Source organism: Beta vulgaris, chromosome 1 (genome assembly GCF_026745355.1).
Source record: "Beta vulgaris subsp. vulgaris cultivar EL10 chromosome 1, EL10.2, whole genome shotgun sequence".
Classification (NCBI taxonomy): domain Eukaryota; kingdom Viridiplantae; phylum Streptophyta; class Magnoliopsida; order Caryophyllales; family Amaranthaceae; genus Beta; species Beta vulgaris.
In genome coordinates, this window is record NC_079202.1 from 19,204,050 (window position 1) to 19,321,549 (window position 117,500).

At 38.0% G+C, this 117,500-nt stretch overlaps 6 protein-coding genes and 3 long non-coding RNA genes across 12 annotated transcripts; 4 read left to right on the forward strand and 5 right to left on the reverse strand.

Moving 5' to 3' along the window:
* Positions 1–11,057: 11,057 nt before the first annotated feature.
* LOC104901534 (uncharacterized) lies at positions 11,058–14,198 on the forward strand. Its single transcript, XM_057391310.1, has 3 exons — positions 11,058–11,142; positions 13,572–13,752; positions 13,952–14,198. The coding sequence occupies exons 1-3, from the start codon at positions 11,058–11,060 to the stop codon at positions 14,196–14,198; spliced, it is 513 nt and encodes a 170-aa protein (XP_057247293.1).
* Positions 14,199–19,252: 5,054 nt separating this feature from the next.
* Positions 19,253–21,424, reverse strand: LOC125497966 (uncharacterized). The gene is made up of 3 exons (XR_007274744.1): positions 21,062–21,424; positions 20,741–20,805; positions 19,253–20,612 (listed from the first exon to the last, which is right to left on the reverse strand). It is a non-coding gene; the product is annotated as an uncharacterized LOC125497966 (long non-coding RNA).
* LOC104901063 (uncharacterized) lies at positions 20,314–47,759 on the forward strand. 3 transcript variants are annotated; one of them, XM_010688610.3, is made up of 9 exons: positions 20,410–20,544; positions 20,694–20,720; positions 24,004–24,083; positions 27,070–27,142; positions 27,562–27,619; positions 30,337–30,388; positions 30,478–30,502; positions 30,587–30,678; positions 47,318–47,759. In XM_010688610.3, exons 1-9 carry the CDS (start codon positions 20,443–20,445, stop codon positions 47,373–47,375), a joined length of 567 nt encoding a protein of 188 aa, XP_010686912.1. In that variant the 5' UTR covers positions 20,410–20,442; the 3' UTR covers positions 47,376–47,759. The 3 variants fall into 3 exon arrangements, with proteins under 3 accessions (XP_048501660.1, XP_010686912.1, XP_048501656.1); XM_048645699.2 differs by lacking the exon at positions 47,318–47,759 and adding an exon at positions 31,369–35,271; XM_048645703.2 differs by lacking the exons at positions 20,694–20,720; positions 47,318–47,759 and adding an exon at positions 31,369–35,271 and having other exon boundaries at positions 20,314–20,544.
* Positions 47,760–48,497: 738 nt separating this feature from the next.
* LOC104901053 (probable protein phosphatase 2C 27) lies at positions 48,498–53,522 on the reverse strand. Of its 2 annotated transcripts, none has more exons than XM_010688598.4 (4): positions 52,824–53,522; positions 50,889–51,083; positions 49,832–50,037; positions 48,498–49,499 (listed from the first exon to the last, which is right to left on the reverse strand). In XM_010688598.4, the coding sequence occupies exons 1-4, from the start codon at positions 53,058–53,060 to the stop codon at positions 48,944–48,946; spliced, it is 1,194 nt and encodes a 397-aa protein (XP_010686900.1). In that variant the 5' UTR covers positions 53,061–53,522; the 3' UTR covers positions 48,498–48,943. The 2 variants fall into 2 exon arrangements, with proteins under 2 accessions (XP_010686900.1, XP_019105358.1); XM_019249813.3 differs by lacking the exon at positions 52,824–53,522 and adding an exon at positions 51,649–52,777.
* Positions 53,523–71,813: 18,291 nt separating this feature from the next.
* On the forward strand, positions 71,814–74,308 carry LOC130590376 (uncharacterized). Its single transcript, XR_008968089.1, has 3 exons — positions 71,814–72,591; positions 73,296–73,355; positions 74,036–74,308. It is a non-coding gene; the product is annotated as an uncharacterized LOC130590376 (long non-coding RNA).
* Positions 74,309–79,890: 5,582 nt separating this feature from the next.
* LOC130590375 (uncharacterized) lies at positions 79,891–82,029 on the forward strand. The gene is made up of 3 exons (XR_008968088.1): positions 79,891–80,258; positions 80,961–81,020; positions 81,706–82,029. It is a non-coding gene; the product is annotated as an uncharacterized LOC130590375 (long non-coding RNA).
* Positions 82,030–86,366: 4,337 nt separating this feature from the next.
* On the reverse strand, positions 86,367–89,458 carry LOC104901516 (uncharacterized). Its single transcript, XM_010689106.4, has 3 exons — positions 89,438–89,458; positions 88,514–89,338; positions 86,367–86,540 (listed from the first exon to the last, which is right to left on the reverse strand). Exons 1-3 carry the CDS (start codon positions 89,456–89,458, stop codon positions 86,367–86,369), a joined length of 1,020 nt encoding a protein of 339 aa, XP_010687408.4.
* Positions 89,459–89,550: 92 nt separating this feature from the next.
* On the reverse strand, positions 89,551–90,708 carry LOC104901511 (uncharacterized). The gene is made up of 2 exons (XM_010689101.1): positions 90,648–90,708; positions 89,551–90,551 (listed from the first exon to the last, which is right to left on the reverse strand). The coding sequence occupies exons 1-2, from the start codon at positions 90,706–90,708 to the stop codon at positions 89,551–89,553; spliced, it is 1,062 nt and encodes a 353-aa protein (XP_010687403.1).
* Positions 90,709–107,926: 17,218 nt separating this feature from the next.
* Positions 107,927–108,614, reverse strand: LOC130589765 (secreted RxLR effector protein 161-like). Its single transcript, XM_057391319.1, has 2 exons — positions 108,343–108,614; positions 107,927–108,077 (listed from the first exon to the last, which is right to left on the reverse strand). The coding sequence occupies exons 1-2, from the start codon at positions 108,612–108,614 to the stop codon at positions 107,927–107,929; spliced, it is 423 nt and encodes a 140-aa protein (XP_057247302.1).
* Positions 108,615–117,500: the final 8,886 nt, after the last annotated feature.

The following is a 117,500-nucleotide window of genomic DNA, read 5'->3' on the forward strand; positions in this document are numbered from 1 at the left end:
TGATTAACAACAACATAGTTAAAAGATCACAAAAATACATATTCCCTAAGTGTCTCCCTATTAGAGTTGATTATTCTATGTGGGGTGATTTAAGGTTGGGAACCTATTAGGGCTTCCACATACTCAAATCACTCCAAAAATTAATAAATTGATAAGAAAAAACAAAGAGAAAGTTAGTATGTGATTAAGAAAATAATTATAAAAAAAAAACCTGAACTTAATTTTACCATGCTAACTCAATGATGCACTTCCTTTGGAAAGATTTCTACTTTTTTTTTTATTAATTTCTAAGTTAGTTTCTAAATTCACTTAATTACTAACTAATTTTTTTTTTTGTGTTTTTCTTTGAAGAACTTCTTACTTACTAATTACTTTTCTACTTATAAATTTTGCTTTCTTTTTTTTTCTCTTTTGAATGAGTTTTTTTTTCAAAGAGATGAAGTATGGAGAATGAAGTGTTTTTGAAGATTGAAGTTGTTGTTTTAAGTTGTGTTGAGAAGTTGATTGAAGTGAAAATAAAGGGGTATTTATAGGAAAATTAAGTGATGAATTATGGTTTGAAGGGGGTAAAAAAAAAAATCAAAATTATCACCAAAAAATATGATTTTTACCATCCTACATCATCCTAATAACATCATCAAATCTCCCTACATCATCAAATTTATTGGAAATCTAAAGATTCTTATTCTTTTTTAGATTTGATTTTGAAATTTTCACTAAAAATCAAATTTTTAGTCAATATTATCTTCCTAAATACATCCTAAAACGTAAAAGTGCATCGAAAAAGGTGAAGGAGAAGCTAGTTGGGTGATTGCACTAGACGCTATATACCATTGTGCGTTGGGCGCACGAGCGTGCTTGCATCTGGCACACGGTCATGCACTTGGTGCACAACCTGAATTTTTCGAAAAAAATTTGATGTTTTGGCACTTATAACTTGTATTTAATTTGATTCCTGTGTTTATTCCTGTTCATGATTATTATTCCTTAACTAATGGATGAAAGGATTTGATTGGTGGTAAAGAATATATTCTTATTCTTTATCTAATGGACAAAGGAAAGTAACTTAATTGTGGGTAATGACTTAATCACCAAGAAAACTGATTTCCTCCAGTTTTGAGAGATGAGTAAATTTCCGACGCCTAAACGCGACTCTTTTTTTGTGTTTCGAAATACTAACTTAAAACAATTAATGAAAACTCGTCAAATTAGTAAAGTCGACCATGATTGTACAACAAATCATTTTATTAAAATCGGTGGTTGTAGTTATTGACTACGACTTACGGAGAAATTATATTTTTAAATCGAAATCGTATAAATGAAGCAAAATGGAAAACCATATGACAAAATATAACTCGTGCTCCAAGACAGAACGTTCAAATCAACATCACCCTTGAAGTGGGACAATTCACTACACCACCTTGAGTCGGACAAAGCTCAACATATCATCTCATACAAATTCACTATAAATGTTATAAAGAGCGTTTTTAGATTGCAGAACATCTAAGAATGTTATATGTCTCGACACCATATACTTTGATTTTCGGTTCTTCAAACCTCAATCATAGCAGGGGCTTGTATCGAAAAGTAAATATGTCTCTTCATTTTAGTACTCAGTGACTAATACTTGCGTCTTATTGGTCTAAATTGAAGAAAGAGTAAACAATAAGCCTAAAATAAAATGTCGAATCCATATTTCTAACCCATGCTCTAAGCCCACTTTTTAAAATATTTCAAAAATAGTTTTATAAGATCCCACATTCGAAAGTCTTGTTTGAAAATAGTTCTATTAAAGCCATTTTCGATTTTTTTAAATATAGTTTTAAAGGCCATTTTCCAAACCTTTTTCTAGCCCTTTTTAATTAATTAAGTTAAATTAATTTTATCAATTATCTAAATTATTTTATGATACCAGATTTCTAAGAATCTTTTGAAAATCGAAGATAGAAATTTGGCGGCCTTGACATTGATGTATACATTTACGTTAAAAAAATACATTTGGTGTACAACCAGGGTTGATCCTAGTAAAAGTAAGAGTTGTAAACAATAGCAAGAGCTTCAATATATCGTTAGCACGAATGTTGATAAAAAAAGGCAATATTTATCTAACACTAAACAGATTCAGACTTAATTATGAAGACAAATGACCATTATCATCATTGTCATCGGAAGAAGAGTATAAACCTTATGAAAGAGCAAATGAAAAATTTCCATTTGCAATCAAAATCATCATCGCCATGGTTGCTGAAGTTCCAGCATCTTTCATGGCTAGATCTCTGTCATTGTCGTCACCCTCGAAATGTAACAGTGATGTCATTTGAGACATTAATAAAGTGGTTGTATCATTCAAAGTTGTGACTATATGATTCAAAAATCAATTATATCTTTCAAAAAGTGACCATATCATTTAAAAGATAATATGTTATATCAAAACTAAAGATATATTATAAATTATAAAGAGTGATTATATCATTTATAAGATGACTTTCTTAATCAAAAGTTGATTATATTATAAATTAATAAAGCGTTTGTATCATTCAAAGAGTGATTATATCATTCAAAGATTGACTATATTATTCAAAATAATGATTGTGTCATTCAAATAGAGTAGGGAGAAAAAAGAAAGGGGAAGAAGGGAAGAAGAAATTGCTAAAAAAAAACCAAAGAAAACCTAGCAAAATTACCACGTACTCAACCCAAACTAATATACACTCACCACAACAACGCCATTGATGAACCTCGATGTAAAGCTTAGATATAACGTTATTTCTATCACACCGCCAAACTTTCTGGTTACAATGTAAGTGCAAGGCCTCTACTACGCAACTCAGATGCTACGACGAGCTAGTAATAGTGGCAGAGTGTGTTAGAAATGAGAAGAATTGATGATGAGACAAAAAGTGAAGTGAGCAAAAGAAAAAAAAAACATGAAGAAGAGAATTGAGGAGATGAAGTAGGGTTCACGATTATTGTGAACCCAATACATGCAAGAAGAACTGTATATACACTGTTGTTTGGCAGTAGGGAAGACATGATATTTCCTAAAAAACCAAAACACCACCTGATCGTTCTATCTTTCGTCTAATACGCTTCACACCATATCATCATCAACCCCATTCACCATTCTCAACGCATGATTATATATCTTTGTTCAACAAATTAAAGTCACAATACCAATTCCTTATTAAGTGAATCCATGTGATCAATACTGATCTCTTATACTACACCTAATAATCATCATTGTTCATAACCATTCCCATGCCAAAAACCAAAGTACATATTTTCTTAACAAAACCAACGAGTGCTTTCTATTCGATAAATAGTATTTCAGTGCCTATTCAACATATTTGATCTAAGGTTTGTACAAATAAACGATCCACACGGAGGTATAAATTTATGAAGTTCCTTGAGATTATTTTCATTTCTTTTTTTTTATTATTTTATTGAAGTTACTAACTTTCTTTTTATGAGGTTGATATTTGAAAAATTCCTTCGATTGTATATATTTATGCATAGTAACTAACTTTCTTCGGATTCTCCTCAAGAAAAAAAATCTTGTGCATATGTCTTTCTTTATATAACTAAACTATTCAGGTGCTAAGTATTGACACAACTAGTTATTCAGGTGCTAAGTATTTAGCTCCGATTAGCAAAGGACCCGAGAAACTTTCTAGTTACGAATCGGGTATAGAACCTATGGGGGATGCTTGGTTACAATTTCAAATCCGTTATTATATGTTTGCTTAGTGATATTGATCCACAAGAAGCTCAGCAAACTCTTGAAATAGCAGAAGCTAACTTGAAGAAAGCGGAAGGAAAGAGACAAGTAATTGAAGCAAATCTAGCTCTTAGACGAGCTAGGACACGGGTAGAGGCTAGCAATACTTTTCGTCGCGTGTCACATAATGTGCTCGTTGTAACACACATCAAAAATAAACCTAAACTAACCAATAATAGGTAAGCAAAATTTGGCTCAACATTTTGAAAAGATTCAAGTTAGAGATGAAAAATTGGCTCAATAGCTTTCCAATGCTTGATCAAAAGATCAATTTCAATGAAAAATGAGTGAGATATGGACTTTTGAAAATGAGCTAACACAACTGACGCGCGGGCGGCCACAAAGAAAACGCGTTGCTGTTTATTGGATGAACATATCATTCTTTTGAATTGAATCTTTTAAAAAAATTACAAGAACATTTAAGTTGAGTCCCTTCATTCAAAATAAAAAAAAACTTTTCCCAATTCGACTTCATGTTCGTTTGTATGTGAGTAAACCCACGCAGAAGTTTTGTTCTTATCGGACTACATATTGATCCATGCACTCGATCCTCTTCATACGACATGTGTATCTTTTGATTAGAGGTGTTAATATTTAAATACTTCTTCCATTTTTAATACTTACAACTTTTATCATTTGAGAAAGTTATCTCTTACCTATAATATCTATATTTGTGGCAATATATTCTCTCTATATAGTTCTCTTGACCTATAGTGGTTCTTTTGATTTTCTCTATCGATCTTCTATCTTCTATACACATTTCAGCATTGCGAGTATTAGAAAATGAAGTAGAACAAGTTCATTTAAGAGTCTCTCTAGTATACGCTATAGGGTTTGAGTTGAGTGTCCTCGTTTCTCGAGCATTCAGCCGTGATCTTGGGGCTTGTGATCAGTCGTAATGGTTGATTACATAATCGCAAAATGTTCGAATCTTAAAATAACTAATGATGAAGAAATAATTGTTGCTTTTGACGATGTAGGGAATGATGATGCGTAATGATGGACTATCATATTTGATTATGGGTAGGGTTTTATCGAAGTGACCGTATAATTTTGAATCCCTAACACGTACGATGAACCAAATTTGTGCAACTTCAAAGAACGCTTTGTTCCGTGCCATTGAACATGAATTATTTATAGTACAGTTTGCTTTGCTGCATGATAGGGCAAACGTTTTCGATGGTAGACCATGGACTTTTGACCAAAATCTTGTGTTGTTGAGTGAAATCAAAGGGGATGTTCAACCATCGGAGATCTCATTGAATGACAACCCTTTTCGAAGCAGGATATATAACATTGTACTATAGGAAGGACAATTATATTCGATCCCTTGCTGTTATTATTGGAGAGGTATTGGAGGTTGATTCTGATGGAGTGGGTGAGAATATGTCTGCAAGGGTGAAAGTAATGATGAACGTGTGCAAACCCCTGCGGCGTATACAACGATTTAGTAATAAGGAGAGAAAGGTTTCCATGGTGGAAATCAAATATGAGAGACTCCCAACTTTTTGTTATGCTTATGGCTCTCTTGGTCACATTGAACGTGATTGCGAAAGAGTGCTAGGAGAAAAGAATAGAGGAGAAATAATGAGGATCACTGTCGATATCACTATAGATGGTACTCACTTGTATGAGAAGTACAAAGTCACATTATTGATTGCTATGGGCACATATACTAATTTCCAGCTATTCCAACTTGCTTTTGATGTTGTGGAGGAGGAAAGCACAGACTCATAGTCTTGGTTTTTAGCTTGCATTAGACGTTCTATCACGGATAGGAAGGGTTTGTGTGTGATCACTGATTGTCATAGGGGTATCATTGCAGCTATGAATGAGCCCCAAAGTCGATGGGAAGAGCCATATGCCCATAATCGATTTTGTGTGTGACATCTTGCTTCCAACGTGAATACGAAGTACAAGAATGTTGACATCAAGAATCTATTCGGAAGAGCTGCATATGCTAGGCAAAAGAGGAAGTTTTTGTACTACATGGACCGAATTGGCTCCATTAATATCGAGGCGGATAAATATGTGGATGTAGTTGATAGGCCCAGCAAATATAGTTGTAGCATTTGTAGGGTTCCGGGACATAACAAGCAAAGATGCCCTAATAAGAGCGGTGAGGGAACATATGGGTAAATCTGTTTTCATTACAAACATAAATTTTTATTATCATATTCACTAAAACATAATGTATTTTTATTATCATAATCACTTTTTTTCCATTATATTACTAAATTATGTTAAATTTTTTGTTCATAGATCTGATGGTGCAATCTATATTTCCCGGCCCACTGATCGCAGCGTTCTCACCCTCCAGGACAAGTATCAGAGTGAGGATGCCTGGAGGGGAGTGGCGAACACGGTATCATCGTGTTGATTGCATCATCATAGTCTCACTTATGAGTGGGAGGTTCACGTTAGGGTTCTTTAGTATGTTGAGCGTGCTAGTTTTCTCGGCATCCACCATTTGGCGGGGGAGGTTTCCAGATCGATCGACCAATTCTGATGACATTAGTGGAGAGATTGAGATAGGAGACACATACCTTTCATTTGACTGTCGGGGAGGCGACAAATACTATAGAGGATGTCCTTGTTATCCTTGGACTTAGAGTGCACGAGCCACCTATTATAGGTTCAGGCGAGGGTAATTGGGTTGCACTGGTGTAGAGTTGTTAGGGATTTGACTCACCACTCCGGAGAATGAGCTTAAAGTTCTAGGGTTCGTCTTTAAGGTTGACATGGCTTCTGCTTAATGTCTTGATGGAGTCCATTCTTTTTGCTGACAAGAGTGGAGATACAGTCGAGTTAATTTATCTCCCACTCTTGGCTGATCTGGACGTAGCAGGGACATATAGGTGGGGTAGTGGGACCCTTGCATGCTTGTATCGACAGTTATGTCGGGCATCAAAGAGGGGTGCGAGGGAGTTAGGTGGACATATGATGTTGTTACAACTTTGGGCATGGGAGCACATACACGTCGGCAGGCCTATGATTCCGAGGGTGCGGGACCCACCTCCACAGTTTGCTTACATCGTTCCTATTTTAGGGTCCCATCATGTCCGGGGGTTGACCCCTTAGCTATCAGGTAATACGTGTTGTCTCACCTTTGTTAACGTTATTTATTTCGGTTTTTTCACCATATACCCCTAACAAATGTTTTTTTGCACCATATACCCTTTCGACTTTTGGAATTCACCATATACACCTCACTTTTGGAAAAATACATCCATTAATCCTTAATGACTAACGACGTTAAACTCCGTTAGTCATTAACCCCTAATCACCCTCTAATCATACTTAACTAACCTAAATCTAACCCTAATCCTAATACCCTAACCCTAACCCCATCCCCACCCCCACCCCCACCCCACCCCCACCCCCACCTATATAGTCCCCTCCCACCACCCCCGAAGCCCCCCCATCCGCCACCTGCAGCGCCACAACCCCCTCCCCTTTTTGCCGCCCGCAGCATCGCAACCCCCTCCACCTTCCGACACCCCGCAGCACCACAAAAGTTTCCCTCACCTCCCTCGCAAACTCGCACAACCCCCACTCCCTCTGCAAAAATTCCGTAACCCCCTCCCCCTGCATAATCGTGCAACCCCCTCCCCATGTCAAGTTGTCTTCTGTCAATAGGTGGCTGCGGGCTGAAATTTGGCTTTCATCGGAGTGTGCAAGGATGTTGCGACGTTTTTCAGGGAGGTGCAAGGATGGTGCAAAGTTTTAGGGGTGCTACGAGGGTGGTGCGAAGGGTTTTTGGGGTGGTGCAAGGGTGGTTCAACGTTTTTAGGGTGGTACAGGATAGTGCGAGGATTTTTAGGGGGTGGGGGTGGTGGGTGGGCTTCGAAAAACAGAGGGGTGGGGTGCAAAAATCCGGTGGGGTAGGGTTCACAGTGCGAAAATCCGGTGGGGTGGGGGTCACAGGTGCCAAAATCCGGTGGGGCGGGGGTGGTGGGTTGGCGAGGTTGTGGCTGGGGTGGTGGGGGTGGTGGTCTGGTGGGGCTGGGGTGTTGGGGGTGGTGGGCTAGGGGTGGGTAGTGAGCTGGTGGGTGGGGTGGTGGGACTTTAGGGTTAGTTAGGTTTTTAGGGTTTGTTATTATTATTAGGGTTATTTAGGGTTTAGGTTTTAGGGTAGTAAATTAGGATTAGGAGAGGATTAGGGCCTAATGACTAACGGAAGTCTAACACCGTTAGTCAGAAGGGTAAGTTGATGTATTATTTTTCGAAAAGTGAGGGGTATATGATGAATTTGGAAACTTTAAAGGGGATACGGTGCAAAAAAAAATTGTCAGGGCTATATGGTGAAAAAACCGTATTTATTTTCATTTTTTAGAAGGTTAATAGTGTATATTTCTTTTCAGTTGGATTCGGGTACACCTCATCAGGTCCCACTTAGTAGGTGGACTTTTTTCATTACAGGGATGCACTTGACTATCAGACGGATGAGTAGGTAGATATAGTCTATTATCTCATAACTTATATTAATTAATAGAACTCTCTCATATGCCTAATATTTGAACTTTCTTTCTTTGTAGATGACTTGACAGTTGTATACTGAGGTGAAACTGGAGTTGTTACATGTTAGATTTCGAGCTGATCAACATGTATGTCGCACATTGGCTCCACTTATTTGTTTCGACATTGTGCAATTTCACTTTCCAGTTCGAGTTATGCGCCAGTTTGGATTCGAGCAACCGATTTCAGCACCTTGTGATACGAGCACAACCCTTCATGGATAGATCGGAGGCGAAGAACAAGAATTATCCGCTCAGACATCGACCTTACATAGCGTAATGGGGTGAGCGTTAGAGACGTGTTGTTCAGGGTACTCCATTCAATGGTCATTCTCATTACTTCGAGGAGTATATGATATGGTATCGTCGCATCACGAGGTTGCGCATGATGGATCCATTGAGGCGGCCTCCTCCTACACATTATCGGCCTGTTTAATAGCCTGAATTTTTAAGTAGGTTCAAATATTTTCTTAGCTATATTAAGTCTTCATCAGGCTTTGGTCCTTTAAATAGTTAGAATTCTCTCCAACATCATTACTAGGACTAAAGAGGATAAGCAATATCATTCTTAGTGGTTAAGAAAGTAAGTGGATAAGAACTAACATTCTTAGTGGTTAAGAAAGCTTGTGGATAAGCACTATCATTCTTAATGGTTAAGAAGGGTCAAAGAGGATAAGCACTATCATTATTAGTGGTTAAGAAAGTTGTGAGAACCAATAGATAAGTAAGAAACCCCTTGAGAGCCTATTCCTTAAGATTATGAAAATCGCATAGAGATCATTTTATCACATAGCAATGAACCTCCAGTTGAAAGGCTTTTTGAGATAGAATACTTGCTCAAAATCTATTCAAATTGGATAAAACCAAAGTTTGGGATGTCTTAAGGATAAAATGGTCATGCACCATCAAAAATTTACGTGGCTAAATAAGGTAAACTGCCTACATATTATTAACGGGCCAGCTGAAACTACAGCTTAGACCTATGCTCAAAGAAAGCTGCTTAGCAACTACTTAAGTGTCGATCTCTCAAAACCCTTGTTATGCATGTAATCCAACACCTAAGGATAAAACCTCAAATAAGAACCTCCCAGAAATACCCAGAAACCGACCTTGCCCAGAACCCATTTCCCTCCTCTCTGGGTACCTCCAAAACAGACTATAAAAGCCTGTTTTGGGTTTTCGTCTCTTTTCTCTTATTTCTTCCTCTTGGACACCCACTTTTATTTACATATAACTCTTCTGGACATCCATACCAAGTAGTTAAAGCTTTGTTTTCAATCTTTATACCTTAAATTCATATAGAAAACCTTGCTGAAAGATCACATAAGTTGTTGTAAGTTCAACAGATTACATCTCTTGCATTTAAGCTTAGTTTTTCATTTCTAATAGCTTGTTTAAACTAATCTTTAGCATTTTTACATATTCAGGGGAAGCTGCAGGAGTAGATAATCAATTGGATTAAGAAGTCTCATTGAGTTAAGCATGCATCTTTAGTGAAGGTACACACTTGGTTTATTTTCAACCTAGAGATTTCCCTACCTATAGTTAGGTGATTGTTTCTTTCTTGTGTAAAACATGTTTATGAAATGAATTTACTTATGATGTGTATTTTATTATGTGTACATTGAGTATATAACATGGATATAACATGCTAAGGTTCATTGGAGATGTTTCATTTGACCTAAACAACACTTATACTCTAAGTCATTACGATTATGCTTCTAAATGGAATGTGTTTATTACATGGACTTGTGTAGTAATGGATAATTAGTAATCTCTCGATAAAATGTATGTCTAATTATTATTTAAGTCTATAAGCCATAATTGGTTAAGTTCAATTAAAGTTATTACGTTAAAACTAATTTCAAGTATGAAAACCCTAAATCTTCACAACTATCAAAGTAAGGGTAATTGAAAGGAATTGATAAGGGTTATGAGTATTCAGGATGAATTGATAATAATTTTGAGTATTGAGGATTAGAGTATGAATCACTAAATATCTTAAATTATAGATATGAAAGTGAGGCGTGAACATGCACCCGAGTTAGGGCCGGTAGAGTCCCTAACTGTTGCCTTCCAGGAAGGACAAATTCCTGGCGTTATAGGACATGTCTGGTTAAGTATTGCAAGCAGAATAGTAAAAGGTGGGGTGACGACCCTCAATAGTTTGGAGACAGCTGATACTGCATGGTACCCCTCTCCATTTTGTGAAACTATAGTAACTGAATTGAATGTGATTATTTGTTATCATAACTATGTATTAGTTTTCAAAACACACCTAAACTTGTATTTTCTATTATACAGTGTGTACTCAGCTTTGCAGATAGTGTTTTCATTTATGTGACCTGTCACTTACTGGGTGGCAGAGTCAAACTTTGTTGCAGGATTGTGTTGGGAGCCAGAATCAAGTTGAGAGCAAAGTTATGATTTGAATTGTGTATTATGGGATAAAGTCTGAGATTTAAGTTTGTATATAGAAGAGTTTATTTAGAATTACTTACAACATAGATTATTCTTCTGCCGTGGAATTTGAGATTAAATGACTTTTTTAATTGAAGTCTTATATAAAGGATTTTGTTTTGCGGGTCCATAACCCACAGGTCTAGGAGACTAGGATCGTTTTATAGGTTATGTTTCCGTTGCGAGTAAATATTTACTTCGAGGTTTATTAAGCGTTGATTGTGATTAGTGAATCTTAAGTATGTTTAGCTAGCAGCTCGGGAATCGGGCTATTACAGCCTGTGTCTATAGATATACTTTCTATGCAAGCATATGCTTTATCTGATGTTGCTCATAGGTGCAGTACTGTATTGGAGGCTGCTGAGTCATTGTCACCAAATATGGGGAGTGAGTTATATGCGTAGACATTGCAGACCGTGAAGGGGCTGTGTATTGACGTTGTTAGCCGAGTTGGGCATGGTCACATCTTACAGGGCGTGTCAACTTCTGCTGCCCATACATCGACTCTACATCTTCTACGCCCACTGCCCATAATTTACCACGACACCTTTGTTATCGTCTCGATTCTGTCAGAGGACCTACCGACAACCTTCGGCCACCACTCCATCTTCTCTTGATGCATTGTGGAGTGTGATGAGTACACACCTAATTCATCTAGACCTACGCAAAAGAAGAAGAGAGGGGCTTAACACTTTCATTTATTGTTTGTATAGTTAGTTAGTTACCACTATGTCACATTTTAAACTATGTTTGTGATTGATCTATTATTAGATGTCATTTTCTTAATCTTGATTCATCATTAAGAAATTCTTGGATAAATTTTGGATTTGGATGAATTTGGTGTTTGGTTATTGATGTGTGGATGAACTTGGTATTGTTGGATGAAATTGGAGATTAGGTGATTTGGTGCTGAAATTGCAGGCTTGAGAGTTGATTTTGTGATGTTTCTAGCATTTCAGCCAATTATGGGAAAGCAAAATTGATCGGGATTTCTGTGCATATATATAAACCACTACTCCAAATAGCGGTTTACAAGTGCCTAACTCTGCAGTTGCTGGCCACATAGAACCTCTACTCCAAGTGGCGACTTAGGTTGTAAACCACTACTCTGAGTGGCAGTTTAGGCTTATAAACCGCTACCCAGAATAATGGTTTAGTGTACTTAACCACTACTTTGAGTAGCTATTAACCTCAAAGTGAACCGCTACTCTGAGTAGTTGTTTATTTTGGCTAACATAAAAAAATAATAATTTTTTCGCTTATTGTCCTACGTGTATGGTACCCATGGGATTAATTTGAAATTTGGCACATGTGAGGAATTAATACTTTTTTAAATATTATTCATGAAAAAGTTCCAAATAATCCTATGTATTAATGAGAATATTTGGTTAAAGTTTCACCCCCTATATTATGGAACGAAGGAGTATTAAAGTAGATTAGTACTCCCTCCGTTTTCTTTTGTTGTTCCTATTTGGAATTTGGGAAGAAACCACTGCAACTCAAAAAATGGACAAGATTCCACTATTTTTAAATAAAATTAAATTAATAAAAAATAAAGATTTTTGCCATTTTGAGTTAATCTATGTTAGACAACCAATGATATGTTATGAAATATAATATGGATGCCCACTATAACTCCGTTAATATATCCGGGATATTTTAGGGTTTTGTTCTCCAAGCAAAACCCTAACTATTGTATTGTATATATATATATATATATATATACTCCCTGATCATCTAATCAGATAGAGGTTCTATTCTCTATATTTCTCTTCTCTCCTCTTTATTTCACAACACGTTATCAGCACAACCACTCCAACTTCCGATCCACTCTCTCTCTTCCACGTCGTCAATTTCGCCTCCGCAGCAATCTCAGGGTCTCCGCTTCCATGTCGTCGCCTCCCGAGGTTCGAACTTCCGCCGCTTATCTCGTCTCCTCCATTTTCTCTAAGGTTCGAATTATCTTCTCTATTTAACGCGATTCTTTGTTTTTGGAAGTATGAATTTCTCAATTTTTATGCGTTTGCATCGTCGAATTCATTTGGCTGAGTTCTATTTTGATTATTAACGAAGCTATTTGAAATATTGTTTTAAGTTTGTCGACGAATTGGTACTCGATGAACTCTTTTGATTGCAGTAATGTTACTTGGAAAAGCGATTTCATGCTGAATAATTTGAGTTTTTGTTTGAATGGTGAGAGATGAACAAAGTACAATCATGGAAGATGAGATGAGAAACAGAGAAAATGATGTTGAAAACTTGCAATTAAGCGGAATTTTATTTAACTGAGTGTTATAATGTGGCTGCGCCGCTGTCATACGAGCTAGACCCTATTCAAATGCATGCATTGAGTGGGTACTGGTAAGTGGAAACAAAATGACAAAACACAAGTTTTTATTTTTTTTGTATTAGGGAAAAAGGGGGAAAATATTAAAATTGTTGTGAGCAGACTATTTATTTTTCTTGTTTGTTATTAAATTACAACTTGGTGGTATTATATTAGACTTGATTCTGCATATGAAAGCCTCGTCAGTTTGGTTACTATTGGTTTTTTTTTGTTTAGTTCCTGCGTCTAAAACATGTATCATATTATACTGGATGTATAGCAATACTATAGGAACATTATTTATTTGAATTATATTCTTACATTCCCTACTATATGAATTACTTAAACTACAATATTGAATTACAATTTGATATGAAGTCCTAATTTCGCAATATTCACTTGTATATAGTGAAGTATGTCGAACCTTACAAAACTTGAATTTGCGGCCCTTGATGTTACTGGAAAGAACTATTTGTGTCTTGGGTGTTAGATGCTGAAATTCACTTAGATGCAAAAGACCTTGGTGATACAATCAAAGAAGAAAATAAAGCAACAAGTCAAAACAAAGCAAAGGCTATGATATTTCTTCGCCACCACCTCCATGAGGGTCTTAAGATTGAGTACTTGACTGTGAAAGATCCACAAGTCCTTTGGAGTAATCTAAAGGAAAGGTATGACCACCAGAAAACTATAATAGCTTGTTATGACTGGTTACATTTAAGACTACAAGACTTTAAGTATGTAAGTGAATATAACTCAGCTATGTTCAGAATTACTTCACAGTTGAAATTATGTGGAGAGAAAATCACTGATGTAGAAAGGCTAGAGAATACATACACTACCTTTCATGCGAATAATGTTGTCCTGCAGACACAATACCGTGAAAAGGATTTTAAGAAATATTCTGAACTTATATCTTGTCTCCTCTGTGGAGCAAAATAACGAGTTATTGATGAAAAATCATGAATCACGTCCAACTGGTTCTGCTCCATTCCCTGAAGCGAATGCGACATCCCATAATGGGAAAGAAAAATATCATGCCAACAATAGTGGTCGAGGACGTGGACGTGGATATGGACATGGTCGAGGTCGTGGACGTGGATACAGATATGGTTGAGGTCGAGGCTGAGGTTGTTCTTTCAAGAATTCATATTCCCACCAGAAGAGGGATAATAAAGATGATAACAAATAAGAGAAAGATAAAAATGAGAACGTGACCAATGTATGTTACAGATGTGGAGGAAAAGGTCATTGGTCTCGTACGTGTCGTACACCAAAACACTTGGTTGACCTCTATCAACAATCATTGAAGCAAAAGGGAAAGAAAGTAAAAACAAATCTTGTGTACGAAGATGGCAAAGGTGACTTTGATTGTGGCAATACAACTCACCTAGAAGTTGCTGATTTCTTCACCACCCCTGAAGGGAATAACCAATCCTTAGTTTCGATTATGGTCATTTAAAGAATAAAACTTTGTTTTCGATTATTAAGTTATTACTATGGATTTTTTTTTTTGGATTATGTTATTTTATTTTTTAGTATTATGATTTTATGTGACATTGTTAAATTCTGGGTATTTAGTTATTCTTATATATATTGTTATTTCATTTATTTGAAGAATATGAATACCCCTCAAGTTCAGTTAGCAATGAATGGTGAAGATTTATGCCTAGCAGACAGTGCAACTACTCATACCATACTAAAAAGCAAGAGATATTTTCTTATTTGACAATGAAAGAAACTAGTGTGAGTACTATATCAAGTAGTACAAAGAAAATTGAACGCTCGGAAGAGCAAATATATTATTGCCTATGGGAACGAAATTTGAAATCATTGATGCATTATACTCTCCCAAATCTCAAAGAAATTTATTGAGCTTTAAAGATATTCGCCATAATGGATATCATATTGAGACAATAAGTGAAGGAAATGTTGAATACCTTCATATCACGAGTATTACCCAAGGCACTAAGAATATTTTGGAGAAATTCTGCATTTTCCACTGGTTGTACTACACTAAAATCAATACAATTGAAACATATGCCATAGTAAACAGGAAGTTTGCAGATAATTTCACTATTTGGCATGACCGGTTGGGCCACCCTGGTTCAATAATGATGCGAAAATAATTGAAAATTCATGTGGACATTCATTGAAGAACCAGAAATTTTCCTAATGATTTCTCATGTGCTGCTTGCTCACAAGGCAAGTTGATAATACGACCTTCACCAACCAAAATAGATTTTGAATCTATCAATTTTTTGGAACTATACAAGGAGATATTTGTGGGCCAATTCATCCACCATGTGGAACATTTAGATATTTTATGGTTTTAATTGACGTATCGAGTAGATGGTCGCATGTATCCTTGTTATTAACTCGCAACCTGGCGTTGCGAGACTACTTGCTCAGTTGATTAGATTACGAGCACATTTTCCAGATTTCCCTATGAAGGCAATCCGCCTTGATAATGCTGGTGAATTCACTTCTCAAGCCTTTGATGATTATTGCATGTCTTTGGGATAAGTGTTGAACATCCTGTAGCACATGTTCACATAAAATGGTCTAGCTGAATCATTAATAAAGCGTCTCCAGTTGATTGCTAGACCACTACTTATGAAGTCCAAACTCCCAATCTCTGCTTGGGGACATGCTATATTACATGCAGCAGCATTAATTCGCATCAGGCCAACGAGTAATCAAAAGTTCTCCCCATCACAATTGGTTTTTGGTCAGGAACCAAATATTTCCCATCTAAAAGTTTTTGGATGTGCTGTATATGTTCCAATTGCTCCACCACATCTCTCTAAGATGGGTCCTCAAAGGAGGTTAGGAATATATGTTGGATATGAATCTCCATCAATTAATTTAGAGCCATCCACAGGGAATCTATTTAAGGCTCGATTTGCAGACTGTCACTTTAATGAGTCAGTTTTTCCAACATTAGGGGGAGAGAATAAACAGCTGGAGAAGGAAATCATTTGGAAAATTATCATTATCTCATCTTGATCCTCGTAATAAACAATGTGAATTAGAAGTCCAAAAGATAATTCATTTACAAAGCTTAGCAAATCGATTGCCAGACGCATTTACTGACCCAAATAGAGTAACCAAGTCGCATATACCAGCTGTGAATGCTCCAATAAAATTGATGTCCCAAAGAAAAACATCAAACTCTAGTGAGTCTACAGCACGCCTGAAGGTGGTAGACCTATTGGTTCCAAAGATAAGAATCCTCAAAAGAAAAGGAGCAGGAATTGATAATGGCCAGACCGAGGAAACAAAGAATTTGAAGGATCTCCAGGAGAGACTTTAGACATGGCAAAGGAAGAAATTCAGGTACCTGACAATGAAGAGATCTCAACTGATTATGTCATGTCTGGAATAAAATGGAACCGAAATCAAATCGACGTCGATGAAATTTTTGCATGCAATGTAGCAGTTGATGTTATGGAAGAAAATGAGGATCATGAACCAAAGTCTATTGAAGAGTGTGCACAAAGATGATTGGCCAAAATGGAAGGAAGCAATTGAGGCAGAATTAAAATCTCTTGCAAAGAGAGAAGTATTTGGACCAGTAGTTCGTACACCTAAAGGTGTAAAACCAGTGGGACATAAATGGGTCTTTGTGCGAAAGAAGAATGAAGATGGTGAAATTGTGAGATACAAAGCACGTTTAGTTGCACAAGGATTCTCACAAAGACCGGATTGATTATGAAGAAACATACTCCCCTGTGGTGGATGCAACTACTTTCAGATTTCTTATCAGTCTGGCAATAAGAGAAGGACTTGATTTACGTTTAATGGATGTAGTCACAGCCTACTTATATGGGCCACTGGACAATGACATTTATATGAAAGTCCCAGAAGGATTTAAACTGCCAGAAGCAGCAAATTCTAATTCTCGAGAACATTACTGCATAAAATTAAACAAATCTCTTTATGGATTGAAGCAATCAGGGCGTATGTGGTATAATCGCCTCAGTGAGTACTTTTAAGTGAAGGCTATAAGAATGACCCTATCAGTCCATGCATTTTTATAAAGAGTTTGGGCAGGATTTGTAATAATTGCAGTGTATGTTGATGATTTAAATATTATTGGACCCCTAAAGAGATTTCACACACAGTGGAATATTTGAAGAAAGAATTTGAGATGAAAGATCTTGGAAAGACAAAATTTTGCTTGGGGCTACAAATTGAGCATCTAAAGAATGGAATCCTTGTGCATCAAACAACATATACGAAAAAGGTGTTAAAAAGGTTTTATTTGGATCAAGCACATCCATTGAGTAGCCGAATGGTTGTAAGATCACTTGATGTTGATAAAGACCCATTCCGTCCTCGAGAAATAAATGAAGGAATCCTTGGTCCTGAAGTACCATACTTAAGTGCAATATGGGCATTGATGTATCTTGCTACCATACGAGACCTGACATATCATTTCTGTGAACTTGCTAGCAAGGTTTAGCTCATGTCCAACTCGAAGGCATTGGAATGGAATAAAACATGTACTTGTTACCTCCAAGGAACGAAAGATATGGTTTATTCTTTTCTAACCAACCCAAAGAAGACTTAATTGGTTTTGCAGATGCAGGGTATTTGTCTGATCCCATAATGCTCGATACAAACGGATATGTGTTCACAAGTGTGGTACTGCCATTTCTTGGCGTTCCATGAAGCAAACCATTGCAGCCACTTCTTCCAACCATACAGAGATTTTAGCTGTCCACGAAGCTAGTCATGAATATGTATGGTTAAGGTCCGTAATTCAACATATACGAGAAGATTGTGGCATATCTATAGGGAAAGAAGCTCCAACAGTTATGTATGAGGATAATGCAGCATGCATTGCACAGCTCAAGGAAGGATACATCAAGGTGATAGAACAAACACATTTTACCAAAATTCTTCTTCACCCATGAACTGCAGAAGAATGATGTGATGTACAGGTTCTACAAATTCGTTCAAGTGAAAATTTGGCAGACCTATTTACCAAGGCACTTTCAACTGCTACTTTCAAGAAATGAGTTTACCATATTGGATTGCGTCGTCTCAAAGATCTCAAGTTATGTAATTATGAGGGGGAGTAGATGCGCGTTGCACTCTTTTTCCCTTAACCATGGTTTTTCCTAGGGGTGAAAGTTTGGTGTGCGGTTTGGATTAGGGCCTAATCCAATCCGATCCAAATAAAATTTGGATTTCAATTTTTCAATCCGAATCCAAACCAATTAGGGTTTGAATCCGATCCAATCCAATCCGAAATTTTGATACTCTAGATTGGATCCGATCCGAAAATTCGATTTTTTTTTAACTCTAGTTTTTCAATGAAATAAATTAAGCACAACAACAGCCTAGTAGATTTAGGAAATGAGGAATTAAATGCAGTTAGTGTTTTAGGGGAAGAATTGAAGTGCTATGTGTATTGGGCTATGGAGTAGGTTTTTTTATAATAAAAAATCAGTTAAGCACTTAAACCCAATCCAAATACATAATACAAGGCATATTACTATTCGGTTATATTGGATTTTTGGATCCAATTACCCTCAATCCAATCCGATCCGAAAATCCAATTTTTCAAAAAATCTTAATCCGAATCCAATCCGAACACAGTTCGAATCCGATCCGAATTACTAATTCGGACTGGATTGGATTGGATTTTGGATTTTATCCGAATAACTTTCACCCCTAGTTTTTCCCACTGGGCTTTTCTGGTAAGGTTTTTAATGAGGCAGCATCTTACGCGCATTAGGAAATATTCTATTTTAAGAGAGAACTTTTATTTTGTATAATAATGGACATCCAAGGGGCAGTGTTATGAAATATAATATGGATGTCCATTATAACCTCGTTAATATATCCGGATGTTCTAGGGTTTTGTTCTCCAAGCAAAACCCTAACTATTGTATTATATATATATATGCTCCTTGATCATCTAATTAGATAGAGGTTCTATTCTCTATATTTCTCTTCTCTTCTCTCCTCTTTATTTCACAACATGATACAACAAGTTTGAGTGATAAAAGAGTAAAGTAACTACAACTAGTGTAAACACATTTATTGCTCTTTGAGTCACTCTATCTATGTTAGATAACCAGTTAGGCAAAAATTTGAGGGGTTGAATGGTAAAAATTGACCACTAAATAGTGTGAACACATTTATTGCGATATAAAATAAATGAAAATTTTAGTTCATAAATTATATTATTTATGAAAACATTCAAAATAGGAACAACATATTTAAATTTACCAATAGATAATACATGAACAACAAAAGAAAATGGAGGAGGCTGGTCCCCAGATTAGGGGGGTTAGCCTAAGTTTGTTCTCCTTATTAAAAAAAAAAAAACAAAAGAAAATGAAGGGAGTATATACCAAGACTGAAGAATGTCTCACTAATACCGAGCGAAAACCGGGAGAAAGTATTGGTAACTCATATGCATCTCACAAAATTTTGGTACTAAAACTAAATCAAAGTGATACCAAAATAGAGTCATTCACTTAGAGATGACAGTGGGTAATGGACCCTACTCGGATCCGTGGATCCATATCCATTTTTTACGGATTTGGATCCTCAATTTTTGGACTCTAGGATCCGGGTAGGATATGGATCCTCTTTGGAAAAATACGAATATGGATCGGATCCTAAACTATTACCCAAATCCAGATCCATTTACCTCTTTTTATAATATTATTATTATTATTTGATATTGTAATATTAGTTATTACATGTAATAACGAACTTTTGCTTGAATTTCGAATTATTGTTCTAATTAATGTGCGAATTTACTGGATTATTTAGTTCGAAAAATCGATTGATAATTGTTAATATTTTAGAAATAGTTAATTAGTCTACAGTTTGATAATTAAATAGTTGTAAATGGTTGCAATTGTTATTTTTCAGAAAGTAAATGTAATTTTTGATTAATATTAGATGACTTTATTGTTCAAAATCTTTAATTATTGTGAAAATTAGGATAATTTGAAGAAAATAGACAAAGATCTATTTAGGGCCCGGATCTGTAGGATCCATAAGGATCTGGATCCTCATTCTTCTTATTACCCAATAGATCCGAGTAGGATTTGGATCCTTGCCTAAAAAAGAATATGGATATGCATCCTATCCAGATTCTACCCGTTGCCATCTCTACACTCACTCATACAAAAATATAATCTTGGTACCAAAATAAAATTACTTTGATTTGTAGTATCAAATAACTCTATTTTAGTATTACTTTGATTTAGCTTTGGTAAAAAAAAATTTGTAAGATAATATTTTGACATTTTACTATGATATAGATACCAATCCAAGCTCAAAATTGGGATACCTGTGTTGGAAGAAGACGACTTCAAGGAAACACAGAAATGGCGGCATCCTATTCGTGGTTATGGCTTGCGACCTTCTTTGCCTTCTTAACGTTCGCTACTCCTATCGATGACAAGTGCGCTGCTTGCTATGCTGTTGCGGTCTCTCTCTCTCTCTCATTCATCTCTTATATGGTTCAATTGATACTTGATAATGTAGATCTGCAATTCTGCATTGGATTTCGATTCAGTAATTGTGAAAATGTGTGATATTTCATTGCTTACCAAATTAAAATTTTCCAATCATGCAGGAAGAACTGGAGCATGGAATTGCTAATGTGAGCATTTTCAAGCTCACCTCTTAATTGTGTTTCTTGTTTATTTTATGCCAATGTTTCGTAATTTGTTGCAGTCCTTTCATCCCTATAGAATTGGCAGTACTGTTATTATTATAATATATGCTTATGTTGCGTCTTGAAGGTCATAATAGAATTTATAACAGAAAAAAATGAAGCCATGATCACATTTTGGCCATTTTATGAAGTAATTTTTCACGAGAGAAAGTACAAGATATTGTCCCCTATTTATGTGATCTGTTTTGATGAATTTGGAGAACATGAATTAACTGCAATGCTGTTGAATTGAGGCTAACGTAAGAACAGGACGTTTTATCACTTACTTTTTGTAGATCTTTCCATCAGTGTATGTTGATTCATCCCTAAAGTAGAAAGTAGAAACTGATGTGAGTAAGTGTACTCCTATAAGATCCTTGAGTTATTAAGACGAAACTTGGGATACCATACCCGGGTTGGCCTCATCTAGCAGAACCATGTCCTTAATTTGAGTGTACACTATACTAGGATTTCAATATCTCTTACTTAGCTTTGTGTGAAAGCATCATTGATAAACCAAACCACTAAGAGGTTAGTGGTTGGGAAGCGTTTGTGAGTTTAAGCGTGAGTGCTTGTGTGTTCTAAGTGCCAAATTAGCACATCTAGAGTTAGGTGTGGGACGAGCTGTTTGTCTGGAGTAAGGCTTTTGTTACTTTTGTTCTTCCGAGTAGATTAATAAAGTGATTAAGTGATCTATATTAGTTCGATAACTCTCTTAAACTCTCGTTTGCTTGCTTGCTTAAAGAGATGATTGTTCTTAAGTAATAAAGATTTGCTCTTAGTCACTTAGAAACGAATATCAATTTAGGGAAAGATTAGCTCTTAACCTAGATAAATGAGGTTGTTCAATTGTTTGAAAGATTTGCTTTCAAGAACAAGAAAACAGTTGTGAAATCTTGCAGCTTTTAACTCACAAAATCTCAAGTTTAATTCTTTCTAATTCTCATGAATCAGCAAGAGTAATGACACAAGTATTCTGTTAATAAAAAATGATATGTATATTATTCTTGAAAAGAAACGAAATATATAGCCAACTACTAGTTCTAATCCTACTAGAACTAGGACAACTAACAAACTCTAACTCTATCTTGATTCACACGGCTAGCATGCTTATCCATTCACACGCGTAACACAAAACAAAATAAGACTCCTAATCCAACAAGGATTAGTTACAACCAATTCCTAACAGAACTAGGAATAATACCTAACATTCCTAATAGAACTAGGAATGCTTATTTCTCTACTCATAACATTGGACGCCAACTAAAGAAATGTAATAATGCCTCTCATTTCTTTCAAGTCCATGAACTCCAAGAGAACGAACACCCACGGTTTCCATTCTACTTAGTATAATCTCTTGCCCATCTTCTTCACTTGAATTGCTTGCACTTGCTCCCGGATGACTAAGTGCCTCACTAGCTAGTAAGCTTGCGTTAGCAATCTATTTGCACGGAACCTTTATATTTGTTCAGAAGCCTTGGCAACTTCCTATAAGGAAGTCCTGAGATGTTAGTATGTAAAAAATGAAATCAATTAAGCTGCAGTCTTGGTGAGGTCGGGGTACAATTATTTTTGTTTAGGGCGCTAGCATCTAGTATCTTCGAGTAAGCTCTGTTCAATTTATTAACTATTGCCAGGTTTCTAAGCACAAGCCTTCCTCTAACTGTACAGGAAATCTGGATAATACTCAACTTCTGTATTTTGTTTATTGGGTGTTTTCTTTTATTGGATCATGCTGTTTACACCTGAAGCCTTTTATGCTGACACATGGTGTGGTATAGGATGGTTTAGACACCTAGTTTTCTCATCCTTTCTGTTTTGATGCTCAATGGTGTCATGGAACTTGAATAACCATCTGTTATTGAAGATACGATTCCTTTTTCTTCTTAGGGGATTGAATATAATTCAGAACAACGGAATGGATTTCCTGTTAGAATTTTCGGAAAATAACAATTTAAATCACACATTGTATAAAGCCGTATAGCAGAACTACATGCCTTGAGGAACTATAATTACGTAGTAAATTGGAGACGGTTCAATAAAGTTCCAATGCGCACCACTGGAGGTCTGCTACATGGCAAATACGTGCTTGCCACATACTCAAAGAGTGATGTTTGCCATGCATAATGGACTAGGTCTGGCTCGTGTGTGCCTAACTTAGGGACAAAGCCAGAATTCTGTCCTAATGGAGGCCAAATCTAGTTCCATCTATAATTTTAGTTTCAAGCAAGCAAATGTAAAACATGTTACTTATGAACATATGCATTTAAATTGCAGTAATGTGGTGATAAAATTGAAGCCAATCATAAAAAAATACTAGAAGAATTTATGCCATATAACTATATATTGTAGGTACTTTCCCCAAATAACTCTCGTTTATGCATCCCTTTATGTGGTAGCCTCAACCTTTATTTTGTGAGGGAATAGATCTTCTTAATAACCATCAGTCAAATAGTGTTGTGGGCTTGTCACATGTAGTTCGATTTAATCCGGTGACTTTAAGCATCCTGCGTGTCTTAATATATTTCTCATCCAATGTAATACTTTCAATTTCTTTATGTGCCAAGATAACTTGCATACGGATCAACCAAAAGTTTCAGAAATCTACAGAGGCCGTGGCCCCTTCAGGCCTTAAGGGCGCTCTGTCCATTCGTTTGCCAAATGGCTGATGATCAGTTACGCGTGGTCTGTTGCATTGGACTTCCAGTTGCTGCCTGGCTGTTTTCTTTCAGTCTGGCTAGAATACTGTTTTACGAACCGCAAGGACACTTTGCCTGTTTCTCCTATAAGTAGGACCTTTGACTTTCCCTAATTTTGTGTGAACCTAGATCCCTGTTAGTACATTTATTGATTGACGCCCTGAATCGAAGTTTAACAATATTCATTGTTTTTCTTCTCTCGCTTATGTTATTTAGTTGTGAACTCTGAAACAATATGCATGTGCGTGGCTTGTTTGAATTTTTAGCATTCTCTCTGAATCTTCTGGATTGCTTCTCTGCTCACAACAGTTCAGAAATATATGCATTTTAGCTCAATTTTTATAAAAGCGTATACATATATAATAATATAATATGCAATGGAGTGTCGAGTTTGCAATTCAACTTCATGTTCAAAGCGATTTAGTTGGGTGCTATACCACTTTTATATATTGATGTATTGTATTAAAGATTTCAATTAATGATCATCTCTGTTTAGTTTGGTCTAATATTTCTTAAAAAATGTAATTTAGGAGAAACCAAGAAATCATCTAGATCTGAGAAACCGTTTGGATTCTAAAGGACAGCGTAGAGGAAAAGTGATTGATTACAGGTATAATCCCTTAGACTTTATCAAACTCATCCGTATACCTTAATCACCCATGAAAGTGTTATTGAAGCTATTGTGTCATTCATAGCTGTGATAAACCTTTTCCTCTAAGGGGAAGGAGGGGGGGGGGGCGTGCGGCTATAAGCCTATGATTGATAATTTCCATGTAATATCATACTTTATCATTTACCCCATTCCTCTCATAAATACTTTCCTTGTGGCCAGGTAACTAGGTATGGGGTATGAGATTTATACGACCTTGCATGTCCAATCATGAAGAGGATGTTTTAGTGGTGTGCCTTAGATGAAAATAATTGGCTTGCTACATCAAACAAACATAAGAATTTATGAATAGTTGAGTCATGAGTGATATGTGTAATAGGTCCCTTGTGATACAAAAGGGCGATTCTCTCTGCTTTGCTACTTCTATAAATGATTGAAATTAGTGTTTATGCAATTGTTTGTTGCGGAAGATTCAGGAATCTCGGTATTTGAACCAAGGGGTTGTTTCCTTTTCATTGCGGGAAAACTCTTTATGAAATGCTCCTTTTGTATCTTTTTAGTGTGCTCATCTGGAATCTTAACACTATTCACAATTAGGGGGTGTTTGGTATGTTTTTTTGATGGCTTGGAAACGGATTCACATAATCCTTTCCATTACAGTTTGTTTGGTTAGAGGACACCGGTAACAATTACCGTTACCTACATGAAACGCTTTCCACCGAATTGTTTCCGGTGAAGAACCTACGGTAACAAAAACCGTTTCTGCTGCTCAAACAAAACAACATCATCAACCTCGCCATCATCAATTCGACATCAACGATCATCATCAACCCCAATCAAAGGGTCTAATTTGCATCATCAACTCTCATTATCAATCACGAATGCACGATGATTCGATTATTGTGGTGATTCTAAATTGATGTTCATAATGATGAGCCGTGATTTGGTGATGTTGATTAAAGATGATGAATTGATGATGTGAAGATGATAATGAGTGAAGATGATGCGATGATGATAAACAAAACAAAAGAGATTTTGCTTGCTTGTACTCGAGGAAATGTGAGAGAGAGGAGAGAGAATGAAGAAGTCCCACACTCCCACTACATATTTATATTTTTTCTTTTTTTAATCATATAATATATATAGAAGTGAGTTCATATGAGAATGCATACTTACGTGAGAAATGAGAATGAATTTTATGTGATACAACTCTTATGACTAAGTGATGTAACTCTAATGAAAAAGTGATGTAACTCCAAAAAAAAGAAAATTAGAAAAAAAAAATTCAAAAAAAAAATTTTTTTTTTGGGCTCAAAATTTTTTAGGGTGGTATAACTCTAATGAACAAGTGTTGTAACTCTAATCCAATCGTGTGGTTGAGATTCATTCTCATTTCTCATGTAAGGAGCATTCTCATGTGATCTTGCCTCTATATATATATATAATTAAGGTTTCCATTCCATACCATTATTAATCATACCAAACAAAAAGAAACGGAATAAATTTTAATTGTTTCCATTCCATTATTATACCAAACAACTAATAAAAGTAACACTTATTATTACCCTTTCCCCTTCTTATCAAAATCCATTTCATTCCGTTTACGCTAATCATACCAAACGCCCCCTTAGAGAGAATCTTCAAAATTCTTCTCAACATATAAGAAAAAATATAGTCGTGTGTGGTTTGTTTGATTTGTCTCAATGAGTACTTTATAAATATTCAATAATTATAATTTTTACTAATATGTCATGAAAGATATTTAAGGTCAAAAGCGCACAGGCAAATTAGGCAAACTAAAAAAATACAGAGGGAGTATTTCTCTACGTCACTTAGAGCAACTCCATTTTGAATGGGAGGTGCGAGCGTGATGAGCATAGGGCATGGGGGGAGGGCTTTCCATTAAGGTTGGTGCATCATATGAATTAAGGAAGGAGATTGAGATGGAATTTCGTTTCCATTATCATTAGTCAAAATGCTGAAACTATAGATTAGTGTGGCATTCAGATTCTAATCAATTGTGGGGGGAGCAGAATCAAAAACTTCAATAGGCCTTTACCCTCTAATGGCTAATGGTCTGATTTTAGCATATTAGATGAATGCAGGAATGCTGGCTGAAACTTAAGCAAGCAAATCTGACTTGTACTTGACCTGTGGTCCTACCAAAATGCGTTTTCCAAGCTGACGCTAAGTTTTTATCATCAGAATTGCGTTGCAAAGTGAGCTTAATTTAAGATTCCCATCAGGTTATTTGACAAATGTAATGATTATAGAACATGCCATAAGTGACATAAGGCTATAAAGGACTATTTTAATATTAGTTCTCGTTGATTTTGGTGTAGAATTTCCCGTTAGGTAGGTCATTGCCTGATTCCAAAATCTGAGATATACCAAATAATATATCATTTTTAGAGGTTGTGCAGCAGATTACCTGCCATTTATTTGTCAATCTGAAAACTATATGAACAATTATATACTTATTAGACTAAGATTCAAGGACGTGCTGTAGGAGTAACCCATTACCGTCTGGGTGGAATTGCCACAACATGGGCGTTCTTCTTAGCAAGAATTATTGCAGTAGGATAATGGCTAGGAGGATTTGAAAGGCATTACGGCATTAAGATTTCCAAGGTTTCGCCAAGGCTTAGCTCAGGACGCCTCTAACTCAAACCTATTCATTGTCGAATCCTACTCAGCGGAATATGGAGGTACTTATGGCAGAACGGGCCAATTTGGTCTTTCACAATAAAACGATAGATGTAACTGCCATGAAACGAATTGGCATGCCCGGTAGCCCACGTGTGGTTTTTGAAACGTCTTCCTAGTTATATCGCGAATTTGAAATCTAATTGATTGTATTTGATGGGTTGGGATATATTTTTCTTTCTAACATTTATGTTGCTTATCTACACAGCCAGTTACACTGTAATTGTGTGTGATAGCGTCCTGTCTGACTAACGGATCTATATTTTGCAACTTTTTGAAGAGTAAGTGAGCTAAGAGTGGTCGAACTCCTGGATGGCCTCTGTGAAAAGATGCAGGATTATACCCTTCTGAAGGTGAGTGGCATATTTACTTGAACCAATTTATCTGCACAGCTACTCAGCTGTCAAGTAAGTAATTTTTATTATGACCATATTCTAAGTTCCTAGTTGACCATATTCTAAGTTCCTAGTCATTCTTATACTATGTTATTATGACTATTTTAAGCTATGTTACTCGGACTCGGTACTCATGTCAGACATGGGTATGTGTCTTAGTGTGCAACTCGGCTACTTGGATGATTGTCGAGGGTGACAAGGGTTTTGAAGTAAAAATGAAGAGCTCGAACAACATAGATTTTAAGTTTCTAGTCATACTTATAAAGTTTCTAGTCATACTTATACAATGTTAACTACTGTTTTAAGCTACTCAGATGTTGCTTGGCATGATGAGCAATGAGATGTGGAAGGGCTGATTTTACCCTTTCTTTTTCCAGACTGATTCCAAAAGACAAACATGGATCAAAGTTAACAACTGGGAGAACCTCACAGTGAGTATGTATCAGTACTTGCTAGCTTGGTTTCATTTTATCTTTTCTAACCTTAGTTCTCTCATAACAATATAGGCAGTTAATTGAATGTTATTTGCTTTATTAAGTTTATAATTCTGCGGATCTAGTTGCTATCTTGAACACTAAGACCTTCTTGCGTCCACACTACTCTTTGATACATAACTCCTATCTGAAATTTTCTTATTCTTAAGATGCTTTGCATCTACCTTTTCTTTTGGTTGCGGAGGGGTCATACAAGTAAACGATCTTTCTTGACATTGTAGCAGAAAGTTGCAGTGTGTAAGCATTATTGGTGTGCTCAGAAATGCTCATTTCATGTACACTGTTGAATATCTCTCATCTTGTGCTGCAGAACAGCTGTTGTCTTTGGCAGCTGTTTTTGTGTTTTTCTTTATTGTAGTTCAGATTAACTTGTTTTTTTCCCCATAGTTTTGGGTATTTTCTGAAGTACTTTTACCTATTTAGAGATATGTTTTGTTAAAAGGAGGACTTGTGTAAATGCTGTTTCTTTTTACTACATCTAGGTGTTAGAGGAAATAAAAGAAAAGAGAAAGGGAGAGGATATAGAGAAAGATGCAGGCAATAGCTTCCACACTAACAGATCTAACATTGGAAGGAATGGTTTGTGCACCTGAGGCTTATATTTTCATCCCTCGAGAATCTGTGGATGTCAACTAAGAGGGCGTTTGGTTGGGGGAAATTAGGAAAGGGAACTAAAACCCTTGACTCCTTTAGGAGAGTTTGATGAGGATATGATGGTATGGTGAGTATTTGATTGGCATTGCTTATGATTCTGTTTCTCCAGTTTCTTTTTGGAGCTCCCTCATTTTGCTGTAACATCATTCCCCACACCCTCTAGACTTCAATTCCCCAACTTGGGGTTTTCGCAACAACCACTCACCTTCATACCCAAACCACTTTATTCCAACAACCAGCCACCAACAGCGCAGACCATCCTCTTCTGTCACTATCATGGTACCATAACCTCCCCCCCCCCCCCCCCCCCCAAAAAAAAAGCGCACAACCACTCTACCCCAAATCCACAAAGAGCCGCCAAGGCTCTAACAGTCCAAATCCACCCCCACGCCATACTAACCACCAACAACTCGGTCCCATTAGAAAACGATCCAGGGCCTCATTACAACCGCTGCAATCATTGAGAGAAACCGCCATACTAATCATTTCATGTACACTGTTGAATATCTCTCATCTTGTGCTGCAGAACAGCTGTTGTCTTTGGCAGCTGTTTTTGTGTTTTTCTTTATTGTAGTTCAGATTAACTTGTTTTTTTCCCCATAGTTTTGGGTATTTTCTGAAGTACTTTTACCTATTTAGAGATATGTTTTGTTAAAAGGAGGACTTGTGTAAATGCTGTTTCTTTTTACTACATCTAGGTGTTAGAGGAAATAAAAGAAAAGAGAAAGGGAGAGGATATAGAGAAAGATGCAGGCAATAGCTTCCACACTAACAGATCTAACATTGGGAGGAATGGTTTGTGCACCTGAGGCTTATATTTTCATCCCTCGAGAATCTGTGGATGTCAACTAAGAGGGCGTTTGGTTGGGGGAAATTAGGAAAGGGAACTAAAACCCTTGACTCCTTTAGGAGAGTTTGATGAGGATATGATGTTATGGTGAGTATTTGATTGGCATTGCTTATGATTCTGTTTCTCCAGTTTCTTTTTGGAGCTCCCTCATTTTGCTGTAACATCATTCCCCACACCCTCTAGACTTCAATTCCCCAACTTGGGGTTTTCGCAACAACCACTCACCTTCATACCCAAACCACTTTATTCCAACAACCAGCCACCAACAGCGCAGACCATCCTCTTCTGTCACTATCATGGTACCATAACCTCCCCCCCCCCCCCAAAAAAAAAGCGCACAACCACTCTACCCCAAATCCACAAAGAGCCGCCAAGGCTCTAACAGTCCAAATCCACCCCACGCCATACTAACCACCAACAACTCGGCCCATTAGAAAACGATCCAGGGCCTCATTACAACCGCTGCAATCATTGAGAGAAAAAGAGTTGACAAATAGCCAAATTACTGAGAGAGAGGGAGGGAGGGAGGGAGGGAGGGAGGGAGGGAGGGAGGGAGGGAGGGAGAGAGAGAGAGAGAGAGAGAGAGAGAGAGAGAGAGAGAGGGAGAGAGTTGACAGACAACAGCAATGGGAAAGAGTTGACACACAAGAAACCAATAGAGAGAGAGAGAGAGAGGAGGGGGGGGGGAGACTTGTTCATATCATGAATAATTAGGGATTTTTATATGGTTGAATTATTCCATAAAAACTCTACATCGAATGTGTCCGCGTAAGCCTTTGGTTGAGTAGGGGTGTCGGTGAAGGCTGTCTATGGTTGAATAACGGTGGTGGAGCCGAGGAGGTATAAGACCACAGATGGCCCCAGTCTGTAGTTGAGAGAGGGAAGTGGTGGTGGTAGTATGTTTGTAGTGGTGAGAAGACAACATGATTGTGGGAGGGGGGTATATATCCCTATACCAAACACTTGAAAAGTAATCTCATTCCTTATGCCATCTTAACCAAATACGAGGAAATTGGGGGGTTTTGGGTGCTTTCCTTTCCTTTTTTATTAGTTATTAGTGAATCAAATGGGCCTTAATTTTGACAGAAATATCAGTATATGCCTATATGGTCTCCAAACTGTTTATGATGATAAATGATTATTTGCTGTTCTAGACAAACAAGAAGCCCGAGCACATTCTAAAGATATGTCATCTTACTGTGGAAGGTCAGTTTTGATGATACAAACATTTCTACCTATTTTTTTGTTAGAAGTGAAAAAAAAATGAAATCTAATTTCATTTCATGATGGAGTAGGTTACTGGAGGAAACTGAAGATGAGGCAAGTTCTGGTTCACTTCTTTTTGACTATTCATGCTGAGGTTATGTATGAATTGATGGTTCTGAGTTTTAATTGATGTTGCAGTTGGCAGAGTTGATTAAAAAGGGGTCTGTTGAACCTGGAGCTGTAGCCAAGGTATTATGTGAGGATGTCAGCCAACACTGCAAAAAGACTAGGTAATTATGAAATTAATGTTCTTTTAGTTGTTGCACCATTAGAAATCAAATACTTTTTGCTAAAGAATGCAGTATAAATGATTCTGGTTAGGGAAGTCGTCAATTTAGAATAAGCCAGTCTTGCTCTGGGTAAAGTGAGCAGAATTGTCCCTTGAAAGGGACCATTATGTTTTTACCACTTAGACAACAGCCGTAGAACCCTAGTCAGACTGCCCAGCTTCATCCTCTTAAGTCAAAACACTTTGGCGTTTGGAAGTGAAACTTATATTTATGATTTTAAACTGTATTGAGGTGGTAAAGTTGCTCTCATATAAGAATGAGTGTGTAGCTGTGGGAAGAAAAATTAACAAAAAATTAATGCAACACCAAGAACGTTGACATAACTACAAACATGCTGTCGGGAGTGTTCTAGGGGTCCAAATGTAGGTGGCCTATCTCTTACACATTTCCATCATTATATTCTAATAACTAATCATGTATGTCATTCGATCTTCTGAAGCAGCAGCCAAAAACTCCAGCTAGGCTGCTGAACTCCATTTTTTAAACTCCTGGCAACTGTTCTGTAATGAAGTTTAAGTGTTGAACACATCCTAGAAGTAACTGCTACTGTTTGTTCCTGTAAGGGTGATTGTTACAGGCTTTCCGCCATTGGACTTAAAATCTTTTTTAAAATTTTAATAATGATGACAGCAATGACAACAGCATAAGCTACAAGAACCAGTGGCTTAAGAATGGATCTGGGAAGGTCTGATGCACCAGCTCGATAAGCCAAACTTAATCACTTTGCAACAAAGAAAGGGCAAATCAGTAATTTTGAGGGGAGAACTGACAAAAGGAATATGAGGTGGAAGAGTTAGTTTTTTGGCAGAAGTATTGTACAGAGGCCGGGTCTCAGTGTTTGGGATAAAAGGGGAGGGAAGGTCTAGGTGCTAGACATCAGAAATATTGTTAAGGGAATTGGTGTGGGAGAGTGGGAGCCTCTCGAAAGCTAGCCTACTTGTGTATTCATTTACATCATCAATTCCAAACTCACCTTCCTCTCATTTCCCATCTTGTTCATCTCTTGCAATCTTCTTATCTCTGTTATTATTTTCCATTAATACTTATGTGTTTGTTGTGTTTGATCTTGTTGTGTTGTGAGGGAGTAGTTGATAACTCAGTTCGTCACCGAAGGCTTATCTGTCAGCAGCCATACATGTATAGACTATAGCATTAAACGCTTCTGTGATACTTTCGTTCTCTTTCATTTTAATATCTGAAACACAAGTTTCATGTATGCGAACAAGTATAGGAGTAGTTCCACATTATAAAAGGAAGTGAATGACAAAAAAGTGGCTTCATCCTAGAGGGGTTACTACTTACTACAAATTCTGTTTGGAGAGATTTTGTTACTTGTATGAATTTTGAATGGCACCTAAGTGATGCACATCTTACTAATCTTTTTTGCATAGCATTGAATCAGTATGGCCAGGGAAATTGACTATTGCCTTTGGTAGCTACGAGAAGCATAAATGGAGCCCCTACAAATTTAAGTGCTACTGCAGGACATGCGTAACATGTCTGTCAAAGATCCCTATAGGATAGGAATGAAAAGGTTACGGTGCTCTATCTCGCCTACTTCTGCTTCTAGAATCTAGATCGACCATGGTTATTTAACAAAAAATTGGCTCATATGGAATTATCCTGGCTTTCTTTGTCTCTTGTGTGGCTTTGTGAGTTGAGAATTCACTGCCATTCTCTTTCGTCCCCGTTATGAATTAACATAATTTAAGCACCATTAATGGCAGAAATTAGAAAGAAGAAGAAGATTTGATTGATACACTGAAAATACAGCAAAAATATAAAGATATTCAAGCTTTCGAGAAGCTTGATTCTCTCCCAAGTGAACTCTTAAAACCTCACCAAAAGTTTCATTAATATTTAACATACTAATCCCTTCCTAATGTTCTCTTATTTATAGTATTGCTCCTCTAACTCACTCACTTATCCTCAAGGTGGTTAGTGGTCAACACTGAAATTTCAGCTTCGGCCATGATGGGCATCATCATCCTTGATGCCTGGCTTCCACAGCCTGCACCGGTGTATCTTGTTACCTTACTGACAATATAGTGAAGAAGAGATGATTTGTGTCCTTAGTGATATATTTGGCAGTTGGCACTTACTTCCCATATGTTTTCACACTCGAAACCAAGAACTTGCTTCATCTGGCCTTGAAGCTCCTTATCAGTGAGGTGTTGGCTTTCCATTAGTGGCTTGGCTATCGTAATATAGGCATGGAACTTGCCATTGGATGATGTCAGAACTAATGGGTTTGAAAAATTGGTGGAAAAATGGTTTTAAAAATTAGGAGAAGAGAAGTGGGCTGAGAGTGAGTGGTGGGACGAAGAGTGTAGATGTGCGTGGAGGATTGGTCATCAGAAAGCTGATTGGGATTGTTAGTAGATGGATGGGTTGGGGCGTTGGGCAATGAAAAGAGGGGGAAAGTAATTGGGCTTAGTGGTTTTTTTTCCCAAATAAGGCCCTGATTTCCTTGGAGTTCGTAGATAAAAAATGAAAGGTCTTCCTGTAGTTGCCAAAGGGGTGTTTTAGAGAGTTTTTGGAATAAAAACTCTCAAAATAAAAAAGCTCCTAATAGAAGCTTTATCCTTAGAGGATTAGGTAAAAATATGTTCAATTACTTTTTTGCCTCTAATAATAATACTACACATATGTATTAAAATATTTATAAATGTCATTTCACTCAAATAAATCGCAATAACTCTAATAAGCTTTTAGCAATCAGTTAATTATTACCAAACGCGTTTATTAAAAAAAGTTGTCAAATCAGCAGTGAAACTTGCTGAACAAAAAGTTAAAACTCTAACAACAAACTCTAAACTCTAACTGCTAAACTCTAAACTCTATTTGCCAAACAGGGCAATATCTTCTGCTAATTTATTTCCACTCACAAGTCACATCCTTCACATGGGACTTTTCATCCAATTCTGATCTGCTCTGAATATTGACAATATTCTGAATCTGTTCCCTCAAGCCAAATGAAAATTCTAACAAGCTTGTTCCACACTCCATAACTGAAAGTGAGCTCCATCCTACTTTGCCTCTGAATCTTTCATCGGAAAAGAATTCTGGGTCGTTGCTGGTATTTATGCCTAAGAAATCTCCAGATCCACCCCCTGTCCCATTTGCTTCAGATACACCTTTGGCGAATCCATATTCTTCCCTGTACAGGCCACCACACGTTGTGGTTCCACCATCAAACTTACATTTCTCGGCTAAGAGGCCTGGGCTACCTCCAGAACCACTTCCTCCGGTTCTAGCTTTCTTGAACATTCCTCCACCACTGTGGTTGTTGCTAGCGACAATCTTTTCCCATCCATCAATGTGTCCTCCAACATAGCCATCAGCCACACCAACAAATTTGCACCCAGATTTGCCGGTGAGACCAATTTGACCTCCTCGAGTAAAACCCACCAGAAAAAATTACCCTGCAATTACTCCCCAAGCCATTCCCCTCGACATGTACCTCCATACCTTAATTCCTCTAGATGTGATATTACCAGTGTCGCTTTCACCGATGACGTCCTCTCTGTTCCAGCCAAAAGACTCCATCGTAAGCAGGCTATTGATCTCTTACTCACGTGAAGGATAAAAGTCAGTGGTGATGGTTTGAATCTCGTTTATCTCTTCCACCACTCAATTTGGTTTTCCTTCTGTCCACTGTTGAGATTCTTCACCAGCTGGTGGTGTTTAAGACTTAAGAACAACCAAACCACCAAAAGAGCTACACCAGCGACTAGAATCCGCATGTGCTGAAGAGATCATTGCACAATCATATCCCTTTTTTCCTCCCACCTGAAGAATGATCGTCGTTGATGTTGCCATTCAAAATACTGCCTCGCATCGCCGTCAAGTCCTATGATGGCAACCATTAACTTCTTATTTAATTTGGAAAAACGGGAGAAATCCTCCAATTGAAGGATCCATTCATTGGAAGTTCTTCCCTTGAACTCAAGACTTTGAAGCTCTTGTCCGATGTTCTGCTCTTTGTTGACATTTGATATCCCTGGATCTCCTTTGTGAGAGAAGTATGCATACTCTTCTCGGATCCATTTCTGGATAAGCTATGATGCACGTTTATTAGCAATCTTCATCTGAGTTTTTTTTTATTTTTTTTGTGAAATTGTAAATCAGTAGCTTAATCCCCTGGGATAGTACCACTCTGATGCCATTTGTTGTGAATTAACATAACTTAAGAACCAACAATGGCAGAAGTTTAGGAAGAAGAGGAAGATATGATTGATGGAAAGAATATACAGCAAAATGTAAAGATTCAAGCTTTCGAGAGGCTTGATTCTCTCCCAAAAAAACTCTTAAAAGCTCACCAAAAATTCTCATCAATATTCAACATATTAATCTGTTTCAAATGCTCTCTTATTTATAGTATTATTCAACTAAATGACTTATTTTTCTCCTCAAGATACTGCTATACCTAACATTCCCTTCCCCATTTGCCAATTCATAGCAGTCCCTTTGACGTTTGCAATGGCATTAGTTCATGTGAAGTGCATAGCAATTTCAATGGTAAAATATGCTGTAGGGTGCTATGAACTGACATAGCTTGGACACTTTAATGGCAGAAGTTAAGGAAGAAAATGAGTATTTGACTGAAAAACAGAAAATTACAGCAATATAAAATGATAGTTACAAGCTTTCGAGAGGCTTGTTCTCTCCCATTGAACTTCAAAAGCTCACCCAATATTTCCTTAACAATTTTCAGCATGATCCTTCTCCCTCTAATTATCCCTATATATAGTGTAATTACCTTAGCACAACTACCTAGCTTATTCCCCAAGCTACTAATTATGATAATACCTAAATTACCCTTCCCCTAAAATATCAGTTCATAGCATTACCGGCCGCCCAAACTTTCACCTTGTCCTCAAGGTGGATAGTAATCAGCGTTGAATGCCCGGCCTCGGCAGCAGTTGACATTGTTTTGTTGAAAATTGATGCCCGGCTTCCATTGGTGTTCAAGCTCCTCATTGGTGAGTGTTGTAGGTAAATGGAAGCTGTCATAAAAGAGTATAAAGTTGTGGTTGAGGTGGGAGGAAAAGATGGATACGTAATTTTGTATTTGGTGCGGGAAAGTTGGGTTTGATGGTTTGGGTGTGGAAATATAAGTTGGAGGGGTGAGTTTAGTTTTAGATGTAAGGCTCTCAAAAGTGGGTTTGCAATTTGGTGGCAGAGTGGGCTTAAGGGAAGGAAAATGGGAAATGAAAAACTGGGAAGAGAGGTTGGGTTTGGGCTGAGTAAAATTAGAGGTGTAAATGGGTTTCAGAATTGGTGGGAGGAAAGTGGGTTTAGAAATAAAATGTCCACATGGGCTGTTAGGTTCTGGGTTGGAGTGAGGGTGGTCTTGTTTTAAAACTTGGGTAGAGTAACATGAAAGAAAGTTGGACTTAGATTTTATAAGCCCATTTAAAATTCTGACCTCATGGACTAAATAATGAGTGGGCTGAAGAGGGTAGGGCTCAATTTCATATTGTGCTTCATTGTGTAAAAACTGAGGCACGTGTTTAACCACCAGATTTTTGCCAACCTCTGCCATGATGTCATCATTCATGCGATTTACCAAAATGCCCTTAATGACAGGGTCTAAAATTAGCTTCCTCTCCAAGCCAACAGATGACTCAACAAAATTTCCCTCGCACACTTCTCTGGCGTCCTCTTTTTCTGGAAGTTTCTGGTGAACACCACCATTGAGTACTCCACCACAAGTTCTACCACCGGCGAAGGTTAGCCCACCGCCTAGATCCTTGTCCATGAACACGGAGGACCCAGTGAGTCTTCTCCCACATGCTCGACCCCTTTGGTGGAAGTTTTTCTCTGACCACCACTGTACCTTGCCACCGGTTGTGCCACCCATGTACCCACTTGATAAGTCACCAGGACCCCCACCGGATCCACTATTTCCAGAACCATCTCGCTCAAATTTTCCTCTCGTCGGTTGACTTTGGAGAGTGTAACCTCCACTCGTTTCACCACCAACAAAACCGACTCGACCACCGCCGGTAAAACCACCAGAAAAATCACCTTGTCTCTCTCCCACCTCCGGCGCTAAAGAGATGGTTCCACGCTTAGACTCGTCTCCATTGCAACCACCTGCAACCCAACTGGAACCACCACTAAGTCCACCACCTAGAGGGCTGCCGGTGAGAGAACCTGAACCTCCACCGGAACCACTGCATCCAGCACCTCCTTTTTCATATATGTTCCTATTTCGTCCATCAAAGGGTTTGCCGGAGCTACCACCAGCGAAGTCGCCTTTACCCCCAAAACCTTCATATTCACAAGCAACACCCGCTTGTTTGCCGTCGATATAACCACCCGCGAAAAGCAACGACACACCTTCAGTCATACTTTTCACCTTCGCTTGGGCTTGGCTCACCACCGAACTCGTCTTCCTCTGATTTTGGTGGATTTCTTCTTCACCATCATAGATGGGGGTTTTGATTTCCTGGGAAAAGCTTGTTGAAGATGCCACCACTTCTGGAATCTTCTCTACAGAAGCACATAGGTTCCACAATTTAGTGTGGTTCTCCACCATGTCTGCTGCCCTATTCGGATGTGACCACTCTTGCCCAGATTTTGTCGACGTTGTACAAAAATGTCGTGCAACCAGCGCCTTCAATTCTTCCCACCGGTAGAATGGTCGACGATGGTGCTCCCATTGGAACAACGACAACGCCTCGCCTTCAAGACCGACAATTGCAGCCTCTAATTTCTCCTTTTCGCTAAACCAAAAAAGATGAAAATAACTTTCCATTTCACCAACCCATTCCTCTGGATTTCGTCCATCAAATAAAGGAAGTTGAAGCTCATTTCGGATGACTTGCAACTTCCTCAGATCTGGATAACAAAGGTTCAGGCTCCACATAATTTCTGCAAATCCCTCTCTAACCAGATCTCGAATCTGCTGCATTTTCTCTTTCTTTTTTTTCTTTTTTTCTTTTTTTTTTTTTTTTTTTTTTTTGGAAAATCAACACCCTAAATCCCCAGAATTGTACGGCTCTGATACCATTTGCTATGAACTGACATAGCTTGGACACTTTAATGGCAGAAGTTAAGGAAGAAAATGAGTATTTGACTGAAAAACAGAAAATTACAGCAATATAAAATGATAGTTACAAGCTTTCGAGAGGCTTGTTCTCTCCCATTGAACTTCAAAAGCTCACCCAATATTTCCTTAACAATTTTCAGCATGATCCTTCTCCCTCTAATTATCCCTATATATAGTGTAATTACCTTAGCACAACTACCTAGCTTATTCCCCAAGCTACTAATTATGATAATACCTAAATTACCCTTCCCCTAAAATATCAGTTCATAGCATAGGGGATATGTGGAAGTCGCTTTTTCTTCTAGGTAAAATACATGACATTATATGTGTACGCTGCTTCACTGGTGCTCGCCACTCGGGACTATCCCAACGTTGAGAATGCTTTGTTTTACAATAGTCAAATCCATAATGATAACTAAAATTTCTCAGTTAAGAGGAGACATGAGGGCTAGGTAGCACGGATACGGATACCGGAACGGGTACGGGTACGGGGACGGAAAACGGCAAAATCAAAATTTTCGAAAACGGGTACGGCTTGGATTCGGCAAAAAACAAAGTAAATAAATATAATACATTTAATAAATAATACTGCCTTAAAAAAATTTCTACATATAATCTTTTTGCACAAAAAGCATTAAAATTAGGTAATAAGTTTTGCACCTTCTTAGAATAATAAAATATATAAGGGGTCAAAAAGAAAAAAGAAAAATGAAAAAAGAAAAAAACAAAGGAAAATGAAAAAAAAAAAAAAAAAAGAAAAATGAAAAAAGAAAAAAAAAATTGTTAGTTGGACACCCATAAGTTATAACCTCTTCCCTAGATAAGTCAGACTATGAGAGAAAATAGAAGGTTGCACCGTTGCAGCACTACAAGTACAACTTTAGTAGAAAAATAATCAAATATGCTGCTGTACTGTAATGAGTTAATGACTCATGCTTTACCACGGTACCACCCTTACTTTTCACCTTCTCCTTCAACTAAAAAAAGTAAATCAGACAAGAAACTGAGGAAAGAACAATTCGAGCATGATCGAAGAGCACTTGGACTGACTGCCGGCGACGATCGGCGACAAGGAGCAACGAAGAACTTTGAAGGAGTTTTCAGTTCAGGTGAGAGAGAATTTGAAATTCTCCAAAAACCCTTGGATCTGATTTTGCCCCATTAAAAATTTCATAAATTGACTGGGTACGTTTCTCAAGCTCCAAAAACGTACCCTTCCCGTACCCGTTTGCATACCACCCGTACCCAATTCTTGCCGCCGTACCCACCTTCCCAGATTCGTTTTGGGTACGAATCCCAGGCGAATCCGTCCCGTACCCGTACCGTATCCGTACCCGGTACGGAAAACGGTGCCTGGGAGGCGTAGCCGTGCTTCATAGCATGAGGGTAAGGAGCATTCAAGTTGCTGTAGATAGTATTAAAAGAGAAGTGGAAAGAGAAGAGAGACAAGATATTATAGGCTAGTTTGAAACTTCTGTTTCTGATCCTGTCGAGGTTTAAATTTGATGGGAGTTTGAAGAAATGTGGAATAAGAAGACTTCTATGGTTATGATGGACAATATTCAATATGACTTTTAGCTGATTATTTGGAGAGGAGTCGCATGGAGATGGAATTAGTTGAAGAGTGGAGGAATGCAAAATGATGGGTTTGTGATCACTCTTATTTGAAATTTCTGGTGGGAGATATGTTTTAGGGTCAAGAACAAAAAAGAAGATACAAATGCGATAAGGCTCTCCTTGCTCCTTTTTCTGTTTAGAATTGGAATAGCCCCTCCTCTTTTCTATTCCTGTCCCTTGCTAGTGCTTGATGTTCACACTAATTTTTTTTTTTTTTTTTTTTTTGGACATCGAGAAAACGTACAAAAAGATAAACAACAAAGCAAAGCTAGTAAAGCAATTACAGGTGGACAAGTGGAAGTTGTCCCTGTCTGGCCCGAATAGCCAGATCATGTGCAAGCTGAACATGCGAGCGATTGACCTTCGTGATCCGACACCAGTGAAATTGCTGGCCAATTGAACGAATATCGCTGAGTGTCCAGGTAATAGCTATCGGCTGTGTCCGTGGATTACATAAGCTCCGGACAACGACCTCAGAATCGGTATGTACTGCGACTCGTTGATATGCCTGGCCATGTGCCCAAACTAAGGCCTCAAGACAAGCCATAGCTTCCGCGAGCAGTGCAGAGTCAGCATGTATGCAAATGCCTAGCCCTTCCTGAGTCTGATTATTAACAGTCTGAGCCACCCAGGCTATACCCGCTAAAGGTGAGTTGTTAGCCCAAGAACCATCCACTTGGATATGTAGTTTAGGAACCCCGGAAAAAGAAGACCCAAAATGCGCCATGAGGAACCCTGGTTGCCCCGGACCTTCTTCCAGAGGCTTAGGACAGGTTAAAGGTCTGGCAAGGAAGGTGACATGTTATTGCAGTACTTGTTGCAGCATGGTATGTAGAATTTCACCATCAGGGTTTATATTGTTGAAAACCAAATTATTCCGGCATTGCCAGATAGCCCATAATGTGGCCAAAAATTTAGGTAAACGTTCCCAGAGTAGCCATCCAGACGGTAAAAGTATAATATCCATGCAATAAGCCAGTCTTTGAAGGAGACATAAGAGACTGAATTGGAGATGATACCCAATTGGCTTGTTCTCCAAGCCGCTGTAGCCAATGGACACAATCTGAAGAGATGTTGGCATGTCTCCGGTTCCAAAGCACAACTTGGGCAGTCATCCGATACAGACATACCCCGAGCCGAAAGATTAGCAATCGTTGCTAAACTGTTGTGCCACAGCTTCCATAAGAAAAGTTTCCATTTAGGCATGATGCGCAAACCCCATAGTATGCGAAAGACTTTCGAAACCAGAGGGGGTGTCATGCTACAGATGTCAGTTTGTCGAGATAAAAGATAGTAACCAGATTTAGTTGTATATCTACCAGAGGTTGTGAGAGGCCAAAAAGAAATGTCGGAAGGAGTATTGAGTCGGGGCAACTCTAACCGTCGAATAGCACGAACCGTTGGAGTAGTGAAGAGAGAATATAATCGGGGGACATTCCAACCTTGTTGATGAGGTAACATTAGAGAACCGACAGTGACAGTAGCCGCAGTACGGAGTGTGATCTGATCGCGGAATACCGGTACCTTTGCATTAATCCAGCTGTTATTACCAGCACGGAGGGATGAGTTGCTCCCAATCTTCCAAGCATAATTAGCAAGAAGAATCTTTTCAGCTTGATATAGACTCCGCGCACCCCAAGAGCTTTGACCTCGTAAAGGACGAAGGGAGCAAAGTGTTGGCGAAGTGGAATGGGACTAGGAAGCAAATACCTTGCTGATGAGGAGGTCAGAATTTCGATGAATACGCCAGACCTTGTTAATCAATAATGCGCGATTATGAACCGTAATACTACGTAATCCGAGACTACAGCGCTTTTGGGCTTATGCAAAATTTCCTGCCGTCTCCAGGCAATCCCTTTACCGCCTTTACCGGAATGATTAGTCCAGAAGAACCTTGATATCATGGCATCTACCTTGTGGGCAATGGTTGTAGGCAACAAAAAATTGAGAGAATGTGAGCAATTGAAGCAATTAGGACAGAGTTGATAAGTATTATCTTCCCAGGTTGAGATATAGGAGAGTGACTCCATGCGGTAATTCGTTAAGATATTCGATCCAGTAGATAATGGAAATGCTGAGACTTTTTTCCCTGAATGTCTACTGGTGCTCCAAGATATGAGCCCAAAGAACATTGGGCATCCAAATGTAGAATGCTTTTATAGGTGTCGACCATGGTATCATACAGATTTGGGCTGAATTTGACGTAGGACTTGCGCAGACTTATCATTTGCCCCGAAATATTGCAAAACCGTGCCAAGAGCTTGGAGATCTCCGTACAAGAAGTAACAGAGGCTTTGAAGAACAGAACAGCATCATCAGCAAAAAAAAAAGATGAGAGATAGAAGGTGCATACCTGTGTGCTTTAAATCCGTCAAAGCTCCGAATATCCGTAGCAAGTGTTAACATGCGAGACAGGATATCCATACAGAACAGAAACAAGTAAGGGGAAATAGGATCACCCTGCCGGAGCCCACATGTGGGAATGAAAGGCTCATACTTGCCCATTGATAAGAATGCGATATGTGACGGTGGAAATACATTGATGAATCAACCTTATCCAATGATCAGGGAACCCGTAAGCCTTGAGAACTTTTAAAAGAAAAATCCAGTTAACACGATCATATGCTTTATTCATATCAATTTTTAGGGCAGCAAGATGAACATTTCCACGCCGATGTTTATTGAGAACATGAGTCGTTTCGTGACTGATCAAGATGTTGTCCTCCATATGACGTCCCGGAATGAAGGCACTTTGATATTCGCTGATTAGATCGGGGAGCAACGGCCTTAGCCGATTCACTAAACATTTGGACGCACATTTGTAGATCGTATTGCATAGGCTAATCGGCCGAAAATGAGCAACCTCTTCAGGATTTGAATTTTTAGGTAACAAGACAATGAGCGTTTGGTTCCATTCACGTAGAATAAATCCCGTTGTAAGGAAGCGGTTAACAGCTTGGAACACAGGTAACCCTAATAGGTCCCAGTGAGTTTTAAAAAATTCAGCTGTGGAACCGTCTAACCCAGGGGACTTGGCATTCCCAATCCCAAACATTGCCGCTTGAATCTCTGCCTGTGAAAAAGGAAGAAGAATTTGTTGTTGTTGGACAGTAGAAAGGTGCGGAAGATTCATTTCCCGGATCACTAGATCAATGTCTTCCTCATGAGCCGGATCAGTGGCCATTGTGGTGGAAGAGGTAGCATAGGCAATTTTGAAATGATTAAGGATAATATCGAAAATGACATTAACGTCATCCGTCCATTCACCTTCCACATTTTTCAGGAGATAGATGTAGGTAGAACGTTGTTTCTGTTTCATCCTGTTAAAGAAAAATTTAGTAGGTAGTTCACCATCCTGAATAAACTTATCTTTAGAGCGTTGAGACCAATAAGAGTGGGTCATGAAAGCGGTGTTTAATAGTTGCTGGCGTTGACTCATGAACACATTTCCTTGAGGAAGATTAGCAATATTAGCAGCAGAGGTCGATAACTGTGCAGAAAGCTCCTTCCAATCAATACCCCACACCACCTTATGATCCAAACAACAACGTTTAAGCTGCTGTCGGAGTAATGATAAATGTTTGGTGAAACAATACATGGTAGAGCAAGCAATGGGCGTTCGCCAGACAGAGTCTATGATGCTAGTTATGTCTGGGTGCCCAAGGCACCAGTTTTCGAACTGATAGGGTCTCCTTCGAAGAGGTTGGGGAGGCTCCATTTGATAAAATATTGCTGAATGGTCCGAATGCAGAATCGGAAAGTGTTTAACATAGCTAAGTGGATATTTGTCCAACCATTCTGGTGATGCATAAGCACGATCAAGACGTTCCATAATTAACTCTGAGTCATCCCTGTTATTAGTCCAAGTAAACCGAGGCCCAACAAAAGGCACATCCTGTAAGTGGAGGTCGTGTTTCCAATTAGTGAAATCCTCCCACCCCCGAATAATAGTAGCCCCGCCTAATTTGTCTGCATACTGATCAAGTTGGTTGATGTCACCAATAATGAGGAAATCTGGATAAGGGGATAATAATTCAAGGAGGTGAGCCCACAGTGCAGGCCGTAACTGCTGACTCGGTTCACCATACAAGAACAAGACGTACCAGATCATTCCATTATTAGCTGAGATTTTACAAAAAACATAGTTACACATAGAACTAAGTACAGAAACATCAAAAGGCGCCCATCAAAAAACAACCACGCCTCCACTAGAACCTACATCGTCCACACCAACTACAGTAGTTGGCCTAGTACTACGAAGTAAACCCTGTACATGCTGAACAGTAGATTTCGTTTCCTGCAGACACAAAAACATCGGACGCACTGTAGTTGTTAACCAGAGTATGTACGGAATTATCGGAGCATCTCTGGAGTTCAAGCCCCGACAATTTAGTGAAATGATATTCATGGAAACTGCGGTGACTGATCTGAGTGAAACGCAGATCCATGTTATCAGCCGCAGTGTGATGTTGTTTGGAAGCGTCGTCATGACCACGCATACGTTTGAAGATCCATTTCCCTGCTGGAATAGGAGGCGAGGTTGCTGCACGTCGCTTCCTGGAAATATGAGACATAATTTCTTCTCCTGGTTTCACGCCCGTAGCTCGAGCCATGGAAACATCCGTTAGGGCCTTAGCCCTAAGCCCAACAACCTCAGAGGACGATGCAATACCAAAGCCACCTTTTGCTTCCCTTCGCTCAAAGCGTGGCTTTTTCCCACATTTAGGCGCGACACTTGACTCACGAACATGGTCCTCGAAAGCATCGAGGGAATAGCTGCGAGTTAAAGGCTCAGAACGTCGCTTTAGTCCTGCATAAAATATGTTAGATGCTGTAGACTTGCCCAATAAATGCGGTGGCCGAAGACGTAGCCACGTGCTTGGCCCTGCTTCGTGAGCCTCCGGAGTCCGACTTCGAGTCCAACCCTGTTGGACTAATGCTTCGAGAGTCCCAGTATGATTATGTGGAATCCTAATAACAGAAGGATCAGTGATAAGAGGAGAGGTACCACCCACACCCTCCTCGCTAGGTGCATGCTCAGAATAACCATGTTTCTCCATCCCAAGCACTGCACGAAAGCTTCTTGAAAAAGAGGCCGGGCCCCAGAATCCTGTACAGCAGCATTTGGTTGGACCGGCGGAGGTGGCTCACCATCCTCCGAATGTGACCCAGTCGAATGAGGTTGCCCAAACGTTACATCTTCCGTACCAAAACGCCGACCCGGCGCAGCAACCACTTCTTGAAAAAAAGTATTTTAGTTAACACTATCCACCGACCCCCTGGAATAAGTCATGGGAGGATTGGTGTGAGCATCTGATTCATGGAGTGACGGATTGTTGGGTTGAGAGGGAAGATTAGGTGGTTCATCCATTCCTTGAGATGCGGCAAAGTTACCAGGCTCGTCGTCGGAACTAGAGTCCACCACATGCACCTCAACATTCCTATCATCGAAATTGTAGGGATCATGGGCTGGTACAAAGCGAGCCAAGTTGACAAGAGCATTCCGGTAGATAAATCGACCCGGCAAACCTTGGAGAATGTTTGTGTAAAGTGGAGTTTCCATAGGTCCGAACATCAAACTAAGTCCATCATGCTCAAATTGAGAAACCGGTTATGGATTAAGTGATGAGCATCATATGCGGACATGGGACAACGAGCAGTACGATGCCCTACACACCCACACTGCTTGCAAAATTTAAACACCCCCTCATACCTAAAATAAAACCCACACCACTTGGCCATCATCTAACGGCAAAAAACATCCCGGAAAAAGAGGCCGCGTTAAATCCACAATTAACTTGGCTCGAAGAAAAGTTTCAGTAGGTAAACCGGGGCCATTCTCTTCCACAAACTCAACCAAGCCCACATGTGATAAAATTCGAACAATCCATTCATGTTCCAGAAATTGCCATGGCAAGTTATGAACGCGAACCCAGATGGTAGCTAAACTAAAATTTATACTAGAGGGAACCTGGTTTGCAAAACTAGAACGAAAGGTGATGGGCTTACCGTCGATAACACAAGTGTGGCGGTCAAGGAGAGCATCACGATCGCGCGGGTCTTGGCATTCAAAAATGAAGTAGTCACCCGTACGAAGGACCCGAATAGAGCCTCTAGTAACCCAGTGGTTAATAATATTAGTGATAAAGCTAACGTTGGGTGGAGCAAAATCAAAAAACCGACGAACGACGGAGTGGCTCCTTTCGATATTTGGTAAGCGTGGAGGTTGAGAGGAAGGGATGAAAACACCCATTCGTTTATGAACTAAACGAATGGGGAGATTTTCACTATTAGTGGTTTAAGTAGCAGAAGAACTCATTTTCAGGTATATATAGATTTGGGAGAGGGAATTAACTACAGTAGAAAGTATGTGGAGCAGTGAATTGAGTGATCCTAGTAAAACTAAGCAACAAATTACTGCTAGAATATAAATACCAAACAAAAAAGGGAGTGGAACGAAGTTACCAAAGGACGCCGGAAGCCAGGCGGTGTTCATGCACAAAGACAGGTGTCGAAGGCAGGAACAAGAAGCTGGAAATTAAGGCGGCAAGAAAAAACGAAGGAAACCCGTTGTGACGGGATTGCTCGACAGCTGGAAGCCTCACGTTTTTAGTGAGAGACGCTCTCGCTTTCTAGTGAGAAAACTTTTGTTGATTTTCAGATATGCATTTGAGCCTTATCTTCCAAATAGAAGAAGAAACAATCCACTTGATATTTCCTGACATGATTGTGTTTGTTTCTATTCGTGTTCTCTGCCATCAATGGATTGTTTTTGTTGTCCGGAAAAGAACAAAAAATGTTTCGCTCTCTAAATTGTGGATAATTTTCTGTTGGCGGTCTGGCAATTTTATACTGCACTAGGAAATAGAGAAACCAACATATATTAAGTGGGGTAGGTAACTAGGTATTGATTCCCCTCGTCATGGTTTCAAGTTCCAGTTTGTGCGGGCTCTTGTATAGGTGGAGTCAAGTGTTAGCTTGTCTGCTTGTGATGATTGACGACTGCTTGACAATAGCTTGAGAGCATGAGCTTTTTTCTCCTTAGCCCTCCTTTTTTATATGGTGTGACACCCTCTGATGACCTTTTATTTATAATGCTTCAATATATTTAAAAGAAAATAATCTCCCTGCTTGTTAATTTTATGCAATATTATAACTTTTGCACATTGGTAGGGAAGTGCTTCATAAACCATAGTTACCATCAAAATCCTAGATTTAGGGCTCTCTGCTGCATCTACAATTGAAGGGTGAAACTGCTTGAAATAGGAATGGCAAGGGGCAGCAGGGCCTAAAAGGGGAGTGCAAAGAGCGGCAGCAGTTAGAGAGGGGGTAATCATAGAAATAATGGTGGTGGGGTAGAGGAGGCATCAGGGCAAAAAGGGCGGGAGCAGGGAAGGTGAGGAAGAAAGGAGAGAGAAACATAACATTGGCAGTGGTAATTGCAAAAGCAAACCACCAATCCACCATACAATCGATGCGTGGATTTCAGGTCTGAGAGTTCATGGTCACTTTTGTTCTTCACTCAATTGCCAACATTGCAAACCCGTTTCTTACTTGAAGGGAACAGAATGCCCAGAGTCCCTTTCGGCTTCGTCTTGGAGTCTTGGACGGAAAATGATGTCATTATTTTTCTTTTTATTGTATTATATTGTGGACTTTTTATTACTGTGTTATTATTCTGATGGAATGAGGCTGATTGAACTTTGTACTAAGGTTTTACGTGTTTTTAAAACCGTAGAACTTATTGGTCGTAAATTGAGCAAACTTATGGAAGCATATTTAAAGTTGTAACATGTACTTTGGAGCCTTTATTTAAATCTACCTGAAATGAGTTTTTCGTCCATCTGAACTTGTCTTTCCAAAAGTTGTTATTTGATATCGTTTATTGCGTACCTTGTGCAGTGGTTCACTGAAGGAAGTTGACGGTGATGATAATGATGACATAGAGGATGAGCTTTGAAGCCTTTGGAATCGAACTTACAACTTATAAGCTCTTTCAGAAGATATGAATTACAGTTTGATTGATCTCTAAGCTTATATAGGACAGTTTTTAATCTTGTGTCAAATTTTTGAGGAAATCTAATCCGAAGATCCAGCAAGTGAAAAACTGAGCTCTTGTTAGAGTCTCATTACATTCATAGTCATCATAATCTATTCTTCAGCCTCCAAAAAGCGGTCAGCTGTTATACGAAAAAAAGTTTGTTATGCAAGAATTCTTTCAAGTCACATCTTCTTGCTGTTATACGAAAACAAATTGTTTTGCAGCATTAAGTGCCTATATTTGTCTGGATATATGTTTTCTTGCTGCAAGAACGATGAATTTATTAAGGGTATATTGTCTTCACTTTATTGTTGTTTACTTTAAAGAAGAAATAAGGAAAGTTATAAAAATTTTAAAAAATATACTCTTATAACTTTCCTTTTTTGGACTTTTCTTTTTAAAAAAAAAAAAATATACTCTCCTAAATTTTACAAAGTTCAAGTCCAAAAAAGAAAAGTTAGATTTAACAACAAAACATATTTGAAAAATTCAGAAAAAATAAGGTAAAAAAAATAAGCCCTAATTGCTTCAGTCATTTATCACCATCCATGAGATGGAGAGATCTAATCGTCCAAATCTCTAAAGCATCTAGTATGTTCACTTAATAAGTGAACAATAAACTACTTACTAGGAAAAATGAATTTCCATTACGCAGAATTATTATAATACACAAGTTTGAAATAGTCGTCCTATCTCTTAAAAATACCCTCACATAATAATTAACTTAATTTAAAAAATGATGAAATTATTGTTCAATCAACAACTTTTACTACATATGTATTGATTATTTAATGTTAGCTAATAGAATTTATGCCATAATTATAACTTTATAAACTCTTTTTCTTTACCTATTATTAGAGGTTATTAATAATGCAATTTTGCTTTTTATTTGATTTAGCATGCATCGTAGTTGCTACTTAAGTTGAGCTATTGGTGTGATAAAAGTGATAACTACAATAATATATAATCCTGTAAAATCATGTCAGATACTTAATTTTGAGAGCTGGGAGAAATGTTACGAGTTATTTCAGACAGGTAAAGTAGTAAACAAGCAATATGACCCTGCCCCCCCTAAGTATATCAATGGGGACAAGAAATAATGGTTCTATTCAGCTACAAGCACTAAACAATTGAATCATCCTGGTTATACAACATAGCAAAACTCTGGTGCTATTTTCTGATGCAGACTGCCGAATAATTACATCCTACATAACTAAAAAGTCTAAATTGGAACTCAATTCATCCTCAGAACAGGCACATCTGCAACTTTCTTCAAGAAAATCGCATATTCCAAAATCTTTGCCCAATTGCCCTATCTCAACAGCATTCAAGTGCTTCTACATCCTCCCCTCAGGGACTTGTAGTATAGCTGTATATCCTTCCATCAGTTCTTCACAGTTGCCTGGTGCAAACCCTAATCATATTCAGGGTTTTGAACAAAAGCAACCTCCTATTGTGTTGCATTTTCACAATATCCTGCTCAAAACTCACGAGACACCATCCAATACACCCTTCAAAAGATTCAACCCTTCAGCTGATATACTCCTCCGTCTAGTGGGAGGTATCTCAATTCGAGGTGGAGGATCCGCCGAAAAGCATATCACTATAACTGTTAGATTGTCACACGTGTTGCGCTTAAGTGCCTCTCTGACAAGTTCTCTTGAGCACCTTTCAGGATCATTGTGAAGCATGAGTTCTCTCCTAGCAATTGTCACAGCACACTGGCTGCTCATCACATCCCAAAGACCGTCACAGGCCAATAGAAGAAATTCATCATCTTCAGTCAGGACCATTTCCTGCAATTCAGGCTCTGCACTTAAGGGGAAAGAAGAACCTTTCTGTCCCTTCATATGCCAATCTCCAAGAGCACGTGCTACAGATAGCTGTCCATTGAGGTATCCATCATAGACTACCCCACCAAGTCTTTCTATCCTAACTCTTTCTGATGAACAGTTTGGTTTGTGGTCTTTAGATAGCTCGACTGCCCTACCACGTTTCCCCAAAACAGCACGACAATCTCCAGCATTGGCAATTAGCATTGACCTTCAGGGGGAAAAAAAAATCAACATCACAATGTCTAGGACAGATTAGATTGGAGATGAACACTATTGTCATGGTTTGCAAGTGAGATTCTAGATTTAGTGAAGGGGTGGGGATGCAGGGAGGGGTCAATTGTTCATGCGAGTGCAATTGGGTGTGTACTTGTAAAAGAAAAACAGAGAGATTGACAATGCATCTTCGAATGTTAAGCTAGCACAGTGAGCCAGTGACATCACTAGTACTCTCTAAATATTATGTTTAAGACTGGCTATAATGTAAAATGAATTCAATAAGCAACCCCCCCCATATACCAAGGCCGACTCGGTACAGCTTACCTTCCGAAAATAAGGGCAGTCAGGACAGTGGTGCCAGAAGAAATGTCAAGAGCACTAGAATCAGCAAATGCATAATCAGCCTTAACAAAGGCGCACTTAACAGCCTTCTCCAAAGAAACAGGAAACTGTGGATCATCGACAATATACTTAAGAAGGTTGTTACAAACAAAGGAAGCTGCGTCTGTTCCACCATGACCATCAAATACCTGTTTATTTGTGTAAGGAAATGATCTGAGATTCATGAAATTAGAGTGTAGCATTACTTACAAAAATGCATTACAAAATAGCACCTAGACCATAGCAAGGTAACTGTTACATAAACAATAGCAAGCCATGCTGCAGCAGAACTTGAATCAACCAAAGAACTACAGGTAATTCCAGATATTTTCTTTTTCCATTTGTTGCCAGAGACAAAAATTGAGAAAGAAACATAGGCACAATCTCTGAAACTGGACTCTCTTGAAATAGGTTTGGATACTTCTGAAGAATCGGGCACACTCATTTTCATGCGCTCAAGTGAGATGGCCATGATTATCCACAAAATGATTTCAAAGTAGAGTGGAAAGACTGCACCGATGTGTCACAAGGTAACTACTGCCTTTACCAAGGCAATTATAATACTTGTAAATCTTTAACACCGTGAGCCATTACAGAAGTACAAACTCCTGAAACAATTTCTCTAGTTCTCTATGAAAACTGTGAAGGTTTCAGAATACCAGTCTAGAAAGTGGGGAAGGACTACCCCCAACTTCACCTCTCTCCCAAAGGAGACAGCAAATCAAGGGGATGGCCAACAATAACTTTTTTAAGAAAATACGGAAAGGTCATGGTTTAAAACAGGTCCATTCGAATTATCTGGACATCATGACACCTACATAATTGAGACTGACCCAATATAGTAACCTATATTCTAAAGTAGCAGATACACCTATAATCAACAGCAGGTGACATCACCAGACAGACTTCCATCTGAATCATAGACTCCCCCTTGCTGACCCAGATAACATACACAGACACTAAATCAAACAGATTTCACAGATTTAAGTAAGCAACTGACCCCGTAAAATGCTGCAGGAGAGGGGAATTCATCAGATGCATCCAGATGTTCACGAAGATTATCAATACAAACATGTTCATCTTCCATGAACTGCTTTGGCCCTATTTCAGCACAGCTTCCAGAGCGAAATACAGGTAGAAACCCAGGTTTTTCATCAGAAGGAGTTTTACTGCAAACTGATCCATCATCAGAGTCCTACATACAAAAGTGAGAAAATTAAATCAAAGATATATAATTGTGTTCAGCACCTCTACAACACAATAAGTTACTAAAAAAAAATTTAGTTTTCATACTAAACAAGATTAAAATGATATATTACCCTTAGCGTCAGGCCATTATAATACCATCTCTATGTGAACAACCCCATAGGCCATAACACCTCCTCTCGTCTACCCACCCCCCCACCCCCTGCCAAAAAAAATGTTTCGATAAAACATTTAGGAATCAGGACTAAGCTTTAAGGCACAATGACACCACAAGAAAGTGTATACAGCATCTGCTACAAGCAGCAATGAAAAACCTACATCCTAAATCACAAAGAATAAGATCTAAGAAAAAACAAGTAGATGGGTGGGATTGTAATGATTTTCCCTATATGACATACATAAACAAACTTGCATCAAGGTGTATAATTTACATAAAAACAATCAAGGCCAAACGTCAAAACATATTATCAAGGAACTACAGATGCAGAAAAGAAATAGCCCAGTAAAGGTGAAGGGAAGAGGTTGGAGATAGGTTATCAAGATTCTAAACTTACCATAGAGTTGAATTATTTGCTTTAGAGGACCCCTGATGTAATTATCCTTTCATTGTCCTCAACAGAAAATCTTCTTGTGCGGAAAAGGAACAGTTTGTTTTGATGATGATTTTGGAGGCTTGGAGTGGTGAAAAGAGGAGAAAGGAAGGCTAAGGGAAGAAACAATTGATCTCCTAATTGCTGATTTGCTCATACAGGCCATCTGATTAAAACAAATCCTCAAGTCTCCCTTATCTGATCTGATGACACATCATAGATCAAGAGATGGAGCAAGAAGCAGCTTCTCAACTCTGCATGTGTTCAGGATGTTCAATGAAGAAGTTGCCTACGTTTTCATTCCTTCCCATCCAGGAACAAAATCACTTAGCTATTCTTTGGCTACTACTTTCTTTCCATGATTACACAATTATAGATAGAATTTATTAATTAAACGGAAAAGGCATATGGCTCCCTCTTATTTCCTCTCGTTGTTTTACATAGTCCAACTTTCCTCCCCTCCAAATCTTCTTTTCAAAAACAAAGAGTATAAGTCAAGTACTATGACTTGTGCAAACTTAAATTCTAAAGTCTCAGATAATTCATATCATCACTATCGACACCAATATTAGCTAAATGCCTTGACAAAGGTTTTATTCAAGATGGGGTAGTTTCATGCATCCTTCGTTAATCTTAATCTAAAAGCCTCGCTGTCTTTCCTCCAAAAAAATAAAAGCCTCACTGTCTTCTACTTCCCAATCAGAAAAAAGGTTTAACAAATTTAGTTCATTATAATCCAAAAACCAACCTAAGGAAAATGCAAATCTTTTGGATCCACTCTTTTCTTTTTTGTCGCGGTATATGCTTGCTTTACCTTTAACTGAAATTTCATTCATTTCCAAACTTTTCCTCCTAATAATGCACTTCGCAATCCAGTTAAGCAAGCTACTGCTTCATAAATGCAACAATCTTTAATCAATTACACTAATAAGTTGGCGTATATGATATGGTAGCATTAAAGCAAGAGCTTATGAGTTGAATATCTATGTTCACCCAAATCTCACAAAAGCATAACATTCAATTCTGAACCCCAACTAAAACAACCACAAGAGCTAATACAATACAAGCTTAAAATACCCTGAAAACACTAAGCCATATCAATATGATTAAGAAACAAAAATGGTAAAATAGTATTATACCGTATCGATGGCCGGGCAAAGTGTGATTGAGCTCATGGAATGCCGCACCACAGAGATATGCCTAGGAGGCTTAGCATTGCTTGTTTCCTTCGAAACATCGGTATCGTCCAAACAATCATCCTTGATTTTGGATGCATTTTCCCTATTATAACTACCTTCTAATACTGTAAATGTGGGTGAAAATTCAGCACCTGCTGCCATGATCTTTCGTAAACCTATATTTACTCTCTCTTTCATACAAATTATGCCTCCAAATACTAATCAATATTACCAAAACAAAAATAATCCGATCACTCAAATTCAAACTCCGAAAAAGTTTCCGGATCTTGATTTTATTACTATATATACAGAAATAATCAAACCCTACGAATCTCAAACTTATAATGAATAGATCAAAATACCTAATTTCTTCAATCTGTACAACAAAAAAAGGAAATTCTTTTCCCAAAATCCAGCTTACGAATCTAGAACACGATGAACACAATCAAATCAAACAACCAACTAAAGAAGAAGAATAAAAAAGGGGGAAAATAATTGAAATGAAACCCTAGAAAACGATAAAGAGAAAATGAAATTCCCGCAAATTAAGATAAAAGAGATAAAATTTTGATGATTGCAAAAAAAAAATAGGGTTGAGAAACTTGAGACGTAAAAGAGGAGAGAGAAAGTTGTGTGGTCGGCCAGATAAATTGGGAGGAGAGAGAAAAAGGAAAGAAGTAGGAGACGTGGGTGGAGGTTGACACGTTTTGAGTTTTAATTGGTTCATGCCCCGTTGACAGTGGTAAAGTGGGGCCCACTTAAGAGTGATGTGTCCCTGGCCGTTGGATTTGAAAAATTAAAAGAAAAATGAAAAAAGTTTGGTTAGGTTGGTTAATGACCGTTAATGAGAAAAAGAAGATCAAAGGGTTGTGGAGTTGACACGTGTCGCCGCAATTTTGACAGCTGTTTATGGAAATTTCAGAGTAGTCAGACTAGTTTGACAGTTAATTTCTCCAGCGGGAAAATGACTTTACCCGGTCTTACTTCTTTCCCGCTTTCAACAACTTTTATTTTTTTTATGAAGGATATACCAATTTAATTTTAAGTTTTGTTAAAAAGTATCAAAAAATACTATTTTTGGCGGAAAAGTTATTTTTCGGTCTTTGATTTGGTAGGAATTTGCGCGTGAGCCACAAAGTGATAGTGAAATAGTGGGACAAAAATGAATATAATAGAAGCAATTGAATATCACACACTATACACAAAGTGATTAAGTAAGTCAAAGGTCGAAAATTTGACTTCATCGACAAAAATAGTGTTTTTGATACCTATTATTATGGTCTTAAATGAGGAATGAAGAAAATATTTTTATAAGTCAAAATGTGTATACTGCTTATTCATGTATTTTTATGTCCTTGATTGCGTTGTTATGTTTATCAGTTTATGTTATATTATCCTGTCTACATCATCTTCGCCAACTTTCTATATTCACACTAATTGTATGATCAAATTTTCAATTGTGTTTTAAATGTTGATTTTTTTTTTCCTGTGTTCTAGATGGATTGTACCATTGAATTGGTCATAAAAGTTGACTCTATCGTCTAAATGTAAATAAACATATTGTTGGTGTCAAACTATCAATTTGCTCGTCTTTATAAAGAAAAACATACTCCCTCTGTTTTTTTTATCGTTCTCACTTAGAATCTTGACACTATTCATACTTAGAGAGAATCTTCTCAATTTTTTTCAATTTATAAGAAAAAATATAGTCATGTGGGATCTTGTTTGATTCGTCTCAATTAGTACATTATTAATATTCAATCGTTATAATTTTTACTAATATATAATGAAACATATTTAAGTTCAAAAATGTGCATTGGAAGATGTGTAAATGGAAAGTGAGAAAGATAAAAAAAAACAGAGGGAGTACACTGTTTAAAAAGTTAAATGTGTTCACTTTGGCTCAAAACTACTACCTCCGTTTCTTTTTAATTGTTACGGTTTCCTTTTTAGAACGTTTCGTTTTAATTGTTACACTCTTTTTTTGAAAGAATTGTTACACTCTTACTTTTACTGCATAAGGTAAGGTTTTAGTCATTGTTACCCATTTTTTGTTCCCTTGTGGTCCCCACCCTTTAATCCCAACCTACCATTTAATCCCAACATTACCTCCCCACCTACCCCATTTAATAAAACGACCCCTAATTAACACCCCCTAATCTTCCCTCCATCTTTCCAACTTCTTTTTCAGATCTCTCTCCTCCAAGTTCTTGAACATTCTGGGTCTCTCTCTCTCCTCTAGACTTCTTAAAACCCTAAAAGATCTGGGTTTCCAACTTCTTTTTCAGATCTCTCTCCTCCAAGTTCTTGAACATTCTGGGTCTCTCTCTCTCCTCTAGACTTCTTAAAACCCTAAAAGATCTGGGTAAAAAATCAACTTTCATTTTCGTCATTATCAAAACGCAACATAAATTCGGATCTCTCTCTCTCCTCCAAGTTCTTCAACATTCTGGGTTTTGCTCTCTCTCTCTCCTCTAGATCTGTTCAAACCCTAAATAATGTGGGTTTCACTCTCTCTCCTCTAGATCTGGGTTAAAATCATCTTTCTTTTTTTTAATTTATGCTAAACAACATTCGCGTTTTTTTATCAGTTGTATTCGGATCTCTCTCTCCTCCAAATTCGTGAACATTCTGGGTTTATTTTTAGGGTTCTTGGGTACTTGTTGAACTCAGTTGTTTTTCATGGAGAGTTCTTCAAGATCTAAGCGTCAGAGTAGTGGCAAATCTTCATCCCTTCTTTCCATCTCTGTTCCTGTTACTGAATCGCCATTTTCTTGGGATTTTGCTCAAGATACTGAAGATCCATATGATATGGGTCCATATTATGCTCCAGATACTCTTGATGCAGAAATTGGTGGGTTGTGTGGATTTTCTTCAACTGTCACGGATGGATCTGAAACTGTATGCAGAACAAAGAGAAAAAAAACCGAAGAAAAAGTTGTTGTGGAGGAAACAGAGGTTTGCTGCCCCTCTACTGTGTCCAAAGATTTCATTTTCGATCTACTGAAAGTATATATCCCATGTGTAAAACGTCACCATATGAGATAAGTTTCCTTTCCTTTTTTTTTTTTTTGAAAATTTATGTAGTTATTTCTGCTTACCTGTGGGAATTGTGTGATGTTGATCCTTAGAAGGATTTATTCGCATGTTGTTTGTTGTTGTTTGATTTATTGATGTTGTTAACTCATGCGTAAATTTTGTAAATTTTAAGTTGTTGTTGTTGTTGTGTTTTTCTGTAAATTTTAAGTTGTTGTTGTTGTGTTTTTCTGTAATGCATCTGGGATCTTATTGTTGTTGTTGTTGTTGTATTTTTCTTTAATGCATGTGGTATGAAGTTGTTGTTGTGTTTTTCTGTAAATTTTATGTTATTGTTGTTGTGTTTTTCTGTAATGCATCTGGGATCTTATTGTTGTTGTTGTTGTTCTATTTTTCTTTAATGCATGTGGTATGAAGTTGTTGTTGTGTTTTCCTGTAAATTTTAAGTTGTTGTGTTTTTCTGTAATGCATCTGGGATCTTATTGTTGTTGTTGTTGTTGTTGTTGTTGTTGTTGTTCTATTCTTCTTTAATGCATGTGGTATGAAGTTGTTGTTGTTGTGTTTTTCTGTAAATTTTAAGTTGTTGTTGTTGTTGTGTTTTTCTGTAATGCATCTGGGATCTTATTGTTGTTGTTGTTGTTCTATTCTTCTTTAATGCATGTGGTATGAAGTTGTTGTTATTGTGTTTTTCTGTAATGCATGTGGGATCTTGTTGTTGTTGTTGTTGTTATGTTTTTCTGTAATTCATGTGGGATCTTCTTGTTGTTGTTGGTATTCTGTTTTTTGTTAATTCATGTGGGAAAAAGTTGTTGTTGTTGTGTTTTTCTGTAATTAATGTGGGATCTTATTATTGTTGTTCTGTCTTTCTGTAATTCATGTGGGATCTTGTTGTTGTTGTTGTTCTATTTTTCTGTAATTCATGTGGGTTCTTGTCAATTGTTGTTGGTGTTCTGTTTTTCTTTAATTGATGTGCTATCAAGTTGTTGGTGTTGGTGTTATGTTTTCCTGTAATTCATGTGGGATCAAGTTGGTGTTGGTGTTCTGTTTTTGTTTAATTCATGTGCTATCAAGTTGTTGTTGGTGTTATGTTTTTCTGTAATTCATGTGGGATCAAGTTGGTGTTGGTGTTCTGTTTTTGTTTAATTCATGTGCTATCAAGTTGTTGTTGGTGTTATGTTTTTCTGTAATTCATGTGGGATCAAGTTGGTGTTGGTGTTCTTGGTGTACTGTTTTTCTGTAATTCATGTGGGATCAAGTTGGTGTTGGTGTTCTGTTTTTCTGTAATTCATGTGGGTTCTTGTCAATTGTTGTTGGTGTTCTGTTTTTCTGTAATTCATGTGGGATCTTGTTGTTGTTGTTGGTGTTCTGTTTTTCTGTAATTCATGTGGGATCAAGTTGGTGTTGTTGTTATGTTTGGATGTAATTCATGTGGGTTATGTTCCTCAATGATGAAGGTAGCCCCTGTAGGAATAAACTATGTGCCCTCCTGTGCCAGGTTAACATTGAGCCACCAACAGCTTATACTGCTTGACGAGACACATGGTAACTTAGCTGGGAGATGGAATGTAGTTGTATTCAATGCAGATATTAATAAGCCTGAGAGGACAATAATTAAAAGAACCAAAAGTTTTGATACTTGTATTTCATTAAGACTTCACAAAATAAGAAACTATGCTTTATAAAAATATGGGCTGCCATTGACCTTGCCTAAGATATCCCATGTTTTACAAAATATTCCTAACTTACTGCAGAATGTTTTTTAACTTAGTTGAAAACTTGACAAAAAATAACAATTTCCATTCCATGTGCAACTTCATTCTGTATTCCATGTGCAACTTCTAATACTCCTGTTCTGTTGCTGCCTCTACTTGTTCTGTTGCATGTACTTCTGTTGCATGTACTTCTGTTGCTGCCTGTACTTGTGGTGCTGCCTGCTCATGTAACCAAGTTCTTGCTTGATCCAAAAGTGTTTGGGTTACTTCAACTTGTAAGGGAAGTTGGCCAAGACTTTCCAACATTTGCTTGTTGACATGTGGATATGTGTAGTTGTTATTCCCCCTTACTTTCAAAATTTCAATCATATGTATGCCACACATGTGGATATGTGTAGTTGTTATTCCCCCTTACTTTCAAATTTTCAATCATATGATACTGAAATGTATGCCACACATTAGCTAAAGTCTTTGGTTGCATTTCTTCAAATGACTTGTTAACTGCTTGCAATAGCTTAAGTATTGTGTTTGGCCTTTCCTTATGTTGGAGTGTTTGTAATGCTCTAAAGAAACCAAAATCCAACATGTTTAGCTCAGGACTATTTGGTGGCTGCTGCACCAAATGAAAAACAAACCCGTTTTGTCTACTAGCTAGTATCCATAGTGGGTCTGATGCAGTTACATGTGGCTTTGCGTTGTCCTGTTGTATGTATATCACCTTGCTCCTGTGTGGTGGCCACTTAGATATTATTGCTGGTAAGATGTGATTAATTAACACATCTCTCATTCTCTCCTTGGTGACATTGGTGATTGCTTTTGTCTCTAATGTGCCGGCTGGCCTATTATTAGAGGACCTCTGTGCTGCCACTTCCTCCACAAATGGGAAGATACCAATTTTCCCATCAAAAGTGCATTGCCCCAACATGTTGTATGATGGTCTAGCCACTGCAGTTTCAAACATCACCTTAATTATATGCCTTTTTGATTGGCATGTTCGTGTGGATTAGCTTCATTTGGATGCAAATACAGCCTTTGTGTTTTTTGATGCATGCAAAACCACTTCTCATCGATGTGGATGAAGTTGAAGAAATCATTGAACATTGGCTGCCCTCCTCTACTTGTGGTTTTGTACCATACATAGAATCCAAATGACCCTTGAAATCTGATTTTCTGGTGATAATTTTGGACGCATTGGATTACTATGTGCTGCTCGTATGCTGCCTTTTTTAACTAGTCTGCACACAGTGCTTGCACAGACACCCAGTTTGTTTGCAAGATCCCTTAAATTGGTTCTGTCCCTAAGTGGAATTGAAGTTAACATTTGTTCTGTCAGTGTAAACCGTTTCCTGCCCACTATGCCTGCCATCTTCTTCTTAACATTGATTTGCTGTTCTTCACCAATTTGGTTCTTCATTGTGTTCCAGATTGTACTTGCAGTTTTGCGGGACACGTTGAATTTCTCAGCAGCTTTCGAGATTGCACCATATGGTAGCTCAGTCCCGTTGGCTTGTGCTAATAAAAGCTCAACCATTTGTTGCCTCTGTTCATCACTTAACCAAGGCCGAGGATGATGCGAATCAAGTACAATGACATCTTCATTTGTGATATCAACCATTTAATGCACCTGAGGCCAAAAAAAAAAACCCACCCCACCCCCCCTTTGTGAAAAATATAAATGTGTTAAGTGATAAACAGAGGCAATAAATGGAGAAGAAGGAAGAGAGAAGATAAGTTGCTGGGTGGAGTTATGGTTCTTAAATGGACCCTTTAAGTGTGGAAGTTGAAGTGTAAAAAAGTTTGAATTTCTTTCCCTCCAGATTCTGAAATTGTAAAGGTAGTTTTTGTTTAGATATTGGAGGGAACTTGAAATTTCCCTCAAAAAATTAGACATGTAACCTGCCAAGATTAATGTAAAAGTGTTGATTACTTTTTCCCCAAAACTATCCCACTGATTATTTCTCTCTCCTCCACAATTTTTTATTATTCTTTTGTACTTGTCTCTTTCTACTTTTCAGATTTTTTAGCCTCTCTCTCCTACTTTTCACCTTTTGCATTGGTTCTAATGAAAAGCAAAGTGTAACAATTAAAAAGAAACGGAGGTAGTATGTAGTCTTTGATTCCTACTATTTTATTTAGACATTGTATTTGTATGTAATTTCGAATATTAAGTGGGAGAATAATAATAAAGACTAAAGCTCCCACCTTTTCAACTATTTACTAATTTGTAGGTCTGGGTTATGCTCTGTATACTTATACTTTCATTATTAATAATTTACTTTAAAGTGATATCATCAATTACATTTGGTTTAATGCTTAATACTTTAATATCTATACTTGAAGGTCATGAGATCAAATCTTATACATGCATTTACTATTTTTTTGTTGTATATGAATCATGTGTAATTTAACAACCTAAGGGAGAGCGTCATGTGGTGTCGTTCCTTGATTAAGAACACCTTTTAATATATTAGTATAGCTATTGAGGATTCGGTTCTCATCACTCTAAATTCGAGGCCCTTAATATGAGGCTTTATGGTAATTTTCTCATGGGTAAAACTCTCCGCTCCATCTCATAATTGATTTTTCCTTGTGAATTGAGATCCCTTATATCCTCCCCACCTTAATTGGTATCAATTTTGTTCTAATTTTAAGGAAATACTCCCTCCTTTTCGATTTGATTCACTCTCTTCACGTTGGGGAGAACCAAGGAGAAAGTCCAGAAATGGAGAGAGAAACTGAAAAGTGAGGTCTCGAGCAACTAGAAACTAGAAAGGTGCGAATAGAAATTAGAAGGTGGATTTTTTTCGACAATTCAAAATTGTTATTGGCTATCGAAAAAACAGTGTACATACCAAACAACCTAAAAGCACTGAAAACTTCCTAACAACAAATTAGGAAGAAATAGCCCAAGTAAAGCTCACCAAACTTACAGAGTTAACAAAATCCTATCTTTTTCATTACAGTTTACAACTACTCGAAAAATAATCTCCTTAATAACTTGAGTAGGCTTATTCAAACAATCTCTAAAGATCTTATTACTCCTTTATAACCAAAATGCATATATAGCTTCAGTAAAGAGCATAATATAGAGCTCGTCTTTACTCTTTGAACTGTGAGCTTTCACACCAGCAGTAATGTAACACCCCAAAACTTTGGTTATAAAACTTTATAAAATATTCACTTTTCATTAAAGTATCTGACCAAACCTTTAGGGTGTTACCGCCGCATCTATTGTTCAAAATAAATGCAAGGCTAATTATTAGAAATAAAATTTTTACTCACAAACCAAAGTATCAAAATAAACCAAACTAAGTTGTCTACTTTATACCAAAACAAAACTAAACAATCTCAAATGGCAGTACTGTAGTGTTTATTAAACTAGGTGAACTTAAAAACTATAAATTCGCTCATTCCTGCAACGTAGTCCCTTTCACCAACCTGCACAATATAAATAGGAAAAAAGCAAAGAAAAACAAAAACACAAAAATTAGCGAAAGCTAAGTAATTACAACTCCATCCCGTAAAATAATAATAATAATAGTTATATTTTAAAAATAATTTTTATAACATACGTACAAATATAATATACTGCAGACAAGTATATCATAAAACAGACATGTATAACGTAAAACAAACAAGTATATAACACACTTAATCAATTTAAATACTCCAAGTTTATATGATTCACACACCATCAAATTTAATTATTAGAGGGGAATCGAACGTCAGTAGGCCGGGACTAATCCCAGTAACCACCTACTTCAACATGGGTCGTCACCCAGATAATTAAGAGTAATGGCCAATATCGTTTTGCAGAACGTCCCTAGTGTGCACACCCCTCACTAATCTAATGGGTATCCGCAATGCGCACCAATAGTATTAGGAGGAAGACAATAAAGAGTTGTAACAGAATAAAATCAAGTACTGTTCATCACCTATGGAGGATCCAAATCCACAGGATAATTCCCTCAATTTCCACTTTACGTGATTAATAGATTTTTAAAAGTTGTGACACATCAAACATCACATTAACATTAGCAGGAACATCTTCAGTTCAATAAATATTTTCACCTTAACCATTAATATAATTATGATAATAACGTCCATAATTCGTAGTAACCAATACATCCATCATTAGAGCCTCAAAGAGTCACCATATCAACTTATACCGTTCGAAACATCATTAACTCACTAATTTTACCCATTAAGTTACATTACCAATGTTAGCATAATTTTAATACGATGGTATAATTAGGTACATTATAAAATCCACTTTCATAACAACAATACCAGTAGATACATATATATTATACGCAGGGATAATAGTACTATAGTAATAATAATAATAATTTTAGTCATAGAAAGTATTATATTATTCCTATCACATAATATACATCTAATATAAACATAGAATCACATAACCACATGTATTACACATAGCACATACGATTCCTAACGGGATTCTAGTTGTTGATGGACATTGTAAATTACCTCGAACGTGTCCCAACTATAGCAATATCAACTAAAAGTCGCTTTCTACGAAATGTCCGTCTACAACAAATAATATTACCTAAAGTTAGTTACTTGAAATAATATTCCGAAAAATAATTTAACCAAAATTTAGAAGCTTAATATTAAACAAAATCCGAAAACAGAAAAAAAAGATATGATAATAATAAAATCTCTACTAACACACGTGACATGTCACCATGGAAAGGAAAATTTGTATATAGTTAATGGTTTTGCTGTGTGACAATACGCTGGCACCTACTGCCATTCTACCACTATACTAATACACCTTTTCCTTTCTTTTTTTTTTGTTGTATTAAAAACTTTTAAAGCTTGACAAGATGTTTTTTTTTTTTATGAACTGCTACACGCAGCAACAAGAAGGAGGAGGAAGAAAGGTCAAAGGAAAGAAGAAAGGAAAGAGGAAAGAGAAAGAAGAAAGAAGAAAAAGAAGAAGACCGACGCCGGACTCCGGCCAAGTCGTTGGGTTTTAAAAGTTTTTTTTTTTTCTGTTGAAACCTTCGAAACACAACAATGGTGATTTTAGATCTGAAATTTAGAACTTACCAAAGAGATGAAGAAAGTGAATTACGTGAGAATTTTTGGGTGTTTGGGGATATATATATATATATGTACGTAAATTTAGGGTTTCACTAAAAGATAAGTATTTAAAAATTTCAGAATTTTCTTTTCTCTCTATCTTTCTTTTTGAACGAAAAAAAATTCTGATTTCGAAATATTTTTTTTTTATTTTTAAAAAAACATAAAAATCTGATTTGATAAATAAAACAGTTATCTGATTTATTATGATTTTACTTTATTTTTCAGAATTTTATATTTATAAAATCTTATTATAACAAAATAAATTTATAAAATAGTTACAAAAATTTGGGATATTACAAGTAATAAGTTCAGCTTGGAAATTTCTCTTATGATACTGGATATTAAGAATTCACCACTGGAAAAAAGCTCATCCGATCCGATCAAAATCAGACTTACTGAATCGATTTTGGTCCAGATCGGATGGGCTCACAGCAGCTATGAGGAACATACTGATCCAGTCCAAAATCGGATCAGTTTGTCACTAACTGATCCGATTTTGAGTGAAAACCGGATCAGATTCCTTAGGTACATGATGTGGTTTTGAACAAGAACCGCACCAGAAAGTGTGGGAAGGGTTTTAAAAAAAATAGTAACAACGACATATCAACAACAACAACGAAATAACATTATATGGCACGAAAATCAATAACATTATATTCTACAAATTTAGAACGAAATGAACAATGGAAAGAACAATTGAACAAACAGAAATTAAGATATACTCCATCCGTTTATTTTTAATCTACACACTTTCCTTTTTAGTCCGTTTCTTTTTAATCTACACACTGTTGTTTTTTCTATATTTGGTAACATATCACATCTACTTTCTCCTCTTTTTCCACACATGTCATTCACTTTTTAATATTTTAACCCACTCTTTTGTTTCTCTCTCACACTTTTCAGTTTCTCTCTCCACTTTTTTAGTTTCTCTCTCATACTTTTGTACTTCCTCCTTGGTTCTCCCCCAAAGTGAAGTGAGTAAATTAATATGAAACGGAGGGAGTAACATATTACAACAAATCTATTACAGATGCACAATAAAAAGGAAGAAATAAAAGAAATTGCGGCAAAAAGAATTACAAAAAACTAATTGAAAAAGACAAAACCTAGATTTACAAAAAGGAAACTAAAAACAAAAATAAATCGGAAACTAATTATAAAATAAAAACACAAATTACGAACCATAAAATTTCAAAAAAGAAATACAAAAAACTAATTGAAAAAGACGAAACCTAGATTTACAAAAATGAAGCTAAAAACGTAACCTAGATTTGAAACTAATTATAAAAAAATAAAATTTTGAACCCTTAAATTTGAAAAACCTAGAAGATGGCGAAGGTTTCCTCTTCGCATCTTCATTTTTCGGTTCGCTTATTCGCTTCATTATTCGCAATCAAGAGATTTACCGCAGGGGTTTGGGATCTGAGGGGGACTGATGAAGACGAGAGACGAAAGACGGCGAAGGATGAACGACTGATGAAGACGGCGAAGGATGAACGACTGATGAAGACGGCGAAGGATGAAGGACTAATGAAGACGGCGAAATTAGGGTTGCGAATCTTAGGGAGTGAGAGAAGAGAGAGAAACGACGGGTTGGAGGGTTTGGGATATGAGAGAGAAATTAGGGTTGAGGATCTGAGGGGGTGAGAGGAAATGAGGGTTGGGGAGTTTAATTTGGGCCTATGCGTTTTATACTATTTTTGGGCCAAACTGATTCGGTCCATCCATTCCAACCAAATCAGGTTGGTTCGCATATATTATGCAAAAATATGGCACGAAAATCAGATATGATTTTGGGCCACAACTGGATCAGATATTTTTAGCTGATCCAGTTTGGGCCTAACCACATTAGTTACCTTGTGACAGATGCACTTTTTTCCACTAGTGATTTGCAGTAAAGCTTTCTATATGATCCCAGCACAATCATAAGCAAAAAATAAGTGGCCACAACTCTCAGATTCCTTGTTACATAAGTAGCAAGTGAGGGCACAAGGAACATTTCATTGATGCAATCTATCTGTAGTTGCTAACCTGTTCTGAACAGTTAGCCACACCAGGATCTTGCTCTTTGGTGAAGCCTTGTTATTACATAGAGTTCTTCTTCACACCATTTTTTCTTGATCATCCATAAGAATTGAGTATGTTTTCTGAATGTTGAACTTGCCATTTGCTGTGATAGTACTCCAATCATCTATGTGATCAAGCAATCTTCTTGAATCTAAAATCTTTCTGAGGAGCCAAGAGGTGTTACTACTAATAGCAATAGTGAAAATGTCCCTTCTCTTAATATAGTAAGCATGAACCCAACGAACCCAGACCTTATCCTTCAAAATTGTAGCTTTGTTCCATAAAGCCATGTCAATAACATTCCATCCACTAGCAGACTTAGGCTTATGAAAGTTAGACCAAGCAACAGGAGCTTTCCTAGAAAGAAGAGTATTGCATGTACAAAGAAATTTCCTACATATACTCTCCACTTCCTTGATGACTTTTTTTGATAGAGGGAAAATATGACCCCTAATAATTTTGCATGTTGCTCAAAATATAGTTTTGACCAATTGCAATATACCAGCATACGATAAAAGATAGACCATCCAACCTTGAGCCCTCTTTATAATTTTCTCAATGAGAGACTTACATTGTGCATAATTGAGCTTATTTGAGGTTAATGGAACCCCTAAGTATTTGAAAGAAAAAGTCCCAATAAGCATGTTTATAACAACTGCTAAGCTAAGGATTGAGCTTCGTCTTGTGTAACTCCAGCCATATATATACAACACTTCTCAATACTAGCCTCAAGCTTTGAAGCAAAATAGAATTTCTTAAAAGCAGACATCACTTTAGTAACTGAACTGATATCTGCTCTAGAGAAAAGAAGCATATCATCTGCAAACATCATATGTGTTAGTTTCAGCCTCTCACACTAAGGGTGGAAGTTAAAATCAAGATCCAAAAATAACTCACCCAAACACCTACTTAGGTATTCCATGCTCAAAGCAAAAATAAAGGGAGAAAGAGGGTCTCCCTGCCTTAACCCTCTTTTTGCATCAAAAGGATTAGTAGGAATCTAATTAATTAAGAGAGAATAAGAAGCATTTTTAACACATGCAAGAATCCAGTTGAGCATGTTACTAGGGAAACCCAGTTCTTGCAACATTTTTTCCAGGAAAATCCATTTCATTGAATCATAAGCTTTATTAATGTTTATATTTATCACACACCTATGAGACATATGGGACCTATTATACCCTCAGATCAACTCAATAGCTAAGATGACGTTATTTGCAACGTGTCTTTTAGGGATAAAACCTGATTGAGATCGACTGATTATCTCACCAATGACTGATGTTATGGTTTTATATCTACTTTTTCCCCTTTCTTGTTAGTTGAAATGCGTGCTAATGGTGCTGTAGGAGCCCTTTTATACTAATATTTTTCATCTTGTTGTGGTTTTGTGTTTTATGATAGTTTATAGGTTTTAGGGAATTATTTTCCTATTTCCTGCTATTCTTGATGCCACAATGGATTGGAGAGAGTTAGGAGGCACGTGTACGAGTTTTTGAGGCCTGAGGCTGCTTCCTAAAGCCTTTGGATATGAAGAGATTTAAAGATTTGGCGTCAAGTGCCAAGATAGGCTCATTCGGACCACAAAGTGCTAATCGGGCGGCCGTTCTCTCCATTCCTCACTTTTGTCTCGGGCACGATTGGGCGCTTCTCGCCCGGTCGTAATTCGCGGAGGGCGCCCAATTGGGCGCTTTATTTTGTTGCGCTTTTGGAGTTTTGTATTACTAAAGGCCCGCCAGGTGGGATCGGGAGCCTGACGCCCGATCGGTTGGGTGGCGTGGAGGCTTAAATACGAACTTTTTATTTCCTAATTAATTCGTTTTTAGGAGTTAGTATAAATAGCTTAGTAGATTATTTTTCAAGGACCTTTTTTTTCTGATTTTAAATTTACATTCATTAGTTTTCCTAAACACTAGTTTTCTCTCTCTAGCCCTAATTATTGTACGTTGGAGTTTGTTCAAGTGTAATTCAATTTCTTCCTTTTTCCTTTAAATTGGTAATTGTATATTATTTTTATTTACTTTCAAGTATTTGTGCCTTATTATTTTTAATTGCTTCAATATATGGATATTTCAATAGTTCTTGTTGTCGTTATCTTTGCCATGAGTGAGCAGTTTCATCTCTAGAGCTTAGTGAGGGAAGCCATGCTTATGCCATGATATATTGTTCTTGATTTCTTTTACTATTTAGGTTGTGGTTAGAGCAATTCTAGTGTGATTCAATTTAATCTGCGATTATTTATGTTAGTGTACAATTTCATGAATTGTTTTCCACTAATAATTGTTTGTATTGACCAAGATCTTAGAGAAATGCTTTAATAATTCTTCTTGGGCCCCTACAAATATACAACATTTGGCGCTAGAAGGAGGGTACCTTCATCCAAACCTTCCACCTCTTCCTCTAATCCATTTTTATTTTCTTCTATCCACATGTTTCTTCTTCTAAAAAAAACACCCAAAAAAAGTGAGACTTCATCTTGGGTATGGAATGCATGAACATGGAGGATTCACAAGAGTGTTCACAAAGAGGAGTCATATTACAAACCCGGTGCACAATTTATGGCAAGGTATGTAATTTGATAACTCATGGTGGTAGTTGTACTAACTTAGCATCACAAACTTTGGTTGATAAATTGAGTCTAAATCCTTTTTCACACCCTAATCCTTATGAGATTCAATGGTCAAATCAAGGGGAAAAGATTCAAATTAATCAACAAGTTCCGTTGTCATTTAGCAGTGGAAAACAATTTAAGGAAGAACTTTGTTGTGATGTCATTTTCATGGATGATTGTCATATATTTCTTGGTAGACCATGGTTGTTTGATAGAAGGGTCATGTATGATGGTTTTGAGAATAGTTATTCTTTCATTTATAATGCAAGAAAATTTAAGCTCACTTCATTTCCCTCCCATGAGACCTTTGAAAGGATGTCGCGGTCCTATCAAAAATAATATCCTAACAAGACCTCCTAACTATGTAGTAGGACAAACAAGGGTCGATCCCACAAAGACTAAATGGTTTAAAAAAGCCAAATCAATTCAAATTAATGCTAAGCTATTAATAAAAATAAGTGATTGATGATTAAACTTAACTAATTAACTAAATAACAACTATGCTAATTAACTAAATAACAATTGAAATAAATAAGGATTAATCAAATACTAAAAACAATCCTAGGTTTAGAAATCCCCACTAAAATGCATTAATTCAACAAGCAATTCCCATTTCCTTTATTCAATTAACATATAATTCATAGGATAGATGCGCCCTAATAATACTAGTGATTTCTCTCGATCAATCAATAGCTTCTTTAATATCACAATCCTACCTATTTTCATGGATTCTTGCAATTTAAAGACTTTAATCGTAGCATCCTAAAATCCTAACAAATTCCATCATTACTTTTAAAAAGACTTCATTTTATCTTAAATTAGGGTTCTTATGTCGATTAAGAATCAACTTTCATTGCAAACCTAATCACATTCAATAAATACTATTTCTAGTCAAATATTGATAATTAAAGCCAACCCTAAAATAAATGAATTATAAATTAATCAAATTGGGAATTGGGAATTTAATTGCAAAATTAATCCATCTTAGGGTTCATCCTAACCCTAGAATCTAGGGAAACTACTCACACATATTAATTGAACAAACTAAAGCAATAATAAAGTAAAGCATAATTAATAATAACAATAAAGAGAAAAGATGAAGAAAATATTACTTGAATTAATGGAAGAATAATGCTAATGCTTGAATGTTGAAGAGAGGAGAGAGAACAAGAGGAAAAACGTGAAAGGAAGAGAGAGGCGGAAGATGTCGATCTTCTCCTTCTAATGTAATTATAATATGAGTTTGTATCCTACTTCCTAATTATAATCCTATCCTAATTAGAGTACAAAATAAAATAGGAAACAAATAAGATAAGAAAGCATGATGAAAAATCACGATAAAGTCGTCCCAACCAGCAGGACTCAGGGCATGTTCTCTTCGGCATAAAACTGCTGAACTGAACCGAAATGAACTGAATTGAATTGAACTGAAATGAATTGAACTGAACTGAACTGAATTAAATTGAACTGAACTGAATTAAACTGAACTGAACTGAAATGAATAGTGATATGTGAGAGTAAAAGTATTGTCAAGAGCTGAACTGAACTGAACTGAATTGAACTAAACTGAACTAAACTAAAAATAAGTTGGGGAGAACAGGCCCTCAACCAGCACCCGCTGGGTATCCAGCATGCAAGGCAGCGTCAAAGATGTGCAAGTCCAGCGTGCGCTGGTTCAGTTCCAGAATCGATGGGTCAACTTTGAATGGCTATAACCTGAGTTCTAGGCATCGTCTTGGGGTGTGTAACCTATCGTTGCGAATCTCTTCGAGTCTAGTTTCCAAATCAACTTGAATAGAATTAATCCGATAAGTGTAGCTCGAGATATGACCAAAATAGTGAGGAGTGGACAAATTGAACTTTCGCAAATAATAGTGTTTCTTCAATTTTAGCTCAAATTCTCCCCTAACAAGCTATTCTAAGACCCTCATGGATGCTCATATGATGATATTCCTCGATTAAAACATCCATGATCTTCAACTCTCTTCCTAGAACCATCCAATTTGTACGATTTTGCTTCGAAAGCTTCCAAATAGCTATAAAACTACCCAAAAATTAAGAAAAACCACAAACGAAGCGTAATAGAGCACAAAATGGATAATTTATGCAATTAATAACTAAAATGCAACTATATGGACTAATATGCTCTAAAAATGCACCTAAAAGTGCCTAAAAATCCTATATAAATATGACTCATCAAATTCCCCCAAGCTAAACTGTTGCTTGTCCCTAAGAAACAACAAACCCAAACAAGAAATATGATGGATATGACTTTCAATGAACCAAAATAAGATCAATCTAACTCTCAAGCAAACAATTAACCAAAGTTATTAAAGCAGAAATCAAGCTCGGATACATATAGAACCACAAGACATCATGATTCACAACTGAATCCACCAAACTATGCCTTAAACAATTTCTAATCAAGCTAGTCATCGCCGCACACCTTGACATATGTGTATGATGCAACAAAGGGGTAACAGGACAAAGCAAGAGATCAACTTCACTTAATTTGAAAACATGCACATGTTGATCAAGAGGTCTTTTCAAGGGTTGTAATGGGCTAGGGTGAAAGGGTAGATGATATATTTGGAAAATTGTGAGTGAAAAGCCAACTTAGAGGAGCAGCATAAACATGAATGTGTCTAGGACGACCAAAATGATAAATGGTCTCAAAACTCCAATCGCTTCCACGAACTTCTCCAAAAATACATCCAAGATGAAACATAACATAAATCTCTTTTCTTCATTTTCTTTTTTTCAATTCCGCTTTTGTGTACCCTTTTCCAATTCCTTTTGCTCTTTTTCTTTTAATTTTTTTCTTCATTTTCAATGAGCATTCAATTTTTTTTCAATCCTTCATATATATATATATATATATATATATATATATATATATATATATATATATATATATCAATAAAATTCAATTAATTACAAATCTTTCTTCCTCAAACTACCTTCTCAACAAAGACAACAACTCTTTCTCATTCACTTTCACCATGTTTCACAAAGTATTGAAGCACAATCACTAACAAACTTCACAACCACATCAATGAATAAGCTCCCCTAAGCTAGACTTGGGACTAGTAAATAATGGGGCTATATAGGCTTGTAATGTGGCTTATAATAAAATGAGGGGCACAGGCACAAGATGGGTAAGCAAGACGGAAACAAATGCATCTAAGAATCATCTGAAGGCTTCCTAAGGAAACAATGCCTCTATCATGTGCGACAAATACTAGTTTTCAACCAAGTTACTAGAGATCTCAAGCAAAGTCAATAAGAATAACCGGTTGCATCAATTTCACAAACACAAAGTAAGGCGATGTACAAGAGAATTGGCTAGCTATACTTGAATAGGACAACCATCTTACCACAAACCATTCAGTTGTATCACATGATGTCAAATAGTTATCAATGTATAGCACAAACCGACTTAATTTCGGAATCATAACTATGGTCAAAAGAAGCTCAATAGTCAAATAAGATCTGCACACGGTTCGAAAGTCATATATAAGATACTAGACACATGAATGCAAATGCAAATGCAATGCAACTACTATGATCACTAACACTAGAAAGCAGTACAATTTTTTCGGTTGCACGTAAACTTCCACCCCTAATGGACGGTACAAACCGTACAACAATCCTACGAAAGCAATAAAAACTACACTATGAAAGCAAATAAAGAAAGTATCCCTCCCTCCAAGCTAAATGAAACACAGTGTCCGCACTGTGAAAACACATAAAACAAAGGGAAGAGAAAAGAGAAGCTCACTCAGTACGAGCCTCAGAAATAATACCATAAGTGCACCAAGTTCAATGCACAAAATTAAATTAATTCTCCAATTAGCACCCAAAGTACCACACTTATTGACATTGATCAAAATAGGCAATTATATCACAATTTCAATGTAGGACAAGTTAGGACAAATAACCACAAAGTGAATTATAATCAAAGTCAGCTTTTCTCATAAAATACTGAAGAAAAACGATGAACTTCAAATTACTATACCTCCATGATTAGGATCAGCAACACCATGGGAAATATAAAGAAGTCCAAGGATTGTCAAGAATTGTCCAAATAATCCAAAGATTTGCAAAATAATCTCCATTTTCATCAATGATGGAACTCTAGTCGAATAGAAATCAGAAACCTGTAATAGTTAAGCTACTGTTGCCATGTAATCAAGGTTTGAGCAACTCAAACAATGAACTAACTAACAGGTGAAGGAATAGAGAAGAGAGAGAAATAGGGAGACAAAGAGAGAGAGAGATAAGGAGAGTAGAGAATAGGAGAGAAGTAGGAGTGTTTGATTAAATTTCTGAATGATCTCTCCAATGTAAAGCTTAGGCTATTTGTAGTTAAGCTCAACTGATTCTTAACTAACTTTCCCGCCTAAAAAGCTGTTAAGTTTGTTATAACTACTTCTTAACAAACCTCCTATTACATTCCACCCTCCTTAAAACAAAACTTCCATACAAGTTTTGATCAATCAATTCAATCATTACAAACAGATTGCTTATCTAAGAATGTTCAATGATTTACAAAATTCTTAAGGAATTACAAAAGAGGGGAACCGTTTTTCAAATTCTTCTACAAACTCCCATGTAGCTTCTTCTGTAGACATTCCTTCCCACTGGACAAGTGTAACACCTCGATTTTTGAAACAGTTTATTATCTATTTTATTAACTATATTATATATTTTAGTTTATTTAATAATTAAATTCATTTATCTTTAGCAATTATTTTATAAATAATTTATTATATGCTTATAGTGGGACAAGTTTAGTAAGTAATTAAACTAGTAATAGTATTAAGAGGAAATTTATTCACATGTATGTAAGAAGGGGGAAAAGGGAAAAAAATAAAACAAGAAAAGAAAACGGAAAGAAAAAAAAAACAAAACAACAGAAGAACGACATTTCATAACGCTTCACCACCGTTTAACCTCTTCATCATCTCCACCCTCTTCACCATCTTCTTCTCTCAAAATCTTTTACATTCTTCCTTCATCACAACCACCATCGTTGCCGACGACACAACCACAGCCACTAGAGGTGACACCATAGAAGTAGGCGGCGCAAGGAAGAAAAGTGGGGTCATTGTTGCTGTAATTTGGAGCATTTGGTGCTCGAATTAGGGGCGTTTGCAAGTTATTTCTCATCCCCAATCATCTATATTAGTGGGTAAGATGAATTCCTCAACTAATTTAAGTTTTCTTTTAAAAATTATGAAGTTAGGGTTTTTAGATTGAAATTGAATTGGGGTTTTTGATTTTAGAGTTTGGGTGTGGAATTTATTGAGTTGAATGTTCATTCATGAGTTTAATAGTTAGTTTAGAATAGTAGGAAGCTTGTTAATGTTCAAGTGAATTGAATATAGTGTGCTGTAATTCGTAGAATTACCAGTTCAGGTTCGTATTTTGCGTTTTTAGGCAGTTTACAGACATTTTTAGCAAAAATACTATTTCACAAAAGTTGTTCGTATTGAAATTTTACTCAAGATAGGCTCAAGAAACGCTTGATTTGGACTTCGTAGGAGAAAGTTATGCTCATATTAAGTTTCTGTTCAAATTTCATATTTTATATAGTTGATTTAAAACTCTACTTTTCATATAATTGCTTCATAATGAACTTTTGAGTTACCATATGAACATATGATTCTTTAATGTTGATTTTATATAAAGTAAGATGATTTTGATTAATTTGGTAAGGGTTTTAGTTAGACGGTTTGAGTTAGACGTTAGAACATGAAAGTCATTTATATGGTAAAGAACATGATATGTTTGTTTGATGTTTTATGTGAAATTAGAAAAGGTTGATGGCTTTGTGAACTAGAGTTAGTTGTATCCAAGTCTTTTACTTACGAAGTACACACATTTATATTGTAGATTCCGGTTTCATTGAGGAGCCGTATTGACTGAGCTAGTTGGTTTGATATAGTTTAAAAGGTAAGATTCCTTACTTAAATCTTTAATAGTTACAAGAAAGGTCTACAAAAATAGATTTCAACTAAAATTTCATATTTACGAGAAACGATTATAAAGGTATGTATCTCTCTTGAGTTGAGATTGGTTTGAATAGGAGGATGTTCCTCCTAATACGGATAGTTTGTTTTCAAACCTTGAATTATAAATAGTTACAGAAAAGATTTATGGATAGTTTTATGTTTTTAAACTGGTTGGGATTGCCTTTATGGTGTCTCAAGGAATTGGAACTTTGTCGGGATCGTCTCGACATTACAGAATAGTTGGGGGTACGTTGATCAGTACCTCAGACTTAGATCTTCTGCTACGGTTTGACCGTTTGTGGGGTGTGCACACTAGGGGTCTTTGTCTAATAGTTACCGGAGGGCCTAGCTAGCCCAATGGGAAATAAAGTTCGTTCCATTCCATAGATTTATGATTCTAAGATTCTGAAAGAAACGTTTTAGCAGAGAAAATAGAAAAGTATTTGGTTTGGAAAAGAAATGAAGAAAAATGTTTTACAATGTTTTATTTAGTATTGGGATTGCAAAAGTGAATGATTTGTAGGATATAATTAATGCATCCTACCCGCATATGTATTTGGCTTTACAGTATTGAATCTTGCTCAGCCTGTTTGGCTGATACTACATGCTTGATATATGCAGGTACATGAAGGCTTAGAGTCGGGGTATGGGCGGAGAGCAACGTCCACTAGTTTTGCGTAAATATAATTATAATAGTTCTGTTCTGGTGCATTTCTTATATATAATCAATATTTTGAGACTTAGGGTTGTAAATATTAATCCACCTAAATCTTTATTCGGTTGGGTTGTAATAGTTTAAAATAAGCTTTAATTTAGTTTTGGTGCAGGTAGTTCTTCCTTAGCGATTATTCTCGTAATAATCGTGGAATAACACGTTTGGATTTCGAGTAGTTATACAGGAATTTCTTGGTATTTGAAATGGGTGGAGTTGTTGGGAATTTGGATTTTGGATTGCTGATTTGTTGAAACAGGTTTAAAATTCGGACGCCAGTCCTAAATTAAATTTTAGGCAGTCCATTTTTCAAACGGAACTCTGCCGAATTTTCTATAGAATTTTAATATTATTTAATTGAATTAATCACTCGAAATTCAGGGGTGTTATAGTTGGTATCAGAGCCTAGGTTAATAAAGGACTGGGTTAAGTTAGAGATGATAGGAAACTAAAATTTTGACAAGCCGAGGTGAGAAAGTGAGATGGGTTATACACGGGAAGTGTATATTCTGTGTTGTTTATATGCTTACATTAATTATGTGATTGTTTTTGTAGATCGTGATTTGAGAGTTAATAATTCTTTTTGACAATCAAGTGTTATACTCGTGTTTTATCGAGATTCAAGTTCTTTTACCTTATGTAGTGCTTACAAGATGCACAAGCGCGAAAGAAGTAAATCATCAGAGATGCGCGCTTTGATGCGCCAGATGGCCGAGTCTAATAAGGCCATGACTGAGGCTGTGCAATTGCTAGCGGAAGCACGAGCTGCTACTACTAGCACTAGCAAAGTAGCTATCACTGAAGTTGCTGCTGTGCATAAAGCAATTGACGGGAAGAAGCCGCCTAAGTATGATGGAAAAGGCGACCCCGTGAAGATGGAGAATTGGATTAGAGAGTTTGACAAGATCTTCGTCACTCTCCAGGTCCCTGAAGAGATGAGAGTAGACTCGCAGCCTACCATCTCACTGAAGATGCTGATATCTGGTGGACCAACAACAAAGATAATTTTACCACCAAAGTCACATACGATGAGGATGGTTTTGAGGAGGTGGAGACAAAGGAATTTGGTTGGAAAGAGTTCAAGAAGGCGCTACGCGCTGAGTTCTTCCCACCTCATATGAGGAAAAGGAAGAGATCTGAGTTTGAACAGCTGGAGCAAGGAGATATGTCTGTCCAAGACTTTTATACTAAATACCTTGAGTTGTCTCGTTTTGTGCCTGAATTGGTCCCAAATGAACAAGAAAGAGCTCATAGGTTCGAGGAAAAACTTGATCTTGAACTTCTTAGCAATATGGGAGCAGCCGATTTCACGACCTTGAACGAAGTTTATACTCGTGCTAGCAATGCCGAGAGAATCAAGGAGAGAAGGAAAGCCGCAGAAAAGATGAAAGCTCCTACAAAAGAAAGTACCCAACAATGGGATAAGGGTAATAACTTTAGTCAAAACAAGAGCAGAAACTTTGATAATCGGGGTCTAGGGGTAACTTCAATAGAGGAGGTCAGAGTCAACAAGCCTCAAGGAGTGCTCAGAGTTCGTTTCAGCCCCGTAGCCAAGCCCAGAGCCAATCCAATCTCAAAACAACCCAGGACCTGTTCGTCGTTATTTCTGCAAAAGATGTGAAAACAATCATCCAGGGAGGGATTGTGAAGGCAATAAGGTGACGTGTAATTATTGCAAGAAGGAGGGGCATAGAGCTTATGAGTGTTTCACTAACCCTGATGCTAAGATTGGCCGCAATTATGAGGTGTTGAGGACACCCACTGCTAGTACAGCTAGTAATCGCCCAACTACTTCTGCAGCTACAAACGTAGCGCAGGAACGGCTAATGCTGCTCAGGCTAAGAGAAGTCTTGAGAAAAAGAACACGGGCAACCTTAATCATCTTAAGCAAGCAGATGCAGATAACCAGGGGAATGCAGTGACCGGTACTTTCTCTATCTATTTTACACCTGCCTACGTTCTATTTGATTCAGGTGCATCACATTCATTTATATCTGAAACTTTTGCAAAAAGGTTAAACTTAGAAAGTGTCACACCTTGTGAGGCCGATATTTCTGTTCCTTCCGGTCTAAGTGTCACGTGTAATAGGATGTATTTAGATGTCCCTATAGCTTATGGTGAAACTACCTTATTCGCTGACCTAATAGTTTTTCCTTTGAAAGATTTTGATATAATACTAGGGATGGACTGGCTAGAAAAGTATAAAGCCAAGATAGACTGTCCGAAACAAAAAGTAACAATAGAGAGTCATAAGGGTGTTCATGTGCTTTATAGTCGCCGTCCAGTGAAGATTATTTCTGCTCTTACATTAAGTCTTATTTAAGGAAGGGATGCCCTATGTACCTTTGCCATATTCATGATATAGTAAGGAAAGACCACAGCTCGGAGATGTCCCAGTTGTGAATGAGTATCAAGATGTGTTTCCAGATGATATTCTTAATATGCCTCCAAAGCGTGATGTGGAATTTAACATCGATTTGGTACCTGGAATGGGACCTATATCTAAGCCACCTTATCGAATGGCGCCTGCTGAGATGAGAGAACTGAAAACTCAATTAGAAGAGTTGCTAGATAAAGGCTACATTCGACCTAGTGTATCACCTTGGGGTGCACCAGTTCTTTTCGTGAAGAAGAAGGATGGTACCCTACGATTATGTATTGACTACAGAGAACTCAATAACGTCACTGTGAAAAAAAGTATCCATTGCCAAGGATAGATGACTTGTTTGATCAGTTGGCCGGTGCAGGAGTATTCTCTAAGATCGACTTGAGATCAGGTTACCATCAGCTTCGTGTTGCAGATAAAGATATCCCAAAGACAGCTTTTCGTACCCGTTATGGACACTATGAGTTTACAGTTATGCCCTTTGGCTTGACTAATGCTCCAGCGGTGTTCATGGATTTAATGAACAGGGTATTCAGAGCTTATTTGGATAAATTCGTTGTTGTGTTTATTGATGATATATTGATTTATTCAAATGCAACGTGAACATGAAGAGCACCTCCGTGCTGTTTTGCAAATACTGAGAGAAAATCACTTGTATGCAAAGTTCTCCAAATGTGAATTCTGGCTCGAGAAAGTGGCTTTTCTGGGTCATATCATTTCTAAGGAGGGTGTTTCAGTTGATCCATCTAAAATTCAAGCGGTTTCTGAATGGTCTACTCCGAAGAATGTGACTGAAATTCGCAGCTTCCTTGGTCTAGCGGCTACTATAGGAGATTCGTGAAAGATTTTTCCAAAATAGCTCGCCCATTGACAAGTTTGATGAAGAAGTGCACCAAGTATGAATGGAATGATGATTGTGAGAAGGCTTTTCAGACGTTGAAGGAGCGTCTTACTACAGCTCCAGTCTTAACTTTACCTAATGGGGATCAAGACTACGAGGTGTATACAGATGCTTCGAGAAATGGCCTTGGATGTGTGCTTATGCAGAAACGAAAGTTGTAGCTTATGCGTCTAGACAATTAAAAGTTCATGAGGCGAACTACCCCACACATGATCTTGAATTAGCTGCTGTAGTCTTTGCTCTTAAAATTTGGCGTCACTATTTGCTTGGTACTTCATTCAAAATATACTCTGATCATAAAAGCCTCAAGTATATCTTCACGCAAAAAGAGTTGAACATGAGACAAAGAAGATGGTTAGAGCTGATTAAGGATTAGATATGGAGATTCAATACCATGAAGGCAAGGCCAATGTTGTCGCTGATGCGCTTAGCAGGAAATCTTCTCACTCATTGTACACAACACTTTCGAGAAGTTACTTAGAGATGAATTTCAGAATTTTGGTGTCGAACTTGTCCGAGTTGGAGCACAGCTTAACTCCCTTACATTGCAACCAGATGTGTACGATGAGATTAAGGAGAACCAAGCTACTGATGCACTTCTGAAGAAAAAGATGGGAGGTTCAAGATACTGAAGATGCTTATTTTAAGATCCATGCAGATGGGAGTCTTCGTTATAAGATAGGTGGTGTGTTCCGACATACCTGACTGAAGAATAAAATCTTAGATGAAGCTCATTTGACTGCATATTGGTACATCCAGGAGGTGACAAGTTGTATAAAGACCTCAAAATCACCTTTTGGTGGCCTCACATGAAGCAACAGGTCGCCGAGTATGTTTCCAAGTGCTTGACTTGCCAAAAAGTCAAGTTTGAGCACAAGAGACCTCAAGGCGAGATTCAACCTTTGGAGATTCCAGTGTGGAAGTGGGACTCAATTTCTATGGATTTATATCTGGACTTCCAAGAACACCTAATGGTAATAACATGATTTGGGTCATTGTGGACCGACTCACCAAGTCTGCCCATTTCGTACCAATGAAAGATACATGGAAACATCAAAAGCTAGCCGATGCATATAGGAAGAATGTTTTGCGCTTACATGGTGTGCCAAAGGACATTGTGTCCGATAGAGATAGTAGATTCTTATCTAATTTTTGGCAGAAGCTTCAAGAAGCCTTAGGGACACAGTTGAAAATGAGTACATCATTTCATCCTGCTACTGATGGTAGACAGAGCGCACAATCCAAACACTCGAGGACATGTTGAGGGCATGTGCCTTAGAATTTCAAGGCTCGTGGGAAGATAGACTGGACTTGATAGAATTCTCGTATAATAATAGCTATCATTCTTCAATAGGAATGGCCCCATATGAAGCCTTGTATGGCCGCAAGTGTCGTAGTCCTCTTTGTTGGAGTGATATTGGTGAATCTTGTGTTCTTGGCCCTGAAATGATCCAAGAAATTGTAGAACAAGTAAAACTGATACAACAGAAAATGAAAGCGGCACAAGATAGACAGAAAAGTTATGCTGATAAATACAGACGACATGCAGAGTTTGAAGTCGGTGAGAAAGTACTCTTGAAAGTTTCTCCTATAAAGGGAGTAATGCGATTCGGGATGAAGGGAAAGTTAAGCCCTAAATTCATCGAGTCGTATGAGATCCTAGAAAGGATAGGTGAAGTTGCCTATAGATTGGCATTACCTCAGAATAGCTCGAGTTCACAACGTTTTCCATATTTCTCAACTTCGTCGCTACATTAGTGACCCCTCGCATGTACTCACACCTGATGAATTGCAACTAGAAGATAACCTTTCATATGTTGAGGTCCCTATGAAAATTCTTGATAGTAAAGTTCGAGCAACTCGGAATGGAGAAGTTAAACTGGTGAAAGTATTGTGGTCGAACCACAAGACGATGAACTTAGTTGGGAATCCGAGGATGCGATGCGAGCTCAATATCCCCACCTATTTCAATAGGTACGCTTGTAGTTACGAGGACGTAACTAATTTTTTTTAGGGAGGGTGGAATTAGTATGATTTCATTTCAATTCTTAGTATTTAAAGAAAATTTTGACTTGTATTAAGTGTTTGATTCTACTTGAAAGTTAATGGCATGTTGAGAGTATGCTAGTGAGATAGTTTATGTGCAAGTTTGATACTATATAGTTATTATCTTTCGTACTTTAATAATAGATAGTTGGCTAAACATGTAAAGTAAATGAGCTAAAGTAAGTGGTAGGATTTCCGCTACGAGTTTAAGAATTGTTTCAAGTTTCGAGGACGAAACTTATTTTAACGGGGGTAGATTGTAACACCTCGATTTTTGGAACAGTTTATTATTATTTTATTAACTATATTATATATTTTAGTTTATTTAATAATTAAATTCATTTATCTTTAGCAATTATTTTATAAATAATTTTTATATGCTTATAGTGGGACAAGTTTAGTAAGTAATTATAACTAGTAATAGTAATAAGAGGAAATTTATTCACATGTATGTAAGAAGGGGAAAAGGGAAAAAAATAAAACAAGAAAAGAAAACGGAAAGAAAAAAAAAACAAAACAACAGAAGAACGACATTTCATAACGCTTCACCACCGTTTAACCTCTTCATCATCTCCACCCTCTTCACCATCTTCTTCTCTCAAAATCTTTTACATTCTTCCTTCATCACAACCACCATCGTTGCCGACGACACAACCACACCGCCACTAGAGGTGACACCATAGAAGTAGGCAGTGCAAGGAAGAAAAGGGGGTCGTTGTTGCTGTAATTTGGAGCATTTGGTGCTCGAATTAGGGGCGTTTGCAAGTTATTTCTCATCCCCAATCATCTATATTAGTGGGTAAGATGAATTCCTCAACTAATTTAAGTTTTCTTTTAAAAATTATGAAGTTAGGGTTTTTAGATTGAAATTGAATTGGGGTTTTTGATTTTAGAGTTTGGGTGTGGAATTTATTGAGTTGAATGTTCATTCATGAGTTTAATAGTTAGTTTAGAATAGTAGGAAGCTTGTTAATGTTCAAGTGAATTGAATATAGTGTGCTGTAATTCGTAGAATTACCAGTTCAGGTTCGTATTTTGCATTTTTAGGCAGTTTACAGACATTTTTAGCAAAAATACTATTTCACAAAAGTTGTTCGTATTGAAATTTTACTCAAGATAGGCTCAAGAAACGCTTGATTTGGCCTTCGTAGGAGAAAGTTATGCTCATATTAAGTTTCTGTTCAAATTTCATATTTTATATAGTTGATTTAAAACTCTACTTTTCATATAATTGCTTCATAATGAACTTTTGAATAACCATATGAACATATGATTCTTTAATGTTGATTTTATATAAAGTAAGATGATTTTGATTAATTTGGTAAGGGTTTTAGTTAGACGGTTTGAGTTAGACGTTAGAACATGAAAGTCATTTATATGGTTAAAGAACATGATATGTTTGTTTGATGTTTTATGTGAAATTATAAAGGTTGATGGCTTTGTGAACTAGAGATAGTTGTATCCAAGTCTTTTACTTACGAAGTACACACATTTATAGTAGATTCCGGTTTCATTGAGGAGCCGTATTGACTGAGCTAGTTGGTTTGATATAGTTTAAAAGGTAAGATTCCTTACTTAAATCTTTAATAGTTACAAGAAAGGTATACAAAAGGTGAGATTCCAACTAAAATTTTCATATTTTCGAGAAACGATTATAAAGGTATGTATCTCTCTTGAGTTGAGATTGGTTTGAATAGGAGGATGTTCCTCCTAATACGGATAGTTTGTTTTCAAACCTTGAATTATAAATAGTTACAGAAAAGATTTATGGATAGTTTTATGTTTTTTAAACTGGTTGGGATTGCCTTTATGGTGTCTCAAGGAATTGGAACTTTGTCGGAATCGTCTCGACATTACAGAATAGTTGGGGGGTACGTTGATCAGTACCTCAGACTTAGATCTTCTGCTACGGTTTGACCGTTTGTGGGGTGTGCACACTAGGGGTCTTTGTCTAATAGTTACCCGGAGGGCCTAGCTAGCCCAATGGGAAATAAAGTTCGTTTCATTCCATAGATTTATGATTCTAAGATTCTGAAAGAAACGGTTTTAGCAGAGAAAATAGAAAAGTATTTGGTTTGGAAAAGAAATGAAGAAAAAGTTGTTTACAATGTTTTAAGTGTTGGGATTGCAAAAGTGAATGATTTGTAGGATATAATTAATGCATCCTACCCGCATATGTATTTGGCTTTACAGTATTGAATCTTGCTCAGCCTGTTTGGCTGATACTACATGCTTGATATATGCAGGTACATGAAGGCTTAGAGTCGGGGTATGGGCGGAGAGCAACGTCCACTAATTTTGCGTAAATATAATTATAGTAGTTCTGTTCTGGTGCATTTCTTATATATAATCAATATTTTGAGACTTAGGGTTGTAAATATTAATCCACCTAAATCTGTATTCGGCTGGGTTGTAATAGTTTAAAATAAGCTTTAATTTAGTTTTGGTGCAGGTAGTTCTTCCTTAGCGATTACTCTCGTAATAATCGTGGAATAACACGTTTGGATTTCGAGTAGTTATACCGGAATTTTATTGGTATTTGAATGGGTGGAGTTGTTGGAAATTTGGAATTTGGATTGTTGATTTGTTGAAACAGGTTTAAAATTCGGACGCGAGTCCTAAATTAAATTTTAGGCAGTCCATTTTTCAAACGGAACTTTGCCGAATTTTCTATAGAATTTTAATATTATTTAATTGAATTAATCACTCGAAATTCAGGGGTGTTATAACAAGATACTGCACTTGAGCAGTATTATGGCGTTTTTCAACCCTTCTATCCAGAAGTGCCATAGGTTGAACTATAGCAGATTTTGATTGGCCATGGAACCAGCTTGGAATATGAGCTACTGCAGGCAAAGCACCTCGAAATGCTTTTAGTTGAGAAACATGGAAAACTGGATGAACTGGAACATTAGCTGGTAGTTTAAGCTTATAAGCTACTTGTCCAACCACCTCAATGATCTGAAAAGGACCAAAATATCGAGAAGATAACTTCTCATTACGAGTTACCCTTAAAGACCTCTGTCTATAAGGCTGCAACTTAAGCCAAACCCAATTACCAACTGCAAAACTTCTTTCACTCCGATGTCTGTCAGCCTGATTCTTTTATCTTTGCTGTGCTCTCTGAAGATGGAATTGTAATAGTTTGATCATCGCCTCCCTCTTCTGTAAGGACCTGTCCACAGCTTCTACATTTGTTTCTCCAGGAAGATAGGGCAAATGGACAGGTGGTGGCTGATTGTAAACCACCTCATAAGGGGTAGTCCTTGCTGAAGTATGATAGTTAGTGTTGTACCACCATTCAGCTAGGGAAAGCCATAAAGACCATTCCTAAGGAGTCTCTCCACACATACACCTTAGGAAGCTTTCTAAACATTTATTAACAATCTCAGTCTGGCCATCAGTTTGCGGATGGTAGGCTGAGGACAACAGCAAGGAAGTACCCTGAATAGTAAAGAGGGCTTGCCAGAATCGGCTGATGAATATAGAGTCCCTGTCACTTACTATGGATCTGGGCCATCCATGTAATCTGAAAACTGAATCCAAGTATAACTGAGCTACATACAATGCTGTATATGGATGCTTAAGTGCCATAAAATGTCAATATTTACTTAGTCTATCTACAACTACCATAATGACTTCTTTACCATGAGATTTAGGTAACCCTGTAATGAAATCCATGGATATATCAATCCAAACTTCCTGAGGAATGGGAAGAGGTTGTAATAACCCCGGAGAAGCAACACTTTCATGCTTATTAGCCTGGCACACTACACAAGTTCTCACAAAGTGAGTAACAAATTTGGTCATTCCCCTCCAATAGAATAGAGCTTTGACCCTTTTTAGTGTGGCATCTCTCCCTGAATGACCTCCTTGAGTAGAGGCATGTAACCACTGTAACAACTGAGTCTTGAGGCTGTCATCTGGTCCAACCACCAATTTATGCTTCTTTCTCAACAGGCCATCAACTAAAGAGAAGTCAGTAATCTGCATACCTTGCTATAAATGAGTGACAAGTTGCTGGATATTTATATCTAAATCAAAACTGGTTCGAAGCCAAGAGTTCAAATTGGAATCTAATACTGTTAATGCAAGACAAAGAATCTCAGAGCCACTAACTCTGGATAAAACATCAGCCACCAAATTATCACAACCACTTTTATAGTGAATAACATAATCAAAACCCATGAGTTTGGATAACCAAAATTGCTGAAAAGGGGTTGAAGTCTTCTGCTGAAGCAACCATTTAAGGCTCTTTTGATCTGTTCTGATGACAAATTATTGTCCAGATAGGTACTGCTCCCACTTCTGCACAGCAGTCACCACAGCCAACAATTCTTTTTCATATACAGATAATTTTTGCCACTTTGGGCCTAAGGCTCTACTTAAGAAAGCCAAAGGGTGTCCTTGCTGCATCAATACTGCTCCAATTCCAGTTTTAGAAGCATCAGTCTCAATTTCAAATGGCACAGAAAAATTAGGTAAGGCCAACACAGGTGCTGTACTTAAAGCAGTTTTAAGTTTGACAAAAGCTTCAGTAGCCTGATTGTTCCAGTGAAATTCCCCTTTCTTCATTGATGAAGAGGCTTGCTAACCCAGGCATAATTCCTCACAAACTTTCTATAATACCCTGCCAAGCCCAAAAAACTCCTCAAGTCTTTAACTGTCTGTGGGATTGGCCAATTAACCACTGCTGTAATCTATTGAGGATCTGTTTCAACACCCTTGCCTGATATAAAATGCCCTAGATACTCTACGTTGTCCATGGCAAAAGAGCACTTACTTTCCTTAGCAAATAAAGTGTGCTTAGTCATAAGAACAAAAACTTCTTCTAGATGTTGAAGATGGACATCCAAAGTAGGACTATAAATTAAAATGTCTATAAAGAAAACCAAAACACATTTTCTTAACAAAGATTTGAAAATGTGATTCATCCAACTTTGAAATGATGCAGGAGCATTAGTTAAGCCAAATGGCATAACTAAAAACTCATAATGCCCATGATGTGTTTTAAAAGCAGTCTTATACACATCATCCTTATGCACCCTCAACTGATGATAACCAGCCCTAAGATCAATCTTACAAAACACAGTAGACCCAGCAAGTTCATCAATAAGCTCATCCACAACTGGGATAGGGAATTTATCCTTAATTGTTTTTCGATTCAAATCCCTATAGTCCACACACATTCTCCAAGAACCATCTTTTTTACCAACCAACACCACAGGAGAAGCAAAGGGACTATTGTTGTCCCTAATGATGCCGTGGTTCAACATTTCTTGCACTAAATTTTCAATAATATCCCTATGTTTAAGAGGATATCTATAAGGCCTAATATTCACTGGGTTAGCTCCATATACCAGTGGTATTTTATGATCATATAAATAAAGGCCTAGAAGGTGGCAATGTTGTTGGTTCTTTAAAAATTATTGCATATTTACTCAGTAACTGAGCAATACCTGGAGGAAGTGGTTGTTGCTCCTGTTGCTCAGAAGAACAACTAAAGAAGGTGAAGTCCTGCTGCTTATCTTGCTCTGGAGGAATAAGTTGCAGGAGCTAAAGCTGTATAGCATTAGCCAAGACATCACTAGCATTATGTCCTGCAGCCCTCACTTGTTTAGGAAGCATGCCTTTTAAAGATATATGATGCCCACCATGATCAAACTTCATTTGCAGCTTTCTAAAGTCCCATTTAATCAAACCCAAGTGACTAAGCCACTGAATGCCTAGTACCATGTTACAGCTTCCTAGGGGTATAAGGAGTACATCAGATTGAAACTTTACTCCCTGCATAGTCCAAGAAAAATTCCTACAAATGGACTGGCATGCTAGGTGGTTCCCATCAACAACTGTAATGGCTTATGGTGCTATTATTTCAACTTCCAACCCTAATGATTTTGCTACAACAACATCCAAGAAGTTATGTGTAGACCCTGAATCAATGAGAACATGTAGAGAATGTGACCCACACATCCCACTTACCCTCATAGTCTGGAAATGGTGATTGCCACTCAACGCATGCACAGAAATATGAGGTTCTACCCCAACATCAAACTCCATTGCATTCTCATCATTGCCATTAACCTCCATTAATTCCTCATCACAACCAGGAATCTCCACAAGAAACAATTGAGTTTGTTTAAGCTGACATTTATGACCCTTCTCATATGGTTGGTCACAAAAATAACACAAACCCTAAAGCTGTTTTTCCTTTCTTTCAGCAGGTGTAAGAGTTATTTGAGGTCTGGTTTGAAAGTTATTTGATCTTTGGTATGTGTTTGGGGTAGGTAGTAAGGCAGGCAAATGTTTAGTAGAATTTGCTTTAGGAATGGAAGGAAAAGAAGGTTTGAAGGATGGTTTATTAGCTTCTAAATTTTCTTCCTGTAATCTTGCATACTCCACAGCTCCAGAAATTATTGTAGGCTTAAAGGCTCATACAAATTGTTTAATGCTAGACTTCAATCCACCAATAAAACTATCCAAAAGAGCATCAGGCAGATAATGATTCTGTTGCAACATTATAGACCTCAAATTTTCAAACTCATCTATGTAAGACTCTATAGATCCATGTTAACTTATTAAATTTCTCAACCACATTAACACCTACATCATTTCTGAATCTAGCAGTAAGATCTATGACAAATTCAGTCCAATCAACATTCCTCCTAGCAGCCAAATAACTTGCTACCCAATTTTCTGCTTTATCAGTAACATTTAAGCATGCTAAATCCACTTTCTGATCTTCTTGGACTTTACACAGGCTAAAATATTTGTTACACTTCTTTATCCACATTCTAACATTTGACCCATCAAATTTTTGAAAGTCAAGTTTAGGTACATACCCATGAACCCTGTTAGAATTTGCTCCGTTATCACCATTTCGATGCCTAGGTGATACTGAATTTCTTTATGAGTTTCTTGAATCTTCTGCCTCCTTCAACTTATCACCCAGATCAGAAACCATCTGCATCATATTTTCTTGAAATTCCAGACTCTTTTGTGCTTGGATTTCAATTTGTTGCTCAAGTAATTTTAGTTGATCTTCCATGACTTGTACCCTTCTTGTAACTGCAGGAGCCAGCTTTCAAGAATTCAAGAAAAATGAATTTTCCACCCAGAATATGATTCAACCCTTTTGTCGAACACTTAAGCTGCAAGTATTCAACAATGGCTCTAGTTGGCTCTGATACCAATGTAATAGTTAAGCTACTGTTGCCATGTAATCAAGGTTTGAGCAACTCAAACAATGAACTAACTAACAGGTGAATGAATAGAGAAGAGAGAGAAATAGGGAGACAAAGAGAGAGAGAGAGAGATAAGGAGAGCAGAGAATAGGAGAGAAGTAGGAGTGTTTGATTAAATTTCTGAATGATCTCTCCAATGTATAGCTTAGGCTATTTATAGTTAAGCTCAACTGATTCTTAACTAACTTTCCCGCCTAAAAAGCTGTTAAGTTTGTTATAACTACTTCTTAACAAACCTCCTATTACAAAACCCCAATCGAAATAATTCAAAATTAGGGCCTTTTAATCCATAAAACTCGTACAAATTTCGGAGCACAGGGGTACGCCGGCGGCCTGAGGTGCGCCGGTGGTGACTGAAGTACGCCAGTGATGAGGGCTGAACGGCGGCGATGGGCCCGTGAACGGCGGTCATAGGGGCGCCAGAGTGGAGTAGTGTGGGTCTATGCTGCGGTGCTGCCCTGCTTCAATTATGGATTGTTGTTGCTTCCAATCGACTTATCCTCTTCGTGTTTTCCCTTTTTTTACACTTCTATATAATAACAACAGTAGTGAATAAATCGAATAAGCCCAGCATGCGCCGATGAACCAGCGGGTCAGGTAGATTCGAACAGCTCCCCTGTCCAGCAAGTGCTGGGTTATCAGCGTGCCTAGCAGTGACGAGTAATACCTAAGGCCAACACACGCTCTCAAGTGGCTTGGGGGACTTTCTCGCGCTCGAGCAAGTCAACATTTGAGCAAATTACCTACATAGTACACACCAGACATTACTAAACAAGATCTTGTTAGCTCATTACTGACTCAAATCATATCTCTATTATATAAGGGAAGGGGGAGCTATGGTGTCCCCAAATGAAGAGACTATGTTACCCCCTTCCCATTCTAAATTACAAATTCACTTACAAATCAAATGAGCTTCAAACAAAAATACCAAAAATATAATTATAACAATCACTCACAAACTACTACCTATAAAAAAATTGACTTGAAATCAAAGTGTCCACTTTCTTTACAATTTATGAAGTATTGTACTTAATTCAAAAATCAACTAAAAAATTATAATATTAGAAATCATAAATAAATTCAATAAAATTTCTATTTTGTTCATTGAATTTAACTTTGAAAAGTAAAAACAAAAAAACAAAAAGGATGGTGAGAGACTTAAGTGACAAAAATTACACCAATCAAATTTTGCAACTAAAAACAATTATACTTCGTATGTCTAATATTCAAATTTTGAATCTTATGTCAAAGAAAATCGAGTTTTTGTTTCGAAAAAAATTCAAGCACGCATCGCGTGCAAAAAATTCTAGTAAATACATAATTCAAGTGAATTAAGAAAATAAATGAACTAAGAAATTATACTAAATTAAAAACAAACACAGAAATATGCTATCACTAAAACTTAAGCAAAATTAACATTATCCTAAAAATATCGAATTCAAGTGAATTCAATTTAAAAATATTTTTGTCATTTTTTTTAGAAAAATTAAAATAAATCAAAAGAAAATAAATAAATAAAAGTTAGAAAAACTTGGGTTGCCTCCCAAGAAGCTTTAGTTTAAGGTCATCTATCTTGACCACCTTTTACTTCAACCTGGGTCTCCTCGAGGAGAGGAAACTCGACGATTTAGCTCGGAAATGCATTCACCTATGATCGACTCTTTCACATTGTAGTCCACCTTTGTAGTAGACTCTCTATTATTCAAGAGTCTCTTGTATGCCCTTGTCTCCTAATCTTCTTCATCCGCACTACCCATGAAAACTGTTTTCAATAATCATTGGGCTCAAAAATAGTCTTTTCTTCTAAAACCTTTAGAGCATCCAATCTATAGATAATCAGCCCCGAAGAAGGGGATTCCATGGAGTTTATAAGATTGTACTCCATCTTCTCATCACCCACTTCAAATGTGATCTTCTCGTTCTTCATGTCAATGACAGCTCCAGCAGTGGCCAAGAAAGGTCTCCCAAGAATGATAGGGACTTGCGCATCTTCCTTCGTCTTCATTACCACAAAGTCACATGGTATATAAAACTTTCCAACGCGAAGAGGGACATTCTCAAGAATACCAAGTGGAAACTTCACGGTTCTATCAGCTAGTTGTAAAGAGATGCGTGTGGGCTTTAGTTCACCTAATTGAAGCTTCTCACAAATAGATAAGGGCATTAGACTAACACTCGCCCCAAGATCACATAGAGCTTTCTTTATTTCAAGATCACCAAGCTTGACAGGAATTGAATAGCTTCTAGGATCTCCAAGCTTCTTTGGAAGCTCATTCTGTAAGATAGCGCTGCACTCAGTTGTTAATGGAACATTTGCGTTCTCCTCGAGCTTCTTCTTGTTTGAGAGCATGTCCTTCAAGAATTTTGCATAAGAAGGCATCTTGGAGATAGCATCCATGAATGATATGTTTATGTGCAGCTTCCTCATAATATCAAGGAACTTCCCATATTTCTCCTCTAGCCTTACCTTCGCCAATCTGTGTGGGAATGGAACTAGCGGCTTGTATGGTGTAATGGGAGTAGGGCTAGGTTCCTTTTTTTCTTTTTCAACAACCTCATTCTCAACCACTTCCTCAATCTCAACTATGTCATCTGCAACCTTCTTTGATGGCTCTTTTACAGGAGGATCTTGTAGCTATTTTCCGCTCCTCAATGTCACATCATTGATTTGGCCCCTAAGCGGTTGCTCAGTATTACCCGAAAATTATCCAGGAGCCTTGGATAATTGGCTCACTTGCTGAGCAAGTTGGCTCATCTGACTCTCCGTGATTTTGTTTTGAGCTTGAAGCTGCTGAATTTAGTTGTTCGTAGCGGACATGAAGGCATCCAATTTCACATCCTGCTTATTTAGTTGAGCTTGGAATTGTTGCATCGATTGATTTTGGCCTTCATTTCTTGTATTAAATTCTCCATCATGAGTTCCATGTTGGTCTTTTGGTGAGAAGGTTGTTGATTAACACCTTGATTGAAAGGTGCCCTAGCTTGAAATCCTGGTGGAGAATTGAAGTTGTTGCGAGGTGGTGGAGGTGGATTGAGCTGTGCTTGAGTGTTCTTGTATGAGAACGCAGGATTATGCTTCCACCCTTCATTGTATGTGTTGGAATAAGGGTCAAACGGCTGCCTCTGATTAGAATTATAAAGAGCATTGGCTTGCTCAATAGACATCCCATCATTATTGAACTGACATTCATTAGCAGCATGACGTTGTACTCCACACATTTGACATGTGACCACCATAGAAGGACCAACTTGGAAATGATCGAACTTATGAGACAATGATTGCACAGTGTTAGTTAATAAGGTTAACGCAACTACATCATATTTGCCTCCCTTGTTTGCACTGTGTCTGCTACTTGGATGGTAATTGTCATTGGCCGCCATCCTCTCAATCAACTCCTTCGCTTCAGCTGGACTCTTAGACATAAGAGAACCACCTGACGCAGCATCAATGTAGATACGAAAGTCACCTGTAATACCATTGTAGAAGTTCTGTATCAACATCCAGTCAGGGATCCCATGATGAGGGCATTGCCTTTGTAGACGCAAAAATCTTCTCCATGCCTCATACAACGACTCATCATCAGGTTGGTGAAAAGTCGCTATCTCATGCTGCAATTTGACACTCTTCTCTTGCCCCAAGTATTTCACCAAGAAAGCCTTGACCAACTTATCCCAAGTGTCAAAGGCTCCAACTCCTTCGTCTCTTAACCACTCTTTTGCCCTATCTCGAAGAGAGAAAGGAAAAAGACGTAGTTGAATAGCCTCTTCGTTCACATTATTGATCTTGATCATGTCACACTTCTCCAAGAAACTGGCAATATGGTTGACAGGGCATTCACTAGGTAACCCTGCAAATGAGTCATTGGAGATGAACTAAATGAATTGAGGCTTCAACTCGAAACTTGCAACAGGGATAGTAGGTCGAACAATGCTCGATAGTGCACCGCTTGTAGTGTCCGGCACACCATACTCCCAAAGAATTTTAGGTCGTGCTTGTTCACCCATTGCTTCCTTCTTTTTCTTATATTTTCGCTTCTTACTTCCTTATCTACGTGCAGTGGCTTCGAATTCAGGGTCTATAGGAATCAAATTCTGTGAACCTGTATTTCGAGTTTGCATGCAACAAAAGAAACAAGAAGCAAAAGATCAAATAAAAAGGAAAAATAGCCGAAGCAACAACCTAAAACTAAGCTTAGCAAAAATAAATTGAAAATAACTAATTTAAACACCGTTAGTCCTCGACAACGACGCCAAAATTTGAAAGGATGTCGCGGTCCTATCAAAAATAATATCCTAACTAGACCTCCTAACTATGTAGTAGGACAAACAAGGGTCGATCCCACAGAGACTAAATGGTTTAAAAAAGCCAAATCAATTCAAATTAATGCTAAGCTATTAATAAAAATAAGTGGTTGATGATTAAACTAAACTAATTAACTAAATAACAACTATGCTAATTAACTAAATAACAATTGATATAAATAAGGATTAATCAAATGTAGGTTTAGAAATCCCCACTAAAATGCATTAATTCAACAAGCAATTCCCATTTCCTTTATTCAATTAACATATAATTCATAGGATAGATGCACCCTAATAATACTAGTGATTTCTCTCGATCAATCAATAGCTTCTGTAATATCACAATCCTACCTATTTTCATGGATTCTTGCAATTTAAAGACATTAATCATAGCATCCTAAAATCCTAACAAATTCCATCATTACTTTCATAAAGACTTCATTTATCTTAAATTAGGGTTCTTATGTCGATTAAGAATCAACTTTCGTTGCAAACCTAATCACATTCAATAAATACTATTTCTAGTCAAATATTGATAATTAAAGCCAACCCTAAAATAAATGAATCATAAATTAATCAAATTGGGAATTGGGAATTTAATTGCAAAATTAATCCATCTTAGGGTTCATCCTAACCCTAGAATTTGGGGAAACTACTCACACACATTAATTGAACAAACTTGTTACGTTGTATGAAACTAGTAATTAAATATCACAACTCCCAAAGATAGGTTCTAAAACTGGAGACTTGTGCAACAATGATTGGTTCGAATCCCGGTGCAAACTTCTGACCAGCAACCTGTAAAAAGGGACCCACCCTAAAGGTTTGGGTGGTATTTCCCCCTCCGATGCTTAAGTCAGATATCAGGGATGTAAAGGAACTTTTAGAGAGAGAAAGTAGAGAGAGAGAGAGAGAAGAATTTATGACAGAGTAATAGTACTATGCTCCGAAAAACGTACCTTTCACCCTGAAATCAAGGACTATTTATACTGTTTGAAATGTCTGCTGTACCTTGATGTCACCCTAATTTGGGAGCATCTGATTGGCTAATCAATGAAATGGGACACGTGGCAGCTGTTGATTGGTTAGTACACCTCACTTTTATGCAGAGGTGCAGACTGCCATTGCTGGGCCTAAAGTACAATCTTTGGGCTATGAGAGGGACTTTTAGTACACTTTCTTAAGAGAAACGTACTTTTAGCCCTGCAACTTTCTGGCACTTTGTACTTTACCTCCATGAGCATACGCCACATGTAGGGCTCTGATGAGGCCACATGTCATCTTGATAGCCGCTGATGATTAGGCTACAACATTTGCCCCTTATAAGAGGGAGTTATTATTTTCTAAGCGCCAAGACGGTTAATCTTCCTCTTTTAACCGACCTGGAACTGCCCGTCTCTTTTTCAAAAAAGAGGCGCCATTTTGCCGGTCTCCACAGGTCAATTCTCAAGAGCAACGATTATTTTTACCGGATGGGGGGTCATTTTCACCCCTCTATAAATATGTGACTTTGTCGTTTATGAAATCATTTTAACATTGCTGAGAAATTTTCTAGAGAGAGAGACTCCGCAATTTTTACTGAGTTTTTAGAGAGAGAAACTACTCCCGTCCAAGCTCTTGCCAACTGCTACTTCACTCGTCTGAGATTTCAACTCGTCCTTGACATTCGTCCAAACTTTCTTCTACAGGTATTTCCTTATTCCTTTCTTTTATATTTTCAAGCATTTTTAAGAAAATGGATTCGTCCTCTTCATCGAACAATCCCGGCCGCTCAAGGGTTGGTACTAGCCCTAGAACAGAGGGCCTGACTTCCTCGGCATCTTCTAGAGTTGGACCTATCTCGGCTGGACATGCATTCATTTTCTTTAGCCATGGACGGCATAGTCAGACGACCCAGTCTTTACCTGTGTAGGGTAATCTGGCGCGCGTCAAGCAGACAGCTCGTATCAGAAGAGGGGTTAACATGCCGGCCTCTAGCTCAGAAAGAGATGAATCAACTGGACGGATTCCTGCTGAAGAAGAGCGAGAAATCCAGAGCGCTCGTCCTGCCAACCAAAACCCGTCTCCTGAACTCGTCCAGGAGGAGTCTGAAGCACAAGGCTCTCTCCAGAGCCTAACCTGTCAAATCCAGGGGTGGTCTCTGATGAGTCAAATGAGGCCGAAAGCTCTTCTGCTGCTGGTACCGACTCAGACGAGCCATCACCACCTCCTCTGAAATAAGGCGGCGCCTGGGCCCCTTGTCTGACCCTAGATACATCCTGGCCGAAAGTGGCTGCCTAGGACGAGTAGGTCGCCATCTATACCACCTTTCTTCAGCCATACCCATGCCGGGGTATCGGGTTGTTCTTCCTGGCCGGGAGGACACTATACTTAGTGCTCCTGCTGGCCATTTTGCTGTTTATCGTCTGGCCTTAGATGCCGGACTACGCTTTCCTCTTCATTCCTTCATCACTAGAATTCTTTACTATTACAACATAGGACTCAATCAACTTGCCCCAAATTTGTGCCAAAATATTTTAACTTTTATAGCCGTGTGCGAGCTTAAGGGCGTCGAGCCATCCATGGCGGCCTTCTCACAAATGCACTACGTCTCCTAAGTCCCCAAACTGTTAATGGGGCTTGGGTGAGCGTTTGCAATCGGCAAGGCTTTATGACGTCTTGGGACAAAACGTCCAAGATGCATGCTTGGAAGGCCGAGTTCCTGTTCGTCCAAGCTCCAAACGAGGCGGTAGCCAGACGGTACCGCTATACTAGCCGGAGTGCCACTAATACAGAACGAACAACATCCTTTCTGGAGCTGGAGGACAACTTGGCTGAACATCTGATGGAATACTTTAAAGTTTCAGAGTATTCCATCGATGACGTCTCCTTTAGAGGTCCGTCCAATTGGATCCCTTTCCAGGAGATGTTTTACAACGACGACTTCTTGGTCGCGGCCGGGTTGAGGCCGGCTGCGGATAGAGGTATATTCTTCAAAAGCTCTAAGTAAAACCCCTTCATCCTGAGTTTTAGAATTTCACCCTGCTTTCTCTTCTTATGCAGATTCGGCCAAGGCAAAGCTAAGAAAGTCTTGGAAAGGAGATATGAGCGCGTCAAAGTTCACCGACTCCCTCTGGAAGGAGTTCAGCAAAACTGGTGATGAAAAAAGAGCCGACACACTGGTACAAACTTTCTTCTTTTCTTTTTTTTTTTTTTTTTTTTGACGAGTTCACTCCTTTGGGAGTAAAGCGTCAATAGATTTTTCTGGACGTCTTGCTTTTACGAAGAGGAAACCGTCCTGCATCCATTCTGGACGCTTTGTCTCTTCGAAGAGAAAACCGTCCTGACTGGGTCCTGGACGCTTTGCCTCTTCGAAGGGCAAAGCGTCTTAAATCCATCTTTGACGTTTTGCTTCTTCAAAGAGTAGGTCGTCCTGACTGGGTCCTGGACGCCTTGCCTCTTCGAAGAGCAAACCCTCTGGAATCCATCCTGGACGATTTGCTTCCTGGAAGAACAGATCGTCCAAATAATATTTGGACGCCTTGCTTCTTTAAGAGAGCATCAGGTGGTAACCTCAGGACGTTCCAACTTTAACTTTTTTCCTTGGTTTTTTTTTTTTCAGAAAAATGCCCCAACGTCTAGGGCCTTGACTGAGAAGGCGGCAGCCAAGAAGGGGCCGGCCGAAACTAGTGAAGCTCCTCCCCCTAAAAAGGCAAAGCGTTTCACGGCCAAAAAGAAGAAATCGACACGGCCGGTTCCTAGGGTCGTGATCGATATACCGGCCAAAGAGGAGCTCCCGACCAAGGAGGAGCTTCCAGAGATTGGCACTCTGGCCCTGGTTACTTATGCCGGTCCTGCCGACCAACCTGCAGTAACTCAACCTGACGAGGTTGTAGATTTGGACGATGCAGGTCAAACTTCTCAGCCGGACGCGGCTGTGGACGGGTCCGCTTTCTCTGGACCAGTGGCTAAGCTGGTAGGCCAAATGCCTGCAGCATATAGGACGGCCTCCCGTTCCTCTGGTGCGTCTTATTATTCAAATGTGGTTAGAATACTACGGGTTGGCGGGCGTCCGATGAGTCCGTCCAACAAACAGGTCGTGGTTATTCCGATCAGAAATACTGACGAGTCTAATCTTTCAGATAAAGGAAAGGGTCCAGCTACTGACGGCTCTCCTATCCTTTCAGACGATGAGTCTTCCGCTGCTTTCGGGAAGATGCCATCGGCTGAACGCGAAAAGCTCAAGCAGGAGCTTTTCAAATGCTTCCCTGAACCTTACATTAAGGGGTTGAGGGGAGCATCTTCAGGACATGTAGGCTACATGTCTCAACTTGCTGCCGAGGTGAGCTTTTTGTCTTCTTTGGACGCTTGTATTTTTTACTTAACTATTTTCTGTTTTTACAACCGTCCTGACATATCTTCATCTTTTTTATTTTCAGCTCTTTGCTCGCAGCATGATAATCGAGGACTGGGCGAGGGCGCTTAGAAAAGAAAATAAGCAGCTCGTCCAAGAGGTGACTAAGGCTACATACCATGCTCAGTACGCCATGGCCGAGAAAGAGGTGCTGCACCAGCAAACCAAGATTGCTTGGGAAAAACGGTCAGCCGAAATTGAGTCCCAGAATAAAATTTATCTCCTTCGGCTGACCGAAATGTTGGACGAGAGGGCGTCCTTGGAACGTACTCTGACGGACGAGAGAAACTTGGTCATGACAATGGCTGCCGAGTTTTACAAAAAGAACCTCGTCCTGAAGGTAAAAAACCAAGCCCTCCGAGCTGAAGTCGCGGCCACGGTTGAAGCAGCCAAGGAGGCTATGAATAACGTCATTGATACCTCGAAAAACTGGGCTGTGCAGGCCTTTGAGATGATGGCCGAGGAGGAGGATATCCCCCGGTATGTACGCCGGCTGGAATTCCAAGAGAGCCTGCACAAAGCCTACATCAAAGGGGAGGAGCCCCCCGTCTTCCAAGAGTCATCCGAAGACGAAGAAGAAGAAGATGTTGAGGCCCAGGAAGAAGAGGATAATAGCCATCCTGACGCTTAGCTTCTCTACTTTCTATTCTTGGCCGCAGGCCACTTGTAATTTTTTGCCTGTTGTACTTTTTGCTTTAGATTAGTTTTTAGATTAGCTTGTAATCTTTTTTCCTCCATCTATAAAAATTATCTTTTTCAATCTCCCATGCTTTACATTTTATTGCATAAGACGCCTTGATTTAACTTTTATGCCAAGTACCAAAGCAATTCGTCATAGCATACTCGTCATGCCCCCCAATTCATTTGGCCGAGTATATTAAGGCATTTATCAATGTTCCAGGCTTCAATGCATAAGTATGAAACCAATTCATCAACATTTTTCATCTGAACCATTAGTTCTTTTCTGGACGTTCATCACTAGATGCCCAAGCAAAACTTGAGTTTAAAAATCTGCTAAGTTAATAACTTGTTCGGCCATAACCTGGACAATCATTCGTCATTGGACAAAGACTTAGTCATTTATAAATTATGCCCCCCTTCTTGGACGAAGAGTTTTTTAATAATCTTCCTCTGTTCATGAAGGAGAAAAGACCATAATTTTTAAATCACTTGGACGTTTTTCTAAGAGTGATTGCAACTCGTCCATCTCTGTTAAATTATGAAATAACTTATTCCTTTACTAAGGTTGTCATTTCGAAATTCTTGGCTTTTGGACGGAAGGTAGGATACCTTTACTAAGGCGTCCTAATTCCAGCCGACCTTGTTTAGGAGATGTTTAACTCTTTAAGTAAAAAAACGGCCAATTTTATGTAATTATCTATTTTAGGATGATAACATGTCTAGCCAATCTCCTAATGAAAGGTGCATTGTCTTTCTGCTCTGTGATATTAGTTAGCTTTAGACAATTAGTATTTAACTTAAGCAAATAAATCAAACAGTCATAGAGAAGTAGAGCTGTATTATATGAATTTTGCTTGACGGATAGTCAAGATACATGTATACATTCTACTTTTTTCATTGCAATGCATTAAAAGAAGATTACAATTTGTCAAGATGCCCTAAACAAAGTATTTCTTCAAAGTGTCAGAATTCCACGTCCTAGGAATGGGACGTCCGTCCATGCCTTCCAGACGAAAGGTGCCATTCTGAACTACTTCGATTATTTTGTAGGGTCCTTCCCAGTTAGGGGTGAGCTTTCCTAGCTCTTTGGCTCGGCCGACTGCTTCCATTTTTCTCAAGACGAGGTCTCCAAGCTTCAATGGACGCCTTGCAACTCTTTTGTTGAACTCCCTTGCCATTCTCAACTTGTATAGCTGCATTCTCAGCAATGCATTGCCCCTGACTTCGGGAACTAAGTCCAAAGCCGTCCGAAGAGCTGCCCAGTTAGCGTCTTCTAAGTACATCATCACCCTTAAGGTGGGTTCTTCAAACTCAATAGGAAGGACGACCTTAGAACCATAGACCATCATGAAAGGAGTTTCTCCTGTGGAGTTCTTGGCCGTTGTCCTTATTGACCATAAGACCAGCTGCAATTCTTCCACCCATAACCCCTTTGCATTATCTAACTTCTTTTTAATCCCGACAGAAAGAATTTTGTTAAAAGCCTCAACTTGCCCATTAGCCTGTGGATGAGCCACTGCAGCAAAGTAAGCTTTGATTCCTTGATCAGCCAACCATTGACGGAGCTTGGGTGTTTCAAATTGTGGCCCATTGTCAAAGACGATCGACTGGGGCATACCAAACCTTGTAATCAGGTTCTTCCAGATGAACCCTTTGACGTCATTGGTGATAATGCCTCTTAATGCTTCAGCTTCAACCCACTTTGTAAAGTAGTCCACGGCTACTATTACAAACTTCTTCTGGCCGACAGCAATAGGGAAGGGACCAAGAATATCCATCCCCCATTTAGCAAAGGGGAGAGGGAAGAGAATTAGAGTTAAGTAGTTGGACGGCTTCTGATAGATGTTGCCATGCTTCTGGCAACTATCACATTTCTTTGCGTAGAGCAAGGCGTCCTCTTTCATAATCGGCCAAAAGTAGCCAGTCCTCAGAGCCTTTTCTCCTAATGCCCTTCCACCAATGTGAGAAGCACAAGCTCCTTCATGCAGCTCCTTTAACACGTCCAATCCCTCCTTTCTGCTGATGCACTTGAGAAGAGGCCGGTTGTAGGATTTTTTGTATAGAGTCTCATTCCACAATTCAAACCACTTGTTCCTTGCTTTCACATACTTAGCTTCTATAGGATCAAGAGGCAACCGACTAGTCTTCTTAATCTCAATGATGGGGCTCATCCACTCATTTTCTCGGTTGAGAATCAGAACTTCCCCGGCCTGAATGCTTTTGGCCGCTTTAACTTCCCAGAAGACCGTTCTAGGAACATCTCCTTCAGCCGAGTTGGCCAGCTTAGAAAAAGCATCAGCCTGATGATTTTCAGATCTAAGCACCTGATCTAGGACGAACCTCTTCAAAGACTTAATCTCCTCTTTGACCAAGCTCATATATTTACTCATGGACGCTTCTTTGCACTCAAAGTCACCGTTTACTTGACTGACGACCAGCAGAGAGTCAGTTTTAGCCTCAATCTCCAGGGCTCCAGTCGCTTTGCACATTTTTATGCCGGCTAAGAGAGCTTCATACTCTGCATATTCAAACTTGTCTCCTTCTGGGGATTGAAAGATGATCCCTGCCCCACATCCGTTCGCAGTTGATGATCCATCCACCGTAAGGGTCCAATGACGTTTTCCCTCTGCTGGGTCTTGGACGCTTTCTACTGTAGGCCGGGTAAGCTCTACAATGAAATCAGCTAAATCTTGCCCTTTGATTCCCTTTCGAGGCTCAAATGTTAAGTCAAACATATTGAGCTCAACGACCCAATTCAACATTCGGCCAGATGCATCCATCTTATGCAACACTAGCCTCAGCGGCTGATCAGTATAAACAAGAATGCTATGGGCTAGGAAGTAAGGCCTTAACTTCCGGCTGGCCATCAACAGAGCCAGGCCGAACTTCTCAATGGACGAATACCTGCTCTCCGCGTCCTTCAATACATGGCTCACAAAATAGACTGGTATTTGCACTGAGTCCCTCTCAGCCAAGAGAACAGCACTTGCCGCGAAGGGAGACACGGCCAGGTAAACGTACAATTTTTCTCCCTCGGCCGGACTGATCAATCTGGGCAGCTGCCGAAGATGATCTTTAACTTGCTGAAGCGCTACCTCAGCCTCTTCCGTCCATTCAAACTTGGCATTCTTTTTAATAGTTGCAAAGAAATGGTGACATTTGTCCCCTGATTTCGAAAGAAACCGTCCAAGAGCAGCCAAACAGCCCGTCAGACGCTGAACTTCTTTGACTTTGGACGGCGAAGTCATATTCATAATAGCTTGAATTTTATCGGGATTGGCCTCAATCCCTCTCTAATCAACCAAAAACCCCAGAAATTTTCCAGCAACTACACCGAATACGCATTTCTGTGGGTTGAGTTTTAACTTGAACTTTCACAAAGTGAGGAAAGTTTCCCTCAAATCGTCCAGATGATCTCTTTCTTCTTTACTTTTGACAATCATGTCATCGATATAGGCTTCCATGTTTCTCACAAGCTGTGGCTGAAACACCGTATTGATAAGCCTTTGAAATGTGGCCGGCGCATTTCTTAGGCCGAAGGCATCCTGAGCCATCCATACAACCCTTTCTCAGTAATGAAGGAGGTTTTATCTTGATCGTCCGGCCACATGGGAATCTGGTGGAAGCCTGAGTAAGCGTCCATGAAGCTCAGCAATGCATGACCTACTGTAGAATCCACCAGACAATCGATCTTGGGCAACGGAAAGCTGTCCTTAGGACAAGCCTTGTTCAAATCCGTGTAATCGACACACATCCTCCATGTGCCATTCGGCTTCGGAACCATCACAACATTTGCTACCCAATCGGGGTAATAAGTTTCACGGATGAACTTAGACCTGAGTAGCTTTTGAACTTCTTCATCAACGGCCTTATTTCTGGCCGGCCCTAGGTGCCTCTTCTTCTGCCGAATAGGCTTTTGCCCCGGCTCAATGTGGAGCTTATGCACCGCCACCTCAGGATCTATCCCAGGCATTTCCTCTATGGTATAGGCAAATACATCTTCAAATTCTCTTAACAGCTTGATCAAGGCGTCCTTGATCTCAGAATTCATGACGGACCCAATCTTCAATGTTCTATCTGGACGATCTGGCCTTAAGCAAATTTCCACCGGACTTTCTACCGGCTCCGGACGCTCTAGTCCCAGACTCATTATAGCCATAATCTCCTCAGATGAATGTTTTTCTTCTTTGATAGCCAAGCACTTCCTCTTCTTGCTGGGCAAGAGCATGGACGGCTTGCTCTCAGGCAGAGGTAGCATTTGAACCTTCTCAACCTCTTGTGCTAGCTCAATAATCTGACCCTTTACCTTCTCGGCCGAATCATCCTCCCGGACCTTTGCCTTCTCTTTCCATGATGATGGCTTGAGAGTGGTAAGGTAGCATTCTCTAGCAGCTTGCTGATCTCCATAGAGAGATCCAATCTTCCCCCCGTCACACTCAAACTTCATTAGCATTAGGTGGGTCACAATGACAGCCTTGATGTGATTTAAGGTAGGTCGTCCGAGAATGACATTATAAGCGGTCAAGTCTCGTACTACCAAAAATTTCACAAAAAGCGTCCTGGCAGCATCTTTTTCTCCAACCCTGACGGGGCAGAGTGACGGTCCCCATGGGATGGATAACCCCTCGGCCGAACCCGATTATTGGATGATTTACAAGCATCAAATCGTTTTCATCAAACTTCAACCGAGATAAACAATCAGCACTGATTATATCGGTGGAGCTTCCAGTATCAATCAGAATTCGCCTAACCCTGAGGTTGGCAATCTTCATCTCCACAACTAGTGGATCATCATGCGGCGTCCTTATCTTCCCTCGGTCCAGCTCGCTGACCACTATTTTTGGGAAAGGATCAGACTCGGCCTGGTTAGTGAGCATAACCTGACTGAGTTCCCTTAAATAGTTTTTGTGGCGCGATTTGTTGGACCTCCAGCCGCAAATCCTCCTGAGATGACCATTACTACATCATCATCCGTGCTATCCCGTCCATCTTTCTTCCTTGACGGTTATCTCTTTTCTGGAATTCCTTCCTGACGAAGGAGGTAATTGTTCATCTTACCTTTTCGAGCCAACTCTTCTAATGCTCTCTTCAAGTGCTTGCATTCATTGGTTTCATGCCACAATCTTGTGGAAGTGACAATACTTGCTTTTGTCTCTGTTACGGTAAGGCGTCTTCATTTCGGCCGGCCCTTTAGCTCATGCTGATCTTTATTTCCATCAAAATGGAATATTGATCTTTGTTGAACTCTATTGGTTCAACTGAGGCCGCCGGCTCAGACCGCCTACTTCTTTGGACGAGGTGCAAAGAAGTCATTGCCCAAGTTTCAGCTTTCTTGGGCGGATTCTTTTTGGCTGAACAGCCTCTTCACTCTTCTTACCTTGGCTGCTTTCCTCAGCACAAACCTCTTGGCATGAATGAATGCTTCAGCCTCCTTCAAAGCTTCCGTCAAAGTGTGATTTTCTTCTTACCAAATCAAACTTAAAGCTTCCTGGTCTTAAACCTCTGATGAAGGCGTCAAACGCCACTCCGGCATTCAGATCTTGGATCTGCAATGCTTCTAGATTGAATCTCTTCACATATCCTCTCAAGGCCTCTTTAGGACCTTGGATGACCTTTCACCCAGGTGCATGCTTGTTTTTTGTTCTGACGATTAGCCACAAAGTGACTAGTGAATAGATGCTGAGCTTAGTAAATTGTTCACTGAGTTAGGCGGCAAGTTGTTAAACCATTTTGGCTACCCCTTCAACGTAGCTGGGAAATTCTTACACCAAGTAGCATCGTCCACCCCTTGGACATACATCTGATGCTTATAAGGCTGATAAGTGATCGTCTGGATCAGTGTTCCATCGAAAGGCTCAATGGTCGGGAGCTTAACCTTTGGGAAAGGAGGGGACTCCATAATCCTGACCGAGAAAGGAGTTGGCCAATTGATCTGAAGTGCCCTAACCTGACCCTCAATGGGTATGTGCTCCTGACGGTACTCCTTTAGTACCGGATTAGAAGAGGTGTTAGCTAAGGCTTGACGCCTGTACACCATTGGCTGCAGAACTGTCTTCTCTTGCCTTGGCTGAAAAGCTGAAGGTCCATGACTTCGCGCTATAGTTCTGGACGGGAGTTTTAATGACGGATCTTTCATATAAGGAGTAGAGCTAGAGGCTGAACGCTGCTGTGCGGCCGCCCTTTTGGCTTCTAGATATTCCCTAGCATCAGTTTCCATCATGTGGCCGGTAGGTGGAATATTGTCTATTGGACGGACCACCAGCCTCCAGTCCATCTTTATCCTGGAGTCACTAACAGCTGGCCCCTTCCCCTTGGAAAGCGGCCTGGACAACTCTGGCCGAGGTGGCTGACTAGGCCCTGGACGACCCTCTTGGGGATCTCCCTTTGAGTGGCGCTGCTGCCTCTCCTCCTGGACTCAGCTGAAAGAACAACATATTGTTCTTAATTTGCTCTTCCATAACAGCGACCATTCTTGCCTGGAAGTCATTCAACACATTCTCCAAGTGACCAGCTGTCACTGGACAGTCAAGGTTCTCCTGAATGACGGGAGTCACAGTCCTACCCTCTAGATGGAGGGCAGCATGGCCGTGATCCCGTACACGGAGTGGCCTCTCGTCATCCACGGTGTCTTCCACCTGAACTCTAAAACTCCTGTTCCTTACGACATTCGATGAGTGACAGTCTGTCATTGTTGCGTCTCCCCACAGACGGCGCCAAATGTTACGTAGTATGAAACTAGTAATTAAATATCACAACTCCCAAAGATAGGTTCTAAAACTGGAGACTTGTGCAACAATGATTGGCTCGAATCCCGGTGCAAACTTTTGACCAGCAACCTGCAAAAAGGGACCCACCCTGGAGGTTTGGGTGGTATTTCCCCCTCCGATGCTTAAGTCAGATATCAGGGATGTAAAGGAACTTTTAGAGAGAGAAAGTAGAGAGAGAGAGAGAGAAGAATTTATGACAGAGTAACAGTATTATGCTCCGAAAAACGTACCTTTCACCCTGAAATCAAGGACTATTTATACTGTTTGAAATGTCTGCTGTACCTTGATGTCATCCTAATTTGGGAGCATCTGATTGGCTAATCAATGAAATGGGACACGTGGCAGCTGTTGATTGGTTAGTACACCTCACTTTTATGCAGAGGTGCAGAGTGCCTTTGCTGGGCCTAAAGTACAATCTTTGGGCTATGAGAGGGACTTTTAGTACACTTTCTTCAGAGAAACGTACTTTTAGCCCTGCAACTTTCTGGCCCTTTTTACTTTACCTCCATGAGCATACGCCACATGTAGGGCTCTGATGAGGCCACGTGTCATCTTGATAGCCGCTGATTTTTAGGCTACAACAAAACTAAAGCAATAATAAAGTAAAGCATAATTAATAATAACAATAAAGAGAAAAGAAAATATTACTTGAATTAATGGAAGAATTATGCTCTAATGCTTGAATGTTGAAGAGAGGAGAGAGAACAAGAGGAAAAATGTGAAAGGAAGAGAGAAGCGGAAGATGTCGATCTGAGTTTAAATTAGGCACTGGTAAGTCCAATATTAAAAAAGAGAATCAGCCCAATAGTGATTAGGATAATTTCTTTCGGTGACTAGTTTAATTGATATAATGACTAGGTCTACTTTTATATTAAAACTAAACCGTCTTTTTTAATAAATTTTAATCCTAATATGAGTTTTTAATGTAATTATAATATGAGTTTTTATCCTACTTTCCTAATTATAATCCTATCCTAATTAGAGTACAAAATAAAATAGGAAACAAATAAGATAGGAAAGCATGATGAAAAATCACGACAAAGTCTTCCCAACCAGCAGGACTCAACCAGCACCCGCTGGGTATCCAGCAGGCAAGGCAGCGGCAAAGATGTGCAAGTCCAGCGTGCGCTGGTTCAGTTCCAGAATCGATGGGTCAACTTCGAATGGCTATAACCTGAGTTCTAGGCATCGTCTTGAGGCGTGTAATCTACCGTTGCGAAGCTCTTCGAGTCTAATTTCCAAATCAACTTGAATCGCATTAATCCGATAAGTGTAGCTCGAGATATGACCAAAATAGTGAGGAGTGGACAAACTGAACTTTCACAAACAATAGTGTTTCTTCAATTTTAGCTCAAATTCACCCCCAACAAGCTATGCTAAGACCCTCATGGATGCCAAATAGATTTCATATGATGATATTCCTCGATTAAAACATCCATGATCTTCAACTCTCTTCCTAGAACCATCCAATTTGTACGATTTTGCTTCGAAAGCTTCCAAATAGCTATAAAACTACCTGAAAATTAAGAAAAACCATAAACAAAGCGTAATAGAGCAATTCTAAAGTGTTTCCAAAATCTGATCATGAATATTTTACCAATTCCAAGGTTAAATATTGTGTTGGTTGATTTACATGGCTCTAAAGTGTTTCCAAAATCTGATCTTAGACTTGGATCTTTGAAAGATGAAAAACTAATTACAAAATAAAAGGTGGACTTAATGAATCTCTTATCATGGACCTTGGTTTACTAAGTGTTTCATCCACCTTACTTTATGCACTTTAATTTGTGAAAAATGTTATGAGGTCTTTTATGAGAGACAATTAATGTTTTCTATCTAGTAGTTTCCATGACTACTATTGCAAAGGAAAAATTTCATGAATTGGACACTCTTGTACAAGTGTGGGAAATAATTGTGTTAACATGTTGTAGGTTAACCTGGCATTCAATATATATAGTGTTCATATTACATACCTATGACTAGTAAAGTACCAACTACCCTTTAAAATATAATATTATCCCTTTACGTATAATATTATCCAATACACCCCCTCAATCTTTACGGGGTGAAACAACGGATAGATTGGTACGATGTTTAGTAAATAAGTCAGTAGATAGGCCTTTAGTAAAAATGTCGGCAACCTGAGACTGAGTAGGAACATGTCGAACAATAAGACCTCCCTTGGCAACCATTTCTCGAACAAAGTGATAGTCAACATCGATATGTTTGCTACGATCATGATGAACTGGATTAGCAGTGAGATAAGTAGCAGAGACATTGTCACAATAGACAATCACAGGACGATGGAGAAAATGGCCAATGTCAGCAAGAAGTTGCTTGAGCCAAATGGTTTCTGTAGCTGTGTAGGCAATGGCCCTGTATTCAGCTTCAGTGGAGGACTTGGAAACAATAGGTTGCTTTTTAGAACACCAGGAAATTAAATTCTTCCCAAAAAAAAACAGCATATCCAGTAGTAGAACGCCGTGTGTCAGGACATCCTGCCCAATCTGCATCAGAATAGGCAATAACAACAGTAGGAGAACTGCTGCTATATAAATATAATCCATAATCTAGAGTGCCCTGCAGATATCTGAAAATTCTTTTCACAGCATGAAGGTGAGTAGTACGAGGAGCATGCATAAACTGAGACACCATATTAACAGCATAAGCAATATCAGGACGAGTCATAGTTAAGTACTGCAATGCACCAACCATACTACGATAATATGTGGGATCAACAAGAAGTTCTCTATCAAGCAGAGACAATGTTACTCTAGAGACAACAGGAGTGGTAACTGGTTTAACAGTATGAAGATGGAATTTACGTAGTAAATTAGAGACATACTTATGTTGAGAGAAAATTAACCAGAGGGAGTACGCACAACTGGCACACCTAAGAAATAATGAAGATCCCCTAAATCCTTCATAGCAAACTGAGAAGAAAGAACATAAATGAATTTGGCAACAAGAGGAGGACTACTACCAGTAAGGACAATTTCATCAATATATAAGAGAAGAATAATGAGATGACCATGATATTTCAGAGTAAACATAGAAGTGTCACAACTGCTGCACTTGAAACCAATAGATAAAAGAAAGTTGCTAAACCGAGAAAACCAAGCTCTAAGAGCTTGTTTCAAACCATAAATGGACATATAATAGTATCTAATAACTCTAAATCAGTTCCATATTTGCACATGTATCTCAAAGGCCACCACCATTGCCAAAGGAATATTTTTCTCCATTACAGAAGTGACCTAAATGCAAAGATAAAGAGCCAAAAAAAAGTGTTGGAAGAATTTTGTCCAGAATTGAATTATGAGGAAGATAAATGGAAGGATGAAATTAAAAGAAAGAAGAAACCGAATGAAAAGCTTGCTTCAATTTTGGGGTTGTTAAATGTGTTATCATTTGCTACATGTTTAATAGTGCTAGTTTTAAAGCCATTCACGGACAAGCTCATGCTATACTGTGAAATGTTCTTTGATATTGTGAAGGAAAGGGGCAAAATGATTTGTCAAAATCAATATAATTTCCAATATGCAAGGTGAGTTTTGCGTTCCACGACAACTTTTTGTTGTGGAACTTTGATGATGATAGTAGTCCTGATGGTTTGAAGTACCAACTTGGGAAGATTGCCAAGTTTGAGGGCAAACTTCTCGAACTATTTACTTACTCGATCGCAGACATTTCTGGAACACCTCTAACAGAGGGACAAATAGTCAATTTTGAAAGAACTTCTTGTCAACCTCTTTCCGATATGAATCTATCTGATTCAGAAAGGAAGAACTTGCATCAGTATTCTCTAATCTCTTTTGTCAAAGTCACCAAATAAAGGTCCATTTTAGTTAAGTTTGTAAAATTTCAGTTTTGTTTTCTTTGTTAATTCATGTAAGGTGACTTTAAACTGGACCGTTTCTAGTTGTAGTTTTCGGTCTTGTTTGGAGTCCTTGAAAGGCCTTAGTTAAATTCTCATAGGATTATAAATGAGCTTTGTAATTTTCCCAAATTATAAAGTTTCAAGTTGTCTAAGAGGATTGTAATTATTGATCTCTTTATGTAGCAAGTTTGGATTTATAATACAATTTGCAAGCTGATTTGGTTTTATTTTTAAGTCCTAGTTCTTACTTCATTATTAGTTACTAATTGGTAATGAAAGTAAGTTAATTTGAGTCTTTATTTTGTGAGTTAATCAAATCAGTTTCATCATCAAATAATCAGCTATTTGGGTTAAGAAAAAACTATCAAAGATTGAAGCATCCAAGGAGGTTCAAGCTAGCACATGTTCAAGTAATCAAAGGTGATTAAAGAAGCAAAAGTATGGGTTGCAACGGAAGCGATTAAGCAAGTAATAAACTCAAGAAAGAGAATAAAGAACACACAAGATTTAACGAGGTTCACTATCAATTTGATAGCTACGTCCTCAAGGCAGGGGAAAACGATTATTTCACTATGAGCGAGACGATTACAATTACAATAGGCAAGATTCAATTGAATGGATTTCCAATTGAATCTCAAAGACTCTTTCTAATCTCCTCTATTGTGTTTTCTCTAATCTCTCTCTCTAATATTTGTGGTAAAGAACCCTAAATATGATATAACATATTTATATGAAGTCTAGAAATACAAGTCGTAAGATATCGAGTAAAACCCGATCGCAAATCCTATTCGCGTGTTGGCCCGCGTCGCACCCAGCGACGTATGTCGCACCTCGCGACCAAGCACGCTGTAGCGAGAGCAGCAGAGGCTGCGCGCTGCGTCGCACCCCGCGACCAGCGTCGTACCTCGCGACTCTGCTCGACACAGCGAGCGAGCGAAGAACACTGCTGTGCGTGCGTCACACCTCGCACCCATTGTCGCGGCTCGCGACCCAGCTTGCAAGTCATACTCACAAATCTCCACCTTGACTTGCATCTACCACACAACTCCACCTCGAAACAATCAACAGAACACGTACCTCTTCAACGATACACGAGATACTAGTTCCCCTCCTGCACTTGCATCTTTAACCCGATGTCGGGCTTGCCACTTTGTCCCCGGGCCGGGTTGCCTCCACCTTGACGCACAACCTCTCACAAGGTCATATGTGACTATCAATGTTCAACAAGTCCAAGCAATGTTTGAACTTGCGAACTGGAACTCGCTTGGTGAACATATCAGCTGGGTTGTCTGCAGTCCCAACTTTCTTCACCATTATCCTCTTACACTCCTCAGAAAATGATACCTCACATCTATATTGATATAGACCCATTAATGTGTTTAGTTCTATCATGATGCACCTAATCCTTGGCAAGACATATAGCACTCAAGCTATCACAATACACAGTCGCACGATCATGGTATAGACCCAAATCACTAACCAAACCACGTAATCATATACCCTCCTTTGCTGCACCAGCCAAAGCCATGTACTCAGCCTCCGAAGTCGACAAAGTCACCGAAGACTGCAAAGTAGCCTTCTAACTAACCACAGACCCTCCTAGAGTGTATACATACCCAGTCATCGATCTTCTAGTATCTATATCACCAACATAATCCGAATCAGAATATCCAGTCACCAAACACTCAGCATCATTCCCATAAATGAGACCCAAATATGCCGTTCCTTTCAAGTAGCGAAAAATCCGCTTCACTGCCTGCCAGTGTTCCTTCCCTGGTTGAGTCATAAACCTGCTCACAACACTAACAACATGTGCTAAATCTGGCATAGTGCAAACCATAGCGTACATCAAACTACCAACAGCACTAGCATACTGAACCTTAGACATATACTCCTTTTCCTCATCAGATTGAGGAGAAAGCACAACAGAAAGACGAGCATTTGCAGTAGCAGGAGTATCAATAGATTTCGCGATGTTATTCAAAAGAGTATATGAAAATATTAACAATAGGAAAATTTGAAAGACAGAAAATAAATCTAATGTGGGTATGAAATATATTAAGTTCAAAGATCTAAAATATAATTTGGAATATAAACTCAAACTAGAAAGTTTTGTAAATAATAAAACAAATATGTAGTACTCACATTAAAACACAAAACTTAATTGAAAAAGAACATAAAGTATATACTATATCACATAATAAAATATACTATCAAGCAACTAGCAAATAAAATAAATACAATGCAACACACAAGACTATATTAAAATAAAATTAAAGTTTATCTTTAATTGCAAAACACAAAACAAATTAAATACACCACTAAACGGAGAAGGCTATAAATTACTTCACTTTCGCTGCGCACTCTGATAAAAGAGAAAATAAATTACATGTAAGAGGTCCTGCAAATAAGATTAACAAACTTGGTAGACTAATTCCACCAATAATACAAGTAACTATACATATAATATATGCTCCATAAGCATGAGAGCACACCACATTCCCATAAGGCTTCCTTTTACTTACTCTACCCATCATACTCTCATTATAATGAAACTAACAAACTTAATTCTAAACAAATTTTATGTCCTATGGCTAACTAATCATTCTAAGGAATTATTACCAACTCTATTTTAGAGTTTAGGAGCGTTTTGCTCTGATACCAACTGTAACACCCCCAGAATTTCAAAGCGGAAAAGAAAGAAATAATAATAGTATTAATAGGACGATGGCGGAAACATCGTCTTCTGGGAATGTCACTACTACAAGAAATGCGTTTAAATAACTAATTGATAAACCAACATAAGTAAATAGTATAAATAAATTAAATTAGTTGGAGTAATATCTAAAAGAGAAAACTGACTCTCAAACTAATTAAAAGTTTAGGCCTAAAATACCTAGCTTTTTTAATGCTCACAACTCAACCCGAGCCCAAAACCAAAGAAGATTCCCATCAACAGAACCTGCAAAATATACAACAACTTCCATAATCAGTGGGGAGTAACTAGCAGTTCTCCTAGTCCAAATAGGAACAAATAATGAACTTAAAGAAATTAGAAGCAACGCCAAAGAAACACATCACCAAAAGATCATGCTCTCAACAAGGTATAACAAGTCACAAGCAACAAGCATGCCTAATAAGAAAGCTCAACGCTAAAAACCAAGTCAATCCGTGCAACAACCACAATTCAACACACCATCAAGATCAAACATAACAGATCATGCCGTCTGTGAGTACACTCATTGGACCATGCCGCCCTTTCCGAATAGCAAAACTCAATGGATCATACCACCCATGAGTGAACCAATGGACCATACCGCCCAAGGTTAAGTCACCAAGTTCCTAGAACAATCCATGCAACAAATGCGGTCAAACAAGTTCAAACACAACAGACCATGCCGTCTGTGAGTAGACTCATTGGACCATGCCGCCCAAGGCCTACGTTGCATATTCGAGGAACCATACCGCCCTTTTCGAATAGCTAGCATATTCGAGGAACCATACCGCCCTTTTCGAACAGCTAAATTCTACGGATCATACCACCCGTAGTGAACCATTGGACCATACCGCCCAAGGTTAAGTAACCAAATACTAGGACCATACCGCCCTTAGGATAATCAAACTCAAGTTCCTAGGACCATGCCGCCCTTAGGATCATCACACAAATTCCTAGAACCATACCGTTCATAGGATCAATCAAACTCAACCAATTAACACAAGTATACACTACAAGGTATAATCAAATCCATCTAACCCATCTTTCAAAAGTATACACAACAAGGTATACAAGCAAATCGCAACCATCTAACCAAACAAGGTTTAAATGTAAGCATACAAAGCAAGGCATGAGCCCTCCACACACACTCCAACCAACTAACCATAAGCTACCCAAAAAATTGGGCACATACCCTTAATATACTTACTCAACCAACCCAAACTTACTCAAACATATTTTGCATACATACCTTATATAACATCCCTATAATACTGAAAGACTTACTAATGAAAGGAAGCAACTGTTATTTTCCTAGGAACACTACAAGAGGGGGGGTGAATTGTAGGTGTAGAAATAAACGTAACTTTTTGCGGAAATTAAAACTTAAACGAATAAACAAGCTAGAGGAACACAAGGGATTTTTACGAGGAAAAACTTCTTGGGCCCAACAAGAAGAAACAACCTCGACCACTAGGGATTTTAAACTCAACTCTTTCACTAATTAGGCCAAACACCTTTGTTACAACCTAATTCTAACTCGAGCCACAACCTGAGTTCCTAAACTCAAGTTCCGGAGCCACTGTTCCCTTAACAGTAGTTCCTCACAACTTCACTCGAAGTTTTCTCACACATACAAGCTTTACTCAAAGCCTCTCTCTTACAGAACTTCACTCAAAGTTCCCTTACCCCCAAAAACCAAGATACAATAGATCAAAATAATCTTAGTGGAATTAGAGTAAGAAAGCAAAGAACAAATGGTTATTATGAGAGAATGAAGGCACTGACACTTAATTAGTTAAACTCACTTAATTACTTAGTCAGACACATTTTGGAACTCATTTAGACTTCAATATTTATAGTGACAATCACAAAGAACGTGGGAGTAAAACTCGATTTCATGTTAAGTCCATTAACCCATGATGTTCCTTCCCCTAAGGAACACGTTTCTCATCATGTCCCATGATCCCATGATCTCATTATAAACGTGGATATATTTTAGCGACAACTCCTAAAGTTTAGGTGTTTCTTGAGCTTTATCCGAAAATCAGTTTAAATACCAAAACAGTTTTATTAAAAATGAATTTTAAACTTTAAAGAAAATATTATCTTTTTTAAATAAACTTTACATAAAAATCAGATAATATTTTTCCTATCTTTTTCGAAAACAGAATCTTTTCTTTAAAAAGATTTCCTATCTTAAAAACTGATTTTCCCTTAAGTAAAAACTGATTTCTTATTTTTTAGGCATTACTTACTCAATTCATTATTTTACCGTTTAACTTACAGCACGCCTAAGTCTAGTTCCTTTTATAAACCAAGTTCCTTTAACAGATTCGTTTAGTGCCGCTTAGTTTGTTCCTTACAAAGGAACAAACTCTCATTCTCAAATAAAACTGCCAATGTTCCTTACCATCCTTACTTTGTTCCTTTACAATGGAACTAGAATATAAAACGCCTAGCTTTTATTCTTCTTGATCCAATGCTTGCTCCAGTATCAACTTAGAGAAACTGCTTTACTTAGCCTTTGAAATCCTCTCTTGACTTCTTCCTTGACTTCGTATTCTCTTAGTTCCTTTTATTGATACCTTAAAAATCATACACTTAAATAACTCATTAGTTTACTACTTAGTTTGCATCTTTGCTTCTTTGTCATCATCAAAACTAGGGTTCAACAATTTCCCCCTTTTTGATGATGACAACAAAGGTACAAACTAAGGCAATAACAAATAATATAAGTGAATGAAAAATAATATAAGTGAATGAAGACAATAAAACAATAAAGAAGAAAATGAAAAATAAAACACAATTAAGTAAGTTACTTAATGTTTGACTTTGATTTTTCATTTACCTTAACCTATTTTTGATTTTTCATTTACCTTATCCTAAGTTTTTAATTTTTTAATTTTTTCAGATTTTTCCAGATTATGTACAGTTTGTTCCTTAAATCCTTTCCCCCTTTTGTCATCCTCAAAAAGAATAGACTATGCATGTATTCATGAATTTATTTAACACCTTAAGACCATATGCAAGCACCATTGGTGGTTAAGTTAGATTTGCAAAGAGTAAACTTGCTCAAACATCAATCACATAATACTAGCCATTCCAAGGAAGAAATTATGCACAAACATTCATAAACACAAACATAATAGCAAAAGTCATTTTTTATAGCACTTGTTCCATAACAAAAACAAAGAAAGGAAAAGAAAAAGGATTAAACAAAAGTCGTGTTCCTTGAAAAGGAAACAGGAACAACAACAAAAAAACTAAGAAAGGGAAGGGGTATGGTGTTCCTCTACAATTTCTTCTTCAACCACATCTTATAGCTTCTTCATTACCTCTCCATGATTTACACCAACTTGTTCCTTCAACTCCTCCAAAGCTAGGGCCATAATATCTATCTTCTTTTGTTGCGCAATCACCGTATCACTTAGAATCTTCATGAGACTCACCATTTTGTCAGTTTTAGCATCCAAAGTCCAGTGAAGGTGATTATAAAACTTTATCATGTGTTGAGAAGGAAGACAAACATCATTAACCCAGCTACAGTCATCCGGAGATTCTTGTTCCTTACCCTTGGAACCTGAGGCAGAAGGTTGATTTTGTGAAGGAACTGGATGAGGTTGAGTGGAAGGCTCATCTGTTCCGGGAATGGAAGGAGAAGGGTTGTAAATGGGAGGAAGAAATGGTGGTGTTGGTGGAAGAGTTGTGGAGGTAGAAGCAAAAGGGTTAGGTCCTTTTATTTCATCCTTCATCTGCTCAAAGCTGGAAGGAACAGAAAAGGATGAGGGAGAAAGGGAGGTCAGTTTTGTGAAAGGAACAGAGAGTTTTGGGGATGTTGGTGGAGTGGGTTCCTTGAGAGTGGAGGGTTCCTGTTCCAGTGAGGAACGAGCGCTCCAGATAGGAGCCGGCGCTCCTTGCTGGCAGCAACTGCTCGTAGTCTTCGAGCTAGGGTCGTACGTGATCCAATGACCAACTCAATCCACACCAAACATCATCAACCAACACCATTAACATGAGACACATCACTCAACAATCAAATACTCCCATATCTAATAAACAACCAAGTTACACTAAATCATTTGAACAACAAAAACATGAAATTTGACAAACTAACTAGCAAGAACCAACGAGATGATCATAACAACACATTCAATACATGAAAAGTAACACAAGAACAACCATACGTAACATGATAATACGTTAAACTACAATCATACAATCATCTAAGTTCCACCTAGCATGATTCTAAGTTCTCTAACGCAATTCTAACAACCTAAGTTCCTCATCTATTCCCTATCGAACTAGAATAACGCTAGTTACCTGGATCGTCGGGAGAAGAGCTGAGTATAACGGGATTCGAAAAATATGCGAGCAATCCAATTCCTCCATGAACGATAATTGTAGCAACAAGTCACTAGGCCTTTTCTTCTTGAATGTTGAAAACTCTTATTTCGCATTGCTCTGTTCTGACCATGATCTCGGTGATGAAAAGCTCGGATTTTAAATCGCTCCGGTCAAAGTAAAGAAAATGATGTTATAAACGTTCTGTCCAAATTTGAAGATGATCTAATAGTTAGATCTCCGACTATGGTTATTTTCGTATAGGTGTGACAGGAAAAATCGGGTTGAACCTTTCTCTTATTTTTCACTTCTCTTCCACTTCTCTCTTTTCTTTGAAAATGACGAGGCTTAATGCAGAATGATGATGTACTTCTCTTAAATAAAAATCAGAATTTTATGTCAAGGAAAGATGAAGGGTTTAGGAGAAAGTTAATGAGGGATTAAATGAGTGGTTACAAGATATTCAAAGGTTAGCTTAGCTTCATAAGCACCAAAACTCTTCATCCTCAACTCCATAATTGCTGATTTTTGGCCAGCACGACATGCCACACGCGATGCAACATTTCATCACCCAAGTCGGTCCAACAACGTTACAAAAATACTACGCGACAAAACCGGATCCTAAACACCCAAATAAATAACAAAACTAATATAACAACTTAAAATAAATATATATAAATATATCACAACATATAAATCTATATACACATTTTCATAACATGTTCCAAAATAATTCAAATGATAAATTATTCATTTTTATGAAAAGAAAATACCATTTTAAAATAAACAAACAAAAAAAAATAAAGGGTTAAAATTACGGGGTGTTACATTACGACCCTGTGGTATCCTCACGAGTTCCCATGTCTGGTTCTTGTGAAGAGACTCCATCTCCTCACTCATAGCAACTAACTACTTAGATGATTCGTTACTAGAAACTGTTTCCCTATAGGGCATTGGCTCAAGTGACTCAATATCATCAGCTACATGTAATGCATAACCAATCATCTCCTCTACACAGAAGTTTCGACCAGGAACATTCCGTCCCTCTATCTGTTCAATCAGTCTCTGCGTCTTCTTCCTAGGTCTTTTCTGACCTTCAACAATAGTTTCCTCATGATCAGACTCAATATCAGCTGTTTCATCAACGACAGCTCCATCCCTCTGAATAGTCCCCACAATAGGAGAATTCACTGAAACATCATCATCCTTCCCCTGAATTCGAACCTGTGGATGTGGAGTAGGTTTTGAGGCAACTACTTGCTCAGATCCTTCATCTGTGCTATCATCAGTTTCACCTGCAGGTTTCTTAGCAGATACAAACATAGTGTTTTCATCAAAAGTAACATCTCTACTAAGTATAACAAGCCCTTCTGATGGGGACCAAATCCTGTAACCCTTCACACCATCTCCGTACCCCAAAAAACAACTCTTCTTAGCCATTGGTTCAAGTTTACCCTCATTCACATGATAATAGACCATACAACCAAAGACACGCAAACTAGAATACTCAGCACTCCTCCCAGACCATACCTCATAAGGTACCTTACAGTCAATACCTGTATGAGGACCACGGTTTATCAAGTAGCATGTCGTTTTCATGGCTTCACTCCAGTACTTCCTAGTCAACCCTGCATTTGAGAGCATGCATCAAACTATCTCTAGCAAAGTCTAATTCAAGCGCTCTGCAACATCTCACTATCTATGCGTCCCTGCAATGCTCATTGAATACATCATTAACAAATTCTAGACCATTATCCGTACGTAGCCTCATAACCTTCTTGCCTGTCTGATTTTCTACTAATACTTTCCATTGCACAAAAGTCTTAAAAGCCTCTCCCTTATGCTTTAAACAATGAAGCCAATAGTACCTTGACAAATCATCAACAAAAGTCACAAAATAAGTGAATCCTCCTATACCTTCTACCCGAGCAGGCCCCCAGCAATCTGAGTGAATATAATCCAGCGTCGCCTTAGCTATGTGCAGCCCCTTCCCAAACTTAGTCCTGTGTTGCTTACCCAACACAGTGCTCACAAAACTCAAGGTTCTTCACCTTGTGGCCATCAAGAAGGTTCATCTTGGATAATATCTGCATCCCACGCTCACCCATATGCCCAAGTCGTTGATGTCATTTCAAGAAGAAAGAGGAATTAAGGTTAGATTACATTGTTTAATTAGATAGTTTTAGTAACATTGAGCTTGCTTTGTGTTTTTAAGTTAGGGGTAACTAATTAACTTCATAGTGAAAATGATACTGCAATCAAAAGTTTACATCTCTTGTAAATAATATAAAACTTCCAAAATGGTAGTTGATACAAATAAAAAGAGAAACGGAGGAAGTATGTTGCTAACATTTTTAGGTCAGTTTCCTAATCCCTTGTTGACATTGAGTTCTACCTAAAGTTGGTTTTATTTGAATTTCTTTGTTTTTTTTTAGTGAGATTTGAACTATTTTCGTTTAGGGTCTATGTCTATAAATTTTTGCCGACTTGAATTAGTTCTATCATAGTTGTTTCAGCCACCACTGAATCTCTTGCCTTTTCTTTCGTGACAACTTATTAACTCTTTGATTTTTATTCCTCTTTAGTTATATATTTAATTATTTTATTGATGGCGGTTGTGTAATTACAGTCTATACTATTTTTAATGACCTCTCGACTTACTAGTGAGTAGTAATTGTCTGTTTGACATGATGTTTCTCTTTTTCTATGAAAAGCTGTGTTTGGAGTTTTACCTAATGGATTTGTGCAGTTTCTGAGGGTTGTCTCTCTCATGAATAGAATTCCATTTAATTTTTTGTGGCCCCAGGGACTAGGGAGGGAAGAGAGATGGGGGTAATGCGTCTTTTTTTCCTTCAAAATTTTTATTAATGTGCCTGTTTTGCACATAAAACTCAACTACAAAATTTCTTTTTCTTTAAAAAGATTTCTCATGCCATTCACTGCATAAATATTCTGCAGTTGATTTCACTAACTATCATTACCTAGTTAGGTTAATTGTTTTTGTGGTATGTTAGGTTAATTGTATCTAAGTTTAAATGATTAGGTTTTGCTGTCGAGAAAGTTCTATCTTACGTTTGGTCTAATTCATCGTGTGCACAAAAGACCATTGGGAATGAGTTTTAATACTGAGGCTGCTTGTTTACCAGGGTTTTAGGGCTTAACGATTCTAGCACTTTAGGAGAGCAATATGATTTTTGTTTAGGATTTGCAGAAGATAGTGTATGAATTTTTAGGGATCTCAATTCACAACTTTCAAGGACTAAGTTGTCAATCTTGAATTCTTGATCAAGTTCAAGTGTTAGTCTTAAAGCCTTGTTTCAATCTCGAGCAACTAGAATAGAACGTAAAAGTTCTAACATTACTCAAACACAAACAAAGCTAATTCTCTTATTATCATATGAGCCTATTTATAGGCTAGAAACATGTACAACATTAGGGTTAATGAAGCTTTTAGAATCCTATCATGATGAGGATAATAAGAGTTCAAAATATAGCCCTAAAATGTGTATAACTAATGAGCAAAACTAAGCATAATGAATCTCGATAACATCAACCTTGAGGAAATGGGCATTTATAACATCGCCCATACAATTAATAGCCCTTATTATAAGGAGAAGTTACGAAATTCTCTTTAGCGTCCGGTTAAAAATTAGCGTCCGATTAAAAGACGGACGCTAATTAGCGTCCGTCTTTTAATCGGACGCTAATTTTTTAAAT

Bases quoted from the DNA above. Each gene is read 5' to 3' on its own strand.
- LOC104901053 (XM_010688598.4), bottom strand. From the start codon at position 53,060: ATGAAAGAGAGAGTAAATATAGGTTTACGAAAGATCATGGCAGCAGGT. The intron at 51,084-52,823 runs GTATAATACTAT...TTTTGTATGTAG, and splicing joins TTTGCCCGGCCATCGATACG to GACTCTGATGATGGATCAGT. The intron at 50,038-50,888 runs GTCAGTTGCTTA...ACAAATAAACAG, and splicing joins CTCCTGCAGCATTTTACGGG to GTATTTGATGGTCATGGTGG.
- LOC104901534 (XM_057391310.1), top strand. From the start codon at position 11,058: ATGCAAGCATATGCTTTATCTGATGTTGCTCATAGGTGCAGTACTGTA. The intron at 11,143-13,571 runs GTGAGTTATATG...CTTGGGTGTTAG, and splicing joins ATTGTCACCAAATATGGGGA to ATGCTGAAATTCACTTAGAT. The intron at 13,753-13,951 runs GTATGACCACCA...GTTGTCCTGCAG, and splicing joins TGGAGTAATCTAAAGGAAAG to ACACAATACCGTGAAAAGGA.
- LOC104901516 (XM_010689106.4), bottom strand. From the start codon at position 89,458: ATGAGCCAACTTGCTCAGCAA. The intron at 89,339-89,437 runs GTGAGCCAATTA...AGCGGAAAATAG, and splicing joins TGAGCCAACTTGCTCAGCAA to CTACAAGATCCTCCTGTAAA. The intron at 86,541-88,513 runs GTTTTAGAAGAA...AATTCTTGAAAG, and splicing joins ATAGATTGGATGCTCTAAAG to CTGGCTCCTGCAGTTACAAG.
- LOC130589765 (XM_057391319.1), bottom strand. From the start codon at position 108,614: ATGTCTAAGGTTCAGTATGCTAGTGCTGTTGGTAGTTTGATGTACGCT. The intron at 108,078-108,342 runs GTATGTATACAC...ATATCAATATAG, and splicing joins ACTAGAAGATCGATGACTGG to ATGTGAGGTATCATTTTCTG.
- LOC104901063 (XM_048645699.2), top strand. From the start codon at position 20,443: ATGGCGGCATCCTATTCGTGGTTATGGCTTGCGACCTTCTTTGCCTTC. The intron at 27,620-30,336 runs GTATGTATCAGT...TTGCTGTTCTAG, and splicing joins CTGGGAGAACCTCACAGTGA to ACAAACAAGAAGCCCGAGCA. The intron at 30,679-31,368 runs GTAATTATGAAA...TAATGATGACAG, and splicing joins CAACACTGCAAAAAGACTAG to CAATGACAACAGCATAAGCT.
- LOC104901511 (XM_010689101.1), bottom strand. From the start codon at position 90,708: ATGGGTGAACAAGCACGACCTAAAATTCTTTGGGAGTATGGTGTGCCG. The intron at 90,552-90,647 runs GTGCACTATCGA...ACTCATTTGCAG, and splicing joins TGTGCCGGACACTACAAGCG to GGTTACCTAGTGAATGCCCT.